The sequence below is a fragment of the Sparus aurata genome, chromosome 6 (assembly GCF_900880675.1).
Source record: "Sparus aurata chromosome 6, fSpaAur1.1, whole genome shotgun sequence".
Taxonomy (NCBI): Eukaryota; Metazoa; Chordata; class Actinopteri; order Spariformes; family Sparidae; genus Sparus; species Sparus aurata.
The window spans coordinates 21,162,591-21,306,769 of record NC_044192.1 but is presented as its reverse complement, the minus strand read 5'-3'; the positions used below and the strand labels follow the sequence as shown (position 1 = coordinate 21,306,769).

Genomic DNA, 144,179 nt, shown 5'->3' with positions numbered 1-144,179 from the left:
TGTTTAAGGTGACTGAAGAATACAGTAGGCCTGGCCAGTGTTGCCAGGTGGGAAATGTAGGATTATCCTACCAGAGACATAAAATTATCGTATTTTGAGGGAAATTATTGCACACCCGTCATAACCAAACTAACAAGTCTATTGAGGCGCTATAGTCACTCTAGTGTTGAATAGCGTCTTTTTGGAATTGCTGTGGTTTTTTAATACAGTTAATTCGGCCACCAGCTCTGTCTTGCAGCACCGGCAGAAAGCTTTGCTTTCCGAGCCTGCAACTGGTCTCAACCACCCGGCGAATTGGCTCTGTCACTCTTTTCTAAAAGTTTGTAGGCGATGCTGCTTACTTCGACTCTGCCCCGCCGTCTTCTTAACCTCTCCTCCTCCCCCTTCCCCAGGTTCTCTCATTTTCTTTTCCGCGCTTCTTCCAGACCGGCTCCGCTTCTTCTTCTTTTCTTTTTTTTTCTTTTCCTCACTCATGGGGCGGGCGCAGCGGACTATTCAGCCAATCATGACCGTTGTTCTGAGGCAAACGCATGCACGTCACTCGTAGCTCACATTTAGAAAAGAACGATTGGCTGGAAACTTGTCACATGGGAACAGATGCCTTCAGGGTTCACAAAAAAACTCCGACAGACAGTTGCGACAGGCTGATTACAACCTCACATTCACGGAATGGTCAAATTATCGTATATTTGGCCTTTTTTGGGATTATTGATCGTACATCGTACAGAGGGCAAAATTATCGTACAAATACGATAATTATCGTACACCTGGCAACACTGGGCCTGGCTTACCATCAATGTAGTAATTGTAGGATTTTTTGTAATTCAAATACGAAAAAAAAACCTTTAGTCAAGAAAACAAGTGAATATCAACCCAATCTATTCAAAACCAAACACTTAAAAATCACCTTTTTAAATCCTTAGATCTCTGGCAGGGTATCTGTACTGTATAGCACGTGGCTGTCTGATATCTGAGCACAGGGAGCAGACTGAAGGGCATCACCTCAGGGTTCAGGGGTCAAGAGGAGCCACACTTCCTGCACCGTCGAACCCCTGCTGACTGCTTTACTGGCTCTCTCATTGTTCAGATTTATCATCCCTGCCATTGATGTGGCCTCTCGCAGAGGCCATTAAAGACCAAAGAGCGTCACCCCAAACCAGATGTTTCACCTGACAAAGTCCTCGGTGCACTCTGTCACTGAAATATACAGAGTGAATGAAAGAATGATGGGCTCATGATGAGTAACACTGAGGAAGGTACAGGCCGACATAAAGCACTCCGGCAAATGAAAGGATCTGTCCAGGTATAAGACAGTCCTGGTTTTAATTTGAACAACCACATCCTCCGTTAGAAGACTTATGCATACTGTAAAAACAGATAGGTAGTGTGAAAGATCATTTGTGCAAACGCTTGAGCCGTTCTGCAGAATGAATAAGTTCAAGCCACGTCTCAACTATATTTGACGAAACTATATTTTCTCAGACCTAAAAAGACCCTTAACGTTGTGGGGGTAATGTCCCCACTCCACCCCAACAGCCTAAAGACAAGGAACATGCATTTCACCCATAATTTAGCTGTCGTAATCCACTATAAGCAGCTCGTTTGAGAGTTATTCTGGGGGTTCTGTGACGTTCTGTGGGGCAGCTCTCGGCTTGTTGTGGGTGAGCGAGAGTCCCCCTGAGGCTAGAGCAAAGAGACCGAGAAAGATAAAGAAAGTGAGAGACAGAAATAGTGACGCACAGAGAACGTGAGAAAGAGAGAGCCGGGTCTGATGATGTGACATGAAAGCTATGTGTCAGCCCGGAGTCAGGAGTGGAGGATCACCACCTCGCTGCTGCCTGCTGGGCTACGGGGGCAGGAAGTGGCTGAAGAGTAGGGGGCGGGGAGGCTAATGTGATCACATCAACCCTAATAGGAGAGTGCATGTGGAGAAAAACAGCTGTACACAAAGAAGCACCAGTGTTCACTCCTCTGGTCTAATAGAAGGGCGTTTCAAATACCAGTGTGATAACGACATTATCTAATCAAAGGCAGCGGGTCAGACTGCTCCCATTGCAGGTGATGTGCGTCTATACTTGTGATGAGAGCGTGGTCTCTCATTTGCCTAATGGAGGAAATGTGGCAGCACAGTAAACACACAGCAGCATCATCCATGACCTTTTAAGCACATTTAACAGTTTGTGCAACGCCGCCGCAACAAAGAGACTAATATACGCCACCATTGTTTTATTGAACTGTGGTAAACAAGGGTGCGTGATTTTGGAAAGCGTGCCTGCATCCTTCAAACAAAAGAGTAAAACACAACGTCCCCGTCTAGTGTGAGATTATACATACACATCGATCAGTGCACAACATGGAAACAATCACCTACAGTCCTTGTTCTTGTCGGAGGGTTAGCTCCTGGACCTCATCGTCTCCCCAACTGGCAGACATGTTCTGTTTCTGTTCTTTCTCTTTAGGTTAGCTGCTAACTGTTGCTACTGCTTAAATTGCTTTTTTAATCTCCTGGAAATCGGAATAACTGATATACCATGGCTGCAGTGGAGGAGGCATCCTTTTCAGGACCGCAATTCTGGTAAAAATTGTCTTTTGCGATATGCCCAAAGAAAGTTGCTTTTGGTTTCATTAACACTAAACATTTATACAAATACTGTATATGCAGCAAGCTATCCAAGCTAACAGATGATCACTTGTGATGATGAGCTAACATCACTCACAATTCAGGTAACTTTTTAATTCATTTGAAGTAATTTATCACCTGAGTTGTTTCCAACCTTGTTTAAACCTTACTAAATCTTGCTTAAGTTGGTCATCCATTGAGGTAGGTGGCACATTCACGAAAGACTAGGGGTCCGTGAACTGCAGTCCAAGAGTGGCAGCCTCCTCTACTGCATGCTCCCTGGAATAACAGCACAATATTCCCATGGTGAAAAGGCTGTGTAAAAGGGCCTTTGACTCTTTATTCGTGGTATTTAAATGGAAAAACAAGATTATGGACTTACTCAGGGAGATGTGTCAGATGAGGTACAATTTCACTGACTTAACACTGTTGACAATTCCCAAGTTGAACTCCTCGTTAGAGGATGAATCTCAATTAACACCTCTGGGTTTTCAGCTGCGGTCTGAGGCAGAGTGTGACTGAACGATCTCCTGTTATGACAGGTAAGATGGCAGAAGGTAAGAAAGAAAACAACACATCACATTGCACATTTACACAACAGGCCCTGCTGATCTGAGGTAACTATTTATCATATATATAGTCAGCAAAAACAAAGGAAGAAATTAAAGAGCAGTCTGACATTTTTGGAAATACTTAGATGGGTTAGACGACAAGATCGATACCTCTGTCATTTGTGTTTTCTACATGTAAAGCTGTAGCTGGTGAGTTTTGCTTATCATAAAAACTGGAAACAGAGGGAAATCCAACTAAAAACTTTTTAAACACATAATAAAAGTTTGTTTCATCCCTGCATAATAATGAGTTGTGGTTAATGGATTTCATGTTAGATTTATATTTACTGTAGAGACATGAGGGTGATACTGACCTTCTCAGTATCAAACCATTCCTTTAAACAAACATCCCAGCATTAAAATCAATAATTGAATAAATACATTTCACCGTTTGATTGAAAGCTTGAAAAGAAAAATCTCATGTGGAGCCGTGAGTAAGAAACGTTAGTGATGATTCAGCTGCACATGCAGTAAAAACAGCAAACACAGCAGGCTTGTGGGTTTACCACTCAGTAGGAATGTGGATGTTAATTGCAGCAGAGCCAGTGTATTTGATCTGTACTAAGCAGCGTGCGGCCTTGCAGAGCGACACATCGCTGAAAACCGGCCAAGAGCATGGGCTGAGTTCACTATGTAAACAAAGGTATTATCTGAGGTTTATTTGCCCTGGTTCAGCTGATGTATGTGTTAGTATTCAAATACAGAAGGTGAAAAGGCAGTGCAGACAACAAAAAATGGCACAAAAGTAGACTCCTGATTAGATCACATGTTTATGTGATTGATAGTGCTGATAAGGTGATGCAGGGCCCCTTAGCTGAATCTGTTAATGTCGTTTTCTTGTAGAGTTTTTTTCCTGCATATTTTGTCATTGCACCGGCCTTAGTCAGAGTTTTTCTCTCTTGTCAAGAGACTTTCACTTTTGTTGTTGGCACTGTGTTTGGGGGAGGGCTGGTGGTGTGCTGTGGGTGGTGACAAGTCACCAGGGGCCACAGAGGTGACAGAGCTCAACAGCAGAGTAATTAGCAGCACAGTGGTCAGCCTGTGTTGTCAGATGTAAAAGCTGCTGTACTGCAGCCACGCAGACACTGCGGTGCCATGGGTCACCACGCTGCCACGGTCATAAAGTGGTCAACATTACAAGCTCATTGTTGCTCGTGTGTGTTTGTTCTTTTGTGTCTCTGAGTCATGTATCACATTGATACTTTGTGTCATCTCTGTGTTTGAATCTTAGTTTCTCTAATTTTAAGCAGAATAACCTGAAACTAACAATCATTTTCGTCGCTGAGTAATCTGACGATTAATTTTCTGAATAAATTGATTCATCGCTTTGTCTCTAAAATGTCATAAAAAAGTAAGAAATGGCAATCACGATTTCCCTAGAGCTGACACCGACACAATCCAATTGTATTTCAAAGATGATCAGCTCATTATCGTAAGACAAAGAAAAGCAGCAAATCATCCCATTTAAGACTCTGGAACCAACAAATGTTTAACATGTTTGCTTGAAATATTAGTAAAACAATCAATTGTTTAAACATATCCGTGGTTTGCAGAAATGTACATTTGGTTGCTACAGCAATGATGTCAGATTAGCATTAGCATTTTAGTGTGTAAACATGCTAACATCTGCTAACTAGAGCCAACAGCTAGCTGAGGCCGGAGAGGGTGTCATTAAATTTTTTAGTGTTAAGTTATAAACAAAAGTGTTAGACCTTTTAAAATGTTGGCCTGACGATGGCGCAAGATGAAATGTCAAATAATCAACAAACCCAGAGGTGTGCATGACTGGTTGCAACAAAATGTCCTGATACGATTTGCTTTTAATTTCCATCCAGTAGTAGTTGAGACATGTGAGTGTGCACCAAAGTGGACTGACCAGCATTACCAGTCCTAAAACCATACCAAAACAACCTTATTTAACATGTAAAATATTTATATTGAGCGCTGAACTTTCAACGGGCATGCACGAGTGAAATCACTGATAGCGATACTGATATTTTTCCCATGCTGCATCCTGCTTGCCATTTCCCCCTCGTTACTGGGCTGGTTCAGCCGGTCTAAAGTCTGATCGGAGTTCCCACACTGCTTCGCCTTGGGCATAATAGTGATCCATCCCGTTTCCTGACTCAATCTGCCGCTTTCCCTGCCATTCACATCTTCGAGAAGGGACAGAAGGCGTGGCAGCAGGTTGAGGAGGGACAGCAGGTTATTTTAAGACTGATCTACAGTGGCAGTTAAGTTGAGAGGCCTCGAGGCAGATGAGGATCCAGAGTGTTCCCGATTTAACACCTGCAAGACGTTTAATCCAAGCTGGTTCCTGGATGTTAAAACTGATTATGAACTGTTCTAGTGGCAAATTTGTCCAGAAATGTTTGGTTACCATCATCTTTGTCTTCCTCTATGTGATATAATAAAGAGGACTGCTCATGTGATAGGCTCAGTCTTTCCAGGCAGGGATTTTCACTCTATTAAATTATTCTGCGGATGTCACTGCCGACCAATTCTCAAAAACTGTTATCGGATGAGACCAATCAGAGGGTCCAACAACAATTGCAACCACAAGACTGCATGCTTCTGTCTCACACCAAAGTGTGACTCTGGTTAAAGTAAATGGTTTAATGTCAGTGATCACTGTCAGGAAGAGACCAGTTAGGAAAACAAAACTGCTGTTCGAAATCAAAAGCAGTTAAATTTAACGTTACGGCGCACAATGAATCATCTGTCACCCAACTTGTCGCACCTTACCGTTCACCGTTGACTCAGCTAACTGCTAACTGATCACAGGTCAAAGGCAGCATTAGCGCTTGAAATACTGGTTATGAAACTGTAAAACTGGTTTTTGTTGACAAATGTTTAAGGTTTCGTTCTGAATAACTACTATCACTTATGATTTATATAGAAAGGAAGCATTTACAGCAAATGTAATTATCCAGATGGTTTCACACAATCATGAGTAATTCAATACTGTACGAACAGAATAATGTAAAGTCAACTCACATGCAGTGCGATGACCAAAAAGAGAAAATATTGCTGAAAAGATGAAGCAATTGACAGATTTAATCAACAACCACTTAGATGATGAATGATTCAATTTTTGCATTCACGGTGTCGGTTACAGCTGCCAGATTGTGTGATTCTGTTTCTGTGCAGCAAAATCATTACAGCAAAAACAGCCGTAACTAATAATTTATTTGTTAAGCAAGTTAAGTTTTGGAGAGCTCTCAACACCTACTGAGCTCAAACGTCAACCACACTTTCCAAAGACAAGAACAAACTTTAATGCTTAACTTACAAAAAGGCTGAGAAGGCCCAACAGCCATATAGATGAAATCATTGGAGTTATTGAACTTCAGCATATGATCACCAAGACAACTGAGTAAACACCATCCACTGATGAAGACCAAATATATGGATAAAAGCTCTGGAAAAAACAAGTAAGATGAACAGGAACTGGTTTTATTTTAGTGCAAAAACTTGTCAACCAATCAAGTTGAAGTCATTTACCAAAAGGTGGTGGATGATGATGTTCAGCAGCTCACATGCTGTTGTTTTATTCTAGCTGGGAGCAAAAAGAAGTTGCTTCCAGTTATTTTCACACTGATCAGTACTGAATCCAAAATGAACCAAGACAATGTAAGCAGTGTGTGTGAAGGGTGAGTGTCAGCTGAGAAGGGAGTGAGAGGTGAAAGGGCTTGTGGGTGGAGGGTTTGGGGGGGTTGACCACTCTTAATATTTGACTACATCAGTGGTAGTGAGGCGGTCACTCAGTCAGGCGGTCTGCATTAAATCTGACAGCTTTGTTTAAAATCAACAGTAGTCCAGGTGCGGCAGACGGCCATCTGGTGCCTGCAGTAGCCCACCTCCACCGGCCCGTGTGTTGACACAGGGGCCGCGAGCAGGACGAGCCGCCCTGCCAGCCTGGAGTGTTTACCTCTGTTCAAAAAAAAAACTGCTGCACTAGGAGATTTAGTTGCTGATGTCTGTCACATTTACATGTGTCACATTTACGAGATGGAATTATAATAAATACTACATTCAGCTTTTACTGCTTAAAATGGCTGCAAATGTACTCAGGAACAGTTTACACCCAATTCTATGAGCGCTCCTTAAATCCAGGGGTGGAGGTAAATGAGTACATCTACTAACATTTCTGTAATTAATTTTTTTTTTGGTTCTTTTACTTAGTAGTATTTAGAGTCTGTTTTTTAAAAAAATCATAATTAAGTACGGAGTACAGTTTGAATTAATATCCAAACCTTTCAACTCCATCTGATGACAAACGGGCCAATGAAAACTGACGTACCAACACAAACTTAATTCAACAGACCAGATATAATGTGTTAATCATTGACCTGTACAGGTGCTGGTAGGTGGGTTTTGCTTTCTTCAGACGGAGCCAAGGCTCGTTGTTTCCCTCTGTTTCCAGTCTTTATGCTAAGCTAAGCTAATCAGGTGCTTTGTGTAGCTCAATATCTAATGAACAAACATGAGGGTGCTATCAATCTTAGCATCGAACTCTCGGGCTTAAAGTGAATAAGCGACACACCTTCTGAAATGTCAAGCTGGAAAAAGATAAGACTATAATGATGTAGGTTAAATGTTTTTTGTTAATACTTTCCAATAACCATCATTAATAAATGGGAAATTTACAGTTGATTAAAGTTTAGTTTTCACTGCTAACAAACAATGACATGCTTTATAAATAATTTATTAAGCAGCTGATCTGTATAATTGCTTAATAAATGGTTTATAATTACATTACATTGACACAAACATTACATTGTTTGTTATTAGTGAAATAACAATTGTAGTAAAGTTTTTTATTGATGAATGATAGTTAAAAGTGTTACCGTATTTTCTTTCGGGCCTGAAAGATAGAGCTTATGTGAGATGACTTTAATCGTTTGTGTGAAATATGTAAGAAATGATTTACTCCATTCACCATTTCCTGATTTCCCACATCGAAAGTAATAATGTTATCAGTGACTTTGAGGCATCTGGTCCCTCACATGATCCTACAGCTTCACCTCCTGACCTCCTTTTTACCCACATGACGACATGCCCTCGTACCCACCGTCAAACCAGCTCATCATCTGTGACACGTGATTTGATCTCAGCTTTGTAGACGTCATGCTTTGTGTCAGATGGCTTCTTAAAGGTTTGCCGGACAACAGAGGAGCTTCACCACAGACTGCACACACGTGTGTTTTTACTGTAACAAAGATTTCTGCATTGAAGCTAGTGAGTTTAACTGGTCCGAGATGGACGACAACAGGGTGAATACTCGGGGTCACACTGCAGTTTCCCCTCCACTCCAGCATGTGAGAAATAAATCTCTGAAAACCTAAACAAACAACCTGCGGGGTATCATTATGATGATAATTTGTGTGTGACTGCATGGCCTCCGTGGACGTTTTGTCTCATCTTTCTCAACATCTTCTATTTACACTCAGCCTGCTCTGGCATATATCAGGACAAGGGGTCACTAAACAAGTTCAGCCGTCATAACAAATTATCCATATCCAGACGCAGCGTGAGAGCAAGTCAGCCATGACCAACGGGTTCGACAGCAGAGTCTGCACAAACAAATAGCACATCTTCACCAACAAATACCTGCAGGGGTCTGTTCTGATGGGAGCTAAAATGCAAATAGTTGATCGTTTTTTATTGCAGTCAATTGAGAGGACATCATGCGATAGAGAGGCTGAGGCAAGGGTGGGGGGATGTCAGCAGGAAGTGAAAATGTCAGAGAGAAAAAGAGTCGGAGGAAGTGGTAGACTGAGAGATCTTTGAGACCACACAATGTCTGCTTTCTGTCTGTCTCCTCAGTGTGGCCCATCTTAGGCTGAAGAAGGACGCTATTGTGCGGACGTCCATCGAGGGTTTTCTGTTCAGAGCTGCGTAGGGAAAGTTGGTGGCACGACCATGCTGAGAGGCACCACAGGAAGACAACTTATCAAGGTCGCTCTGCTGACCTTAGCTTCCTGCTCGCCAGAATCACCAATTTGTCCCACGAGCAGCTTCGCAGGCTCGATGGTCTGATTTCCCACATGGACTATAAAACTGTGTTTCTCACTGCAATCTGTTTAGCAAACCTCTTCCTTTTTTCTGTTTTTTTTTTTCAATTCCTTGTCAGCATCTGCTCTCTCCTCCTCATAGTGAAGGATTTATGTGTCTTCTCTCTACCTCTTCTTATCTTCACAACCCTGAGTTCACTGGACGTCGAGCCAGGAAAGCTCCCTCTCCCACACCGCCGAAGTCTGTGATGCTTCCTGTGTCTGCCATATTCGACAAGATCAGAAGTTGCATTACTATCTTGCGCTTTAAATGTCAGCCACATGAGCTCCATTCAGCCAAGAGTGATGGACGAGTGCAACATGGGTCACTTTTTATCTCTAATTTAGAGCACAAAGGCGTTTTTTAGCAGGTCACATGCTGGCTACTCCGGGTAAAAAGGCCCCATTCTTCCCTTAAATCAGAGGACATTAACTTCTGATTAGAGATACCAACTCAACTGTTTTCATGGACACTAAATAAGGAAAACCGGTGAGATGCCCAGGAGGCATTTAAAAAGAATTTACCTTTTCTGACGCGTGCGAAGTGATTCCGCCCACTGTGCAGCGTCTAATCTGCTGGAAATACAACAGGAGATGTAGAAGATTCATTCATTTGCACCGCATGTTAATATAAATTTCAAGATGGACCCGCATCGTGTCTTTGGAGGATGGGTACGGAACATTTATGTTCCACGTTAGATACGCATACAGATACAGATGGAGCCTTCTGTCCGTACTCCGGCAGTACCTCCGGAAGTCGTCAGGGCAGCGTAGCCAACAGTTCAAGTGAGGCCAGACCGCAGGGCAGGATGATTCTTCTGCCTTTCCTGTGGTCATGAGGCACTCTGATAGGTCTGTTGTTCTGATTATTAGTGGAATATTGTAAACACAGCTGCTGAGGGTTTGTGTGTGTTCCTATGAGCACTTTTGATTCTGAGCGAGTCTCTTCCTGCTTTCTGAGCTCTTCAGAGGAGTTTTCTGGTTTATTGACTGTAACCCTCTGCGTCTATTGTAACGAGGTAAACTATGCGACAATGTTTGTGTGTATGGGAGTGTGAATATTTGTGTTTGGCAGTGAAAGTGTGTGTTTGACTTAGCCGGGGCCGTTGCCTTGTCTGTGAGACTATAAACACACATTGGGCCGTGTCGTTGAGAATACACTCCGAATGCCTGAAGATGACTTTTCATGCTCGCGCCCCTCAAGCAGCAGAGGCTTGAATTTATGTGGAGTTTGTCACCATATGTGGCTTTGGCATCGTCCGCGGTCTTTGTCTGGAAAGTATTTATTTCAGCCATTGTCGAATCCAGTTTTAGCTCGGCGCAGTGAGAGAGAGGGCTGCACGATGATAAAGCTGAATCTTCGCATAAACAAAAACAAATCCGAGTCTCACTCCCATTGTCTCAAACAATTGCCTTTTACAAGTGGACCTTGTGGGCTACGTCTTTTTTTAGACAAAGAGAGGGAAACTGCTGCTTTATGGGAGCGCTGCAACACGAGGCTCCGCAAGAAAAAAAAAAGCCATTACTTGTCTCCAGAGAAGCTAATGTTTTTTCCGTTCTCTTTGCTGCGGTGTGTCTTTCCTCTGTTTTTTCCAAGGCAGAGTGTGGAGAAGTCACGTTGGCAGCAGGCCGCAGGCTCTGCTGAGGCCCCGCGGTCGTGTCACCGACGGAGCCAAACAGTGGATGAACTGGAACGTGACACGATGCAGGCTCAGGCAGGCCCAAGCTCACATGCAGGTACAGTGAATTAACAGGAATAGTAGATGGCAAAGAATAGCACCGCATTCCACAGAAGGTGGATGTTTATTCAAGCTCTCAAAATCTGTGAGACTGCAGTGAATGGCTCTTTATCACATTACAGTTATTGAGCTTCATTGCAGGAAAATGCTGATGGAAATGCGAATCAAGCACACGGTGAATGATATAAAAATGGATTATACACGCTGGATCATAGCAAGAAGTGATATGATCATTCCTATGTACATAATTGATATAGATTTTTTTGCAGTGAAAACAAACAGACTGATGTAGAAACTATGCTGATTTTGCAGAAAGCCAATATTACAGTTTTCTTTAGTTTTTGCATTTGCATCGCATGCAGGAGCATTTTAAAAAATGGAGCCTGGACTGACACTGTGTCGTGCTTATGTCATTAATTGAACAACCAATCATGACATAAGCACCAAACAGCCTGTTATTTTAACCCCTAACCAGGCCGCTTTATTTACGCTACGGGATTGTGGGTTTGCTTGTAAAGCCGTGTGTTGTACTGAACACAGGAAGTAGGCTCTGACCCAAGAGGCCCTGTCTGACCATGAGAACCAAAGCAGGGTCCTCTGGGATATTTCGACTGTGTCATCTGGTCTGTTATGATTCCCATGAACCTTTATAGTAAGCAGAGGCAGAAAGCAGCTGTGCGGTTTCTAAATAAAGCTCGTGTGATGATCTCCTGATTCCCCTCTTATTCTTAGATATATAGTTTTATTACACAGTTGGTGTGTATGCAATGTGCAGCGAGGCGGCAGACATGACAGATTTGTTTTGAAAAGGTCATTATCATCGAGAATGACTACATGTCAACTAACAATTACAAAACTACTGAAGTATTTTAATGGCCTTAATTCTACTATGAGGATCGGAGTTAAAGTCTGGGTTTTCTAAAATGTGAATTCCTGTATTTTTAAACCCAGGCCTTATGTTTACATGTTTTGTACATGTTTTGGTGTGTAAATGATTCATACATACCAAAGGATTCAGAATCAGCCCATGAGATCGCATCCTTTGGGGCAACAACGACTGTCACACTTACGTCCACCAAAAGTACTAGTAACATTACAGAGATGAACATTTTTGCTAATAACAAAATATTGTTTTTGGAACCAGACCCACAATAATCGTTCAAGCTTCTGCTGTGAAGTCTTTACAGAGGTGAGGAAGACGATTGTGGAAACGTACGTAAGAGTTGGAGAGAAGAGTTTAGCTAGAACTTTTTCTGACTTTTTCCGAGCTGATTATTTAGCTGGTTTTGACAGATCTAGATGAGGCAACAACTGCAACATCTTACCTGGGATTTTAGACAGACTTTAACCAACGGCTCGATCTGTCTTTCTCTACGAATCAGTTATGTTGTCAGACATTCAGGCCGGGAATGTATTCAACTTTCAACCACACGTTTGCGTAGACAACTGGCTGCATCGTGAACGTAGCTCTTCACGTACTTGCTCCCATACGACGTGTGATACCGGAGGATACTAACCGATGGCACATGTTAGCTCGCTGTTCTGTTGTTATCCCTGCTGCTGCTAACGTTCTCACGGAATCCTGACCCTGTCACACCCCCATACCGGCCCCACAGTCCCCCTTTTGGTCACATGCATACTGCATCTTAGGGACACGTAGCGTTAATTTCTGAAAATGCCACAAACTGTCGCTCCAAATGGACAAAGAATAGGCAAGCCAGTCATCAGGAGCGCCCAAATGAGTTGTTAAAATCATGTTTATCTTCAGCCTTAGAATAACAACCTCAGCTTGTCAGCAGCAAAATCACTTTAGTCTTTTGGTGGACATAAATTTGACAGTTGTAGCTGCACCACAGGATTACAATTCAGCCAAAGCGTGAATCATTTACACACATACACATGTAAATATGAGGGCCAAGGTTTAAAATGGCCGAAATTATAACCACATTAAGGGGAGTGAGAATTGGACTAGGAACAGCAGTGAATTAATGACTCCGGAAATTATTTTTTAATACTTTCAGGGTTATTTCATTGCCAGAAATGAAAGAAAGAAAACAAAAAAAGAAACATTAATCACATCCATTCTCAGCCAGACTGCAGGCTGCACATACCCCCCCACACACGCTTCACTTCCTGTCTCACTCTCTTTTAGCTGATAGGTTAACAGGAACAGTCCTCGTGTGTCGGTGCTTGTATCTGCAGTCAGTCAGAGTCTCACTCTTCAGTGAAGGAAAGTTAATTCTCTTTATCTGTGATGGAGCATTTTTCTGTCTGCGCAGCTGGCAGACCCTCGATCATTGTGACAGATATTGAAGCCAAACATCACACAATTGAATTAACCCTCCTGTTCTCTCAAGGACACGACTGAATATAAAGTTGAGCTCTCTCTGCAACGCTGTAGTTCTGAGTTATGTAAGCAAGCTGGTGAATCAGTTCAGTGGAATTCATACAGAGCCCAAACTAAACCAACAATTTACTGCATATTCACTTTGTTGACTGTCAGCTGATACCTCATTAACCCAGCCTCGTGTTTTACTGCATCATAGCGTATTCTTCATGGTTTCAAGTCACCCCTCTTTCACACAGAAACCAGGTTTATCTGGAAGCATCATGACAGGTTGCTTCAAGCAAAATAGCAAATGATGATGTCAGAAACCTCTAACTTCCCAGTCAAAGTGTTTCATAATGTTTGGAGTCATTCACAGATCTACGTGTTCAGCGTATGTGTCAGCTGATGTGACGGCCATTAAAGCAAAAACAGTTGCTGTCTTCTTCTTCTTCTTCTTCATCTTCTACTTCTTCTTCTTTTCAAAGAAAATCACAAGGTCTCGTCACAAACATCATCTTTTTTCATCATTTTTTTGTTATCAAAAAATATTCAACAAGCCCAGAAACAACATTTTCTCCAGTGTGCAGAAAGTAAGATCGTGATTTCTCCTCGTCAGACCACTTCCTCCTACTTCTTGTTTCCTCACTTCTTGAGAGAGCTGAGCTCATTAACCTCCGCACACACCGTAGCCGATCTCGCACAGTTTACCTGACCACTTCGTCTTTTCCAATTTTTATTCATATAAGTCCTCAAGGAGCAGAGAAATTCACTGTGCGGCATCTCAACAGCACCTAAGTTGAAAAACTGATTAGATCCACTGTAATCAGCAGCACAAACATCAACATCTACAGCCAGCAGTGCAAGTTCAGACAGGGACTTTCAAAGATGAAGTCTGAAACTGTCGAGTAAGATACGTTTAAAGGTCCACAGTGCAACAATCCTGATTATAGTTCTAATTAGAGCTTGTTTCTATCAACACACTGGAATCACAGAGATGAGAAGTCTGCCAAACGTCAACACATGGCCCATCTTCTCCTTATGTTTACTGGTTGATTAACCGGAGATGTGTTGTGGGTCCACCACATCAGACCGGGCCACCCTGCAAGTGTGCAACGCTTCAGCAGATCAGCTCGAGATCATCTCGTGAGCACCCCATCACAAATTTTTTACACACTGGTTTCAATCCATGAACACTGTTTATGGTTGCCGGTACTAAGAGTCCCACTCATTATAAGCAGACTGTGGGTGGCAGCCATCATTTATCCTTTATGGTTTGAAAGCCGAGTCATTTTAAAGGTGTCGCTGCTATTGAGCGATCTTACTTACCTCTGTGCCTTCTAAAGATAGTCTGAGACACATAAACTAAGACTGGGATAGATAGATAGATAGATTTTTCATTGCACATGTATTCAGAGTTGAAAGCCTCCCTTTCCTGGAGTCTCCTCGGTGACACAGAGGACGATCCCGTGCGGATATACCACGAGTTGCAGCAACAATGTTTGGTTTCGGATTCCTCGACCTGCATCGTAAACTGGTGGAAAGATATGATTATTCACGCACGCTGTTAACTCTGATGGTCACAACAGCGTTTTGTTGCTGTTCGCTCATGTAATGGTTCTTGGCTCACTTGGGGGGTGAGTCTGTTCTTCTGCAGATGATGACTAAAAGCTTGAAGGTTCAACAAAGCTGCATGTGCACATCAGCAGCCAGCAGTCATTAGCATGCATGCTCGTTAGCTTGAACACATCTTGCGTATTTCCTCTGATTTTTCCTCATCATTGACTTTCAATTATAGAATCAATAAATACACTGGTCACATGTAATAAAGTTAAACTTGGATCAACAAACCTCCTCCAATAACTAGCTTGAAAACTGTTGTGTAAATGTGCTTATTTGTCTGTTACAGCTGTGTATGATTTCGTCTACATGATTGTTCCTTATAATACGCATGACACTGCAACTGCTTAACATCTACTTTCTCTTTATCCTTCACACAGTCGACAGGCTCTCCCGCCTGCTGACATACACAGTGAACTATGTTCTGGGGCCTTTGTGCTGTTGAGATCGAGGTTGAGTAATGGGTTGGACTCGTTGCTTCCTCTCTCTTCTCCTCTCATCCCCTCTCCCTGAACGACTCTCCATCAGCGCTGGGGAAGGTGATGTATCGATGCACTTATCCAACTGCAAACCGCCGGGAACCAGCGTGTGCTAATAAGGGAAATCAGAGCCAGGAAAACCTTAGAAGCACTTGCAGTATTTTGTTCCAAGTTCCTCTTTGCAGGGAATTTTATGTTTTTCCCTCGTGGCTGCTCCCACACTTTTGCAAGCTTCCACTGCAGTGTGACTGTTAGAGCTGATAAGAGTTCATCAGTGCTCAGCAGTGTGTCGCAGCGACATTCAACCGGGAGGCACCCAGTGAGACCCATCTCTCTTTCTTAGGCCGCGATACGAGACATGATTGGTGAGGCGGGCTGCAGCAGGGAGCATGGGAAATCTCTTTTGGGGGGAATTCTTTATCTTTATCATGTCCGCTGCTATTATTTCTCCTCTGAATTGATGAACAAAGCAAACGTGTGAAGGCAAAGGTGAAGTGCTCATGAGCTTATCTCGCCACGTGTGTCACCCCTTTGTATCTGTTTTTTTTTTTTTTGCTCTTCTCAGAACTAATAGAACCATTAACCAATGATCAGTCGGCACCACCCGTGTGGCCACAGCGGGCTAAATGAGGCAGGGGGGCTGTTGTGCTTCATGAAGCAAGCATGAGAGCAAACCTCAGCTCCATCTGCAACCAGCTGCTTCGCCTCTCCTCGCCTCGGTCTGCGTGGACACATGGGGAATGACCTCATCGGGCACACAGCGCTGTGTTGATACAGCCTCTGCTTCTGGCCTGTAAATAGCTTAGGCGTCCTGGTTAAAGCCTCTCCGAAGGATTCGACTTTTCGTTGAGCAAGAGCAGACACTTTTAGATTATAGCGAGTCCCTAAATATAAGACTTCACAAACTCGGATGCCCTTGTTAATCCTGGAAGTCTGCACACGAGAGATCATCGTGTTTTCAATTCATCTTAATTTCTTAACGCTGAGCGGCGCAGCTACGGACTCCACCGTGCACTTCCAGAGTATTGCATTTCTAATGAAAACAAATGAACCTACACAGACAATAAAGACAGCAGCTGTCTGACCGTAATGAGCTGTAATGAAACTCAGATGACTCGGACGGAAGCCTCATTCGAGTAAAAAATTTGTTCTGGGAACTCAGAATTATATCAACCGGCCACATATCCTGTGTCACATGGAAGACTCGGGCACTATAAATAAGAGTAAGTAGAGTTTAAATTATGAGAATTTTTTATTAGTCACAGCATATAAAAGGAGAAAAAAAAACATTCATATAAAAAATAAAGTTACTCTGAGGATTGTCCAGTCTGTACAAGTCAGATGTAGCCGATGATATCTTTGCAGATTATTGGCTGTCGGCTGCCTGATTTCATGAGAGCTGCAAAGTGGTAAAAGTCTGAGTCCAGCTGGTTGATGCCCATGTGGGACTGGTGGAAAAAAGGGACTTTGGCCTGCGACGCCACGACCGGGCAGGACAGCCGCTTTGGCGCATTTGCCGCTCTGTTAACGTGAGAAGAGTCCGTGGATCTCATCTTCACCCTGTCCTCAACGCTCTTAGAAAAACCAGCAAGTCTCCTTCTCATGTTGACAAAGAAACCTCGCCCCGGTCTGCGATTTGGGTTTGGCTTTGGCTCAGTGGGCTCAGGACACTCTGGCAAGTCCATCCAGTTCTGTATGAGGTCTGCAAAGCTGTTGTCCCCCAGAACCAGAGGCTGGCGGTTGCGTCCTCTGGTCAGTAAAGAGTTCGTCCAGTCCTCCGGGTCGCCGACCTCAAACGTCGTCCACCTCTCCAGGCAGGCGTCGGAGGTGGATTTGGGTCGAATGCGTCCGCTGGGTGCTCTGTTTGTGCGGAGGCATGCAGAAGATGACACCCGCACGTTCCTCGTCCTCCTGAGCACCACCGCGTCATCCTGCCACGACGCCTCGGAGTAGCCTGAATCAAACTCCAGACTTTTCTGGCTGCAGGGAGAGCCCAGGCCCAGTCTGAGGCTCAGGCCCAGCCGGCTGATCGTGTCCTCGTCCTCCTCCTCCAGAGGGCTCGCCAGGCAGCAGGCCGAGTCATAGGTACTGGCCGTGCTGGCGTCTGACATACGCAGGCGCGTGCGCTGTTCCCGCTGCAGGGCTCGCTGCTGACACGCACGTGCAACCGCTGAGTGGCGCACCATGGCCGGGAGTTGGGTGCTGATGGGGGCGAGGGGGCGTCTGACCGCAGGGCAGGCTTTCCGCAGTTGTTTCAGGTCCTGCAGTGACCTCATCATGTACTGCATCTGCTCCCGTAGGCAGTCGCTTGAATCATGTAGGCAGAGCTGAGGAGACAAAAGAGAGAGGGGTCAGATCAAAGTTGTCAGCAAATCAAAGAGTAAGCAAATGGATCTGGAGATTCAAAGCCTCTCTGATGAGGTACAGCAGAACGGCTCTAATAATAACACGAGGCGAGTGCAGAGTATCATGATGCGTCGTGACTCGTGGGCATGCTCAGGCTTGCAGGCAGTACGAGAGAACACCTCTTATTGTAATCCTAAAGGCCAGCGGACTGGCTGATCAAACAAGCTTATTCAATAGGATGGAAGATTTCAACACAAAGCGAATCAATCTGTCCGTTAATTTACGCAGCCACGCCAGCGACATCGGTGAACACCCTTATTTCATTGACTCAGGCGTGATTCAACTGGGCAGCCAGACAGGTGTTATTACAGAGAGCGCCGCACTCATGCCCAATGTCAACTATTTATCTGAGCACTGGAGCAGAAGTGAAACATCTGCAGTATATCAGGGGAGTGACCGGGCCCTGCCGGGTCTTTATTTAGCCACAGGGGTCCTGCCTCTTTAAGGGTGCAGCATGTCTGCCTATGAAATCTACCAGTGACACACTGAGGAATATAATACCGCTGCTTCCTGTCTGACTCACCGAGCTGATTGGTCAGAACCAGCCAGTGAGCAGCGGTGGCTCACGCTCAAACTCAAACAGGGTGAGGGAGATCATGTGACGGTGTGTGTGTGAGAGTTTAAGAGTAGATGTAAAGCCAAAGGAACAAAGATGAGATGAGGCCCCTGGAACACACTCCAACCCACATATTAAATACAAGGACTGTTTTCCCTTTATTTTGATTGCTGCGTTTAACTCTTATTATCCTCCAGCTGAGTGCGACGTTGCCATAAGAAAAAAGAACCTGTGAGCCAAAACCAGCGGAGGAGAATCACAGGATGCAGGTTCGAATGTGGCCGTAGAGGTCACATCCAACACGAGCCGACCTAACAACACACTCCTGACCCCTGCTTGCTGCTCGCTGCCCTCTGAACCTGTGAGTGACTCCACATAGTCCATGAGAGCATCTGACCCCTGCTGCAGGACCTTCCGCCCCCGCTCGGTTCTCAACATAACTCTGCGAGATGTTGCAAGATCTTGAGAAAGTACCCGACGAATAAGGACCAACAGAGCAGGAGGGATCGGACTGATGTCATATTTAATCAAAGCAATATGATATTCAGTGAAAATGAAAAAAACAAGCTGCCCAAGAATGTCCACACTGACAGTTAAACGTCTCCATATGCTGCAGAACAGAGTGACTGTTTACTGTGGAGGCATCTGAGCATCACTGACCGATCGGCCATCTGCTGATGTTTTCTCATCCACACAGATCTCCTTTTCACATTTTAACTGAATATTGTTTTAGGCTACTTCTCTTTTTGTTCCTCAACATCTCTTGGTTTCGTTCAAGAAAAAAAGTGTAGAGAGTATAGAAAAGATGAACTCACCATGTCTTTTCCTCTCATCTGTCAAACTCACGAGATCCTGCAAGAAACATGATGGAGCACTTTTTTAGTAAAACAGCTCACACACGTCCACTCTAAGAAATCACGACAGCGTGTAAAAGAAAGTGGTGAACACTCACTTCTAACGAGGCAGCCTCCGTCCAAAAGAAGGCAGCGTTTAGTCAGATGTCCCGGGTCGCTCCGAGCCGCTGCGGGCTTCAGTGTCAGCAGCAGCAGCAGCAGGAGAAGCAGCAGATGTGATCCGGCCCGTGTGGACAGATGTGCTGACTGACTGACTGACTGAGTCTATCCGCGCGGCTCGCCTTCTTTTTACAGCTCCGCGCTCTGCAGCCAGTCACAGCGACTCGTGTCCGAACGAGCCAATCAGAGCGCAGGAGGCTCCGACACGCTCATGTGCGAACACACACTGCAACACAAGACCCGAGACCACCGAGGGACACAAGACAAACAGTACCTTCTTCTTACCTTTCTCTCTTTCTTTCTTTCTTTCTTTCTTTCTTTCTTTCTACTTTTTTTTTACTACTTTGTTCCTTCCTTCCTACCTTTCTTTCGTCCTACCTTCCTTCCTTCCCCTTAACTGCACACACTCACTTGATATTGGAAATTAGCTGAGTTGGCTATACTTGCAGAAGTTCTTTTTCCTTTCAGTCTCACTTTGATCTCAAATTTATTTCACGTCATGTGTTTTGCAGAGCTGCAACAATTAACTATTGTTGACTGTTGATTTGTCAAATGTAACTCTTTAGATAATCAATTTTGATCAGTTTGAATTTTTGGGTGGAAAAAAATTCTAATTTTGTGATTCTTTACTCCTCTATGACAACTAACTGAATATCTTTGGGCTGTGGACAAAAAAAGACATCTGAGGACGTCGTTTTGGGTTTCGGGGAACACAGTTGGACATTATTCACAATTTCCTGACATTTTATAGACCAAACCAGTAATCAATATGTTCTTTTTTTTTCTTTTTTTTTTTACATTATTAGGCTGAAAGGAATATTAATATTCTATCTCTTTTACAAGGGGGTTCTGGTCAAGACAGCAGCACAAAAAGTCACACATAAAGAAACATGCAGTATTCAGTGGTCCTTTATAATCCAACAATCTCATATGATGATCAAATGAAATCAAGAACATAACCAACAGAAAACATAATCATTAGTTCCAGCCCTGAAAAAAAGGTTACTGAGGTCACTTTGGGTTTGCTTGTGTCTTCTAGCTAAAGGGGATGTAATCATGTGTCTCTGTCCTTGATTTAATTGACTGCACTATGATCCATCTTCATGGTAAATCTGCTGATTCCTTCCTTGACTAATCATTTAGTCTCCACGTGTCAGAAACAATTTGTTGACGAATCAAATGTTGTCTCCCAAAGGCCATGATGACGTCTTTATACAGCGCGTTGTCCGAAAAAAATGTTCACTATACTCTCACAGAAAACCACCAAATAGTCACATTCAAGAAACATTGTGAAAAACATCACTTGAGCATGTGATTGATCAGAGTCAATGATTGTGGTGCATTCGTGTGTAGATGAACCTTTTCTTTCTTTTAGCGGTTCTTTTTTGCTTGTGTTTGTTTTAAAGCCACGTTTGCAAACCTTTGTGCTCTTGTTTTGGCCGCTTGTGCTCGTAGCCGTTTGGTAAAAGCTTGTCCTGCTGGTGGCTCGTTTGTCACCCGGCCGAATCACAGTGGAAACAAAATACCTGAATGTAAATGTGATCATCTGTAGCCTAATTGGGCACTGAGCCTTGCAGCCCTGACAGTTATCTGGCACTCGACCTCGCATTCACGCTATTCAGTTAATGGGCGTTTATGCAAATCTGATGGACTGAGGGGGATCTGCATCTGTTTGTTACTGTCGGGGGGGGGGGGGGGGGGGGTGAATCCAGAACCGACGGCCTGCTGTTCATGTGCAGATTCCTCTCCAGCATTTTGCATGCGGGCACATGTGGCATGTCCTAACCTGCTTCACTCCAACACCAGTGTAGGGCAGAATACAGCCTTCAACACGATGATAGTATCATTAACTTGATCACATCTTCATCTATAAGCTGAGGATTCACTTTAATGCAGAAAAGTAGCATACAAACATAACCGCATGAAGACATTTGTCAGAGCGCACGTTATTGAGAACTCCAGGCTTTCACTCATCCCTCCATTATCTTCCTCTCCATTCAGGACGGTTCCTCCATCAGCCCACACACTCTGTGCATTAAGTAAATACACGTGGCTGCTAATGGAGTTGTGATTATTTCTATTTTTCCGACACAGACCGACGCTCATGTCTGCTTCCCTGGATGCCTAATGGACACACTTATTACACGAGGTGGCACTTGAACACAATCCATGCCCATTGAAAGGCCACCCGTGAATGTTTTACTCTCCCTTCCTTATGCTACTTGATTTGATAATTGTGCCGATGTTTTGTTATCATTTCTCTCTTGACGGTCATAAATATTGTAGTGGTTGACGGTCATAAAGGCCGGGGCACGAAAAACACAATCCTGCATCGCTGAGGCCAGCCTTTCAGATCCAGATAAATCCTTATGGGTCAAACAGTGTTTAGATTTTAGGGTTGTGTCATCATTCATTTTCAAAGACGAGTAAAAAGCTGCAATAACTTCATTTAGGACGACATTTGAATGTCTGCGTGGAACCTGTGAGCGTGCAGCGAGACATTTACCCTCCTGAACACAAGGGAACTTTTCTTTTACGCCGACATGTTTCACTTGAGTGGCTTTAAACCAGGTGTTCAATGCCTCTGAGAGGAGGCCGGAGTCTCTCAGATGTAGACCTGCAGTGCCCTCTAGAGAAATCTCTGCTCAACTGGATTCACTAAAATCAGGAGAATTTTTTCCCACCATTTTTTTCCCTGTGCAGGACGGTGGCAGGGTTGGATTTTGTCTCGATCTGCTGAAGTTTTTTACGATTAAATGCTTTGTAAACCATTTATTAAGCAGTTGTAAAGGGTTATAAACATCTGGTGAAACTTCATAATGAACAGTTGATGGGTAAATCGTCACCTCCAAGTTGAAGCAAGATTCCTGCTGCAAGAATAAGCTGGTTGTCGGCTGGTTTCACCCCATTCAGCAGCCTCCAGGGAATGGGATTTTTAACTCACTGCAGCGCTGTATCACTAACAATTTAGTCACTAATGTTTTCCATTCGGAGGACACTAATCCCACATTCTGAATGAACTATGAATTACAGTCTGAACCTTTACCTCAGTGGGCCAGTGACATGTCGGTCACCTGATTGTGAACACTTTGTTTCTGTTTGGGGTTTTGTTTTCTACAGAATTGTACATTTGCCGGCAGACATGACAGTCCACGCTACAGAGATCCCCCAAGCTCGTAATGCTGTGAACTTCCCCGTCATACGTCTCTCTGCAGTTTTGTAAAGTTTGCCGTCACCTGTTCTCAGTCTTTCTCTGCATTACTATTCTGATGGGCGTCTGCAGAAGACTGGCAGGATGAGTCCAGGGCAGGGTCGGTGCACCGGGAGTCATTAATCTAATGTGAGCATCATTAATTAGCCTTCTTATCTGTTTGATACAGATTGGACTGCAAACTGCTGCCCACCTACTTTATAGGCTCCTGTATCCAGACATCAGACAGGTTGAAGCGTATGTGACAGCAACTTTGTAAATACTTCACATCTATAAAATGAGACTTGATGTCTGCTGTTGTCCTGAGACAGATATTGTGATTAAAAATGAAAAGACATGACATATTTGTTAATACACACCCTGTTCTATTCATGTCTTTAAGTAGTCAGACTCCCTAAATACAACTGTATGGTGAAAGGTCAAAAATAGCAGTTAAAGGCAAAAACAGAGCCGAGGGAGACTGATCAGGTAGGTTTAACACTGTCCACTAGATGGCGGCATCAGCCAGTTTAAAGACAGGTCAGCAGTGGTAAGTTTTGGTTGGGTGGAGTGCAGTTTGTGTGCTGACAGACTAAAACGGACTCCATGTGGTGTCTGGTCTGTGTTTGGGTGAGCTGACCGGGACAAATTCCAATCATTTATGTTCATGTGGCAATAAAATAAGATGTTTTAAGAGAGACGTTGGCAGTCTTGAGAGCAGAACGAACACATTTCAACTCTTAATGAACTCATAAGTAGTAAAACTCATCCTTATAATAAATAACATAAACAACACAGGGACACTAACAGATGTGTTGCTGACAGCTCTGCATCTTTGTAATGTTTCTAAAAGAAATTGTAATCACATTTAATTAATTAATCATCTCACTAATTAATTACTTCTTATACACTGATATTTGTTTCTTTTTTCTTTTTCATTGTCTATTGATTGGCAAGTTTTTCTGCTTCTTGTCATTTAATTTTTGTTGCATTTTCACAAATAATATTGACTATTGACTTTTTTGGTCTCTTGTACAATCCTGATGTCTTCGAAACCACTCCTGACACATCTCTCAGAATTATATGAATTTCATGTTATCCTGTTTGTGTGTAAATAACCTTAAAATTACAAGTGTGACCAAGTTCTTTGCTGCCTGATCTTTACTTGCTCTAGTGTGACCTGTAGCCTATATAGCCTCCTTTACACATTAAAGGAGAAAACTAAATAAACTGTCTTGGTGAGGTGTTTTCTGGCCGCCACGTGCTGCCAGAAAAGCCTCAATGCACCCTAGTTTTCTGCAACAACCACAAGCAGCTGTAAATCACCGTGCCAATTAACGGAGCCACTGTTTGTTGTTTCTCCACTCAGGTATATGTTTCCGAGTTATTTTATCATTTTTTACACTCGTCTGTAGACTTGCTTTGTAAGCAACACAATTGGCTCACTTACCACCAATCACAAGACATCAGTAGAGTCAACAGGCATCAATACATGGTCGAGGAACTGCTGTCACACTGCAGTGTGCGAAAGCTCATTTGGACAATCAGTCTTCTCTGTTGAAGGAGCAAAACATTACTCTTTAATCTACCCGCGAGCTGAAAATGCAACACTACTTTAATGTTTTTAACAGAGGCGTCAAATCGATGCTGAAAGAGAAACAACACTGATCAGTATGTTGTTAGTACTGGATTTTAACCTCTGTTTTGTTTTGTTCACTTTAACTTCTTTTTACTTTTAATTTCCTAAAAATACTCTCGTGAACAGGCATTAACCTCATCTTGCTATAAACAACAAGTGCAGTTTGAGCATGATTGTATGTTGCAGCAACAATGTTACCATCATGTCAAATACACAAATAGACTCTCCCTCATTTGTCATGCCGTTACGTCACCTTTTCGTCGAGTATTGACTGGAAATAAGGTGCTTCTTCACTAGACTACTTCCCTCGCTCATTTCAACCCATGTGACATCGGGGAGTATTCAGGCTTTTTGTTTGTTTTATTATGGCAACCAAACACCACAGCAGCTCATTTCACAAGTTTGTTTCTTCCTTCCTGGTTGAGGATGTGATGACAGAGACTGTCTGCTCCTTTAAATACAATTTTGTAGAAACGTACTGATTATTCTTAACCACGTTCTTGAGCAAGTCCACCACATACATATCAAACAGTGTTGCACTAAAACAAAGAAGAGAAGAAAAACAATGTGCAAGAGTCAGGTGATCTCTACTTTTATTTAAATTAAATCATAAAGGACTTTCAAAGCATTTTAATATTTACCAAAAACACTAACCTTTTTTTCTGAATTAGATTTTCGTCTCTCATTAATCACTATATATTCATAGGTGCTAGGCAGAAAAATGGAAGAAAAATATAGGCGCACAGTAGGTCAAACAGTACTAAAAGCATATCTAGGAATTGGTCGTAAACAGAAGTCAAGGCACAAACATACTGCAACAGACATGGAAATGGTACTATAAAAAGTGAGAGAATGTTAGGTACACACAAACTTTAAATATCAGTTAGAATTTCGCCATAATTTCCCCCTGCACGTGAAGCTTTTTTTTTTCTCTTTTCAAAGTTTTATTCTTTTTTATGATCATTTTGTAGGAATGTTAGATAATTTGTGCAGATTACAGAGCTAATATTTGCCTTGTTGACTCATGCAGAACAATATACGGTTTGGCTATGAATGATGAACTTATGTAAACATTAAATTAGAACAAAAAAGCACTTTCCTTTATCAATCATATCTTATGTCCATGCCTGTGCTTCAACTCTTAAAAAATAAGCTTCATGTGATTAAAAGTTTAATAATTTGCACATCAGAATTTCTAAAAGTAAGATGAATGCATTTATATAAAAAAGTTCTCCTTTGACTCCTCTAGTAAATTGAAAATAAAGAAGAAAGAACAAAAAAAAAAAAAAAGAAGAACAAAAATACAATAATAAATGTTGATTTGTGGTCATAGCCCAAAGAGTTAACAATACGAGTGACTGGATCAGCAATCGTTGAAATTCCACAAGGCTCGTCGGGTTTTCAGTCTCTTAGGTGTCTTTATAAAAAGCAGATCAAAGCAGAAATTGTGGTTGGCCAGTGCAGTCATTCATGATGTGTGTATATTCCCCTATATCTGTATGGTCACCGAACTGTTCAAGTAATCTGATGAAATACAAAAGAAAACAATCAGTCAGTTCAAACAGGCTTCATGTTATTCATGTTATAAAGCTGAACCACTCAGTCATTTCTCTAAACTCACCTTGACTCTTCCTCAGACAGGTTGTTAGAAGAGGCCGCAGTCCTTCAGGTTGTTCTTGATGATGACGTCAGTGACAGCGTCGAACACAAACTGCACGTTCTTGGTGTCGGTGGCGCACGTGAAGTGGGTGTAGATCTCCTTGGTGTCCTTCTTCTTGTTCAGATCCTCAAATTTGGTCTGGATGTAAGCCTGAGCCTCCTCATACTTGTTGGGGCCTGAGGGACAGGGAGTGATGAGGAGGAGTTAGAGGAGTGTGAGAGAATCTGCAGAGGGGATCATGAGATTTGATTTTCTTTCCCTGGTTTATGTTCATTTTAAGTTTTTTTTTTATATGAAGTGCTCTGTAAATGTCCTACACTGCAGTTCTATACAAATAAAGCTTGGTATTATTAGTTTTTCATTCAAGTCACAGAAAGCATTTGGCTTTTCAAACAACGCTGAGTAGAAACTCATGAATGCATTTTCTGAATCCTCAAAAGATCCTTCTAGCCATTTGGATGGAAAATATTATTTCATCTAGTTAGATTCATGATGAAAACAAAGATGGTAGCGCCGAATGTCAAAAGCATGATTTATACAATCTGAACCAGAATTACAAAACTTCTACCACCAGTTTTATATGTCTGTAATTCGGCTGCTTTGCAACACTTTACATTTATATACTATAAGCACGGGACTAGTATTACCTGGGGAACTCTTTTCATTTTGTAATAATTACAGATGTCTTCCGTGATCTTAATGTTGTGCAAATCTGCCACGGTCGTAATTGCTAAAGTAAAGAGGCAAAAACAAATAACCTGCCATATTTCACTAAACACAGGAGTCATTGGACAATATTAGTCAACAGCAGTCATCAGCTGTGCTGTGAGATTGCATACCGACATTTAAAATGAGTGATGACAGAGCAACAAAATGTTGTGATATTCAAGTGCAGCCACAAAGCTTCTGTTACTTTATCCAAATTAATTACAAATGTGTATTTATGCTTCTTACTAGGGGTGTCACCACTCTCAAAATCCACCATTTGATTTCATTTTCGATTTAAACATTTTTTCACAAGTGACTGCTTTGCTATTGTTAAACTTGGACTTTCATGCCCTAAACATCTTTTATGAGATGCACTTAAACGCTCCATGACGTCCACCTGGCTGCTAATGTCACCATTGCATTTTACTTTGACTGGCGAAATTAAAGGCTCATTTCAGTCAATTTTAGATTAGAAATGAAAACGTGACGACCGTACTTGTGACACATGCAGAGAGCAGGCAACACAACTGAAAATTTATATTATTCATTTTGCTGCTGAAGAATTAAAGCTCAGCTTCTAAAACATTGATGTTACCCAGAGCTCTGACATCATATCCATGTGCAAATGCGCCACAAGAAACACTGATGTGAGGGGGTCATTTAAAGATCACAAGGTCCCCTGGTTATACTAGTCTCATGTGTATTAATCTGAGCTCAATGTTGTGAAGATAATGAAATCATTTTAATTTTATGATTTATGCACATAAGAATAAAAGATGGCTACGTTGTTCTTTGTGAATTTTTTATGTATTTGTGCCTTAGTGTGTGCTTCGGCTGGTAGGGACACCCATCTGTTTGTATACATCTGTGCATTTGTATGGACAGGAGAAAAACATAATAAACATTTGTCAAAAAGTTGCTATTTTTTCTTGTGTTGTACAAAAAGAAAAAACTTAATTTCTGGCAAACTGGATTAAGCAACAGCTGCAACTAAAGAAAAAATTTTTATCTTGAGGCAAACAAAATACATTTTTCATCCAGATGGTTGAGTCTTTGGGGGTTTTGGAAAGAATTTGTTCAGCTACTTTATTGGTTTTTCGAAGAGAGCTGGGTGATTATTCAAAGAAATGGATGCTTATTTTTTAAATCGAACAGAATGGCAATACAAGATGGGCACACAATAGGGATAAGCATTGTTATATGATTTTGTTTAAGGAGCAAAGACCATAAGTTGTTCTGAAATATGACCATATCACATCGTATCGACAAAATATTTGACTTGTTTTAAAGCGGTTTAATTTCAGACTGATTTTTACATTGTTAGGATATGTTCAATAAGAAACACAACTGAGGCTTTGTCTATATGCTGGCTGTGTCCTGTGCTTGTCTGAGATGTTCTGACTGTACCAGTGTACTCTGGGAAGCAGATGGTCAGAGGGCTGTGGGCGATCTTCTCCTCGAACAGGTCCTTCTTGTTGAGGAACAGGATGATGGACGTCTCTGTGAACCACTTGTTGTTGCAGATGGAGTCGAACAGCTTCATGCTCTCGTGCATCCGGTTCTGGGTGGGACGGGCACAAGAGGCAGAGATAAAGAGATTACTAGAGAGTACAACTAGGGCACATAGAGGAAATGAGTTCACTGGAAACCCCAATCTCTTTTTTTATTTAAATCAGCCTGGCAAATGGGCTCTAATGTGAACTCACCATCTCCTCATCCTCAGCCAGGACCAGGTCGTAAGCGCTCATGGCCACGCAGAAGATGATAGCCGTGACTCCCTCGAAGCAGTGGATCCACTTCTTCCTCTCTGACCGCTGGCCTCCAACGTCAAACATCCTGCACATTGACAAACAAGCTTTAACATGTTGTTTTTAACACTGACAGACAAGATTAACAGCTTCAAGGTCTCCCCCCTCTCTCACTCCAGTGAACATGTCTCTGCCTCGCCCCCTCTCTCCACTGTACAGGCCTTGTCATTTTCCTGGCATTTGTTGGCATTTTGGTTCGCTGCAGTTGCTGTGGCAACAGGTGGCCTTATAATGGGGTGAGGCATCGTCTGCTCCAGTGAAAAACATGCTCACTCTCTGCGTACTTCAAGTCAACCTCAAAATAATAAACAATACTACTACATAACAGGCGGTCTTCAGACAGGTTGAGGCATGGAGACCCTCCGACGACTTATTCATGAAAAAAAAGATTGACGAGAGAGGGCGGACTGACGACATTTAAGCTGCCAGCAACCATTTTTAGCATAGCACAAATTGTCATGACACTACACTCAATTGCTAAGCAGTTTTCACTTTGCAGAATTTGGTTCATTGGAACCGACCTTTGAGTATCGCAGACAGCCCAGCTTCAGGCTGAGTAAGCACAAGTCATTATAACAGTGACACACTTTAGACTGTTTACCTCAGCGGTGCGCGCATCGTCTCCAATGCTGCTTACATAAGCTCAATATATCACAGCAGCACAGCACTGAAGAGCTGCTGAGGGTAAACATATGCCGGTTGGATTTGATTTATGTTGTCCAAAGAGAAGTAAAATTAATCAAAGGAGGCAAATGTAAGACTTAAAAATTCGACATGGAACTCAGCCGGCTTGGAACACACACACACACACGCACACGCACACGCACACACACACACACACACACACTTTCATTTCCACTGCCTTGATAGAGCAGTTTAAGTCTGACTGAAAGCGTTTTAGATTTCACTATTTCTAAATCTTTTGTAGTGACGAATGTCTCGGTAAGATATTAATGTGTTTGTGAGGGACGACTACAATCATCAGGTTTCGTATCACAATGAGGAATATACCACTATCAGAATGACATTTACATTGTGAATAAAGGGACAATTTATTTATTAAGTATGAGTGTAGACTGGCATTAAAGATAACAAACTGAAGTGGTAATAACGTCTTTGTCTTCCATAATAATGAGACATTTTCTCGTTATCATTATTATGTATAACCTGGCTGTGATAATCACGCTAAAAACCCACACATATGTATAGTTAGTGTGGGATAACAACTTTGTGTGTGAGCAACATGTACAAATTCCCCACTGTAACAGTATTGAGTGGGATGAGCTGTTTGGGTTAAAGATGTCTCAAGTTCTGAAATGAGACAGCAACTTCTCAAGAACCCTACAAATCGGAAAAACAAATGTTTTACTTTCCGTGAACTTTATTGACTTTCCAAAATGAGGGAAACATTGTGTGCTGGCAAACACAAAGAATGGTTAATCGTATACATAAAAGCACAATTTATATGCGACTCTCAGATTAGTCATCCTCGGTTGGAGAAATCCTCAAATGACAGCTGTTATTGTCAAAACACAGTTTCACTTTTTGGATTTTTTGATTGCTTTTATATAAAAGTTTAAAATCTGAATATCTTTAAATTACACTGTGATGGGTTCAGAAAGTTGTGGAGATCACAACAGGTTTCACAGTATTCCTCTCTGATGCATTTATAATAATGTTTATTGTGTCAAAATGTTTCAGGTAACCATTCAAACAATTTAAACTAAAAGCTGTTGATGTGGTGAGAATAAGCCTTATAAAAAAAATAGCTGTCACCGGCTGAGCTGAATCGGGATGATATTTTGATCAGTTTTGTCTTACTTATCTAAAAAAAAAACCCACACAATTAAATACACTTTTTTTCCTCTGCTGTGTGAAACTACACCACTGCCTCTTTTGATTGAATAGTATAGTACAGCATAGTATATAAGTGTGTAAATACAGCACTAAATTGTCTAAGGGGGCCCACCAACTGAGCAAATTAGAGCGTTAAATGAAATGGTGAGCTGCACAATATAACCTAACGTGGCGACTGCACCTTTAACAATTTTGAAAAACCTTTCACAAATGAGCTTCTGCAGTTGAGATAAGTTTTTTAGAGTGGGATCTTACTTGAAGTGCAGGTCCTTGAAGGTGAAATGCGTTTCCACGATGCCGGTGGTCTTCACTCGGGTCCGCAGCACGTCTTGCTGTGTGGGGATGTAATCTGGCTTGGCTATCCTCTCCAGGTCGTTCAGGTAGCTGATTGGAACACAGACATAAACAATACATTTTAAATTAAGGGCGCTGCTCTGTAACCTCAAAGAGTGAGCAGATCTTGAGCTGTTGTATTTCAGAGAAGGTCACAAATCAATCCAACTTGTGACATGTTACAAATTGTTTTTAAATCTTCAGCATGTCTTTATAAATAATACTCAAATCTTATTTTCCATGTGCATCCTAAGGATAGCAATATGGATGAAGCGTGGTAAAGAATACATGTGGTAGTTGTAGTGTTAAATCTAACATGATCATGTGTGCTCAGAGACATAAAAAATTATTCCTGCCAAAGGACACTGAGATTCATATCTTTTTATATCCACTTGCACACTCTAACAAAAACAGTGATTTTTGGTGACCAATGATTTAGCCACTACAGTGTAACAAAGGATTTTTAATACTTCCTCCTAATTTTGACTTTCTGTGACTTTTGTTCAAATCCAGAGCTGTAACAATGAGTTGACTGAAAGAAAACACCAATTGCCAACTATTTTGATTATTGATTAATTGTTTCAGTCATTTTTTAAGCAAAAATGTCAATCACTTTTTGGTTCCAGCTTCTTAAATGTAAGCATTTGCTGCTTTTCTTTTTCATTAACGACTGTATATGAACAGTCTGTGGGCTTTGGTTGAACCAAAGAAGCAATGTGAAGTTGTCACATTGGGCTGTGTGATAATTATAATGAGCATCTGCGCAATATCATAGCCCATGATTTCCGAAAATATACTATGTCAACTAGTGATATCAGCACAAGAACTGTTGAGGAATATTTAGACAATTGTTTTTGTCATTTTTGCGTGTATTATTTTTGCTCCGTGGCTGAGACACTAACTATTAACCTAAAACTTTTACTCTTAAACACAAAAGGCAAGTCCACTTTAAGAAACAATTATTGTTCATATACTTAAAATGGACGGAGAAACCTAACGCAGACAAGTCAGCTTACGGTTTTTAGGTGATACGCCATGTTTGTAGTCGAGCTGTGATATACAAACGGTTGCTTGCAAACTTTGCATTCAACTTTTTTTCCATTTTTATAAAATGCTACCACACTGCTGATGTGACATTTGACATGGTAGAATAGGAATGACTGTAAATGAAACGCTTAAAAAAATAAATATTTAACAAACCACCAGACCTAGGCCTTCTAGTCTGTTTGTCTGTAGTGGGTTGGGCTAATCCAAGATAGTGAAAACAAGGGGGGTGTTCTAAAGACACACTGTTACCTGTGAAACAAGGGTGCTCCGAAAACACCCCCATTAGCACTTGGTACTTTCCTCCTGATGAAGTCAAATATGCCATATGCAGGACACACAGCATTGGGAAGGAGAGGACCCGCTGCGTGTTTATGCACTGCCATAGCAGCATGTAATTAACATGCCAAAAATCGACCAATCAGAATTTTGGTCGAGCCAGAACGTATCGACCAATAAATCGACCAGTCGACTAGGAGATTACAGCCCTAATAATGAGCATTTTTCAGTTTTTCTTTTCAGTTTATAGACAATTTATAAACTATTAGTCATTACATAGTTGCAGGCTTATTGAAATCCCCTGATAAACTATGATAAGTGACATCAAAAGGGCGGCCACAACACGGTACCAAATTCAGTGTTAGAATATTTATTCAGATTCCTTCTTTAGCTGGAAAGAAGGAATCTGGAGAGTTGTGTTGACATTCTGCTCCTCCATAATTTGCATTGTTTTGAATCTTTTAAGAGGAAGCTGTGTGTGTGTGTGTGTGTGTGTGTGTGTGTGTGTGTGTGAGAAAGAGTGAGAGTGAGAGAGCGAGAGAGAGCATTTATGCCAAACATGGCCAAATAAAGCAATCTGACTTCCCAGGCCAGCATGCCTTAACCCTGATAAAAGCCCAAAATTCAAAACCATTATCAACTGTTACTCATAAAATGTTACCATGGGAGACACAATAAAGTATTTTTCACCACAATATCCATCTGCATAAATCGTAAAAAATCTGTGTTGTGTAACAACTGAGTGTAATCCCATCCATTCCACGGCCCTGGTGTAGATATTAGAGCGTCCACAGCATGACCTCACACCACGTGTTCAATCAGACAGTTCAATCATAATCCTGCTCCCCCACTGAGGTTTAGGCTGCTTTTGTAGTCCGCACATCAGATATTGTAACCCTGCATAATTTTGCCAGTGGATTTATACACCTCAAAGATTAATTGAATCTGGTTGGTTTAGATTTGAATAAAAGAAGGTAATCGAGTGTAGTGTCACCCGAGTATTGTTAATGGAGTAAGAACAGTTGCTATATAAGCTTTAACAACTCCGGCATGTTTATTTTTGTAAGTTGAGTAAATGATTATCAGGTACAGTCACCAGTGTGAAACAGTACAGTCTTAACACAGTGTGCAGAGAGAGGTTGGCACATTTTTATGCATTATTTTTGGGAAAGTGTTGTTTCCTCAAATAATGGCAGCTGGAGCCATTATTTTTCAGAATGTGTGGTACATATTCCTTTCTTAAAACCATTTCGAGAGAGTGTGAGAGCTGTGCCATCTCTCTTTCTCTCTCTCTCTATTTATCTTCTTCCTTTTGCTGGCTCTCAGCAGGTACTCAGACATGGATTATGGTCTAGTGCCAGACTCATTCAGTCAGCTCTTATATCAACTGGCTCTTTCAGTGCTCTGCAAAGCCGTGATGAAACACTGTACATTGTCCACTCGTGCGCTTCCTGGTCGACTCAGTGCACTGAGGCAGGGATGGAGAAGTTATGATTATCCTGGCCAACACAAACAGAGAACAATGCTACTCCCCCTGCAAGTTAAACAGTGCCTTGATGCAAAGCAATCATTTGTGAAACACTTAATGCTCTTGTGGCAGTTTAGACATTCTGGAGGTGTCACAGTATTATCAAAGGCCTTGTGTATTCAACAGAGATCAGTGCAACTACTTCCTCCAACTGCTCGTGAACGCAGGCTGAGACTCTGTTTTCTCAGGGGCGCCCTTGTAGGAGCAGCAAGATATCTCGAGGGTCAGAGTGATAGCCCCCTCTCACCTCCAACGAGCAGCCTCTCACAATTACCTCATGCTTCGGTGTTATCATATTGGAACATTATAACAATGTGGCCGACAAATGGAGGACTCAGAGATGAGGGTAATTGAGGTAGACCTGAGCAGAGAGGCTGAGGTTGCTGTGTCATTGCAGATTTACAACGCGACTGCTCTAAAAAGGGAAAGCCACTGCTTAAACAAACTGTAATGTCTCCTCTATTAATAACCCAAGCTCCTCTTTATGGGGGGCACTTCCACAACCACTGAGAGGATGCAGAGAAAATGTAGTGTGGTGTCATATTAACAATATATAAAGTAAAGAATGGGCCGTATGGCCAACGCAACACTTGGCAAGAGCAAGTTGTATGTACATTAAAGATGAGCTTAGGTTCGAAACGCAGGGTCAACGATTCAATGTTTTTAAAGACTATCCTCACACGTCCTGCTCTGCTCCTCAGACTAAAACATCACTTAAAGTAACCAAATAACTCTTGCTGAAAGATATTGGGATCAGGCTGCTCTATAAAGAGACGTGTGGAAAAAACGAAAGTGTGTCATTTTATGTAAGTTAGTTACTCACTAGGCCGCAGAGTCATTAAGCTGGTACTCTCGAGCCCGTGTAAAGCAGCTCTGGACGCCACCGTCGGCCCACAGTCGTTGGATGACGTTGGACAGTTCTTCTGGCAGGATGCCCTGCTCCTCTGCTGCTGCCGACAGGGCAAACAGTTGGCGGGCATCATCCTGACAAAAGAGGGACACACATCATTAGATAGAGAAGGTCTTTTAGAAAAAGATATCAAGGTTATTAACGCTCATTTTATTTTACTAGACAAAGCTAAGAAACACTGCAGTTTAATTATTTAGGACTTCCTTTATACATGGATAACATTCCACTTGTATTCTACTTCCGAGACCCAGTAATGGTGAGCCTGAGTGTATTTTATTTCAACAAATATGATATTGAGAGGTCAGAATGCGGCAAAAGGACTGAAAAAATTATTAAATGTGATTAATTTAAATAAACTTTAGCTTACTGTGATGATCGTTACCAGATGTAAACACTTTTTCAGCTTTTATTGTATATCATGAACTTATATAAATGTTGTTATCTTGGCTAACAGAGACAGAGGTTCTTGGAAAGTAATCAGCAAAACACAACACAAACTGAGCTGAGATTCACTGAACTAGAAGTTTTCTGCACAAACTTGTCTGGACAACAGAAACAGGATATAGTGAATGCTCGTCAGCCAGCTGCTCTTGTCAACATACAAACTGTAGCTGGCTGTTGTTGTGGGTGCAGTCTGTGCTTGTGGTAACTGATGCTTTTTATAAACAGTTATCTCAGTCATTTTTGCTTAGAATTTGCAGATACGAACTACAACTACTGGGAACTGCTTTTTCCATGACGGAAAGAAAAACAGCCGTTTTCCTTCCCTGGTTATGTAATATGAAGGTCCTTCAGCCCTCCAACACCATACAAGTCAGATTTGACATGTCTGATGGCTAACTTTAAGGAGATATGCTTTCTCAACCATTCAGACTGCATAAAAGAGACCTGAAGAAACAGAGTACACCATACAGTGAGGTGTACTATGACCAGATACTGTGGCAGATTGGCTCTGGGCCATCACACAGCCATTTATCATAGAGCTTAGAACTGTAATGAGTCCATCTATTCAGGTGCAGTGGCCTGGAAAATCAGACAGTACATTGAGATTCACACAAATATGCCTTTACTACCCAGAGACACATGTGTTAAGTGAGCAGTGAAGCTTAGTTCTGCCTTTGATCCCACATAAACATGTTTTTAACATTGTTTCTGGTTCTTAATGTCTTACTCAAGAACAGGTTAAGATTGCTGGTTGCTGTTGACTGACTAAACAAAATCTAGGAGATTCTGGTTGTGAGCAAGTTCTTTTATACTAAAGGAATTCTCCCTTAGCCGATCCATTTTAAGGGGACTGTTTTTTCCATACATGCAACATTGGTGTTCACCTTTTGAGCTTTCGCAGTATTTGAACTTGAACTTCGAAATCAGCCACCAATCAGATGTACTACTGATGTTATTGGATTCATGTGTAAACAATCAAAGTTAGTGCAATAGAAGGTCATCGTCCATAGATTACATCATCTTCATCGTACCACTCTGGCCCTTTGTGTTTAACAACAGCCGACCTTAACTTTTTATGTTATCTATTAAAAGCAAACTTTCATATATCAGTTAACCATTGGCTGGCCCTCCATTTAAGCTGTAGGTCACAGTAAGCTTGCAGTGCTTTACTGTGCATCACATGGTAGTAATTAAATTCCCTTGCTATAGCAGCAAACGCAGTTTTATATGGACGTCAGCAGAACAGAAATGCAGGCCACCAGAGCTTTCTCCTACCTCCGCTCTCCTTGACCAGCCTAAATAACAGGCCTTGGGTTAACCTTCGAAGGCAGTAGTTACAATCAAGTTTTGGCAGGGCAATTCTGAAGCTAGAAGTCCCAACTTTGGTATCTTAAACTCACATGGACACATGTAACCTGCATGTTTTAAAAGGTGGCTGCTCTGATGTAAAATCAATTGTGTAAAAATCCAACATGACCTAGCTAGACAAATCGCATGGCATTGGCAGAGATATTGCACTAAACCAACTAGTATTTGGTTACCTAACGTTTGCAGTCATTGTCATGTTTGGTAAACACAAAAAGCAGCTTGTTCCCTACTGAATGTATAAATAAAGAGATTCAGTCACACACTGGTTTTGAATGCTGACTGCATTCTTTCTGGCTATTAGAAAATATTGTCTTTTTAATTGAAATCTGTGAAATGCTCAAGGGTACTCGGAGCACTCTGTAGGCTACTGCAGCAGGGAAAAGGTGAGACTCATAAACTAATTCACAAAACACTGATCTGTCCAGCTGGACCTGTCACGCGGAGCTAGCTACTTTGTAAGAGCTGACCCTGACATACTATAAACCAGGTGGGGAAAAACGCTCTTTCTAGAAAAAGATCTGCAGAAAGCATGTTTTATTATTTCTTCCAATTTAGCACAATTAAAAGCCTGAGGTCTGATTTCCTGATGTTGTATTTACAAACTAAGAAACATGGATTCTGGTTATTAGCAAGTTGAAATATGCACATTAAGATGAATTGTTGGACTGTGAGAAAGAAATGACAACACCACCGTGTCCTTTTCTATGCATTTCCTTTCCTTTCAAGTGTACTTTGATGTAGGAGGTAACAGATTGCTTCAATGTCTAAACTAAATTATCTCTCAAACAGAATATATGATTCATATTTGTGTGTGAGAAAAATGAATCATTATTTTCTTCTCTCATGAGTAATGCCTGAGTGACTATATTTCTGTGATCTTATCATCTCCCTGGGTGGTGCCGCGATTACAGGCAGTGCTTTACCGTTTCTTTTAACAGCACATGCAAACAGACAGACAGACAGACAGACATTACACTGCAGGAGTCCATCTTCAGCATCTGCTACCCAGAGTTGATTTCTTGTACAATCTGTCACATGGCACTCAAGAGAAATTCTGGAGCCTCATGAACTCCGCAGCCTCTAATCCTCAAGGCTAGATATGGGTGGTTAGGATGGAGGCAGAGTGGAGATTTTGGTGGTGATTAGGAGAGATGATATCACCGAGATGAGTGCAGCCATTTTACACTCTACTTTAACAGAATTACACAAGGTTTTGTTAGTACCTTTAAGGTTTCAAATAGTCAGGTTTTCTAATGGTGTATGCTAACAGCAGCACAAGCCCCTTCTGCAAAAACACGGCCATTTTAGCTGCATGTCAGATATCATTTTACTGAAAAGGGTGAAAGTTTTTGTTTTTTTTGTCAGACACCTACCGCTCTTGTAGCTTCCTCATAGTCGATCTTAAGGTTGGCCATAGCTTTGATGATGGCCATAATGGACTGGATTGTGTTGCTGTAGACAACTGCTCTGTACTGCTTACACTCATCTTCTGAGTATCCATCCTCATGGATAATCCTGAAAACAGATAGCAGAGGGAGGGGAAGGGTAGAAAAATGAATTGATGAAAATCACAATGCGACACATCAAATATGATCAAACATTTACATACACTGATGCAATAATAATAAAAACAAAATAAAGTAATTTCATCTCTTCATTCACTGTTAATCTTCTGGAGACTAGAAGCGATCGTGCATAAAAGATCATGCAGTTTAACATAGTGATTTGTGTACTAAAGATACAAATACAGCATCATCTATCATAGAGTATCAGGTAAAGCTGCAATGATTAGTTGATTAATCAAATAATCAATCAAAAGAAATTAATCGCTATTTTTTTTAACTGTTTTGTTGAATTGTCATTTTCCTCGAAAGAAAGACAAACATTTGCTGGTTCCAGCTTCTTAAACGTAAGAAACTGCTGCCTTTCTTTGTCATTCATAATAGCAAATGGAGAGTCTTTTGATTTTATACTGTAGGTTGAACAAAAAAAGCAATGTGAAGATGTCACCTGGGCTTTTCTGGAAAATTGCCCAATTTTATTTTACAAGATGACATCACCTAGTATGCAACCAACAAAGCCAACACAAGCTGAAACTTGCAAATGTCCTGACCACAATGAGAAACAGGCTCAATAGAGATCAAAATAGTTACAAAACTATACGTCAACACAGTGAAAATATCTACCTATAAAATAAAACCACAGAATATAATATTACAGCCTGAGGAATGTATGATAAGAAAAATGAATTGATAAAGGAGCATCTTTGAAATCAAACCTACAGTCTTGGAAAGAAGATAAGCTGATATGTATTGTGCTTGTTTATTGTTGGGCAACAGGTGCTAATGGAGACTTGCCAAATGTTTCATTCCATTGTTAAAATGTTGTCCAATATTTATTAACATACACCTGATCTAAGATAATATACTTTATATTTCATTGATATTCAATTAGATCCATCACAGGCGATCCAGTCCTGCATGTGTGTGATTACAAATCCCTGCTAAGTTGCAGTGCTGGGAAAATTCATCCGTTTTCTATCTCTCAGCTAGAGGACACTAAAACAAATATTTACTTGCAGTTGGAGCTGTGGTAAGGGACGGAGAGAAAGAGGCATGTGGTTGAGAAAGCAAGAGGTTGAGACAGAGGCTGCTGGGCTGGAAACCAAACAGAACCGTCTCCTCTGGCCTGTCACAGCCCAGAGACCAGAGCCACGCAGCCAGGGAGCTCAGTGGTTGTGTGATGTGCTGAATGGGGCCTCATTAAAATTCAAGTGAGCCCACTGTGAAACACTGCGAGTCACAGCCAAGAGGACTAAAAACCCACAGTGTTTTCCCCTGATCCAAACAATAGTTTCGCTAATTTCATAAAAATCATTTTTGACTGACATGATTGTGAACAGGCTTTGTGTGAAAAGGCACTATTCAAATAGTTATTTTACTGTGATCTAACGTTGGGGTGGCACATGTGGACACAAAGTGTTGATCGCTCTTTGTTATTACAGGAAATTGTTATTAGAGGAATTGCACACCTTCTTTACTGCAGATTTTAACTGGGCCTATCAGAATTCACGTGGTGTCTCGTGCAACAATTATCAGTGAGATCCATTGTTGATATATCTATAAGTACAGCAGGGAGTACTCAAACATCCCTGAGGCACAATGGTTTAAAATAATTTTAATGATAGACAACAGTGTTTGTAAATTCAAACATGCAAATCATTCTGACTCTGGCGAATATCTAGAACAATAAAGACAATTTTAAAGCTGTGCAAAAGGAATTTAAGTGAGTGAGACTCATTTGGCAACCAATTATAGGAAACCAGTCTGGCTAGAAATTGTAGAGATTACTTGAAATATGTAGGAGTAGCATTCAAAACTAGTAGTGTTTCCATAAAAACATAACTTTATGTTGATCAAGATGGTCGTGACCTGCATGGCTACGTACGTAGTTGCCACAAATACTTAGTACAAATAATTTCTTCCTCTGCCCCTCTGCTGAATCAAGCACACTGCACTTGAAACTTGCCAATGCTTATTAAACTGTATGGACTATGTGAGCTGCTTCTATCCTATTTAAATATTTCATTACTCTCGTGTTAAAAATAACTTGCACATCTAGTGTCAACCAGGGGACATCTTAAGTACACCTCTGAAACTGGATGAATTTGTCCCATCATTAATGTGGTCATTACTCTGTGGAATGAGATTAAGGCTGCATTTACATGACAAAAGTTGTGCTTTTGGTGCAGCAATCTACATTGTTGCGGTTACTGCCAGTTGACGCAACAACAGTAAGGGCGGTGTTTTCAAAAGATTACACTCGGGAACCCGGTTTTAAAAGTTTGCACTTTAAGACCCCCGAGACGCTGATGTTGTGTGTATGCACGGCCAAAATGCATCAAAATGATGATGTTTTATGTGAAAACCATATTCATGTAAAGAGCTGCTCCATTAAACCCAATGGTTTCATGTGACACTTAAATGTTTCTAGGAGCATAAATATCCTTTTATCGTAATTTGAATACGAAAACCCCACACAGTTTCTCTGAAATCTATTATTTGTCCATCTTACAGAGAACCAAGGAGAAACCTAGAGTCTAGTCTGGGATTGAGGGGTTACATCTGAATCAGTTATGTTTGTTCTCGATTTTTAGGTCGCCGAAAGAATTCACTCCTACTCCTCTATGAGCAGGGGGAAGACAGTGGTGTTGGTCTCTTTTACTGCAATGACGGTTGAGACCTTTTCAGTAAGTGGATTAAAAACATCAAAAACCCTAAAAAGTCATGCAGGAGATCATTTGGTCTTTGGAAGCACTTGTTTTTTGTTTTTTTTGTGATGTGTGCTTTTGTTGATGAATATCAAAGTCAAAAGCAACAAGGGTGTAGGTGTTCACCAATGTGCACCTGAGAGAGGATTTTAGAGATCTGAGAAATGTGTCAAATTGCTACAATCAGTAGAGCAAACAGAAACATTAACTTTGACTCATCTGCATCATCTGCAGAAATGCACATTTAGCACAACTTTTCAACCCTTGTTTTAAGGACATAAAGGGAGGGTTTTCGAGGGCCTGAGGAGTGAAATCATTTAATTTTGTTGAGACTAGTGTTTGAAATACTCCACACTCATATCTTTTCCCGTATCTTTAAGAGTGTTTGGAAACAAAGTTGCTGCTCACGTCAGATTGTACATATTAAGGTCTTTCTTCTCCAAAATTGGAACTAAAATTGATTTGATACGCTCCTCCCCAAGTAAGATTTAAGAATCTCACTTTATCTTCACGTCATGAAGCTTTTGCAGTTTTCTCTACAAGATTTCCGTCCATAGAGAACCACTGAAATCCTACAGCTGGCAACAGGAACAATCAGCAAACGAGATCCAGCTTACATGGTGTTATGACTCACTGCCTCTCGAGCATCCTCCCAGAGTAAGTTTTTAAGTAGCTCACTTCATATTCACCTTGTGAGGCCATTACAGTTTTCCCTACAAGAGATCTGTTTTAAAAACTTCCTTAGAGAATCAGTGAATCCCTGCAGCTGGAAGTAGGAACAATCTGCAAACCCAGAGACACAGTTTACATGGTGACATGACTCACTTCCTCTCAAGTCTCAGATGTGGACTTTATGTAACTATTTCTGCTCAGCATTGTAAATGTGAAGTATAATGAACTGTAATTCAGAAAATGCATGGCCAATTTCTTGTCATCATTTCAAAATCAGAATATACTTATGTACTACTGAGGTCCATGTGTAGCACAGTGCAGATGTAAGAAGAATTCTGCACTGTGGCTAGACTCACCAATCGATTTGATCAATTACTCAATTGTTTGTGTCCTCCATGTGGCTGCTAATATGTTCACAGTGAATTGCCTGTTAATGGCCCACTTCAAGCCTGTTGGCTCTGAGCCAAGGAGTGCCAAGCTAACTGGGCCAAAACTCAATGCATTACTCATTATATCAGTTAGCTAGAGCAGTGGTTCCCAACCTGGGGGGCGCCAGAGATCGCAGGGGGTGCGCACAACTTTGTCTGCTCTGAAGTTATATTTGTGCAACCCTCTGAGGTCGATTGACGCACCGGCACGTCAAAATCACGTGACCAATTTAAGATGACGTAGCAGCGAGACGGAGCCTCAGTGAGTCTCGGTCCGACTTATGTGTTGGCGCGGCCTTCAAACTGTGTACCAGTTTTTAAATTGTGTTGATAGGCCAAGTAAAACCGGACTTATGATAAATAATGTACGTCACACTTTTTCGCTAACATTACCTTCACGTTTTCTGCGCCTTTGGCGCAGAGAGAGACGATAAAAACGGGCTTCTCTCATGAAAGTGTCCGCAAGCAGGAAGTGTTTGCAAGGAAAAACATTCCTATTGGTGTAAAAAAAGGCACCACACCAGCCAATCACAAAATTACATGGCAAAACACGTGATTTGGTTGCTGGGGAACAGGGGGAAGTTGTGGGAGAGCCGACAGTGACGGTGACAGCGAGTTTTGAGAGTTGAGAGATTTGTGACATTTAGGAGAGTAACGTTTTTTTGTTTAATGAGTCAAAACAAAGAGGAGACTGCTGAATGTGGAGCAGGCAGGAGAGCTGAGGCAGACCTGAGCCTGAGGCATTGCCTGCATTTAAATGTAAATAATTACATATAACTTTGTAAATTTCAAAAACTTATGCACAAGTTTAGCAAACAACAATTTATATTTGCATTATAATTAATAAAAATGGTTCGTTAAACATGTTTGTGGTTTTCACAGTAAAAAATCTAACTTTTTCCTATTCGAATTTATATTTTTTGTGATCCATTGTGTTAATACAGTGTGTCAAAATGAAATAATAACTGTACAGTCAAACATGTGAGGTAGTGCTGACAATAATGACACCAAACAAGGCCAGGTAAATAGTTTTTAAGGTGAAATATAATGGTAAAATCATAAATAGTCAAAAACGGCCAATTAAACCCTGGACTGCATAAAATCCCAATAACACATCCAATCAAAACTCTCTATAATCCAAATTGAAACATATTTCTTGGTCCACATTTAAATTCATTAAGCTACTTTTTACCAACACCCCTCTCTGGTAGGCCTATTCTGGTCGTTGTGTGTGTGTGTGTGTGTGTGTGTGTGTGAGAGAGATACACCTGATGACACAAAAAGGAAGAAATGTATCTATATACATTGTAAAACAAGGAGAACATAACTGTTTATTTTTGCAAATAAAAGTTTGTAATTAATCACTTAATTCTTTGAGTGTATGTGCGTTGGGGTTGGGGGGGCCTGGCTTGTCTTGGACACAGGCAAGGGGGGCTTCAAGGAAAAAAGGTTGGGAACCACTGAGCTAGAGGATTACATTTATCAGAAGAGGGACATCCCTGGTTACAATATCAGCCACAATGTAGAGGATACAGCTTGCCTGTTCGTGTGTGTGTGTGTGTGTGTGTGTGTGTGTGTGTGTGTGTTTGTGACAGAGCAGAAAAGGAAACTTCACTGGCAGATGTCCTTTGGCACCTGCTTTAATTGGATTTGAATTATAATCCTTTGAAAATTAAATTACTTGCGTATTTTGTAGATGAGGTGTTAAAAGTCATTTTCAGAACTTTTGGTTGACACTGAGATGAAACCTCCCACTTAGGAAATCTGAAGGAGGTAGAAAGCAATAATGCCCGTCTGGTCTCGGTCTGGATTTTACGTGACAATGTTGCTTTAGTTTAATATATTTTACATTTACTACTATCTACTACAACTAGTTTTGTCTTGAGGTCTTACATCAGAACTCACTTCTCTTGTGTTTGCACAGCAAAAACATCTTATTTGACAAAGGCTGTGAGCTGATCTGATTGACTCTAGTGAATCCAGACAAGATTCACTGGATTCAATCAACCCCAAAGTGTTCTTACAAATCTAGCACAATTTCTAAAACAAAACAAAAAAAAACCAAGAGAAAAGGAGAAAAAAAGAAAAAGAAACACATTAATGAGTGTTTCCATTCCATATTGTTCTAAAAATATAAGGGGTCAGGGACATCTGGGAGCCATTAAACCAAAAACGAAGGGGAAGAAGAGGGTGCGTCGAAATGACCTCAGTAAAAGAGCACAAGTCGAACCTCAGTCTGGAAAACCAAAAAAGAAATATGCCATTTATATTTTCATATGTATCAGTTTAAGAAAGGTTACAGTCTCCTCATTGGTGTAAATGACTGCCACACATTTTAGGCCATGTTTAGACAGCAGACTTAAACAAATTGCTTCTCAAAACAGATCTAAGAGATGGACTATTATTTGCAAGTGATCAGATCGGATCATTCGGTCTAGAAATCACCAACGTATCTGCAAAGGTTGCTATGGTAATGAAGTAGGCATCAGTTACTCTGGGCGGTGCTGATGCAGCTTTCCCACACAGAAGCATGATCAATCACGTCGCTCTCGAAACAATTACACCTTGAAGTTGCAAAGCACACAGTTTATTTTAATGCAACTCCACAGACTCTCTCTGTAGTATCCTGGATTCTACTCAGTCACTCTGATGCAGTTCCGTCTGGATTTGACGTCGCTGTTGTGTGTTACGCTGCGAGTGACATAAAAGACGCTTTGATATCCAATAAGAGCAGACACTTTGCAAAAATGGCATTTCATGCGTTTTCCACATCAGCCAGGCATATAGATCTATTTTCCAATTCTTTTATTTATTATTATTATTATTATTATTATTATTATTATTATTATTATTATTATTATTATTATTATTATTATTATCATCTATTTATTTTTCAAATGTACATTATTTCCATTCTGGTTTCTTAATGCACAAATTAAATGCAGAGAGAAACTGCTGAACACAGCAGCTAATGAGAAAATGGTATTTAAAAAGGCTGAGATTCAAGCCCAAAAGGTGATATTTGCGTTGCACATTTGCTCCGTGCTGCTATAAATCTTCAGGTCATGTGTTGGAAAACCATCTATATTAACATATTCTTAAGACATGTACTTCTGCAGTTAAAATGATAATTTGTCAGAGTTGATGGGAGGAAAGGCAAAACAATGAGCAGCCACTCACTTCATCTGCTTCACAATGGTGCTCTTCCCCGACTCTCCAGCACCTGCAGAGAGAACAAAAACAGGCAGAGGTTAAAAATACACTCCCGTTAGCTGAGAAATGTAAACAGGCAGCCAAGCGCGGCTGTCTCACATCTGGACTCTTGTCTTGCTCTCCTCCCTGTACCTCCCAGCCTCAGCTTCAGCCTTGCAACAGATTCCAGCTCTCATTTTTATCCTGGACCAGCTCCTGTTCTCTTACTGTACTGACCTACAAGGACTCTGCTCTTTCAGTTATAAGTCTATTTGAAGTCTCAAATGGTAAAACAGAGGTGTCTCAATTCAACTGGAGACATCCTGACCATTCTTCCTCTAAAGGAAAAAAGCTATCAGCCATCCCATTTCCCTCTTTTTATTTCAAGACAAGTCACTTCATCACAGTTAACATTTTAATGGAAACGTCTTGCACTGACAGGATATGGGCTTTTCTTATCCAGCGCTATGTTTATTCTAGCAGCCTGAGGCGACCAGAGAGAGCTCATCTGCCACAAGGAATCTAACACTACATACACACACACACAAACACGCACACACACACACACACACACCCATGGGTGCCTGTCAGTGCTCTTTCCACTCGTACTCGCCCCAGGGTGAAGTCTTTCTGGGATGACCCTCAAAATACACTACTACGCAGCATGCAGCACGCACATACACAGTGAAGCCCCTGGGTAGGAATGGGCCAAGATAGTTTCCACAGACAGCTGTCAGATCCTGCTCCTCTGTGGTGTATGAGTTCAGAACGGCTAATACAGCAGAACGTGCTGTGTCAATTGAAATAAAGACAATTCAAGCAAATATCAAATAGATTTAACAGTTTAATGGTGTGTCAAAGCTTTGGACTGAATCTGAATTTGTGTTCAAACTGAGACCTCTAAGTGTATATAGACATTAGGGTTGGATGATACAATAGATCGCAATGTTTTTAGGCTATATCGTGATACATGATATAGATGTTGATATTTCCTCTAAAGCGCTTCATACATGCTAGGACTGCACAACAACATCAAATATTTAAATATTCTGAAAATATTCCACAGATGTCTTTTCGGGTTGGACCTGAATATTCGACTATGTGTTTGTGTGGTATCCCTTTTTCAATTTTTGGATTGGGATATTTAATTTGCTTTTTTGCTGTTCTTGCTACTTATAAACTATCAATAAAGGCAAACTGCAAAGTAGCTGTTATTACTACACAAAAAGTACATACCAACAATGACAAGGCTACCCACACATTAATTTATTTGTCACATCCTGCTGCAACTTCAAAATTGCTTTGAGTTTTTGCTGTTGAGCACTACAAAGCACTAGAAAAGAGTGGTAAAAATGGTATTCAGGACAGCCCTATTGACTATTGGACTAATTGTCATATCATGATAGAATATCAATGTATTTATATTATATGAGATCATAATATCAATACATTGCCCAGTTCTAATGGACATGAAAGGCTTTTCTTTTGAAACATACAAACACATCGTCGTGACATTCTCCATTTTAAAACCACCTTGTGATTCTGAGGTCCCCACTCTGCCCACCAAGCAATTCGCAAATCACACTGTGATGATTCGCTCATCCATCTGCCAGAGAGTCTGTGAGCCATATTGTTAAGCAGGAGGAAAAGCAAAGAAAGAAATACTGTCTCTGGCTCGCTGCATACCTTGAGTGTGAACTGAATACTCCTAAACAGATTCCCTGCTGACGAAAATGAGAAATAACTAAGACATTATATTGTCACAATGCAGATGGAATACTGAGCTGTGAATAAATCATATGTACCATTAAAGGCTTTGTTCTATCAAAGCCTGTTAAAGCCACACTATTGGTTTAAAGCCTTCTCTTAAACCTCTCAAGACTCTATCTATTAGATCTATTTGAACAACCTCTTAGGGTTTAAGCACTAATAAAGGAAACTAATAATGTTTCTGCACTGATCTGGATGACTGCCACGCAGTAAGACAGACGTGACCGAGTTTGTCCCTGGAGCCTCTGTGGCTCAGCCGCAGATATGCAAGTCCAGAGCCAAACTGTCAGGCTGCACTTTTTAGACATGTGAATTCATGATTGTGACCCAACAGCGCCGAGTGAACGGGCCTCTCTGTCACCACACACACAACAAGCACATGCTCTCCTCAAAGTAGTAAACATGCCCTTTGGAGTTTGTCCACTGAACCTGAAGCAGCTAACAGTATTCATTACTACGCAGTACAAGTACGCCTAACTTCCTGGCAGATGTTGTATATTCTCAGATTTCAAGTCGGTCGATCGATAGATCGATATATATAGATCGATAGATAGATCAATAGATAGATAGATCGATCGATAGATATAGAGATATAGATGTATAGAATCTGTCTGGACTTCAAATTATTTGACTGTAAAATACAAAGTGAGGTATGGAGATCCACAAAAAACTGAACAATGCACTTCTGCTGCAGTGATCCCTTTTATTAGATTAGTACTTCAGGAACCACAATATATGTATACACATGCAGAGGGAAGTCCTGCACACTGCTGTTTCACTTTAATGTTCCAAACCTGCCAGCTGCTAGTAAAAGACTGCCAACAACTGTAAAAGCACTTGTACTTTAATAAGCTCCTTATCCTGCAGGGCAAGGCACACACATATTTTCCTCCAAGAAAAACGTTACTTATTAAAACACGCAAACACAAATTTCTGATGGATCGCAGAGAATGGTTTTGTCATGATTACTGATTTAACAACGAGAGTCAAATGTCTCAAGCGTTTTTTTCAAGTGGCTTTGTGGGGAAAGGCTGTGGCAGGAACTTGAGGCCTGATGACAGTCAAAATGACAGCACTGATCCGGTCACAGTCACACAACACACACTGTCTGATCTGTAGCTAATTCTGCATTATCACCATATCTCCCTTTGGAGGATGGAGCCTCAGGACTGCAGCGGCATGGCAACACATGCCCACACACACACGCACGCACACACACGCACACACACACACACACACACACGCACACACACACATACACACACACACACACACACACACACACACACACACTATTGAGGCCCTACTGATACTTGTACTTTCCAAAAATTGTTTTCAAAAAAATGTTTGAGTCAGCACTCAACAAGCTGAGCTTCTCTCTACAGTAAACAGTAGAGAACAGACCACTGTTGAATGAAAAGATTGGGTATCGTCATCAGATTTCACACAGTGTCAAAGTAAAATAAGCCAAGCGGTAGATTTAACTTTGTTTTTATGTATTCTCAGCACAAACTATTTGACCGAGATGCAGAGAACTCCTAGGATGAAGAAAAGTTGAGTTTACAGGAAAACAAACACTGCCCACTGCCTAGCAACTGGGCAGCATGTACGACAGCTGTGGTCATCTTTGACTCATGGTAGAAAAGGAGGAGGGGAAAAAGGAAGCAAAGGGAAAAAAGAAAACAGCAAGTCTTTCAGCTAAATTCTGTGTGTCTGAAAATTCTTCCATCTCAATAATTTAAAAAGGAAAAATGTGGAGAACAATAGAGGCAAAGTGAGTGTGTGTGTAAGCCTACATTTCATCTGTGTATGCATTTGTGTTAGGAATAAGGGGGTTATTAGCATGACGATATGTAGCACTTGGAGAAGCAGCAGGGAATTTGTAAATCTCCCAGCTAGACTCAGGAAATTGCCAGATTACCAATGGGTTACAATGTAACTGGAAGACAGGCAGACGGGCAGGCCCAACATGGGGATGGGTGCCAGGAGAACCTGAGCCAGGGAGCCCGCATGACCGACTGGGATCCTGCTGCTGGAGGGCAGAGCCTTGGCTGACCCTGTGCTGTCATAGGTCAGTCGTGTCAGTCAAAGTGAGGGAGTAAGGTTGGTTTGGATGCATATTACATCTGCACATACAAACAGAAACTGCTTTAATCAAATCCTATGTGGCTACAGACTGAAGTGAATCTCTGCTAATTTAAAAACACAAGAGAATACATTAATCTTTTTGGGTCAGGTGAGATATTAAAAACCATGAGTGTTACTTCCCTGTGGAACCTTGTTGTTTCATTAATTTAACTGATGGAGAGGGAAATAACTCCGGTCTGTATTTACAGACAATATGAGACCCACTTGGTTCTTAATTAGGACTCAAATGAGGACACCTGTAATTGGGTATCTACCTTTGCTTGGAGAGGAGCAGGTAGTTGTTTGGGGCCATCTGGGAATTCAACACAATTATCATTATTATACCAGGGGAAATCTGTCTGCTGCCACTGTGCAAACAGGTGGTTTTGAAGCTTAGGTATAATTATCTAGCATGGTGATAAGTTGAGAAATCTGAAAGTTCAGCAGGAGACAAAATGTGTGTGAACATTATAGTCACGAACAGCAGCTGCTGTTTCAATACCACACCAATGGCTGAACCTCACTAACAGACATGTGACTTGTTTGAGTCATATACACTGTAACAGCAGTCTTTTGAGCCAATTAAAGGCACACTTGTCTAGGTAGGGAAAAGTGATCAATATAAAAACAACACTACCACATGTTATTCTCCACCAGAGAGAAAAATGTATTGCTAGATGTATTAAGAAATTATTAAAATGTCAAAAGATTTGTAATTAACACCTTCTTAGATGTGAATATGTTCCTGCTTTTTTAAAAAAATAATTTCTCTTAAATATATGACACATTTTAAAGACTGCCCCATTGATCATGTAAATAATCAGCGGATTAATTGATAAAAAAATATTCAGCTGCAGCTCTATTGTCCACAGTGGGGAACAATGTGATCTTCAGGTGTTATATGTTCCAAACCAGGCAGAAGCAAAAACCACCCGAGCATCTGCTGAAGGCTGGGTTACTCCAACAGCGTAACTAAACATATCTATTCCAATTTCTACAGTTTCTTCTCTGTTTAACTATGAAACCTACGTCCTAATAAGGAATTTCACATTTCTTTTGCAGAAATAGGATCTGAGGAAAGAACTGACAAAGCTTTATCAACTCCCACATTTGACCAGTGATTAAACTCGACGAGAGGGAGAAGTTTGCCAGCCAGCTCTGCTGTGTGAATTCCTGGCATGCTCATGCAGTCTCTAGAGTTTTAGTATTCAGTAAAGCATGATGAAACTGACCAGACATAAAAGGAGGAGAGAACGAAGAAGCGAAGGATACTTCCCACTGCTATGTGTCAAGGCTCAGGATCAACAGCTTATGACAGTCAACTCATTTCCTTATCTTCCTGCAGTGCCCTTGTGTTCATCAGTATCCTGCAGCATGCTTCAAAATGTTAACTGTCTCAAAGGTCTGCCTCTCGTGGGCATGAGGCTTTCACACTGTGTGTGAATAAATGTGCATGTGTTCGGAGAAAGTGTGATCCATCCTGGTGGGACTGGGAGCAAAAGGCACAAAGGCAGCAGTGTGGGTCACCGCTAGCTGAGAACACAGGCTCGCTGTTGATGTTTAGGCCTGGACCTTTCCAATCAGCACTATTAGCTCACACAAGTTTCTCACATTGCTCTACCTCCTTTTACTCAGCATGATGACTGCCTTCGCCAGCCACGGCAAACAATTGCAAGAGAAAACCTGAATCTAAATGTTGATGAGAGGAACACATGTTGTGACTTCATATAATAAGCAGTTTTAAAAGCATCATCTTGATTAGTAAATTGGAAATTTCCAACATGGCATACCCTGTGGTTCTGCTATAGTACCTAAAAGTACCCCCAAAATTCCTTCAGCTCACTACTGATGTTATTAAAGGACAAACCTTGAGATTTTGGTCAATCCAACAATATTAGGAAGTGGGCCTTTGAAGGCCCATATTTTGACTGGGATTTTCATGAAAATCCTGAGAAATTTAATTTTCATGTGTATTAGAAAAGACATGCAGAAAAAGTTTGGGTCTGGCTTAATGAGAGCTACAATGATCTGCAACTGAGTGTGGGTCTAATAACCCAAACATCACTTCAATATAACATAAACAAATTGAAAGTTAAGTTTCACAAAACACATTTTCCTTGCATGCCAACTGTCCTGCATTGCATTAAACTGTACACTGTAGGTGCCCACATTCTGTAGCATTATGTACTTTGATACTTCAAATTTAGTATGTTCATGTAATCCTCTTTCAAACATACTGCTAAATTGTCTAAAATAGACTGCCTTCGTATAATTACTCTGGTGCTTTTGTATGGAACCTTCAGGCATGCAGACAGTTTACTGAAAAATGAATAAAGCATCAACTCCGCTGTGTGAAAAATGAATGTCACACGTTATAATGAGACAATTATTTGACTTATTATGCTGCCACTGTGAATGTGGAGAAAGTAAAAGGAACAAACCAAGTGAAAGTTGGGTAAGACATTGGAAGGAGCACAATACATTTTTTTTTCTTAAGTCAGGCTTTTCCGTCCACTAAATCTATAATGGGATGGCCCTCTGGTCCGTCCTGTCCCTCACTTCAAAGCAGGTCTGATGAATAAATCAATACCTGACCCCTTGGTGACAGGCTTACCCGTGAACATCAAGGATGCAAGTTTAAGTCTTAAGACAATAAAGGTAAAATCAGATGTCATGAGGCTTCAAATCAATATCCACTAAGAGAACGCTGTTTAGTTCACTTTAATTCAGTTTTTCCTGTTTCCTGGTCACAGTGCAGCCAAGGCTCATCTCACTGTTAGACGTCACTTCTCACCAACTTGAGACTTCTCACCATCTCTTTTCTCACTCTCAGCAGCCCGAGGTGCATCGAGACTAAAACGAATAACACAATGAGACACTTGAAATCTCTCCCCACTGGTATACAGTAGACTAAAGATACAGGGGGGGGGAGTGATGAGGCAGCTCACGTTAATGCAGAGATGAGTAGCTAAAGTGATAAAGGAAGTTAAGGGAATTCAAGGAAAAAGTAGGAACAAAGGGGACAAGGTGGGAAAACACAACAATAAAAGAGACACCTCTATCCTGCAGCAGGATCCAGTGAGACGAGTCAGCCTGACTACAGTGAACTCTCTGACACACGCAGCTTCTCATACAACAAAACAGCAACGATAATTTCGTCATCTCTCCATGGCCTCACTCTCTTTAATCTATAATCAAATTCATTTTAATTTCCATCATTCCTCAAACTCTCCCTCCCACTGTGCTCGGCCACCTACACACCAGTCATGAGGTGGCCTCGCCGCCGCCTGTTCTTCTCAGCTATGTGTTGAGAAATGTGGCAATCCAGACTTGAGACCAGAGGCCCTCTGAGAGACACATGTGCCACTTCCTATTCTCGGATCCAATCAAGGAGGAAATGGAAGCAGCTTGCGTGACCATGTGTACACTCGAGAACGCAAAAAACATGCGTACACACACATACACATGGGCATATCTGTCTGTTTGAAAGACAGGGACGCAGAGATTCAGTCGACTTCAACAGATGGCTACCATGCCTCGGGCAAAGACCAAGTCTGGACAGCAAACTGACAACTGCTGCCAGAGCAGAGAGGGATGAGAGGCAAAGTACCAAATCTCCTTCATCTATGTATATTGACAAAATATGAGGCAAAATTGTACTTGCTTCACATTGAGCGTTGGAGATAAATTACCTCAACCATTTGGCAGCCACAGAAATGATCATTTATCATTCATTATAATTAATCATAAAAAGCTCCGTAAACACTAAATGCTTGTTGTTCCTCAATAGATAGGCAACCATGATTAAGTGTTTAGCTGCAAGGACCAGTTTGGGAGAACATGTTGCAACATGTCTTGTACTGAGTATGCAAAACACTTCTCGCCCTGCCAACAGCAAGAATCTGATCACTGCTATAATTGATCAATCATTAACATGAACAATTCAAAGCATGAAAAACAGAGGAACTCTCAAGCATGGGACCACAAACATGCAGAAAAATAATAAATGGGTGGGTTCTGTGTGGGTAGTTGTGGACTCCTGTACAGGTTAGTAGTCACATGGTCAGTGTAGCTCCTAGGCTATTAGACTCTAATAGTTAAGGAGGCATTGGTTAAACATTACATCCTCTTATAATTAGAGGGTGTAAAGTTTAACCAATTCATATCAGGACTAAGAAAAAAGGGGGTGGCAGCATTTCTATAAGTCAGAGATGAAGCTATACTGATAAAAAAAAAAACAACCACAAAATTAATTTAGTAAGAACTTTGTCAAGAATTAATTGAAATGTCAAATAGGTAGTCTCTATATGAACCTTGTATTGCTTTTGTATTGGATTGCAGGCCATAGACATATTGAATAGCCACAAGGGTAACATGTACAGCCTCCTACTGGCAATACACTGCATCTTCTTTGAAGAAAAGGATGCAGCACAGACATCCTTCTTCAGTCAATGGGCTGCTGAGAGAGGTAAAGCAAATAAGAGAGAGGGTGATAACACAAAGGTATTGTGTTGAAGTGTGTCTGATAGGCCTGGAGTTCATAATTGGAGCTCCCAGGAACACAGGATTCTGTCAGCCTTGAAGGTGTACGAGAGGTACAGTGTTCTGACAGGCCACTGGGACATGTGGAACAAAATGTCTTCAGGAAACAACAGCTGGTTGTGTGATAGACTGACAGCCCCCTGCTAGTTATCTCTACACTTCCACCCCTCTGCAGGTGCCGTCTTGACAGCTGATCAAAAAGCTGGTCTGATCCCACATTGCATGACACACTTCTAACCGTCCGTCTCATTTTTATAGTCAAAGATGAAGGTAATCTAATTTTCTCATTACAGTCGCTCAGCTGTAGTGGCTAAAATCCCACATTATGTTCTGCCAGATAAGATTGTGACGTGAGGACCTTCAGAAGTGTATAGACTCAGGTGTCAGCAGTTTTAATGGGACAAAGAAAGCAGGGAGAGAAATGACACAGCAGAGATATTCTGAAGTAACTCCATGTTTTGCCCCATTCACCAATCTGTCTTAAAGCATCTTTATCAGCTTCCCTGGCAACAGCTTCTCCATTAAAGGGCTTTTCTTCACATGCAGCATGGAGGACACATGCGCACGCTCAGGCGGATCTGTTCAAGTAATTAGGAGAATTATACATTTCACTAATTGTACAGATGGAAAAAAGGGAAGTGGAGCAGGTTATATCTCTAAACCAACTAACTTCGCAGTCTACAGGAAAGGGAGTCTGCGGCCTGCTGAGACAAGTGGTAGAAGTCAGAAGTGTTACACGAAGGTGAAGTGTTGAACAGAGGTAGGACAGAAGTCAATGGGGTCGAGAGAAGCAGAAGTGAGAGGGATTCGAAGATAAGTGGGACAGCAAACCATTAATCGTAGCAGACAACGGAGAAGATCAACCGAGGAGATTGAAAGATGAAGAGGAGGAGAGGAGAAAGATGGCCTTTGGAGACCCTGATAGGACACTTGAGTGAGGTCCAACTGTAAAGGTGTCAAACTAACTGCACAGTTCCTGCCCTTAACTACCAATGACTCAAACGAACGAGTCCATAGCCCTGAGGACATCTAATTATGTAAAAGGGAAGCTCTTTGATCAGTCACCAATCTGAGTACGCCAATAATTATAGAAGATTACACTCCTCAAATGTGCCGATGAGGTCAAAGTAGGTGAGGTCTCCACTCCTCTCATTTCTTTCTTGGCTCAGGCCCAGGTGTCTCTCCTGCCTCATTTCATCAGCTCTGAACTCTAGCAGTGAAACCATTTGACAGAGCTGTGAGAAGGAGAGGCTATCAAGCCCACTACAGTGCCAGGAGCAGTAATAACAGCCCCACCAGATGGAATAGATTCATAATTGATGTTGATTTTTTGAACTGTTTGCAGGGATGAAGCAGCGTCAGGCAGCAGTGTTGCTGAAAGTCTGCAGCCCTGTGAGCCTATTGTACCATATTGTAACATCTGGAGTTGACCTCCTCTGCCAACTACATCACAAATAAACACGCTTATTCCTCCCCCAAAATGTAATACTACTAACATGTTATACTGTAATGATTAAAATATTGTAGTAACTGGTATTCAGTGATTTAATAACGTCATAAACCAATGGAATTAGCCAACTGTACGTCAGGTGAACACAGCTGCTCTTTTGAACAAAATGTTTATTAGTTTGGAGCATTTTACATCACTTATGTGCAGTGATGGAATGTAACTAGTTACATTTAATCAAGTACTATACATACCATTTCCATTTTAGTTACTAGTTACTTTACAGATTATATGCTGCATCAGAGCCAAGGCAGTGCATTTTTAAATTAATATAATTTATCAGAAATTGGATAAGAGACACTGATTCTGATAATAAGAAAAATGCAGAATCAGATCAGATCTAATTATCAGAATGGTTAATTCACTTGACCTTTGCTTTTATTACTCAAGTACATTCACTGCCAGAAAAGTAATTCTATACTTAAGTTTATTTATTAACAGATCAGATTTACTTTACCCTCCCTCTTTTTGGGTCTTTGTTTAATATTGCTTGTATGCAAGTTGATTTTGGTCATGTAAGCTCTGATCCGATTAGATATTTTTGATTATGAAGTCACAGCCCTGTCATAATGGAAACTAAAATCTCATGGCAATGAGACAAACAAGCAATAAACTTTCCAAACACAACTGCACTACAGCTGATAACTGTGTGTACTTCAATTTACTTTTTTATATGAGTAAACTGGTCCGTGTAAACAGTTATTCAAGTAAACTTGTTCATGTTAAGTAAACAATCAGTAAGAAAAAAAATGGCCTGTACAAACACATATTTGTTTAGGTCAAACTCCTGGATTTACATCTACTCATCTGTTACAAGTCTGTTCTGTCTTTGTCCCAGCAACCTCGCTCCGCTTTGACTTTCCCATACAATTCAATCAGTTTATATCTGACAGGCATCTGGTGGGGTCAGGTTTAGGATTGACTTACATGACCTCTGACACTGCTGCTGCCACCCTAGACAGAGACAGAGACCTGGAGAAGCATCAAGGGCATTGAGAGACAATCCCTCTGCATACACAAACCCCTATGCACACACACAAACGTATTGTGTGCACCAACTACAGCCATATTATCCTTTAATCTAAAGCAGCAACATGAACTAGATCCAGGGTAACACTGATTTAATGCCTCCCACAACTGTTTAATCTGCTATGATGAATGCAAACACACAAACAATTCTTCAGAAGGAGAAAGCAACATACGTCTTTCTTTGCTGCTAAACGAAGTGACAAGACTTCCTGTACCATTTATGTGACTTGGACTATGGCTTATATCCTCCATTTCACATAACATTATACATTCCTCCTCCCCTTCATTTCTATACTTTGTTGTAATAAACATAGCAACCTGATGTTGATTTCTCAGCTATGTGGGGAATTTAACTTTCATAGTATTGCAACTCAAGTGTGGCTGCATTTGATACTGTCACAGTCTTTATATAGCACCTAGACCTGCTTTATATAAAAAAAAAACAAAAGACAAAAAAAAAAACCCTTGGAAAATAAAACTACAACCTTTCTACAATATCGATCTTTAACAGAAGCAATTTAAAAAAAAGTGCTCTGGGAGTACTTAAATCACGGTGAAAATGTTTTATCACAGTGCAATGACTAAAATGTTGTTTATCATTTTGTTTTACATTATAAGTTGAGCTGTAGCAAATGCCTCTTGGTAACCCACAACTGTAAACGCAAACCCATCACTTCTGTCCACAGCTGATCACATTAACGGCCACTACAGCTGAACAACAGCTCTGTATATCTTCAGTAGCTGGCATATTTCAGGCTTCTTGGCCGTGTCTTGGCCCCCATTAATCATTCAGTTTCCTTCTCCTTTAGTCACACTCCTAAATAACAGACCTGAATTCACAGTATGTGTATAAAAAGATATGCTTGCCTTACTATATCTGGCAGAAGTGGGATTCAATTTCTTGCAATTCAAGTTTGGCTTCAAGTCTCAGATTTTGATGCTTTAAGACAGAAAACTGCGGAACACATTATTTTGGCTGATCACTGGCTCACTGTGATCTGTCCTGCCTCGCAGTCTACTGTTTTGATTCTCCCAGAAAGCAACTCACACTACATCCACTGGACGAGCCACTTCACACAATTAATATTTGAGCTTCAGTGTCACCTCAAGCAGCGAAACAAAGCTGTGAGCTTAGTGTCTGACACTGGCATTAGCTGTCCACAGTCACAACAGCTGCAGAGCACTCAGTGATGAAGCTGAACCACAGAAGCAGTGCTTGATTATGCAGTGATGCTGATGTAGTAACAGCATGGATATATTCTACTGATCCTTTGCATATGCACATTATAGTAGAAAAATGCTCTTATTCACCATTAGCTGGCAAATATGAAAGCAAACAGGGACAGAGCGTCTTGGTCACTAGAGGTATCTGCTGCATCATCGGCATGGACGACTGGAAATGTACTGATGCATTATACATGCATCCATTACCAACCCTCCTCCTGCACTAACCTTTGTACTCAGACACGCACATAGACACTCACATGTAGTTGAACATAGACAGAGGGATGGAGGGAAAAGTTTCAATGAATTATGGATTGGTGCATCAAAATATAAGGCATGAGCTCTAAAAGAGGCATGGTTCAAACTTAATCTATATAAAAGCACTTTTCTCTTATATACCTGTTATTTTTTACAATATATGATCATATAGAAGGAGAAAACTGTTCAAAGGTAAAACTAATTTCTTACAAATCAGAAGTCAAATCAAGTTACTACTAGTGAGTACAAGAGCGCAGAACTGTAGTTTTGCTTTCTGCACAGCCAAGGAATGTGGAATGATCACTTTTTTCAAAAGGTGAAGAAAAAGCTTAATTTTATTGTAATTTATTTCAGGATGTTTCCATAGAGATTGGTGGGGCATAATTTCCTATTTTTTTTTCCTCAATATAATTGAGCCCATCAAAGGCTAGAACCTTGAGAATTCAGTCAACTTATTCATAATGCATCTTAACAAACATTTCCAAAACCAACCAAACAACATCATTAATATCATATCTTCAGCGGAAAAGCAGAGTCTGAAGAAAAAAAGAATGCTGCTTAATGACATTAGCTGCTCTCTATGTTGACAAACCAAACAATAATGTTCAGCATTTTCGATCTACACAGAAAAATGCTTCTTCATTTTTAAAGTGATTCATTCAACAGTTGATATGCCAATCCACATTTAGGGGCCAGGCTCCGTACCTGACACTATTATGCACTGTTCTATAGTTTTGCAACAGTTACAGGCATTCATTTGGCATTTTAATTAGAGCATGAACCCTTTGGAAATAATCTGTGACTTGCATCTGCTGTGGTACCAGTAATTTACACATTATCTGAATTCTTGGGTATATGCACCTTTGTGGGAACATGGCAGTCCATGAAGTCAGCAGCCTCCAAGTCTAGCCAGGGATAATTACTCCACATTGAAAGGCCATCGATCAAAGAGTAGACGAGGCGACCAAGGCTGCCCGAGACGACTGGCCTTCTCACAGCCCTAAAAATCAGACATCTGTAGACATGAAAGACCCGACGAGACCAAGGCACCTGACACGGCCAGAGCAAACATCATCGCTCAGCATTTCAACATAGGCTTCAATAAGGCCCTGGGAACAAATTTAAACTTTGCACAGATACAACTGTGCTCTTTCAAGATAAACTTTAAAGGCTAAATAATTAATAAAGCAATTACAATGCTATTTACTCATGCTATTCTGAGAAAGACTGAACTGACCTTAGTAAATACTTTATTATGATATATCAACTGCTTTTCTTTCTGCCTTTTCTTAACAACACTGAGTGATGTATTTGATCGAGAACTGAACAATGTAAATCTATAGAAGAAAAAAAATGTAATGACACTGGGATTAGGGTTGAAGAAGGAGACATAGGACAAGCCAGTGCGCATGAAGCACAGTGCCTAAAGGCTTTAGGAAGTGAAGATTTTTAGGATTTAACTAAAATTAATGAAAAAACAACAAAACATCTTCTATTTTTAATATTAGACTCCTGCCATCACATTTGGTGCATTTTGCCAAAGTAAGTTGATTGTGACCAACACATAGAATTTAGGAAGAAAACAGTCTGTCACTAAATTAAGTGGTAAGTGCTGATTTTTAAGAATTACAGTTTAGAGGAACTGATTTAAACAGCTGGATAAGAAGCATTTGTATCACACACAAAAAAATGGCACTGAAGTGCGCATAAGATTGTAAAGGAAGAAAAAAAGAGCAATTTACCACAGGAAACAGACAGGAAGTTTATTCCATCTCTGTGTCGCCATGGCAACCCCAACTTGCAAGTACAGGAAATGAAAAGAGGAGGGGTAAAATGAAAGTTTTCTCAACGGTTCACACATTTCCCTCAGAGTACAGATGCTGAAACTTGCTTTACTGACACTTTTTACTGAATGAAAGAATTCAAGTTGACTTATCGCATCTTGAAGGTGAATACTGAGTTACCTGTCTCAACTTTCACACAGACCTGATTTTGAATTTGATGGAAAGGTATTGTACAAACTCATGATACATTAGAGTATCATTTTAGAAGCTCATCAATGTAAGATGAGGTAATACTATTTCTTGACCCTGAAAGATCTAGTTATTTTGTCCAGGTGTTTTAAAAAAAATTATTTCACTGGTTCGGAATTAGAAATACTCATCGAAGAGAGGTGACAAGCTTGACGAACTGTAAATCCCTTGTTGGCAAACGGCCGTGAGCGTGCCAGTGAGCAGCTGCCTGTTGTCCCCTCCAGTTGAGGAAGTTAAGCTGCTGCTGTATGAACACTGAGAACAGCACCTTAAACATTGTATCACAACACCAATCATTAAGATATCTGTATCAAGCAATATTATTGTTCCCATTAACATCAACAGAAAAAATGTTAACACATTTCCAGCCCACAAAGCATCCAAAAAGCTGCTTGTTTATGCTAAATGAGAAGATGAGATGAAGATGAGATGCCCTCTGCAGGTTCATGAACCAGCCAGAATACCTGGCATGATCCAATCAAACCTGAGAGACTCAACCCAGTGTGCCAACTCATCTTCATTTCAAGATACTGGATTAGTTCAACATTTGTCACTCAGAAATTGGATAAATAAGCCCTATATCTCCTTAATTCAACAGCAGATTTATGTTTTAAAAAGCCATCTGTACTAAATAATTCTTGAATAAATGCAACACAGGATTGCTCAAGTTTGCAGATGACACCCCCCTTCTTTATGGGCTTCTTTATGAACAATATGTGCTTGTACAGGAAAGAAAACTAGCCGGTTATTAGCTATATTAAGGTTTGCTCTGGAAACTTGTACATAAGGACAATACATCACTGAAATAACATTAGCCCCAAGAAACCTTCCTGCTCACCACCCATGGAGGATGTCCTACCTGCAGCAAATTACAATTTATACCAAGAAGACTCATGATTTCTCACAACACTCATCACTGGTCCACAAACAACCTTGAGATGACCTCATTTGTCAGCTGGCCATTACCCCTCAGCTGTCTGCTATAAAGACGCTGCATGACACCATGAAAGACAAGACAAAACAGCAGAGAGGGTTGCTGGTGACACTGTCTACAGTTTGTCTCCTGTGCAGTTTCATTAAAAGGTCTGCTGCTCTTTCAATCATTCAAGCCAAATAGCTGATAAGACAATTGTACTTCTCTTCTACCATTTCCTTCTGACAATGTAGCTGTGATTATCTCTGTTTGAAATGTCAAACAGACAACTTGCTAGCCCTCCATAACTCCATCCTGCTTGCATCCATAGCCTGGGCCGTAAAAAGTTCTGTACAACTTTCAAATTAAACTACACTCCATCCAGGTTTTGAGCGTTGAATTTGCATTAACACAGAGCTTATAAAGCTCTTCAGCAGACAGGCTTGTACAGCATGGGGAAAAACTGTGAAAGAATATAATGTGAACCTGCTTGAGGACAGCCTTTTTCCAAATCATGCATCACAAAAGCTTGTTTTGCTAAAGAACACTACATTAACAACTGATGAAATGTGATTAAGTTAAATTTGGCATGGAGGCAGAGCTGAGCAATAAAACATAATGATAATTATCCCTAATCTAAATCTAATTCTCCTTGACAGAAATATAACAAATGTTTGAGAAATGTTTTCTGTAATTGTTGTAAAACATCCGTAGAGCCTACAACAGAAAAGGGTGTGCCATGATGTATTATTTCTTTTAAGATGTGTTTGGACGTGAACAATAACATGATGCCTAAGAAAAGGCGTAATTATTATTACTTGCATCCAACAGCTTCTGTATCTCCTTTCATTGGTTCTGGCTCAATCCACACATCACTGAACGCTACTGATCCCTGTTCTTCTGACATTATGCTATAAACCACTGCAAACATCAGGAAAGAAAGCCGGAAATAGATTGAGAAAGGGAGGGGGAAACGAAGATAAAAAGTAAGCAGCAGTGTGCCTCTCTGGTGCGACACACAGTGGCCCAAATTTGAAAAAGTATAGGGTGTGAAATGCTGTCTATATCCAGCACAAAATAGTCCCAACATACTTCTGTTTAAGTTGCATCTGAGATTCAAGACAGGTCATTTGTGTTAATAGGTCATTTGTGTTAATATTAAGAGTACTGACAGACAGAGGCTGCAACAGGCCTTTCAACATCAGATGAGGAGCATCTATTAGCTAAAAAAGCACCAATAAAAGTCGCACATTGACTCTCCAAGGTCTCTGTACGGGCTTGGACAACACACGCATGACATTTAAATCTAAATTTTGACTAGTTCCCATACAGAATGTAAGTACCAGTATCATTTAAATGTAGAAAGTTTATTGTCAAATCAACAGCATAGTATTTACTTTCAATGAGTGTGGACTGAGTCTGATAACGACTACAGCTATCTGTGTACACATTTCAAGCAAAAATTTGGGGATGACTCCATAAAAAACACATTTATGTACTAAAAGATTAGAACAGTATGCTCCAGTTTATCTCTGTGTACTGTTTCTGTGTGTGTGATTGTAATGAGTGAGCGAGTGTGTGACTGAGTGAGTACTCCACAGGAATACGGAGTTCGACCACTCTCACAGAGAGCTCTTTGTGTGCACACTGCCCGTGAACCAGCATGTCTACCAACGCTTGGTTGCAGCTTTGTTTGGCGTGCTTTGCTTTTGTTTATTCCTTTCAGGTTCCTCTCTCTGCAGCTGACCAGAGGAATAGCTCCGGACTCCAAAAGGGGGAGACTCATTGAGAGGAAGTGAGAGACAGACAGACAGGCAGACAGACGGATGCTCTGTGATGTATATCCAGTTTAGAACAAGGCCAGGGTAATTGACATGTTACTGGATGAGATGGCAGAGACAGTCACCAGGTTTTTGATCAAGATGGCAGTGAACACCTCTGAAATCAAAAAGTACACCTCTCCTGAGAGCACTTCTATCATCTATCACTCTGCAAGTGCTTTATGTTTGACAGTTTAACTGCAGACGGCAGATGCAGTCCTTTCTCACAGAAACAGTTAGGAAAGAGGATTTCTCCAGCCCAGGTGTGTCCGAGAAGACTTATATGCAACTCTATACTTGCTAAAAGTTTATTTTTGGCAATATTCTGCCATAGCATTTGTGGAGCGCTAGCAGTCAGAGGGACGACAGCAACTCAACATCAACACTTCACACTGACAGGACTCTCAGGTGTGAGCAGCTGCTCAGATTGGCTGCAGTGATGAATAGGCGGTGAAATACATTCTCAAATATATAAAATAAAGGCCATGTTTTTCTCAAAAAAATATAAAGGCCTTAAAACTTCATCTAAAATAATTTGACTGGCTCTGATTTCCAAAGCCCTGGCTTTGTTTGTGCTTCTATTCAACCCTAATGGTAGAAATAGACATGCAAGTTTTAAAGTTCCTATGAAAAGCAGAGTGCTATTTGATATTGCATATTCACAGTGGTTTTATTAAGGGAAATCTGGATACAGTGTTACTGTGTGTTCACTGTTATACAGCCAAGTTGTTCCTAATTTAAGTGTTTCCTGTAAGGGCAGGTAAGTGGAGAGGGACTTGTCACAGATATTGAGTGGAGTTAACCAGTAGCACTAAATCTGTGTTGGGTTCGGGGCTTTAGCACCAAGGAAATTTTCTTGCTGGGTTTGGCTCCTGGCATCCTAGGGCTGGGTCATTTAAAAAGACTGCTAACTGAGCTAACTAGCTGATGTCAGCTACAGTTAGTGGCGAATAGTGGTGACTTCAATAAATAAAGCTATCTGTCCATTGGAATCTTTGTAAGTCACAGAGAGTTGAGGAAAGAGGACGAAAGAGGGCAAACCAGAAAATATTTTTTGATTCCAACTCACCAAAATCGTTGAATAAAATCACAAAATTTGTGTTTTTATACAGAAATCAGTGAGGCCTGGTCATCAGAAACACTCCGCTCCAACTTAGTGATAGAAATTTGAGAACAGATCTGCTTGGACGCAAAGTTAGTATAAGCCCCTGATGGCAGGATCAGTGATAAAACTTTTTGAAACTGTTTTCAGGAAGTTGCAAACTCTAATATGCTATTAAGAATACCTACAAACTGACTAATTTACATTATCATAACAGATAGGAATGATGGCCAAAACTAGAAAAACAGGACGCTATGTCAGACATCTTCTGTTATAACAGACATGAACCCTGCGCAGTCACCTTCATTGCTGTCAGTGACATCCTTCCAGCCAGTTATAGTGCCAAAACAGACCTGTTTGCTTTCAAAACACACTCTGCTCCAATGATAATCGCCATAGTAACCAGAGAGCTGAAAACCCTACGCTATCTGGGCCTTTCCACACGTTAACAATTACAGCACACTGAAGCCAACATGGCACAAGATTGTCATCAAACATTGGGTCAAAGATGACCAGACAAAGCAGATTAATTCATTAACACGGTCACACTGAGAGCAAAGCCTCACAGTTGGGTCCCGACAACGACAACATTTCCTTGACAACGCAGCCTGGCAACAGGGCCCTCCAGCTTCATCCGGGAGATGGCATAAAGAAAGGGGTGGTGATAAGGTGGTGAGGACATGTAGCTGTTGACTTCTTTTTCCTTTTTTGACCCTTATTTATCCAGGGTAGATTCACAGAGCAGGAAACACTTGATTCCAGGACGTCCTACTCGATGCTCACACAGGAAGCTGCCCGGTACAGCCACAGTCTGATCTAATAGCCACTGAGCAACCCCGGAAGTCAGGGGATTACTGTCTTGCTCAAGGGCACCTCCACAGTGGTAATAGGTTGAATACAACTGCTGCCCTCTCGATTCCCTGTTCAGATCTATTAAAAACTTTTCAATCACCAGCTCTCATCCAACAGATTCATTTGTAAGTGAGACTTTGTTTCAACACAACACCAAGTACTTTAATATAATCTATATAAATTTACTCATTCAACACCCTTTGCACTTCAGGGCTTAACACTGGTGGCACGCTGCTTAAGGGGAAGTTTGTGTCAAAGGAGAAACAAGAAATAGAAAAATACGTCTTTGCAATGACACAGTAGGCTTAACTCCGCCTCTGTCTGACAGTCGACAGGAAGTCAGCAGAAACAGCAGAATAAGAGCAGAAGCTGCCCTTCTGAAGGTCAAACGGAGTGACACAGAGAGGTTTCAGAGGTCAAAGTGTTCACATTTTATTAAATGTTCATCCACGATCACCTCTTTAGGTTTTAACAAATCTGAACATATTTGTAATCTATGTGAAACCCTGCACTAACTACCTGTCAAAGTGTGTCACATTTTCACCACATCTGTGGGAAATTGATTCTGATGTGAAAATCATTCACTGCAGTTGTGCCTCATGTGGTAATATATAAGGGGTAGCACTGCTTTCAAACAACTTAGCTGTCACCTTTTTAATGAAGAAATAAAAACACAATTTGATTTCATGCATAAAAATGGCAGATTTTGAACGCTCACAATAAAAGTAATCCAGGCTTCGAGTGCTGTTGTAAATGCTGTAGTGGACAATTCAACACATGTAAAAGCAAATCTCGAAAAGTGTGGAGGGGGATGAGTAGTATAAGCAATGCCAGTAACTAATGATAACAACATGCACATTTCTGTTCAGCATGTGCTGTAAACATAATCCAATTTTTGTTTGCATGCAACAAATTAACAAGTCAGTCACATGCCTAATACAGATCTTCGCTTCATTCTGACATCGAAGCAGAAAGATAAAAAGTGTCAGCTGAAAAAAAGATAGGTTTCGATATAGGATTCGTTCTTGACTTTCAGATAGAGTCAGAGCTTATGAGGAGTGCTTTAAGGCATAAACTGGGGCAGAGAGACTCCAGCTGTTTAGTTTCCTGATGTGAACACTTGGTTTGCCAGCTAACGTGTTTCATTCTGCTGATTCTTAAGAAATAAATATATTTAACTACCTTTTTACCAGGGTTAGGGGTTTGAGTTGGACTTTCATAGCAACTGCATTTACAAAAGACAGGATATTCTATATATGCATAGCATGTTTGCAAATACATGATTTACGCCACAATCTGAGAAATGTTTGTTTTTTCTCTTTGCTGGAAACTAACAGCAGGACTCTCAGAAGAGGAAGGTGATAATTTCTCCTCTCTTTCCTAAACAAGTATATTTTCACTCCCACTCAGCCCCTTCATTTCTTTTACCATATAGTCATTTAATTTTGTTAATGCAGTGGTATGGGTAAACATGTGTTGTCGCGCCACCTTTTCCTTTACTTTACGCTCAGTTGTTCTCAAAAAAACTAAAACATAAAATATAGTTCTTTCCTTCCAAAGGGCACACTAAGAAGAACTATCTGGTCAGTTATTTTACATCCAGGGTTAAATAACTTTTAATGGCAGTGTGTTAAACATCTGACCCAGGGCTGAGTGCCTTAATGAAGGTTATAGTAAATACAGTCTACATTTGAAAGCTTGGGAGCTCACAAGAGGATTTTAAGAGGCTCATCATTCAGGCTATAGCTGCTATACATCACATTAATTACAAAGCCATAAAGAATGATTTAGAATAGGCAGTTTAAAGCTGGACTGTAAAAGCATGTCTGATGTGAGAACAGATTCTGTAGATGAAAAACAGTACTGTGTAATAAAAACAATTTTGGTGTAAAAAGCTTTGCGTGATAGTCCACAAGTTTAGTCATTTATGGCCAGTGAAAGTACCTGAAGTTGAGAAAGACATATTTTCTGCAAGGAGAAGTTTAAAGGGGTCAACTTGCATAAATACATGCTTTTATTTTTAAAAATAATACCTCAAGGTTCTCTTGGCCACAGTTGAGGTGCTGAATTTACTTCACTTTAAAAGGAGACCTATTATGCTTTTCCTTTTTTCATCCTTTCCTTCAGTGTGTTATCCATAACAACAGGACCTCCTATCTTTCAAGGGAGAACACTGCTCCTGAAGTGCCTGAAATGTCTCATCAGTAGCCCTGCCTGTAATTCTGTGTCATCTTGACATCACCATGTCACACATTTGCATGATTGACTACATTAATGGTAGAAGAGAACCTACCTGGAAGCTAAAAACAAGACAGAGCCAACTGAATACAAGGGCAAAGGCAAGGGTATGATGTCTCCTTTACACCTTTGAGAGAAAACTGTTGTTTACTCAGTGCTTTTGGTATACACTTCAATAATAAAGATAATATGCAAGCAATAAATATGCATCACATCACACGACAGAATGTTTATTTGCTTATTGGTGCAACTCCATTTCCAAAAAGGGAAATAAGACAAAGCTTTGTATAAAAGAACATCACACAAGTAACAATGTTGGATGTCTCCAGGCATGCTTAGAAATGATGGGTGGTGTCTTGACTTTTGTAATAAAAGGTTACAGTCCATATACAGCGCTGGTGTTAATGCAGGCTGATACTTTAGAAGAAACCAAGAAAATCAGAAACTAATTGCTGCACAGCAGTATGAAAGTAAGTTCGTCCACAATACAATCAAGTCTGCTTTTTGTGTGTGTAAATATGTTAATACAAAAAACCGTTGCAGCGAAGCACACATCCAGGCCAATACTTAATTCAGCATAAACAGACTGGACCCATATATCTGAGTCATCCATCTCTCCACTCCTTTAATTCTCTCCTACTTTCATGTGAAAGGTCATGGCTTGATCCTCAGACGAATGTCAGAGCTTCTATCCTCCCTCATACTGCATAACAGACACTTATAGTGACCTTAAGGAAACTTCTGTGGCAAAAGCAAGCTAAACACAGGTGTCTTTCCAGATACACCAACCACAGTGTTTCATTTGCAATACAAGAATCTGTTAAGTCTGTCGTTTTTCCCTATAGCGTCATTGCTGACTGATCAGTAAGACACAGCTGCACAGCAGTCCAATCAGAATTAAGAATTAAATCAGAGGGAAGAGTGCGGCACCAATGGCTTGTTGATTTTAGGTTCTGGCAGCAGAAGTTTAGAGCAATAACTCATAGTGCTTCTGTGGTCTGACCCTGCTCACTTCCTGCCTCACAGGAAACACGCTGCACAGTCCTCGCCCTGCCCTTCCTGTTCCCTCTGCCTGTATTCACACACACACACACACACACACACACACACACACACACACACACACACACACACACACACACACACACACACACACACACACAGTTTGTTCTGCTTGATATCTTCTTCTTCTTTCTGTCTTTAAGTTAATTTAATCACCAGCAAAGCACCAAGGTAACTATAATATGTGCATCACACTACACTTGATCATTTCAACTAACAGAGTGTATAATGAACTTTCAAATTCTAACTTTAATAGAAAAACATCTAAACTGCAGACTTTTCAGCTCATAACAAGCACTGGTCTGCCTTGCGCTTCACAGACTGCAGATGAAAACTACTTTGTCTTTGCTCCCGAGCCACAGCAGGACACTGAGCCAACGAAAACGCTGAGCTGCAGAGCTCGGAAAACATCAGGATTACACATGTGCCTGAGCCGAGCTGGGCTACAATTGAGAGGTGACAATGTTAACAAAACAGTTCTCTTGTAAAGACGGGAAAAGCTGTATTTAAGGTCCCCTAGAGAAAGCAGGAAGTCCCTCCCCTCACGCTCCTGTAAGCCCAGAATCCTCTATTGTCTCGATGCTTCATTTCCCCACAGTCTTTAATCAAACTTGAGTGGAAAGGGCAGGCCATCTTACACCACATGCCTCAGCCTACCATTGAAACTGCAAAAAAAAAGGGGGGGGATCCACTTTAACAGATTGTGTGACTTTGTGTGCATTTGAGAAAACTGAAGCAAAAATTAGTGATTTAAACTTTGAGAGCTGACGGTTACGTTATCTCTCAGATCTGTTCTGATATTTATGTGCAAGTGGAGGTATACAAAGTCTCAGGTCTAAATGTGTGCAGTGTTTCACAGATGCAAAAGAAAAAAAGTGGGGGCAGAAAAACAGGAAATCAACCTGCTGCAACTGGCAGCCTTTGCGGGGAGGTTTGAGTCAATGCACAGACTTCTGCTTTTGGCTCAGCCTGCTTTTAAAAGGCAGACTGATCGATAAGCAGATACACAGAAAGGCTCTGAGTCACTGTCTATACACAGCATGTTCAAGTTCAAACTAAACAGCAGTCCACTATGAACAATATTTTCACAAAGATTTACTGTTGAGAACATGCAGCATTCAACCAAACTTGCACCAATACAAGTAAAGTCACAACAAACATTTCATGTTAATTCAGATAACCTGGAGTAACAGACATCTGGCACTACAATTAAAGTGGGCATGCAGACATTACACAGAAGAGACAGAGAGGCCTCCAATGAAGCCGTGTTCCTGTTGCCTTGTTTCTAACTCATCTTAGTACAGCTGTCAGCTCCCTTCAACTTAAGCGGCACAGCTCTGACTGACAAGCAAAACATGCAGATGGCAATTCAACACTCCCAACACTTTGTTATCACCTATGCTCCCTCCTCCAGCTCCCTCCTTTTCCGTCCTGTCCATCATTCCCTTCATTTCTATTCTCGTTTAGTTGGAAGACACCTAAATTTGTGACTTCCCTTCTCTTTTTCATCTTTGCGTTGCGTTTTTTTTAAGTTTGTTCCACTGCCTGCAGCCCATTTGCTCTTTCCTCCACATTCATATAAAAGGGATCCTCTGTCAGTCTCTAGAGGCTGCCCGGAATAAAGATTCAGGTCTCAATCAGCACACGACTGGGGAAAGCTGAGCCACTGCAGAGCAGACCACCATCACCAATGCAAAAACACACAACTGGCCAACAGCTCTTCAAACTGCACCAGGTTGTCATTATCTCACAAAAACAAAAAAAAACACACATTATGCAGATATCATCGGTGAAGATATCTGCATACGGTTCTGCCTAGCATCATTCACAGGGACTTACAATACTGTCTATATTGTACAATGCCACAGTGCAGACAGAGCTGAGGTTAATGCAGACCAAGGAATAGGACAAAAATAAGAACAAAGTTTGGGAACAATTTTGACATGGTAGGAATCCACAATCAAATCACAACAAAGCAAGATCCAGGCATAAAACTTGGAGAAAAGTTACTCATGATCAAGGTTATTATTTGTTCCAAATCTAATTCATCAGCAGGCTGTTCAAATAAATGACACAGTATCAGCCAGCTGTTAACGCAAATGTGCAGCTTGCATATTAAATTGGCAGCCCACAGGCCACATCAGACACAGAAGCAACCTCAGAGTGGCCCACCATTCATAAATCTGATATATGAAATGTCAACTACATATAGGGTATATGTCCATGTGTGTCTCATACACATATGCTTATAGATGCAACGTTCATATAGGTCACCATACACTCTATATGGTCTGATTTCTAAAGATTTTGGTGGGTGGGATCGACAACTCTGCTTTTGATGTCAATGATCGAAATTCAAAGCGCTTTTCCAGCTGTTTTTTTAATTGTGTCAAACATAATATACTCATATCATATACCTTATCAGACTGCATGCAGAACAACAACATCTTGACCTTTTACATTTCCTGGTTTTAAAATTAACTGAGTTAGTAACTGAATAGCCTTGATGTATGCTACATGCCAACCATTCATATTTAGCTCGTCTAGTCATGCACATTTGCCCTCTCCTTGACTTCTGGCTACTTTTCCTCAAGTATACAAAAGAATACTCCTGATAAACACACACATATTGATCCCCAAAGGTAATGAAGAGAAAGGGGAATTTTTTCCTCTGTCCAGCAAGTTACAAGTGTATTTAAATATAAACAAAACCAAATATAGACTGTTAAAAAGCAGCTTCAGCTCAATACTACATTGGTGCTCCAGTCATGTCTGCTCGGTCTTGGTTTAACAGAAATAGTTAACAGTGACCCCGGCCCCACCCTCCCTCTGTTCTCCTACTCAGTATTCCCTGGCTAAAAAGAGCCTCAGTGTGGGAGCGCACCAAACTGAGGCCCCACAGAAAACCACATAATTACAAATCACAATAAAGCCCTCAGTGCAGTGTCCCTGCCAGAGGCTCAGCTGCACCCTGCTCTGCTCCAACTCTAGCCTTTTGCTTACAACTACACTGCCCCCCTTTTCTTCACTACTTTCTCTCAGTCTGCTAACCCCTGCCCTTGTTCCCTCCCTCACCTCTTTCTCTGTGCCTGCTGTAAATTTTTCTCTTTCCCCCTGTCCTTTCTTGTTCAAGTCTGTCACTACTTACCTTAGACAATCTACAACTCAATGGACTCATCTATGGACAAAAAACCCTTCAATTTATCCTCCTCAATTGGTATCAATGCTTTAGATGAAGTCTCACAAGCTCAGGCAAGGATACCAAGTAAAAAAGCTATGCTATTACCTCACAGTAGTAGCAACACTAACATGGCACGGGTGAGTGAGCACTGACGAGAAACGCATAAAAGGACTCATGCCAGAGCAATAAAAATCTAATACAGTCTAAAACAGGGCTAAATCTCCAGCTTTGAGCAAACAAAACTAAGCCAATCATTAAGCCTCATTTAAGTGTATGAGGAAAATCTCTACACTGAGCTAAAAAGGTAATTACACGTCCATTATTCCTACAAGGCATCAGCAGTGGCCTTACATCAGGGTCACCTTGAATAGGAAAGAGTTCCTTGCTTCAAACTGCCACGTTTCTTAATGTGAGATGAAGGCATCTGCAGAATACTCATCACTCCAAATGGTAAGGTGTAACTAAGTTCACCTTTCAGTCTTGGCACACAGAAACATCAATAAGAGAAGCTGCGAAGACACATACAGAGAAACTACATAGACTACTGTAACAAGGCCAAAACCTTCTGTATACATTGTTAAATCCGATTCTTGCAGCGTTGCATGTATGTTTATTTCAACTCAACTGAATTTGATAACATTGAAGTTTCTCCTACGTATCAAAGTTTGTAGCGCTGCAATGGAAAAAACAATAAAACATGTAACTTGGGTACACGCAACAGCAGGACAAGTCCTCATTCATTCATATCCCAAAGGCATGTAAAATGTAAACATTCCAAGTATTCAAAGTAATGATTATTTGTTGCTTATAGGAAAGTAGATCATAGACTGAAGGTCAATAGAACTCGACGATTCGTCAATCAAAATAAATTTAGACGCAAACTAGTTTGAGACTCGATCAATCATATAGGTAATTTTTCAAACAAAACTATAAACAATTCTTACATTTAAGAATTTGATGCTTCTCTTTGCCATTTGAAAATAATCACTAGTTGTTAGGGCTGTCACTTTTTATTCGAAATTCGTATACTCGTTCGAAAGTGGGGGGAAAAGTTCTTATTCGAATGTAATGACCTATTCGAATTAAAAATGTACGCAACAAATAAGCGCAACAGACCGTTTGAAGTAGTTTGCCTTGTGATCCAACAGAGGGCGCTCTAAAACTTCACTATCAGCTTGACCTATTGCACGCCCTATTGACCCTTGACCTATCAATTCAGCTAGTAATATTATGTTGTTTGCTACGAAAATGGAGGACACTAGCGAGCAAAGCCGTCCCGAGCGGACACTCACGACACCACATCTGAGAAGTAGAGTATGTAAGTATTTTGGACAAAGCAGCTGTCTTACTCTACAATGACAACAAATCTGCGGACTCACCTAGCTTACAACCTCGTAAGTTAACGTTAGCAGGAGAGTGTACAACCTCGTTTGACTGCCTACTACTCGGCACAGCTTCAGCAGGCCTTTTGCCAACAGCTCATAAAAATGCCATCACCGACAAGATAGCATGATTTATATGCAATCATATGCGGCCCATTGGTATCGTTTCGGGATCTCATGATGGAACTGGAGTTTAATGTCGTGTGGTGTTGCGTGTCATTTCAAATTCATTCGAACTTTTTGAAAAAGTGACAGCCCTACTAGTTGTCATACCAGGAGGAGCAGAGCCTTGCTAACCAATTTACTGTGGGGCAGTTTTAACTCTACCAATGACTATTTTAGGAGGTTATTTTATGTTTTTTACAGGTAAAATCTCAAAGAACACAAAAACCTTCCTCAGACATTTTATGTAAGTGAAGGCCAAGTACCAGTAACTCAAAAAACCTTGTTTTATTTAGAATACTTAAGGTAACAGACTTTGCTTATTTCCAGCTAGAGAGAGAGAGCTACAAGGATCCAGACACCAGAAACTTAAGCATCTACTTCATTGCTGCAACTCTCCCATATCATTATCGAGTTACTACTTTAGCTACAGCCTCCAGGTCCTACCCAAAAGGTTCAAAGGTAAAAAAAATAAAAACAGGGTCATAAAGGGTCATCAAAGAAGATTGTTGGGTTGCACTATTTTTTATGAATGTGTCTCAGGCCATATCTACCCTCAGAGTTATCTCAAATATTCTTGATTAGTCAGCTGTTGTGATTGTTTATGTTTGCACCTGGGAGAAGTGGGGCGCTAGGGGAAGTATTGCTTCATCAAACACTTACCCTGTTACTAATTTTCCCTCCCTTTCTCCTTATCGGTCTCTCACCAATGGTGGGCACACTCGCTGTATCTCCTTGGCTGCTGTTGTTATTTTCCTCTTGTCAGAGCCTAATTACTGTGATTACAGCAACACAAGTAACATTTAAACCTAAATGAACTCCCCTGTCTGTGGGAAGGAATTCTTAATGTGGAAGAGACCATCATATGCTCTACTTATTAATTTTCCTAACCTCCGGCTCACTAACATTCAACTACTGCACAAGGAATGGAGAGCACATAATTCCTTGAGCCACTGCCACAGCTGTTGCAATTTGAGTTATCTTAGTGAAAAGCACTAAACTAGTATCACATCCAGTTGACATTAAAATGGAATTTAGAAGGAATTATATATTAATATATATGTGAGAATTCAGGTACAGTTTCACAGCCCAAAGCGTATAATTAATTTTATATTCAAATACTTGAGCTTAAGCTTTGAAACTAGTCAAAGTGACTTGGTGCATTTTGTTATGTAAGAAATGAGGGAAAAGAATCTTGCTTTGGTTGGCATGTTACCACAGTGTTTAATATGATTGGTGACATCATTTCATGGAAACTGACCCTGTTTGAAAGGAACCAATAAACTAAATTACCCTGGGAATTTCCCATGGTTATGAGGTCTTTACCTACAAGTCATTGCTAATGTTAGAACATCAGTTTGCAATGAAGACTAAACACAAAGCGTAGTCAACCAGGGTGGTACATGGCCTTAGGATGAAGTTATTCTCAGTAACGGCACAGTAGAATACTTCCCCTAACAGCATGCACACATAGGCCTGTACATATGCTTTTGTGACCATAAAAGAACTGTAAGATGAGCTCTGGACATAAGACTTGGCACGCACGCACGCACACGCACACGCGCACGCACACACACACACACACACACACACACACACACACACACACACACACACACACAGCAGCAAAGTAAATGCAGCTCTCAGGTTGCCAGCAGGTCTGATAAAGCCGTCCTGGAGGACATAATCTCAGTCAATGAGAGAGCCACTGAAAGGCAAGCACAGAGTCAGCGGTTTCTCCCTAAAACACGAAAATTCAGGTGATAAAAAGTTATAGCCTTTCTTCTTAAAGCCTCTCCCAATTAAACTCACTTCTGCCAGAATTAGCCATCAAGAGCCAGGTATTGGTGCATGAATTGGGGTGGAGAGAGGTACTGTTGAAAACCACCCTTCTTACACAGTCTGATCAAGATGGGACTGTCGCAGCGTTTATTCTTAACATTTCTGTGTATGAATTAGTCTGGGGTGATGTCCATAATTTTACATCACAATATTGTCCTATGCAAATATAGCAAGATAAGATATTATATTTGCTTGTTTGCTTGAAGTGAACCGCAGCAAACTATGATGTACTCTGACTTGAGGTGTTGATCTGTTTAGTGAACACCTGCTTATGGCAAAGACGACACAGCTCCATTATGACTTCCTTACTCACCATTTTCTTCCACTTTAAACCCACATCAGGCCAATTAAGCTGTAGTAACCCCTCAAATATCGACACCTGTTGCCTCTCCTGTCCTGCCAACTGCACTTGCGTTTTCACACTGGGGCGATAACATATTATGTATTGCGTGTCTATGCAAAGAGAAGGTTCAATATTTTTGTGACTTCACACAAAGCTTAAATATTTAGTTCACAGACCAGTCTCTCAAAATATGATTCTGTTGACAATAGCAACAAAATTGAAAACATAGTTGCAGCCTGTTGAAGGACAAGTACATTTCTTGATTCTGGGCTCCTGCTCAAGCATGTGTGCATGAGTTCTTTTGCTTATCATTTGTTATGTTATTGTAGCACTGTACAACCCGTCAGAATGTCCATGGCCTGGTTTACTTTTGGTTTCTTCGTCATTTTCTTAAAAAAACAATTTAAACCTACTGCTTTAAATAGATACACCAGCAACTGTTTTATATGTATACTGCCTCCACATGCACAGTCTCCGTGGGGAGGAGGCGCAGCAGCATGCTTTGACATGCAAAACTATTAAATCACCTTTTCACCACCGAGACATTAATGTGTCAGTGACAATGAAGTTAATATACGACTACTTAGTAGCAACTCTATTGTTGTTTCCTTGCCTTTACTGTATATTTCAACATATGCTTTATTTTAAACTCTCTCTCTGAAGTTGAATACAAGTTTGTGTGTTGAAGTTGAGGGAATGGCAGCCTGCCTCCCACATGCCAAATTATACACCACACGAAAGCCCTCCATGACACACATGCACACACACACACACACACACACACACACACACACACACACACACACACACACACACACACACACACACACACACACAAATTACAACTGGCACAGCCCTGCCTGCGTTGCCAGGGGATTTTGTTTTTTTAAGTTAAAGGGCTTGGTATGGGGTCTCACACACACATTTCTCCATTGTGCCCTGCTGCTTTAAGAGCTGTTTTTTTATGGGGTGGAAAACAAAACACCAAAGTACAAACATATTTTATGGTTCTGCCACATTCTTTCCAAAAATCTTTCTTAGCTGGAGGGTTGTGTTCAGACAAATAACAACAGTGACTGAGTATTATGTGTAAAAGGTGAGTTATAACAGTCCCAAAGTATCACAGCTAAAACTTCTTTAAACTCCAGGCACTGTGTGGACACACCATGCTATTGGCCAATTAACAAGTGTGAGAAGCATATGTCACTATCCGGCTTTTATGCTCACTTTGAAGTCTGCCACTTGCATTGTGAACTTGCGAACACACTGACACGAGTATTGTTAAAACTGCTGTCAGTATTAGAGAAAAAACTGAGTGGAAAAATGAAGGAGGTGGCTGCTTTCCTGTTTTATAAGTACAGGGTGTTTCAGGCAGAAAAAGCATTAAATCTGATTTGTTTTAGGGCTTCATTGTTGTGTGTTAACACAGACTCTGGCAGACAGTGGTGCCTACAGTGTGACGATCAGAACCAGACAACTGACACAGGATGGGTGTGCTTGTTTCCTCTACCAACTGAACAAAAGGCTCACATCTACTTCTACTTTACATGCAGCCAACTGAGAAAGGAAGTGACAGATGAGGAGGGGGGTGAAGGGCTGAGACAGGAAATGACATCAATGTCATGTGCAACACAGTTAAAAATCTTGATAAAAAATGGTAAATTGGCGACAGGAGAGAAACAGTGTGATCTTGACATGCTAGTGAAAGAAAAACACCTGTTCTGAGTGAAGAATCACTTATTCTAGTGTGTGCAAAGCACATAAAACCTTATGAACTGATGTAATGATAATGATGAAGATGAACTAAAACGGATGGTCTCAATTTATTCTTCATGTGTGCCATTTTTACTTGATAACTGTGAAATCACTTGTACCCACTGAGGATCATAATTTGTACAACAGAATAAAGTGCTGATTAGTTTTGAAACATGAACACAGTGGGGGTTTTTTGTACTAAACCATTTGCTGAGAGGAAATCCTACATTTCCTTCAAAACCTCAGTTTAATTTCTTGCCATGAATTGATTTCACAGCACCAACTAGAGTCTTTAGGAGGTATTAATATTGCTGAAGTCATTCAGCTGTTAAGTGTAACTGGGGTAATAAGAAAAATACATTCAGAGAGCCTGCCAGGCTCCACAGCATGAACAACTTCCTGTTCAGGTGCACTGAAAACGGCATGAATGTAAAATCTGTTACAACTGCTTGTTTGGGTGTAACAGCACACTGCTTCTGACAAATACATTCCTCAATAAAGGCTTAAATGTGGCTGTAGCGAACCAGTAAACATTTGATAAATATTGTGACACATTGTTAGAATAAGCTCTTGCCGCTTTTTTCATCTATGCCAACCACACAGGTAGAGCAGCAGTATGGTTTCATTTCAGTGATCTGATAAATGTTAACCTCATTTAGGTCAGGTTCATTGACATTTATACTGAAATAATTAGCTGTCCTGATTATCTGTTTTTTGGAGGCTTCAAATCCTCAGGGGGAATTACCAGCAAATATTCTAAGCTTCGACACAAGCTATCAAAGTTGCAGTAGTCACATCGCAGGTCCTAAAATGTCAAGTAAGGCAAATCAACTTGAATAAATCCTACTACATCTTTTTCGCTACTTTATACACTCGCAAAAATGATTTCCAATGACTAATCTACAAGCAAAAAGGTCTGTCAAATTCGGTCCAGTTTAAGAGGTCTTGGGTACATCTGTGTTCTTTGCCTGTAAGTGACATGCAGGCGCTGCATGCCTAGTGAACCACAGTCATTCTTGATCAATTAATCACACAAAGCAGCACCTACTTTGGCTGTGATAAAATAAACTCCCCTAATCACCTCAATCATTCAAGTAGGATTTTTTTCTTTCCAAATAGAGCTATTTACGTTTTTTGAAGGAAATTCTTTGAGCTTTTCATATTGAAATATATAGAGCAGAAAACTTAAATATTGCAATGTCATTTTTTTCCAGTCTTGTGCAGTCCTACCTAGAAGCATTCCAGTCAACCCTAGAAATGATGTAAATCTTGTTTTCAGTATTGAATGTTTATTTTTACAAGATTGTGTTGGAGTAAAGATTTAATTAAGTTTGGGCTTTAGGAAGAGAATATGATTGGAGAAGATAGATCACAACTCAGGAAAATACGTTTTGAACAGAAAAGGTCTAGATCAGACACTTCAATGAAGATTATGGATTACATTTGTCTAGTTGTCAGATAGTGGAAATATGATGACAGGCAATACTGACTGACCTTTCAATTGAAGTATGACAGTGCAGCTGTTATAACATTATCACCCAGAGCCCCTGGGGAGAAATAACAAAAACACACTCACCCAGTGTGACATCTGAACTATCCCTACCCTCCATCACCTTCACAAGGGCCCCTGCTGTTCAAGTTATGTTAGGCACCTCACTTGATGTACTTTCTCCACAGCTTGCAACTCAGCTGAACAACTAACAAAAGCCAGAAGAAGCAGCTGAAAGCAGACAGATCAAGTGACATCTAGGGTAAAACTAAGGCTGCAAAACTTTAAAGAAGTGAAGGAGCGTAAACTGAGGGGAGAGATAAAAAGTGGTTACACCTTATACCTCTGGGAGAGTGACACATCCCTGTCTCCTCAGCCGTCCGCTCTTGACAGCTTTTCACAGCGGCACACTGTCACTCGGCCAAAAACACACAAATACAACAGTCATACCACCTGTTGTCATTTTGCAAGATTAAATCTCTGATGCAGCTTGCCCTCTCATCAGTTAGCAGCTGTCCGTCTGTTTTCTTTACAGCTAGAACAGCTAACAGAAGCCATACTAAAGCAGAGATGAAGTGACAGAGGATCAAACCTCGGCTGAACTGTGAGCACAAGCAGCAGCAGGGATATTGGTGGTCAGGACAAGCCGCGCTGCTGATCATAGAGACATCCCCAATCGTCCACTTGCTTCACATGAACTGTGGCCCCTCCCTCTGCTTTCTTATCACCCTTATTACATCTTGAGTTTTATTTTTTACAATGATATTGTTGCAAATGTAATTCTTTCTTCTCTTTCCTCTACCAGTGCAGCTCACTTTCCCTCCACAGTTGTTAGGGTCAGCAGACGGTGAAATAGTCACAGGCCCCATTGAAAAACTGGAGCCATTTCCCTTCTCTCTGTTAACATTTTGACATTTGGCTGTTAAAGTGTACTTTCAACATATATACTGGCACAAAGCTGAGAGTGCAGGCTGGCCCCGCCTGGGGGAACCCCCCCAGGAGAGACTGACCCTCTAGTGCAGAAAAATGACAGGATAACCCGATGAGGATGGAAAAGGAAGTGAAGTGAGCTCATTTCCTATAATGGAAAGAAGAAGGAAATGGATTGTGGGAGGGGAGGAGAGGGGATAATGGTTTGCTGTATGTGTGTTTAATGGCATGGTTAGACAAAGAAAGCAGCCCCGAGCCACCCCAACCCCCAACCCCACACTCCCTTGAGGCCCTTGGAAATGTAAGCAATATAAAGAGGGGAACTTTGACTTTTCTGGTGATGCTATGGGAGGAGGGTCATGAACTTGGGGAGTGAATTGTGTTTTCTTAGGACCCTAGCAAAACAAGCAGCATTACAGGGAGTGCTGTGCGGGCTTTACAGAATAATGTCTGGAATCATGTTTGGGTCAAAACTAGAATTTAAGATTTTTCTGGCCCTGGAGCAAAATGTGGCATAAAGATAAAGCAAACACATGTATGAGCAGATGATCAAAAAATACAATACAAAAAAAACTAAAAGAGAACCCCTTTTGGCATCCAGTAATGCAGATACATTTGGTTAATTTACCTCAGCAGCAAATCTATCCAAAAACAATGTCCCAGTTACAGCAGATCTCATCTCTGCACCACCCTTGCCAACAGCTTTCAGCATTTTTTCAATTTGGCAGAAAATAGCTCTAACTAAATACCGAGATGTGCAAAAATGCAAAATATGGCACTAGAAATCTCATTGGAGAAGATCTGAAAAACTCAGCAGCATCTACATGGCTGGATAATCTCATGATTATGTGCGTGAGGTTTTTGTTTCATGGGGGTGAACGGACACTTTAAAAAACAACTTGTAGAAAACAAAGTCGAACATTCCTCATCGTAGCATTAATCCTTCTCTCTCTCACTGAGGCTGCTTTGCATTTTGCAACAGTTCCTGTATCAGTGCAGAACTGTCTGCAGGCCTACATGCTGCAGTATCTACTTCCCCCTCCGACTCACATTATCGGAGGTAAAGGGGGAGAATTAGGCTTGCGATCTGCTAATGTGATCAGATCAGAGGGGAAGCCCTAAAGGCTGCACTTCTCACACACCTCACTAAAATATTCACCTCTATGCGGCGGTAGTGTTTCTAGCGAAACAGCAGGAATAATACGGCTATAAAGCAAAAATATGAGCTGTGTGTAGAGGTAATGGTTACGGCAGTGGTGGAAGATTTTTCTAAGCTATCATTATTTCCCGAGTAGAGAGGATAGTGCAGCCATGTCCCTGTGGACTTGAGCACTGAGACACACAGTCTGCAGGAGCACGCTTTATCTTCGGAGCTCTCCCCGTAATTGCAGGATATTCAGCCCCTTCACATACACACTCACAGATTTGCTATCCCAGTGCGTCATATGGCTAATTGGGCAGCACTGTGGTGCAGACTGTTAAGTAAACACGGTCAAGTCACCCTAAAACATAGGGCAGCTGCTCATTTGATAAATCTCAATGGACTGACATGTTTTTTTAGTCAATAGTGTTTGTTATAAATATCAGTCAAACAATGTAGTTGTTGATTAGCTGACGTTCACATGAAATTTCTTGAGGGGCAGTGAGAGTGTCGCTGCCAGAGCAAAAGAGCTGGTAACAGGTCAGTCTGACTCGCTTTTGCCAGAGAAACCAGGTCTGTATAATCAGCCAACTGTAATTACACCTGACACCCACTGAAACTCAGACACTGACTTTAATAAGAGGGAGTAACCAGCGTCTATGCAGCTCTGACCACATAGCTGACCAGCCTTAGAACATGTCACCTTGTGTTGTCATCAAACACGATCATCAACAGTAAATAGGTGACTGTGCTGTACCTGGTTTCTGCTACAATGTGCTGCTAAAACTTGAGCACAAATACTGTCACTTCATATCAAAACGACTGTTTCAGTTATACTTCTTGTGTGTGCTTCTGATAACACCTCTTAAACCTGCACTGGGAAAGGAGGAGTTGGGCCTGACGGGAGCTGCTTCTTCAGAACTTTGCAGGCCAGTCAGACACCTCATAACCACAGGATCAGATCAGAGAGGGGCTCAAGCTATAGCTCAGGCCTCTCAGCTCAACTCGGACAATTCAATCGAGGCCCTCGCTTTCTTTTTTTTTTTTTTTTTAATATATTTTTATTTCTCAAGAGAAAATCATTCAAGTAATGTACAAACATACTGATAGTAGGCTAACAAGTTACAATTTTCTTTTGAGCAGTGTTCCCATCCCCCCACCCTTTTCTCGCTTTCTGATCAATACGCTGTCTACAACAGCTAAGCTTTGAAAAAGTTACCTAAGCAGAGCATTTAAGAGAAGCGATGCTAACTGTTTGTTCTCCTGGAAGTAACAGGAGGAAACTGGTGTGTGGCAGTGGTTAAAGCCCAATTAAATTAGGTGTGCCAACATCGCACCCTGTGTTTGACTGTGGCCTTTCAGTGCAACATGGAAATAATAAAAACATATAATAATAATATACTTTAATTATCACACAATTTAATAGAAATTGGGATTTCTAGATCCTGTAATGTACCATCGTTAAATGACCATTTCAAACCATGATACAAAAACAAGGTGTTGGGTCTTCAATTACTGTCTGAGCCTTTAAAAGGCCATTATTGAAACGATAACATCCAATTATTTTCATACCAGAAGTTTATCTGATGGGTACTGTGGTCAAACCTCGGCCCTGGTGACATCACACTGACTGCAAGACAAGATGAGCACTTCCAGGGAAGCCCATTTGTGACGTGGATGGACAGGTTCTCATTTCACAATGTTTTTACAGCTGTCATATCAAATTAAATCACAAAAGCTGGATAAAGGCTTTTCTAGCTCTCTAGTCTTGATGAAAGGGAACCAATAGAGGCCGGCAGGAATGAGTCCTAAAACCGGGAAACGAGTTGGCAATTTCTCTCTAATGGTTCCCTCGTCTCTAAGTCAATGGGTTTTTTTAATGAGTTTTTTTGTTTAGATGCTGAATTAATTAATTGTCATCATGCCCAACATGGAAATTCATCAACTTACTAGTCTGCCTTTACAACCTTGTTGTGTTTGTACTTAAACTCTTGCAAAACTATTCTAGTTGCATATGTTCCAACTTGTACAATTATCCGTTCATATGGTGTGTCATGCTACTGTGGTTTGGTTCATTATTAGCCTAAAATCAGCCTTTTCCACTTCTGGCGACACTTAAAAAAAATATGTTGTGTTCATTTAAAGATTGTCTTGCTGAAGTATCAGAGACTTTGGTTTTCCATAGAGCTTATTTTCTTCTCTGATCAAAAATCCAATGGAAAAAAATCACATTGGCTTTTTGTCGAGGAAACCACAGTGATGTGTATTCTAAAACAGCCTCAGCAGGACCATTCAAAACTCTTTTTCCACAATTTATTAACTTTTTAAAAAACACTTTTAGGGATCAGTACGGCATTCCTTCTTGATTATCAAACTAATTATTAGTGTCAGTGGTACCCAGCTGAGAAGTATCAAAATATCCACAATTAAAAAATATTTAGCCAGATTTTTTCGCTGGGATTTCAGTGCTCATTTAAGGTCCACTTCCCTACTTCCTGAACGAGGCTTCAGCAAGTTGCTGAATAATAAGCATGAGCATCCTCACGCACACTGCAGAGACATAAAAGAGGAAGTGAAAATGCTGTTTCTTGTCATGTGTTTCTTTATTCTTTCTTTTACACTGATTTGAAATAATAGTCAGGGTTTAGGGGGGGAAAAAAGCCAAGTTGACCGTATAAGGGTTACACAAGCGTCTTTATACATCACCTCTCCACACAGAGAAAATAAATTCTTAGCCTGAAAACATTAACAGCACATTTCCCATGCATAGCATGAGCCATGTCATGTGGCTGGTGCCTTCATTTTCAGTTAACCACTGAATTATTTAATCATGAATAAAACGGGCTGCAGGCTAAACAGTATGTCAGCCTTACATTGTTGCATGTGGCAGCCTCACTGCATGGACCACCAGCAGCTATGTAGTGGAATCTGTGCCAATTCAAAGCTGAAGCAATGACCAAGTCATAAACTGTGTCTATAATGTGGGCATGCATTGTATATCATGTCATAAAAGAACAACACATCTACTATCCTCAGTGGAAATAAATAACTGTGCTGCCATATGAGTTGTTTTTAAGACTTTAAATAGACAGAGTTGTTTCTCTTCTAAGAATATGACCGACCTTTTTCCACTGCAGTATAGAAACTGTCTTTATTCTCCGTCATTTATCACCTCTACCCTGTCAATCTGAAAAGCATGTGTGTACACACATGCTGCACACTTCTCTAATGCGCACACATAATGAAGATATTCCAGTCTATATGTCTGAGTAAGAAGTAGCCTAGATGTCCCTTTCTACTATGCCTACAGGCAGAATGCATGCATTCTGTATGCTAATGTATTTACAGAACATCGATGCTTGTCCAGCCTCCGAGCAAATGTGTTTATGTATAATTAACACTGAAGTGTGTGTTTGTGTGCATTTGTGTGCATTCATGAGCTTAGTGTGAAATTATGCAGAGATATTTCCTACTAACAGGCGGAGCACGCTGCCAAAAGGAAACTTTTCTTGTGCTGAGCTCAAAGAAAAAACAGGTTCATGAGCCAGAGAATAGAAAAAATCTGAGCAGAAACTTTTTTTTTTGCGAACAGGGAGGAGATGAAATGTCAATCAAACGCCAGAGTCAGAATGAATGAATGCTTCCTGTTAATGAAAGCTTAAGCCTCAGTCCTCACTGGTACATTAACCAATAGCTTTCTGTGGGGAACAATTAACAGGACAAAATCTAATTCAGCATTCTTATTGCTAGGGGTGGGAAACATTTTCGTATTCTTAGATGCATCGCGGTTCTCTCTAGAATGATTATGTCTCAATGCAGATGGAATTTTAAAACTGAAATTAGATTGCCCGCTGCAACATTCAGTTCGCCTGCTGCAGAGCGTTACAGAAAGTGCCTGCTGATTCTCTGCTGTACAGGCATGCGCACCGAACACACGTGTGCAAGTTGTTTATGTCTGAGCGGTGACAAAATGGCTGCAATGGCTAGCACCAAGCCTATAAGATCGGCACCTATTTCTTTGAAAGCTACTGTATGGCAGCATTTTGAGTTCCATGAAGTCGAAGGGAGAATTGACAAGACCTATACAGTTTGTAAGGTGTGTGGAACTTAATTTAAGTACTTCGGCAACACAACTAATTTGAGAAACCACCTTGCGTGATACCAGATTTGGGAGAGAAGCAGCGACCTGTTGCAGATGCCAGCCAGAGAATGATCGAGCAGACAGTGGCACAGCTTCAACCGAACTCTGAGAGAGCAAAGCGGATTACCGAATCCATTTCAAGTTTTATTGCATTGGATTTAAGACGGTATTCAGTTGTGGAGAACGTGGGTTTTCTGACAATGGTGTTCACTCTAGAGCCAAGATACAAAATACCATCTTGGCGTTACTTCACTGACATAGCCATACAGACGCTCTACAATGAAACTAAAACAGAAGTTTTGGACACTTGAAAGCGGGTAGGTAAGTAGCCATGTTTTAGTATGAGAGCTGATACATAGGTCCATAATGTGTTGAAATGTAAGCTGCATTGATTATTGCATTGAAAGCTATTCTTTATATGTATATAGGCTACAGTATACTGTTTTTCTGTGTTCATAGAAAGTCAAATCTAGTTGTGACAAAGAAAAGCCTTCCTTCTATTAGAGAAGGTAATTAATCTGTTGATTTTTTTTAATCAACATCACAAAAGTAGGAAGTGATTAGCAAACTCTGAGTAGCAAACTCAGATTTAATTATCATTATTATTATTTTAAATCATGCAAGGAAATGTACACCAAAAAATTGTTGCATCGAGATGCATCGAGATGCATCGATAATCGGTTTAGATTTTAAACTTTGAGCTCAGAATCGGAATCGAATCGTGAGGTGCCAAGAGATTCCCACCCCTACTTCTTGCTGCAGCATGATTAGAGAAAAGCAGCTACCATAGACATTCCTTACTGCATTTGTTTGTGTACACCAGGTACGACAAATAAAGTGCCAACATTTCTGTGTATGCTTTTAAAGGTTAGACTTCCTGGGTGTGCTGATGGACGGTGGTGATTCAGAGTTGATTCAAAAAGAGATTCATCATTTCCGTCTCTGCCTGCATTCTTCAACCTACACCTCAGCATCTTCACTCACATGTTTTTGAGTTCACTTAGGAGGGACATCAGATTACAATTTATCATTACGAGGTCTTATTAGACAGAGAGGACAGACTCGTAACTTGTGTGGCCACGTATGGAGCAGTGAAGATTTTTATCTGCTGTTCCAGGAAATGCCATGGCAGCAGATCTGAGTGCTGAAGCACACTTTGTACCACCTCTGGAAGGATGTCACACTTCTTTTTCCACACACTGCTACTCAATAGACTCTGATTTAAGCTACAATTACAAACCGCAACAAAGTCTCCTTTATTCAATGGACTACTTGATTAAAAATAACTGCCCGAATACAGGTATTGCAGATATTATCTATGCATTTACCCTTTCAGGTAACTGGAATGTAAATATTATTTTTTAGACACCAAAAAATGTACCACAAGACATCCAGTTTTATACCCATCACATGCTGCAACATGTTTTTCAAGCTGCACATCTGAGGCAGCAAACTCTTACTTGCACAACGCGATTCTCAAATATAATAATAATAATAATAATAATAATAATAATAACATAAATTCACAAAAACCCTCAGTTCAAATAAAGACCTCTCCTTTAATTCCCCTCACCCCCACATACAGCACCGGATGGTAATTACTGATATGAAACCTGCTATACAGGGCAGGGTATGTAATTAGCCTTCTAACCAGGGGCACGACTTAACAACCGGCCGTTTCTTCAAAGACTCAGGAGAGACGAACACAGTGTGTGTGCCCTGTCAATTTAACCAGAATTTTCTGTGTAAAGTAAAGTTAATAACAACTCATTGAAGAGATTAAAACTGTTACAAAATGCATGGACTGTATCCACATTTCCATTTTTAACAAGCTATAGAGAAAAATTTGAGATGGGAGCTGAACACGAAGGTTTCAACAAATATAGATGTGAAGGCTCAATACAGGAAGCTCTCGGAGTATATTCTTGAAAATGTACCGCTCTGGTGTAAACTCATTTTCCACCACATCCTATTTCATCAGACCGATCATTTAAATTCAGAGAACACGCAGAAAAAAATCCCCAGCTCACAGGATCAATACCAATTTTAACTTTAGAGCATATAGTCGGCAAGGTGTCTTCAATACAATTCTGACTAAATGGCTCACTGATAGTTTAGAAAATTGCATTTACTCCCTTGAGGCAATAACTGGAGTAACTTGTGGAGTGTAAATCAATGAGCGTGAGATGAAACACATCAGCGGAACTGTACATCACAGACTCTGAATTCATACAAATTATTAGTTAAGCAGCCAATAAGAACTGGTCCTCCTTTATTTCCACGTATCTGAGCTGCAATTAAGGTTTTTAAAGCTTAGAGGACCACTATTTTATACATAAAAAGTAGAGAAGCAGAAAATCTAAGAGAATAAGGGATACGTAATATGGATTTTTTTTCAGCTGCAATAATTTCACATTTTTGTATTTTAAAAAGAAGTTCCTAATCTGTACTTAATGCACACCTGGGGGTGAGAAAGATTCAGATCTGGTGAGCATAACAGATGATTTAATAGTCCATCTTCTTCATTGTCTGTGTGCTTATAAGTGGATCATAAACCAACTGTGTCTTAATTTTTACACACTGCTCTTGTCATGTCAGTGAAAGCAATATGGCTTCATATTATTGGCTCTGATACTGATAAATAGATTACAATATAAATGTCCAAATATAAGACTGACAATTTATCGAACCAGTAAACACAACTCAAAATTAGTCAGGGATATTTCGATATTTTTGTTTTTCACTTGATTGTTTACTCTGTGACATTTCTCAGTTTTGATTTTGTGTTTTGTGAATGTTTTTGATCCCCAAAATGATGCGACACATTTAATTTGACCTTTATTGCATATCCATGCACATGCATATACGCACCCATGCCAATATCCCTAAATAAGTCTGTGTAGTGGTACAGCATCAACATTAAAAAACTTTGTTTATCATTGTAATATGCTGGGCAGTGAAAGCAGCTATACCAAATAAACATTTTTTTTAAAAAAGCCTGGGAAAGAGTCGATCTCTCTCTTAATTACCAGGCAGGACTTTCAATCAGTTGTTTGTGTATGTGTGTGTGTGTGTAAGAGAGAGAGTGAGTGAGTGAGTGAGTGAGTGTGAATGTGAATGTGAATGAGAGAGAGAGAGAGAGAGAGAGAGAGAGAGAGAGAGAGAGAGAGAGCTTTAGCCTCAGCTGGGAACAGTCAGGGGTGTTCACCCTGCGTCCACCCAGCAGCCCACTCATTATCAGCCAGAACGTTTCATGTCTGACCCCTCAATTCTGTCCAAGTGGGAGGAAACCTGTACTCCTTCAGGGGGCTGTTTCAGCTTTTCCAAACATTCCCAACAAAGCCCACATTTTTGCATTAAACCAGAGCCAAGAATGTAGGAAAGTACAAAAGGACATGCCACTTCTTTAACATGTGGCAAGTCAAGTGCACGCAGGGCTGACTACTGCACTCACACTCAAACTTAATTTCTGCTGCCACGTTTGTCTCCTCTGGATGTGGGTGAAATCTCGACGAGCTTGTGAAGGGAGAGAGAAGCCATGGCGACATTTTTGAGGGACAAAACGTGACTATTAATAGCTCAAAATTCGACTTACTGAGACTTTTTGCCTGATCTATAGGTGAATAAAATGGACAAGTTGTTTCATGCTGTTTCACAACCCGTCTGGCACCATTCACTGTGGCACTTTTGCAACCCCCAGTATCAGTGTTGTGACAGAGGACTCACCCAGCAGCAGCAGTTTCACTTCTCTGGCCGCCTTCTCTCCATCTTCTCTCAGGTTTTTGTCAATCATTTTAGACCTCTCGGCCGCGGCTTTATCTTCCTGACTAACCGTACAACCCATGGTTCCTAGTGCGCGCTTCAGGACTGCTGCTTAAGTGGGAAAATATCACCTGGGAAAAAAAAAAACAAAGTATGTCCGGCCAAAAAAAACCCTTATTTTAAAAAACAAGGGTTGGAGTTGAGTAAGCCGACTTCCCTTTTTGACGAGTGGCGACAAACGTGACGGAGTCCGTTCATCCGCGAGAGGAAACGAAAATCATTAAAAGGAAAAAAAACAAAAAACAAACGACGTGAACTTGGATTTGGAAAGTATGAAATTCCCAAAGACTCCTTCAGTGTGACATTTGCGGTCTCTTACGAGAGTAAAGAAGTTGTCCAGCGACTGAAAAGAAAGCTAGTTACTTTTTCGGGGACGGTTGACTTTTAGCTAATTCGGTCACTTAGTTCCTACAGCGGACCATCAGGACAGGTTAAAGACAAGAAAACGGGCCACGAAGTTAAGCCAAAAAAAAAAATAAAAGTATTCCAGCTGCTGAAAAAAAAACGGGCGCACCGACTCCTGCAGGCAGAAAAGGCTACCGGACACACACTGACCACTTTTCAGAGGATATTTATCTGTGCTGAAATAAATCCTTTCTTTTGTTTTAGTCCCTAATGTCGTTAAGCATTCTTTCCCCCGCGTTGAGGTTTCTCACGTTTGAAGCCACACCCGTAGCCGCCGTGAAGTTCCCCTCTGTCCGACAAGCAGCGAGACAGCGCCGTCACCTCCCAACTCGACGGCAGCACCAGGGCCAACCTCCGGAACGTTAACGCCCACTCGCGGTGCTTCACGGGAAATGTAGTCAACCGTTCGCTTAGAGCGCCGTAGGAAACTGCCCGACTTCACATTAATTATTGCCCCAGGTGGGAAAATTTGGGGTTCATGACAGGTCCATGGCTTTATGTCAGACCCCAGATGAGGGGAGGAGAGGTTGTATTTCTTGTTTATTTATTTTCTAACAGCCTACATTTCCGGTTAACAGCTAGCAACAATGGCTGTCTACTTTTTTTTTTATAGATTTTTAAATATTTTTTATTTGATATATATGTTTTAATTTGTTTAAATACTTTCAAATATTTCTGTATTTTTAATATCTTTTAACACCATGTATTTTTTTTATATTTCTTTTAAATATTTTAAAAACATTTTAGTATTTTTTTCATATTTCTCTATGTTGTATTTTCTATATAGCCTGCTAGCTATTCCTTTCCCAAAAAAAAAAAAAAAAAACAGTAGGGAACAAAGTATTCATATTGTGTAGAAATAGAAGCCCTACCTTGTATGAATAAAAATACAAAAAAATATCCTAAATATATGCTTGCAACTTGAAGTAACAAGAACACTCACTATGCAAAATGAAATATTCAGATAGGCAAGATATCTATTTATTATTTTAGATGGATGCAATATTATTCAAAGGGGCACTGCATGGGTTTGAAATAGAAATTAAAACCAACATTCTTAATATGTACAATATTAATAAGGTACCAATAAAAACTCAGTAATATTTATCTTCACATCTCCATAACTGAATAAACAAGCTGTTCTCAGAGGAAAATAAGGTCACCAGAACACTGTTTGAAGCTAGAAAGGTGACAGGGTCGACCAAATATAAACAAATTAAAACAGTATGACATGGTGTTGTCCTTTAAGTTATATGTACATTAAGTGGCATACAGATATCTGTGAATGAAGATCTTTCTCTCCTGATTAAAATTTCTTCCCCAAAACTACATAGTTCACCTTTAAGCAATATTTGTTTATTTTGTAGCTGGTAGAGATTTAGCCATTTTAGGTAGGCTATACATAGTAGCTGCACTATTGGGACATTTTATCCATACCTATAACCATGTTTCACATTTTACGATGATATATTAATCTCAATGTTTTATCAGAAAATAACCTTAATCAGCAAAGTTATCTTTTATCTTTTAGCCATCAGATGAATGAAGTGTGGTAGAAAATACAGTTTCCCTCTGAAAAATAGTGGTGCAAGTAAATAGTATCAAATGAAAATACTGGAGCAAGGTAGTACCTGAAACTGTACCTAAGTAGGCCTACAGAAAATGATCAAATGTACTCACGACTTACTTACTTACTCTTGACCACCATAATACAAATTGAGTCTGCAGACTGTATCATTTGATTTATACTTATACACACTTAATAAATTAGCCTACTTTCAGGTTATAAAACAGTACCCTGACTTTGTAAAGGCCACTGCTTTGTTTCTATATATAACAATATCAAACCCTTTTAGTAAGCATTAAGTTGAATGTGGGAATTTGAAATCTCAGGAGCATTAAAGAGCCGTGGGGAAAGCAAAGTTATGGCATTAGCGGTCTTTGTATTTCAAATGTTGGTTATCTAAATAGGATAATGCAAATAGCCAAGGTGTGATAGTTATTGTATTAGAATAACGGCTGCAATCGTTTTAAGTCAAAACTGAGACTCAAAATACCCCAAAACAAACTAGTTAATCAATAGTGTTCATAGGTGCACTCTATAAATAAAAATACCACTTTGATTTTTAATTTGTATAATGGTCATAGAGCCACAGCTAATGCTACCACAGCTCTGTAGTGCCACCTTGTGGACTGGTTTGGGACACTTAAGAGAGAAATTAACCTTTTTTCTTTACACTTTTCTTGTTTTTTGTTGTTGAAAATAATTATATTAATTTGTGAAACACTGTAAAATTGAAATTTATAAAGTACACATATTCCCAGTGGGTTTTCATTTTTAATAGCTGAAAAGTCCTTGCTTTTTCAATTTCAAGTTTTTTAACTTGTTTGTACAGAATGCAAGTCAGTCAGAAGGTCTGATCAAAATCCAGTCCCCACAATCTTGTTTCCAGTAATCTTTAACAAGATGGAGGACAACCACACCACATTTGACAGATGATGAAAGGCCAAAGGTCTGTTACCTCATTATCTTTATTGCAACATTGTTTACAGTACAATAAACTGCCAGCAACATATTAAAATATATAGAGATACAAGAAAATCGACATGACGGACAAAAAGGTTTAAAAGCACTTTGAAAATGATTACATTTATATTTTTAATCGGACTAAAACTTTAATTGCTATTTACATTGTACAAACTAGATATGCATATAGAATATAAAGGGTATACATTTATATACATTATTTATAAATGCTGGCCGATGTCAATATTTAATATGTTACTATTCAATCATACACGTTTCAATAGTTCACACAGAGAGGGAGACTCACAACACTGACATCTAAAGAGGTCCTCAGAGATCATCTTCTATCAGCCACTAACACAGTGTGTCCCCTTGCTGTGTTGCCTCTTGCTTTATTTTTTGCATGTCGTGAGGTTTAAAAGTGTTGTGTGTGTGTGCACCACTGAAAAATGACACGTGATAAACCAAAATGCCTTTATCATACATACTGCCAGAAAGTCAGACTACAAACAGGAAGTTGTGGATAAATATAAGCTTGTAATTTTTTAACAACACTACGTTATGCCCCAGTGGCTGATTCAGATGATTCCCTCTGCATACAGACGCATAAAGACAACCAAATATCTAGATATAATGGAAACAAAGGGATTAAAAAGGGGGTTTATTGTGTAACAAATTGACAGGACATTGCTAACTTACCCATACAGCGGTCACTGTAGTCTGGTGTGAAGGGATTTATCATTAAAAAAAAATATGAAATATAGGCAAGTACACCAGCTCACTAACATTTCCAAGTTAGTAGATTACTGTCTGCCAAGAAGCAGCAAGGAAGTTACAAACAACCCAAATGTTACCACTGATGATAAACCACTAGACATAGTTTAAAAAAAAACATAAAATCAATTGTTTAGCATCTTGCATTTCGTCACTGAATCGGATTCAACTGATACGCCAGAATAAACATTGAACATGAAGGTTAAAACAGTTAATCCATCAATTGTAGGAGACTTCAATTGTACTTCTGATCAGAGTATAGGTCCATGTGTAACAGCACAAATGCACATAGGTACTATAGTTGAAATAGAGTGGAGCCATGTCTTCTTTTTTTTAAAACAACACGGATACTGAAAAACCTCCAACGTTAAATCCAACTAATTTTATCTACAGAGCAGACGAGAGGGAGAAACTAATCATGGCAGGGCCTCACAAGAAAGTTTACTTTATTTATTTCAAGTAATGTTGGAGAAGACATCCATAATATCCCATCGATATGTTGCTATTTTTCTCGAAGTCTACATTAGATTGATTTAGTCATACAGAAGGGACGTGCCCATAAATCACATCTATCAAACATGTGAACGCCTCACAACTCATTTGCTTGTGTTGCAACTTATTAATGGCTGCAGGAAGTTGTGCTTATCAAAGGAAAGTGCTATTGCTAACCATAAACCTTTCGAGATTGTTAAAGAGACAGTCGGTCATTACCGTTAGAGATCAAGCTTGTGCTGAATGCAGAAATATTTACAGACTCCAAACTGTCGTGAAGTGACCCTGTGTTTTTTTTTTAATACATGGTTTTTGGTTATCTCTGATTACTCCCAGTAAATGTTCAGAAACAACACATCGAATCTTCCAGGCTCATGCTCGATGATTAAGATCACATAGCAGTAACTTTTTCCTTCTTTTCATTTCATTTATCGCTTCGATCTGTACAATCCAACTAATGAGGTTCTCAATACCATTTATCACTGTCATTTACACAGTAATACTGAAAATGAAACTCTGTGTTATGTAGTTATATGGACGCCAAGAACCATTTCAAAATGCTCCTGCATTTCTGATATGGATCGCCTCCATAAATGCTGAGGATCAAGTCATCAGTCCATACTGCATCCTCTGAGGTTTTCATCAAGTGGTGATTAATAATAAAAAATATACATCTAGATCATATTGTTCAGGAATGTTACGATAAAAGTGCTCGCGACACTGCACCACATACTTTGTGTTTTTTTGCATCTTGCTCTGTTAGAGGTGAGGATGTTAACACGTCTAAACCTTAAAATACGCAACAGCAGCAGCAGCAGCAGCACAAGTTAGTGGATTGGGACACTAGAGGCTGTGCCGTAAAGAAATAGTTCTACATTTTCCAGCCTTTATGCTAAGCTAAGCTAACCAGCTGCTGACTGTGGCTGAGAGTGTTATTGAAAATGTTGAACTATTCCTTTAACATATTTTTCTTTATGTGCTTGTACTATCACCTTCTCTTAAATAACTTACAATAATAATAATAATAATAATAATAATAATAATAATAAAATAATGGCCTATCATTCGATACATTTCTGTCGTTCGACTGTTAAATGGGAGGTGCCTTGGATTGTATGTTAGAATCTGAGTAGCACTTGTAGATCACCTTAGGACAAGACAGGGATAGTGGGGGTTGACAGATACTCGCAGGGCCAGGCGTATAAAGACAGACAGCAGCTTTCTATATTGTTACTTTTCTGTTTTTTGTTTTGCATCCATCTCACAAGGCACAGCCTCCCAATGTCGACATCAATCTTTATGCACCTGACCTGTTTTTAAAAATCACAATCAACTTTCCATTGGAGTCTACTGGCCTGGATCTGCAATCACTGTTTGGCAGGATGCACAGTACAACGTAACATCGTTAGAGAGCGAGAGCTTCAACTCTAGACTTCCCTGTGGCCAATATACTCCCATGGAAAAGATAGGGCATCTTCAACATCAAAGTCAAAACAATAACATTACAACACAGGTCTAAATTAACAATATAAAACCTGAAAAAATAAGTGGAAGGTGGTGCCTAGTGACCACTGCTGGCTTTGCTGCTGCCCGATGTCCAATCAATGATGATGAAGCTGAGGCTCATTATCATGAACAGGAAGCCTATCCCAGCAAAACAGGCAGCCTTGAGGAGAAAATAAGTGACAGATAACAGGAGATAGAGAGATCACTGTGGGAACACCAACTGGATGCATCGTTTACAGAGTGTCATCAAATTTACAGTAACTTCGGGGGAAAATCATTTGATGTTTGAATGATTTTGTCATTGCTGTTTTGTTTTGATGTATGGCATCTGAGAATGTGCATAGGTGCACATGTCTGTTTTATTAATGCTGTTATCTCTAGATCGAAGTTAATTATTTCATTTTCTCTCGAGATAAAAAGATAAATGAACTTATTATCAGAAACAAGCTTTGTTATCTCGAGATAATGCAATGATAAACTTATGATCTCAAGATTACAGCATTAACAAAAACAATTGCATCTGTGGTCAGTCTTGAGATTTTAGGTTTGCCTTTGGTTTGCCTTGGGCACAATAAGTTGGAAAACCACTGCTGTAGGGTGTGTCAGTACATTGTGAACTCACTGCTGGGTGTGACTAGAGGTCCAGCAGAGCAAACTTCCCACCACAACAACAACACCTCTCAGTGAGGCAAGGTGTGATCAGAGGTGAAGCACACTGAACAGTAAAACACCGCTTTTCAGTCTGGTGTTAGGTTTCTTTTTTTTTGGAAGGACTGTGAACAATATACTGTGCTGAGACTTTTTACAGCTGGAAATAAAGTCCAGTCAGTGCTCTCTGATGGCATCACTGTTTCTACATTTTCTGAAACATATCTTTAGTCTCTTCACACTACAGTTTTTTCTACTCATCAGCCAACAAAATTTGGCATTACTAATAAAAAAATATATATTTTTGGTGTTTAAGATGTCTTTAAAATCCACATTTGGAGAAACCTGAATTGACACTGAACAACCTAAAATAACTCTCACTAAAAAAGCAATATTCAATTTATTTAATTGAAAAAATGTCAAATGTCAGACATCTACATATAATCTATATTGATGCTTTATATATTTTGACAGATCAGCTTAATATAACTTGAGTCACTCACCATGATTTTGGGGACCGAGCGCAGCGGCTCCTCCTCTTTGGGTACAATACGAATGTAGAAGACAGCAGGGAAGATGAAGATGAGACAAGGGGCAGATGTGGCACCTGGGAGGCAGACAAAACGTTATTAATTAAAATTAATTCTCCATGGGTTCTCACTTCCTGTCGTTGTCATTAATTGCTGCTGCCAGTCTGACAGCACTGTAGTGATGAGATGGAAATTAGATGAAAATTAGGGAACATAATAAGATGTTTTTATTTTGTTGCACCATCCCAAAAGAATACTGATCATATGTGGCTTACTTGTTGGACAAACTTGTAAAAGTGCTGCTTATTTTTTAACACCCCCCATAATAAAATCCCTTTCCAATTATTTAATCATCTCGAATTCTTGGATGTCACTACTTATTTTTCTTCATTCACATTCAGTGGTCTGTAACATTAAATGATCAGCATTTGAAGTACTCTGCATTTGAGGTGGAATAAGTAACCGTGCATAATCCATTTCTAGACTTTAAAGAGATCATTAAAGCTACTCAGGATTCTTCAGGGTGCATCTATAAATGTGTTTATTTGCTGGTGCTTATTCATCAACACCGACCTGTCCCAGGGTTGATCTGACTTACCAATGACCCCAAAGATGCCCAGGATGTTGGGGGCAAAAATGACCAGCAGGTTGATGAAAGTGAGCAAAATGGCGGCAATGGCGATGTGACGGGGCCAGTAGAAGGTCTTGTTGGGAAACATCATCTGCTGGATCGCCCTCCGCACCTGATCACAATAAAAATAATAATAATAAATAATAATAAAAAAGAGTCATTTTCGATCGTGTGGCTGTCTTTTTAAAAACAGTAAATGTGTAGACTTAAAGGTGCATTATGTAGTTTTTGGAAAATCAGACGGGTCATATTCATTATATTGATAAGGTAATAATGCAAACTGAATAAACAAACCTATCACAGAAGAAAATAAAGTACACAGTACACTGTTTGAAGCTAGAAAGGTGGCAGGGTCCGCCACATACAAACAAAGTTGTTTATTTAGTTTGTGTAGGCATGAAATTCCATATAAAGATTCTTGTCTTCTGACTCTTTTCCCAAAAATGACATAGTGCACTTTTAATGCGCTAAAATTGTACTTACAGGAAAGAGCACAATGGGCACTGTGAGTGTGACCGCAGTGAGCACAGCCACCCGCACGCACAAAATCAAAGTGTCATACGGGTCGATACGGCTGTATGTGTGAAGCAGCTCTGGTTCCACTTCACCTGAAAGGGATCGACAGAGAGGAAAACAGAGGGGAGCCAGGCATGATGATTGAAGAACAGCTGTCAAAACATCATTTATACTGATAATAATAATTAATTCAATAACTTTTCAAATAATTACCTGAGGCCTATTAGTAAAATACTGTCATTTACTGTTATATATTATGGTATAAATATGTGGTAATATGAAATCATAAATACAGTAAACATGACTTATATGCTACTATAGCAAATGAACCTTGATAAATCATGATGCCTTTTCACTGCAGAAGATCACAGCATGTTAGCGATATACATGACCACTAGAGGGTGCAGCTGCATCGCGGTGCATTTCAGCCTACAGGTTAACTGTGTGCTGATGTGAGGACAAATATATGACATTGCTACGATTAATGAGAAGCATGAATAAAGAAATAAAGAAGCAACAGTAGGCTATGTAGCATAAATGGTTCGACAGACAGACATAAAAATAGCTAGCTGGACAGACAGACAGACAGACAGATCGATAGACAGATCGATAGACAGATCGATAGATCGATAGATAGATAGATTGGTAGACTGATGAAAAGGGAGGAGGACCAGGCCTCACCATAGAAAGTTAGGTATCCAAAAAGGGCAGCCAGGAAGTACATGCCGTACATGACTGCAATGGAGATGTTGGCCACATGCTGCATCTTTTTCTTGGTGGGACTGAAATCAGAAGATATTGCCATGTGATGCAACACACACACACACACACACATATGCATAAACACACACACACACGCGCACACACACACACACACACACACACACACACACACACACACAAACACACACACACACACAAAACATCAGGGCATCCACTGTCACATTACTGTATCTGCCCATACAGAAAGCATAACATATCACCTTCAGCTGCAGGACTAGTTTGCCTGACGAAAAGTCAATAACATGTCAAAATTAATCTTAGGAGAACAAGCAGTGGTTTCAAAGCAGGATGATAAATTTAAACATGCTATATCAAACAAGCAGCGCCAACGCATTTCAAAATAAGGTGAAAGCGGTGCATGTGACTCGCTTATGAGCAGCCAAACAGAAATCAGACATAGTAGCTTTCCTCTTTGTTATGCAGCTGATTTCCTGTCCAAAAGTTAGCAGGAGTTATCCATCATAGGAACGTACTTGCGCAGCTCTGTGTAGATGGGCAGGACCTCGGGGTGGCACACAAAGGCGAACGCCAGGATGGGGATGGTGTAGGCCGTCTGAAAATGAACCCCAACAGGTCACCATAGATACAGCAGCGCCATCCCAGACGTCTTACCACCAACCTCGCACTTTACTGCCCATTACTCCATCAGACATATCACAGAGAGCTAATTGTTTCTCTGTGATTAACTTGGGCCTGGCTGCAGCCCAGCTTTAGCCTTTTTAGGAATGCCTTACTTAAAAGCTGCTAAGCAGCAGGGATTGGTCTTACTAGACTGGGTTAGAAAAGTGTGATATAAAAGTTGTCAGTATTGCTAAAGCTCTGCTAAGTAAAAGTCCCGCAATGAAAATTAGGTAATATCAAGTTACAATCAATTATGACTGTAATTAAGAGTCTTTCAGGAGTCCTCTCCTGTTGTGAAGGTATGTATTGTGTGTAAAAATAATGGTACTGAGAGAAATGTCAGGTCTTTCCCATTTTCCTCATTACCTCACAAAGGGCAAACTTGATGCTCTCACTGCAAGAAACAGAATGCCAAAGCAATCTTTATCCTCCTGCTGACAGCTAAGGGGTCACTGTCCATCTTTCAGTGTTTCTTTAATCGCAGACTATATTCTATCATTAACGGCTTGATAAAAGCCCTTATCTATTCCTGAGTGCTTCAAACAAAGTGTGCTTTCCATGCTTGGATTGTGAACTGTCACTGGCAACATGCTGAAGATGCCATTAAATGGGTGTCTGTCTGTGGCCATGGCAGTGGAGGTGGATTTGCAGACTTGAGTGACATGCGTGAACGTACTTGAGAGTTGAGGTTGACCATTTTGGGAATGCAGGCAGGATCTTCCGCCCCACCTAGATCGGCAGCACTGACATTCAGCACACTGGCAGTGCCATTGAATGCAAAGTCCACAAAAGGACAGGGGGTGTTGAACTTCTTGTAGATGACCTGTACAGTGCAGAGGAGAAAACAAATGCTGTGGGACACAGTTAGCATACAGAGAGGACAGAAATATGGCAGAGAGAGAGAGAGAGAGAGAGAGAGAGAGAGAGAGAGAGAGAGAGAGATGCGTGGATTAAAGCTCACACAGCCAAAACTAGGTCAGAGAAAGACAGAGAACCAACACAGCCTGAAACCGCAGCGTGCAAACATTCGTCCATGGCAATGAGTAGAGAGAGCAGGGAATACTAAAGAGATGGTGGGAAGGCTAAAAGAAAAAACAATCTTGTTACACATCGATGCCAGTGCATCTGAATATTGTGCCTTGATGTTTCTGCCAAATGACAAGAAACAAGAAGCAAGACATATCGATGAGTAATTTACATGTATGTATACCAGGACATACCGAAATGAGGAAGAAAACCATGCAGCTCAGGGAGAAGCCACTGGTGTATCCCAGGTATCCTGAAAGACAAGCGCTTCATTAGCATTCCTCTCATCTTGGATTACACCGTCAGGCTTAATCTGAATTATATGACTCTAAATGCTAATATAAACTATGTATTATATCGCCCCCCTCTGCTTATCTCTACAGTGATGACTAGTCACGAGGGAGGTAAAGCAGTATTCTCCTGCTAAACTGTATTTCCCGCTGTGTGTTCTTCAAGTCTTGTGGCGGACAGTGTGATTTAGTGTGCTGGGAGTAGGAGCTCATTACTTGACTGCACCGACTGGCTCTGTTGTCCTTCATGTCTCGGCAGGAGACAGACTTCTTACAAGAGGTCAGCCAATACACCTCCTTTTCTCACTTCCAAACTGGCTTCCCCAGCTTTCTTTTTTCTTCTTTCCATCTGTTTTATTTTCATGTACTTGCTAATCTTAAGCGCAGTCAGGCAGACGTACAACAGGACACTCACCTAACCTTGTGAGAAGGAGAGTTCAGCTCTACCATGGAAATAAACCCTTCAATGAAAACCTCACCCCTCAAGATATCTTATAGCAAAATATGGCATAAATTGTGCAATTCAGTGGGTCACTAGGAGGCCACCATGGTTTGAAGGGTGAAAATTGGTATTCCAGTACAAAGACCAAGGTTCAAGCCTTGATGGTGACAAATAACAAACTGCCTTGAATGAAGCATCTTTGATCAAGTCACTATAAAACCCAGTGAGCTCCACCGGTCCTTTTCTGTGTCTAGCTCTGCAGGGTGTTTGGAAACAGTAAGCTGGCTAGCAAAGAAAGTATTTTGATTTTGGTTTAATGGTAAAATACTTTTGTTACCCGACAGAACCTTTAGTTAAAAAGAGTAATAAGTAAGAATTTCAGTTTAAAACCAAAATTAACTAAAATGATCAACAGATGTGAAAAGATAACACTGTTGACGTTATGTCAAAGATGTCTGTGTATTGTGTTGCAGACATATCTACACAAGTTAGCATGCTAACCGGCCCACTCCCGCTTATCCTGTCTTGTTATACAACCTTGTACCTCAACAGGCAATAGTGAGTCACTGTGGTATCCAGTCTGCCCTTAGTCCAACAACACCGAGGTGGTTTTCTTGCCGGATTTGCCTGCTGGCACCCCGGGGATGTTCCCATCCAGATTCAGATCCCTGCCAGTATTCCACACTGCCCGCCCCCCTGACCCTGTCCTGAAAACCTCCTCCAAGCTGTTCAAAGCTCCTGTGCTAGCTGTGCAAACACTAATACCCATTTCACACTGGACAAAAAGTCCACGGACACCCGCTAACATCTGGCCTTTACTCCCGCGTCAAATGTCTCTGCAGTAGTCACAGGTATTTATCGGCTTCAGCTCCGATCATCTGTGATGAACAGGAAGGCAAACTCGTAAACACGCCTCCTGGCAGTGGGAAAGGAGTCAATTGCCTATTATAAGTGGGTGTAGCTGTGTTACAAAAACCTACATATACATGCTAATTTTGGGGTAAAATGGTCTAACCAAACGTTCCCAGTCTGGGCAGAGTCCCTCAATAGGGCAGCTAGCTGCGCGGCTAATTGGGGTAAGTAGCTAACAGCAAAGTTAACAGCAGTAAGTGGTTACTCTGGTGATATGCTGCTAATGTTATCTAATGTCAGCAAACTTAAAGGAAATGCTGCTGCATAACAAATGTTACTGAGGCATTTGGCAATGTTACACCTCCTCAATTGTCTGCTGTTGCAGTAGCGCAGCATTTTAGCTAAATGCTAAAAACACATTCAACCCTATTGTTAAAATGACATAGTCTCGCTTTTACCTGATTATACAAATCAAAACACAACACATAATCTAAATTCCCACACTGAAACACTAACGAGATGGGTAATACATTATAATAAAGATGTGATATTAAATACTCACCTAGCTGTTTCATGAGAGCCAGTGGTAATATTACTGCAATAGATACAACGATCACAAGGTAGTTCCCATTCATGAACCATTCGCTGCAGAGAGGCAGACAAGACACACATAATTAAATGTATTGATTCGAAATTACTTTGCTCAAAAGCTCTCCTCAATCACAGTTCTGTTGAACGTTTGCAGTGTAAGATATTGATTTATAGTGTGGGGGAGAAAAGTGCGTGTACAGCTAGAAAATGAGGTGCACACAAATGAGGCTTTTGTGATGGAAACAAACCGGAGGCACTGATTAAGGATTATTGGTTTTATCTACACAAATATGCTAAGTAGTTTTATTCACAGTTGAACAGAAGCAAACACAAACCAAACTCAACTGGTTTCCTTGAAATCAAATATTGAGAGTGGAAAAAAATAAGCCTCTTTGCTCCTTTAAAAAAGAGCTGTTTTTGTTGCTGGGACACAGGGCTCATGTGCTCACTATTGTTTATTTAAATGTTCTGTAGAGAAGTTAATATTACACACAAAGTACATGGCAGGTTTTTAGGCTAAATATTGTAATATAACCAAATGGTTCTATTTATATGACCATTTAATCAGAGTATCTAAATATTTTATAGACCTTTTTTAATGTCTAGTCAAATATTTCTTCAAGTTGTTTGGTTGCAATGGGGGAAACCATGATTTCAGTATTTATAATAAGCCCTCGTGAGAACCTGAACTTAGTATCAAAAACACCGCAAAACACTGGATAACAGAACGGCTGGCAGACAGGCTCAGCCAGGCGAAAAGTACTGTTGAAGTAAACTTGAATCAGCTGCACTAACCACGTATAACATTGTGATTAACATATCAAAATATCTTGTGATACAGTAAATTTCCTGGATATCATCATACCAGAACGAAATGAAATACTGGACCATTACAGATACTTACACTGATGTAAAATTATATAAAAATTGCCCACATTGGCCTAATACAACCATCCAACTATCTGTTAGCTGTATTTGAATATCTTTGAAGGGCCTAAGCAAATCCCAGACCTCACACCTGGTGTTAACATGCGCCTTGAGTGACCACTGGTAATCGGATTCCACTTTCCCGTGTTATGCAAATTAACACATACATCAGTGGATGTGCCAACATATGAATACAATATACATGTGTTTTACACAAATAAAGACATTTGTTACATTAACAAATTAACAAGAGGGCTGAAATTGTGCAGACAGCATGTACTGTATATGAAATTTGACATGTTTACGCTAAAATTTTGTGTAAATGGTGAAATCAGTTGAATCGTGCGTTCAAGCTGCACCTAAATGTTGTTAGGTAAGTCAGCCATGAAGGCGAACCGTCACTGTGTCCCAGGACACTTGTGGACAAACTCCTAGGTGAATGTGGTCACAGACCATCTTCAAATATGGTCCAGGCTGCATGATGCTGATACCGAATGTCTACAGCCTCACAAAGACACACTCACATTAAACACTACAGGCAAATAAGGGCCATTTAGACTGAATGGAGCACATGAATATGAGAGGACGGACCGGCTGCACTGAGACAACCTAGCACATGTGACACTCATTCACAGCCATGTCGAGGAATCAAACCACGTTGAGCTATTTTAAGATCACAGAAGGGCTGATTAATTGCTTGTTTTCTATCAGGTGGGAAAGACTGTAGAGCCTCAACATCTGTTGGCTACAAACTCAAACGCGCACACACACATGCACACATCTCGTTGTCATTCTGCCCTCCAGCCATCTGGACACTGACGCACAAACATAGTAATGTAATTTACAAACACACAAGAGCACAATCACCAATGATCACAAACAGTGACAAAAACATGATAAGCAAATAGACATAAAGCACTCTCTGCACTGACATACCAGCTGCTGATTGACTGTTCATGTGTGCTGACCAAGGTCAGGTTTGTTAAATCAACACACATTAAGAGACAGATACACATACATGCAGTATTACGCAATACAGTCATGCAACAACAACGTTGAAGGATTCTGTTATTAACAGTGACTTTGTCAGTCACTATTAATAAGATCTTTCACTAACTTAAAAAAACACACACACACACACACAGATCAGTCTCAATAGATTTAATCCTTGTAAACATTCTTGCATTTCCTGCAGCGCGAACACTGTGCATTGTATACTAGAGAGAGAAACTGAAGCACAAAATGATTAGAAAATGCAAATCAGCTCCTGATTATGCGCCACCAGAGTCCGTCAAAATACTACCATAAACAGCTACAGTATTGATTCTACAAATGGTGTTTTAATTATTTGATTTTCAACTGAAATGCATGTATTGGTAATCATTCTTTTTTTTAAAAATCAGCTTTAAGATTGATATTTAAAATTCATACATTTCAAAATCACTCTTTCAAAAACAATCAAAATAAACAGAATAAATCCTGGGGGATTAAACCCTTTTTTTGTGATATTATCCAAAAATAATTAACCATAGATGCTGCCAACAAACACTGCAAGCTGTAATTTCATTTTAGATGTACAATTATAAGCTTTATCATTACAGTATAATTACATTACAAGTCATTTGTATTGTGTTTTAGACTTATTGTAGTCTTTTGCATTAAAATGTAAGGTGTCCTTGTTATTTTGTCCATCCCCTGTACAGTTTAGCACTATCAACACACACCCACCAACAAGATAAAATGCCACTGGAACAATCTCGTCTGTCATTTCAAATAAACAGTGATTGTTGACCATGGCCAACAGCAGCGAGCACGGCTGCACGGGGAATGAAACAGAAACTAACATGGACATGTTGTCACACTCTCTCTCTTCTACATCAATCTGAATAAACAATATGAGCAGACGTGATAGTCTTCATTCTCTTCCCTGTAGGTTAAAACCAGCACAGTTTGTCTTTAGTTATCTGTGTTGTAATGTTTGTGAGAAGCAGGGAAATGTCATCTCTCCACTTTTTAATTTGACGGGACTAAACCTCTGAGTCAAAATGTTCCACAAAACTCTTTACCCATTTTACACAGGGTTGTGTGGCTGGGAATATCACTCCAATTTCACCTAGACCCACTTATCTTAAACCAGAAATGTAGGTGAAGAGAGACTCAAACTGGGGGAAGGGTTAAAGGTTCACACTCGAAATCCCATCCGAGGAAGTGAGCGTTGTTTGTCTCTGCGGCCACCTGCGCTGGCCAGTGATATCCCATGGTTTACGTTTTCCGCCGTGGAGTCTCGCTGTGTTTTGATGTGAGTGTTTCTCTGTGGCCGTACTGCTCTCCTCCAGGGTCACTATCACAGCTGTTCTCACGCCAGCTGCTCAGAACATCCAGAGCAGCATCAGAGCCGCCAACTGAACTCTTCTGCAGAGGCTAAAATCTTTGTACACAGAGAAGTGGTGGGATATTTTTTTACACGAGCCGATTACTCTTTAATCCTTGGGAGGCATGGCAGTGTCTACAAATGTCAAACTGAACCAGATGTAGTCACAGTATTTCACGTGTGTAGGATCACTTATTAAGTACAAAAATATGAAAATCCTGCAGCATTTCTGGCAGAGTATATGCTTCTCATTGAAAAACACCTCCTACTTCTTAGTTAGTACTTTTTTTCATTTCAAAACAATGATTATCGCCGTGATTGTAGCAAAAGTCATAAAACTTCAAGTTAGAATTTTTTCATTTTCATTCAATTAAACCTAGCAACCTCAGCAATAACACTTCAAAGTGTTTTCAAAGTTGTTTGTTGTTTTGTTATTGTTTCTCGATAAAGAAGATTAAGTTGTTGCCATTGTTTCAATACCCAATAACACTGCAAGAAACAGTGAAACAAGCATGAATGAGCAACAGCTGCAACCAGGTGCGTGCAAGCATCCGCGTGTTTATGCATTCAAGTCTCCTGTATGGAAAATTTCAGCCTCGCAGATAGAAAGTTGCGGTTGCTACAGTGTTGACACAGGTTCGTAAACCAGTGAACTGATGGACCAACAGTAGGAGATCGAGTAGTGAAACATGAACTCTGCTCAGTCCAACGATGGCTCCCACAGGAGTTATGAAAGGGGACATGGCAAAACAGCGTATGTGTCTTTCTACAAATTTTGGTCATCTTATGTGAATCCTTTAAAACGGAATGTGCCAGTCCTACTGCCACACCCTTTAAGAATATAGAAGAGGAAGCTTCCTAAGGAAAAAACTGGGACTGGGAAAGGGTGGGAAATTCTTTGTGGACCGAGCAACACGGCGACCTACGGAGCTGATAGTCACAGCCAGAAAGGAGCACAGTGAACTTTAAGATGTAGAGTCGCAGGCTGCACAGTTAAGAGCACACCTCAACCAACTTCTTCAACTTCTGCTGCTCATTCTGTTCTGTGTAGAGCATGAAGTCAGGTTTGGGGTAGCTCAAGGCATGATGGGAAAAGGCCACTTACTGAGTTTGCTTGGTTGCACTTTAAACAGACATACGTCAGTTTTCTGTTATGTAATATTTCTGATAAAGAAGCTGCTTTAGGAGTGTTGCTGTCGTCTTTAGCTACACGTGCTATTATCACCAGTAATCAGGGGTTTTGCTAATCAGCTAAGACTGAAATCTAATGGATTACAACTTTAAACATTTTCTTTTGAGTGAAGGTATGTGAAAAAAATACTGTTATTTGAAATGTTCCACCACTAATTTACTGAAAACGGCTGAAATTGTCAAGGTTTTGAGGTTTTAGTTCAGGCACTAGCTCTTTCATTTTGTAGGTTTCGTCCTCATCATGTTTTGCTTTTTTTGCTACAATGAGTTGTCTGGTCATCTGCATTTGTTCCCCAGTTCCGTCTTTGCTCCTCGTCTTCAGTTTTGCTTTTGTTCTCAGTCCTGTTTTTAAGTTTCAGTTTAAGTGTTTCTCTTTAGTTGCTGTTTTTGCCGAACACACACTGCTATCAGTGTGTGTTCCCTGGATCTCAAGTCACTCATTTTGTTGCATAGTATTAATGAAAACTTTTTATGTCATGCGTTGACCACTCACCCTGCAGGTTTATCCACCTTCAGAAAGGCCTGGATGACCAAAGGAAACTCATACTTGACAATGTACAGATAACTGGACATGGCTGTGGAGAGGAGAAACAAACACACAATGAGTTAGGACTCAAATACACACAAGCTTGTGCTCAGTACAGCAATGAGAGCACCCTAACACATTAGCACATACACACTAGTCACGGCCAACAAATCCCAGTGTAATACGAATATTATCCCAGAAATGTCAGAGGAAATTTAGAGTGTTTATGTGTAAGTGTGAAGACAGATGGCAGCGTGACCTCACCTCCAATGTTCTGCAGCGTGATGGCAATACCTGCCGCCATCTTTCCCGGGGTCCCGAAGGCCCTGTAGCCGAGCTGCTCATACGCACGAATACCTGAGCCACACATACCAGATAGAAATCAATCTTTTCAATCCATGCTAACAAGATCTAGGACTACAAAAAGACTGTCAATCTAATTAAGCTTCTATATCAGTTGTGTAGCAGTTCGTAGAGTGCTGGGGGTTCACACAGTGTGATCTTATCAACTGAGGTCTTGCTAATCTGAAGATGACACGTAGGTGTCATTCGCGATGTTGTAGCATTATGTGCCCACCAGTCACTTAAAACAGAGCTTTTATAGTCACACATTGAGGCTTTTAAACAGTCTGCAGGGAACAGTGGCCACGTATTCATCTATTGTATGTACTAGTTTATACTGTAGTATATTTTGGATATATAAGAATACATGCGTGCCATGCTAATGACAATACATTTCTTGAATCATAGAATTAGAAGATGCTGTTTGTCAGGCTACATACATACCTACAATACCAGATGACTTTAGCAGTAAATGGATAGAATATGATGAGAGGACTGCCACCACTGTTAGAAGTACCCTGAAACAGACATACAAGAAGACAATGGATTAGAGGTTTAAGTAATTTTTTCTTGCAAACAAGGTCAAACATTTGCTGGTTGCAGTGACTGAAATGTAGATTGAAAAAGATTTGCTGCTTTTCTTTGAAATTAAGAGTTTTTGGGTTTTGGACTAGTGGCTGGACAAAAGAAGCATGCCACTGTGGGCTCTGTGAAACTGTGATGAACATTTTTTCACAATTTATTGACATTTTAACCAGTTAATCATGATTTCGGTAGATTGATCAATAATGACAATAATTGTCAGCTGCTGCCCTAAAAAAAAGCAACATGGACGGTGCTACTGCCACTTATTTTACCGGCAAAAACATCATTTTAATCGCCCTTATAAAACAAGTTTTCATCTTTCATCCACAACAAATGAAAACCTCAGTTGTATATGTTACATTACTGAGCTGTACATCACCCTGCAGGCTGTTTACACAGCTGCAGTATGACCATAGATTTTCTTGGATGCAGGTGCATAGATTGTGTCGTACAGAGAGCCCCTGTGGCCCTTCTTTACCCTGGATTGTTACTCAAGCTTAGCCAAGGAGACTGCCCCATCAGTCCCTCTGCCCTCTGACACACTAAGTAGTCACACACACACACACACGCACACACGCACACACACACACACACACACACACACACACACACACACACACACACACACCAGATGGACAATTTCATAAGAAATATCTCCAATGCAACGCTGAGATTGACAGAACGAGGAAAATCCTTTTGTAAACATTAATCTTCTAGTCGTTGTTTCTCAGTGGTGGGATAACCCGCTTCAGTCACAACAGCAGTCGGTCCTTCCACTTCAATCACAGAGATGTCTCATCCTCCACTGAACCATGTTTACAGTATTTACATGTTATTCTTTCTCATGCACGCTTCTGCAGTGAAGCTCATTAAAACATTATTACACAGGAGTATAACATAATAAAGTATGATAAGATGATAAACCAAAGTCACAAACACTCTGGAAATACACTCAGATAGCTCATCAGTTGGCCTTAAGAACAAAAAATGCACAAGTATAATTAAAAATATTAAATCCTTCGTGTGACTTCACAATTTTGACAAAATATTTGCAACCATAGACTTACAAGTACGCAGCCTTCACAGGGTGATTCACGATGGGGTTTTTTTAATGAGGATGTGGAACTTTATAAGTTAACATGTGCAGTACACTTAATGATTTAACAAAATGGCAGGATATCAGACCTTAACACTTTTTTGGACCTAACCAAACCATGTCTATTGAAACCTGCTGAAACACCAAAAGGTGGCATCAAGTGTTTGCTCAGATCAAATCTCCCTGACAAGTGACTTTGAGATGTGAATGACGAACCGTAACAGACATGGCACCAGAGATGATGTGAAGTTGTAGAGGATGGTGTTACAGCTTTCAGGGTGCGGGTAAGATAACACCTGTCACCTAGCTGGGCTTATACAGCGAGGCTGATATATATTTTAATAAAATACATTATTAGTGTTTTATAATGTGATTGCTAGTTTCTTAATGCATACATTCATCATCACTCACCATACATACATACATGCATATTATCTATCATGCTCTTTCCCTTGGATTGCGTCAACTGTTTAGTTGAGTGAGATTAGATTGTGGTCTGCCATGTTTTTGAGATCATGTATACGTATTCTTTTTCTTTTTCTGATGTCTAAATAATCTGGTTCACTGTAATATATTGATACCACTCAAGGACGTTTATGAGACCAAACTGTTTATTTTTTTAAGAGTCAGGTTTTTTTTTATTACTTTCTTTTTAATCTTCAGTTTGAGGAAGTTTTGTGAAGGGGCCATTGGTCTACTGACTTCCCCTGACCCAATCCACCTCATTCCAACTATTTTCTATTTTCCTCCTCTTTTGTTGTTACTGTTGGCAACATTAACTCGCTCTCTCTATCTATTTCTCACTCTCTCTCTCTCCGTTCCTCTTGCCAGACAGCACGTCTTTCATCTTGACTTCAGCTCTTGGCCAGTTTACAGTTTTCTTTTTTGTTTCTTTAGCTAGTTTTTTTCAGGCATTGTGGAAGAATGCTGGGTTGAGTTGAGGTGGAGGATTTGGTCAGTCAAGTGGCGGTGGGAGGACAGATCTGCTGACAGTCAGACAGACTGACACACTTGGGTCACTGTAGCGCTGCTCAAAGCTTTCCACCCCGCTGCATTCCTACCCTGGCCGGGGCCACTGACCCGCTGAAGCCTCTGCACCCGCCAACAAAAATCTGTGTGATATGAAACATCGGGCCACAAGGCACACAGAAACAAAGGACATTTCTTAAGCAACAATTATTCATTAATTCATTAAGTTTAAAGTGGAAATAGACAATTGTTTGCATGAACTAAGCATTATGATGCAAATATTGATTGTGCAGTAAAATGACTCCATGTTTAGATTGTTCTTGTTGATTTACAGCACAAAGGCAGTGCATCTGCTGCTGCAAAACCACTGGTTTTCATTCTTTTCACTATTTGTGGTAGCCAACTGTTGTCTTTGTTGTTTATTTGGTGTTTATTTGGCTATTTATTATGTATGATGATGTGCTCCCCTCCTGTCTGGTACTGCCTTGAGGTCTGTATGGCCTTTTTTATTGTTCTACTTGTTGTTGTGTTTCATCTATGGTGACACTCAGTTCCCCCCTGGGGGATTAATAAAGTACTTTGTATCCCATCATATTGTGTACTAGTGTAGGGTGCACAAACTGTGAAAGTTAATATCCAGCCAGCATCAGTTGAAATTGAGTTCCATATGTAGGCTAAATGTCAGCATTCAGGTAGATCAATGCCAATAACATCAGCCAGCTAGGTGTCTTGCAAATGGATTTGAGCACAACAAACATCACAATAATAAACAGTGATGGACATATGCATGCATTAATCTAATGGATAAACAAGCAACTGCTTTATACTTCTTTCAACCTCTAGCCATGCTTTTTTAGGACGATGCCTGAAAAACTGACGGCTATTCTTGCATCTGTGGGTGTTCGCCCACATTTATGTCATCTGCCAGCAAGCACAGAGGCCACTCTGTCCGCTAACGAGAGGGTGAAGGGGCAGAGGAGGGAGAGAGGAGGGGGCGTGTGCCAGGCAACACTTAGGAGGAGGGGAAGAGTGAAAGGTCATATAAAACTTTGAAACAACAGGGTTGAAATTGAGAAAAAATTGCTATTAAATGCATGAAAATGTTTATCAATGACAAGCGAATAAACTATTAAAAAAAGAAGAGGGAACACTATTTCAGAAGTTATCCTGTACTGCACCCCTGATAATTCTTTCTTGCTTTGGACAGTAGCCAGCCTGCTGGCAGTAGTCTTGTTGTTTATGCTATCACAAGCTAATGCTAGCAGTCAGAAAACATACCGGGAGCTGCAAGGAAAGCCAGGAACAAAAGAAATAAACTTCCATATTTGTTCTCGGCTGCTAAGGTTAGTGATCAGGTTGTCTTTGCAGCGGTTGCATCTGCTTGAAAACACCAAGGGGCATGTTGCTAATCCAAGAGCTGTCCTTACTTTACCTCCTGTAGTCAACAAGTTCTGCAACTTCTAACACAATACAGTGACTGTAGTCACAATACAATATGTACTTAGTGCCATAAAAACTATAAACATGCCTATTGTTCAGCTAATCCCTCACAATGATCCAACAACACAACACTTGATTCTCTTCCTTTTGAAAAATGTATCCACAGCTATTATTATAGTTATCAATCAATAGACACAAACAATTATGTCAAATGTTGACACATGTGGAATGAACTGATGCATCTTGCCTCACATCAGTGTTCAGCTTGAAGTGGATGAATGAGCGGCTTTACAATACTTCAAGGGCCAATGTCCTCAAGATCTCTGCGGTAGGCGACCTAGGCAGTGGTGGGAACGAGCACGACCTGTCACAAAAATACTCAGCAACAGGCCTATTTTTTGCTGCTGGCCTTCATTTCTGCATTTGTTTACCTCCCCATGTTTGAGCGAACATGGTCGCCTCAGTTTTAGGCCTCCCCTCCCCTTTAGGAGCAGAACCTAAGGTTTATAATGACACAGTACACTTCTAGGAAAGAAAGATTTAATGTTGTTGATCACTGGCCCAGAGTCCAATGTTATACACAGAAAAATAGCCGGTATCTCTTTGCCAAACATGTCACTGACCCTGTCTGGCCACTCCATTGTTTGATACAAGATCATGCAGATATGCACACAAAGACCTTTCATCTGTAACTGGATGAATAAATACACACTCTCTTTTGCATTCAGTCACGTACTATTAATTCGCACGCGATTACATGCATTCATCAGAGTAAAAAGTAGACTAATCAGCTAGAGTTCACTTCAGCTCCTGCCTAGTCAAGTGTCAAATACACTGGCGTTTGGGTTCAGCCAGTACAGACAGCAGACAGCTCAAAAAACCACAGTCACACAACTCAGCTCAAATTAAGAAGCTTTCTCAAACACGAGGCAAAATCCTACAGACATGACTTCCCTCGGAAAAGAGCTAAAAACCTTCCTTGAATAATATCTAGGGGTGGTGGTACCTTTTGACATTTCTCCCATATGAATGCTAATATGACTATGTTATTTTTTTTCTGTTTGCTCAAAAATAAACAGACTGCCTCTGCTAGTTACTCACCACAGCTACAAATCCACCTAAAAGAGACTTGCACAAACATCCAAAACATTGTTTCACCTCTCGCTGGAGCTCTGCTTCGTATCTTTTATTCAAGGACGCTTATTGTAGTTAAATAAACGTCACTGCCTAGATTTTCTAATAAAATGTAACACTGGGAAGCTTACAGCAGTGCCCATTTAGCTTTCACAGAAAAACACTTAGCTCAGCCAGCTTCAGCACCTTAAAATCTAGCATCGTCAGGAAGAGGTGTCAGAACAGCACGAGGAAGACAAGGACGTGAAAGTGTCGATGTCACCCTCTAGAAACACCAACATTAGTTATTTTTGAGACTTGCGATGAAAAAGATCAACCTTACAGCTGGAAAGCTCATGGGGGAAGTTTAAAATGCAGTGGCTCATGGCTGTAAATCTGTAACAGCCCATCGTTCCAATATCATGCCACCATTATGCTTGTTAACAATCCAGCCACCATAAATCAAAACTATGTCAACTAGCTGAAATTGTCGCATGAGTAATATCCAGCAGACTGGACCTGCTCTCCCTGCTGGCAAGAGATTCAGGCAGGATAAGTCTGAGACAGAATGGACTGATGATGAACTGCAATGACACACATGCAGTTTAATGATGAGGCCAGTGAAATGTTGACAATTTCCTGAAAGCAAGCTATTATTCAGTCAACAAGCTTTAAGGGATAAAGATTGAGATATCCTCTGCTTTTCTTGCTGTGAATAAATACCAGACAAATATGTGAGCTGTTTAATCGGGCCACCCTCCCATTCAGACAGATTTTACTGCTTCTTGGATTGTTACGGGCCAATCACAACCATTTATCTAATATGAGGCGGGTTTGATTCAATGACAGACAGAGGAGCATCATTGGTCCAGACTTGAAAAGTCACATATCACACGTTGTGCTGCTCTGATTGGTTGCCTCTTCAAATTCATGCAGCCTGCAGTTAAGTCCAGGCTCACAAAACTCTAATCAAACTGTTGAACTGCTAATAAACACATGATCAAGATGGTCTTCCTCATTATCTATTTCTTGCTTCAAATTTTTTAGAAACACATTTTACTGATGTGTTTCAACGTAAGTCCAAAAATGCAGATTGTTGAGACTTCACAAAGTTGTAGTTCTGAGCAGGCTTTTTAAATGCAAGAATATAGAAAGATATAGCAACGTTGTTTAGCAGTTCATAGTTATTAAATAATGTATTGATTGATTGATTTAAAGAACTGGGCTAAGAACCACCATCTGCTTTTGCTTTAAAAAAAAAAAAAAAAGGTCCACTGGAGAAAATGGAAATAACAGCTCTGGGTGCTACATCACACATTTTGTCGGCCTGACTGGTTGCAGGTCTATCAAATTGCATCCAGACATACATCAGACTGGGTGATGTGTCTCTCTTATGATGGTGAATATGGTGAAAGTGTGTTTTAATCCACTGTTCAAAAATGTCCCTAACAAATGCACTATTTGTGCCAGTTTACTGAATTGTTTGCCAAACAGAGATGATACCTTGGTGAACCATGTCAGAGAGGGCAACACCAGAAACAATGCTATAATATCTTTACCTTCACATTAAGTCTTAAAAAAGTGTTTTTATGTGAGAGAACTCACAGCAGCTTCTGGTGCATCTAAACCAGGCAGAAAATGACGAGCCTTGAAGCTGCAATTGGCTGTGACGTCAATATCATGACAGACAATGATGCTGTGGAGGCTTTAAAATGTTAAGCCCCTCACATACAGTACATACACCCACTGGTGCAAGGCAGAGAATCAGCTGCACAGAAACAACATGGTTATTTTCTGCATCTGTGATTGCTGTGATTACACTCATTTATAGCTCAAGTAAATGATTTCCAGTCTGCCATTGATTTGAGCCTTGAATTATCAAACAAATGTGCCCTATGTCATTGGCTTTTGTGTCATAAACAGGGGCTGTTGCTTAGTGAATACAAGACAATTACAATATAATTAGGTGCTATTTATGAGTGGCGCAGACCTCCACTGGATGAGCGGGAAGAAAATGAGTCAGACAACATCTGTAAGCCATAATTCACTCATTTTAAAGCTTCTAATCTGCAGTCATGGAGTTACATATTCAGTGTATTAGATGCATATAAATAACTTACAAAAAGAGGACGACCCCTGTGTTGGCCATGGCGTAGGCCAGTCCAAGGATTCCACTTCCCATGATTGCATTGCCGAGGTTAAAGACAGACATCCCAAACGAGGTTTTCCCCTCAAACTATGACCGATACAAGAAGGAGGAGAGAAATATACATGTCAGATCATCAAACGTTGCTTCCAAGAACTGAATATGTGCAGTATATGACATCACTGACCACATTTACATGTTCAAAATAGTCCAGCTTTTGCTCTTATTCTGAAAAAGACAGTACATCTACTGAGCTGTTTGCATTGGTAATTGAAATAAATATTTCCACTGATAGTCTTGTTTACATTCAGCGGTGCAAACTCCAATCACCTACCTGCAAGGACAGATTCACAATATTTGTGCAGATCCAAAACCTGTTAACATCTATGTCGTTCATAATGTTAAAACGTATGTGTGTATATCCTTTCAACCAGAAACACAATTAAAATGGCTGAATCCCTAAAAAAAGCAGCAGCCAGCTTGTTTAGGTTTGTGCCTTTAGCACAGTTCTCGTGTGAAGGTTGCCAGCTTGGATGTTGTTGCTGTTTCACGTAGCGATGAGGATTTTGAAAGCAGGTCACGCAGACAGCGGAAGGAAGGAGGGAATATTCCCACAGTTACATACTTTATACCAGCAGTATACATCTGAGAAATCAGACTAGTCCTGAGTTTGAGTAACCAAACAGAATATGGTGTCTAAATTAGGTATTTCAATTCAGAAAAAACTGTCAAATTCCGAATATTAGCGTGTATAATATTATTGTGCATGTTTATGTAGTCATTGAGAAGAGCCGGTGGGCTGTGTTTGAACTCACATCTGTAAAGCGTATTGTTTTCTTGTCATCCACGCCTGATAAGAACTCCTGGCTCTCCGGGAGGTTGGCCGCTGCGTTCTCAGTTCTGTGGGGACTGAGTAGAAATAAATAATGTCAAAGAGCAAAAAGGAAACACCACAATGAGCAAAAACACTCAAGACTCATCAAAAACTGCCATTTCCTTAATAGGAGCAGACTCTGCTTCAGAACAAGATGTGTCTCTGCAGATAACACAGTGAATATGGAACACATTCTGTTATAATAACATACGTACCTATCATTCTGGGCACTATTGGGTACAGTTTCCCTACAAGCAGTGAAGAGAGAGGCCATCCATCATCCAACGAGAGCACAAAGTGGAAAAACAACACCCTCAGTCATAATACAATAAGGCAAATAATACAGTGAAGGGACGAGCTATAAATTATCATCAGCATCCCGGGAGAGACATTTTAATTAAACCATCCATCACATAAAAAGAGGAGGAAAAAAACTATTGCTAGACAACCAGTGACATGATAATCAGGCATTTAGCTCAATCCATTATCCAGCACAAATTGTCGCACAATGAGGGAGCATGTAGGAGGTAAGAGTCTTGCTCAAAGGTACATCATCAGGCAGTTAATGGACTTACAGTATTTGCTGTTACAGGGATTGTGCCCGAGGGCCTGCGGTTATGAAAGAGCCACTCTAGTAGCGAGGCTCAACTGCCACCTCATGTAGCACAGTGAAATAATCAGTCTGACCACAAAAAAACGCAATTAGATTCCATTTTTCTCATCCCTCCTTGATGTATTTTGAGCATTTAGGCCTTCTGTCAGATAACATTTTACTCATCACCAAAAACAAATACAGTACATCAGATCTTTCCTCAATAAATGAGACACTCAGTGACCCTGGTGGCAGCAGTGTTTTTTTTCTGCATGGCGCTGTTAGATCACGCTGCTTTCCTGCCACACAGTTTTGCCCACAAACACCACTACTAAGGTAACCAAACCTGTGGCAACGAGTCTCTGTGTGATCAGGGCCTTAATGTGTTTCTCTCAAGTGTGTTCTTAATAATTTGCATTTTCAGCTTCCTCACTATAGCTAGCTGTCTAATTTGGTTTGAAGCTTTAATGGCAGAATATAACTGCAAAGCCTTTTAGATGTATACTGAACGCTAGTTCAACAGACAAGTGTAAGAGTTCCTCCTGCACCCTTCGCTGTTGACGGAAGGCCAGAGTTTTTACAGAGACTTCTCTCTCAAAACACAATGTTTTAATTACGACATCGTCATTTGCCAACTAGATACACATAGCCCAACCCTACTAGCTGATGTATATAAAATTACAGCTACATATAGTACACCATACTGTATCTTTCCTCTATAAGTGAGTCTGGTCCTTATCCTGGTGAATAAGACGGGTACAGAACCAGGCACAGGCGACACGACACCTATTTGACTTGATGTTTTCTTAGCACACAGTGTGTAATTTGATGCGATGCGTGAAAAAAGGCTTATAAGATCTTCAGTAAGGGGCAAGTTAACACGACAAGTAAAAGCTTAAACAGAGGCAGCTGACATATAACAGAGGACGGGATGCTCGAATAAAAGAGATTCTCAGAGTGACATTTGTGAGCTGTGATGAATTAGAAAGGTATTACTGACTGATCAACACAGACTGTGTTCAGTGGGATTATACTCACTTATCAGCGTCCCCTGCAGGCGGTGTTTTGGCCAACGCTGCAATCTCCTCGCCGGGCTCATGGCCTTTCCCATTAGGAATAGCGTTCACCTCAGCAGGGGCAGTTTCCACAGTGTCGGCTGGTTTATCCTCACTCATATCTGCTCTGGTGCCTCGGTGCGTCTGTAATGATCAGTCTGTTGAAATGTGTGAATGCTTGAGGCTGTCAGTGTTTGTACTCAGAGTGAAGTTTTTATTTCCCCCCTGGGATCTGTGGAAAAAAAGATATGAACGAATTAACATAATATTTTGTTATGGCCTTTTCTTTGTTCATAAAGCCACTGAGAAGCCTGTTGCCCATTTTTATATAAATTTCCCAGACAGTGCAGGTACACGACAGGAATGTAGAAGAGCAATCACACTTCTGTTTCATGTCTCATTTGCTGATATCGGTATTTAATCAGAACGGAAGTGTGAAAGTCATCGATGGATGCAGATCTTAAATGAGTCATATCATCATTTTTCAAATCATCATTAGGTCAGGAAAAACATGACATTTTGAAGATCCATGGTCTTCATAGGACAGGAACGATATGGAACTGTTGATTAAAACTTGAATTGTGTCAGTATTAACAAGCACTGATTAACATTAAATCAATCCTTGGTGAGAGATTGACTTAGAGTATAAAGAGAAAGACAGTCAGGAAGGCTACATTTCAGTGCGGGTCTGCATAAAGGGAAGGATCCAGGAATTTTTCTCTACTTTCTTTAACGTTGCAAATAATGTTGTCATTAACATTTTTGTACATTTCTCAGGGAATCATTCACGGATTTCAATAGAAAAAAACAGGCATATTTAGGTGGCTGGTATCTATAAGTGAGTACAATTCAATGTGGATCCAAGTAATAAAGTAATTAGGCTTGATTCAGTTCAAGTGGACTGTTGGGCCTTGGTGGAAGTATGAGCTCTACCGAGTGACAATCTCGTTTACAACTGATGTGGCATGTTTGCTATCACAGAGACAAGAATGTACCGAGAAACAGTACCGTTGGGTACCACTGCTGCTTTTTCAGTTTAAATATGAACCGAGCCTGATTCTACTAGAAATGCTTTAATTCCTAGTTTACAACAACACGAGACACATGGAAAGATAAAAGAGGCCACCATGAGGGCATTCAAGTTAATCTGTATCTTCCTGAAGGCTCCACAGGGACGTGACTGAACTCCAAATCACTTGATGAATGCTGACACACAGGATGGCAACAGTGATGTCAAAATGGAGAGATAAAACTAAATTCCTTGCACACCTATAAAAGTAATGAAGCCAATAGATTACCTCTCAAACATGCCACAAAGATTTGGTGATTCAGATTAAAACACTGTCATGGGTTGGGAAAACCCTACTGTTAATTCAAAGTCATTGCGACTTTGTGACTAACAAACATTTTCACTTGTAACCTAAAGCAAAAACACTGACGGCTACTATGAAAGTCAAAGAAAAGAGTTGACAGTAAATGGATGTTTTGGCAAATCCCATGAATAATTGACACATCAACTGACAGGTCTACGCTCAGAGGAAACAGAGCTTTGAGTTAACTGTGACACACTGGGCTTTAATTCAGGACTCTATTTCCTGCGGTGTCTTAGCTGCCCAGCTGGCTTGAGGGGCCCAGAAAGGCCCCTGTGCCATGTATCTCCTGGATGCTGTTGACCAAAGCCCCCTATCTGGCTGGTCCTGAATGATCTTCTTTTCTCTGGTGCATAAACAGCACTGGAGGCTATAATGGAGAGCACGTTGGGGGCCATAGAGGAGGAACTCAGACAAACGGTTGAAACCCCCAGCATTGAGTTAAATAGAGAAGAACCAGCTAGGACCAGCCACAAACCAGTTCTAGCTGTCTTTGTGCCCCCATTTTTCTGCTTGTCACTTTTCTCTCGGTTTCCTCTTTTATTGAGGAGGGTTCAACATCGCAACAATGCTCAGGGCTTTCTCTACTACCATTGCTGGCAACCACTCAGCTGTCCTTTTCCCTCGGGCTTCTTCCGCTCTACAGCCCTGCCCTTTTAAAATGTAGCTTTTCGTAAAATTATTTTAACACATCAAACGCGGAGTGAGGTGAATAAACCCTGGTCTTCATCGAGCAGCCCTCTGAACCTGTCTCACCAACCACGCTGCTGCGAGCTTCACTGCACAGCCAGGCCTCTCGGTGTCTCCAGCTAAAGCCAGGCAACGTGGTTGGGCAGCAAAGCACAGAGGCACAATGGCACATGTTGTGCGGTTTCCTGGGAACGGGTTGGAGAACAGTAGTACTATTGTGCCAGGCATCATTATACTGCCGGGGCCCCCTTGGCTTTAGTTCGCCAGGCCACTCGAGAGGCTGAAAAGGTATTTCACTGGGCTCTAATTGAAAAGACGCCACCTTGAATTCAGCAAATGCCAGTATCCTGTATTCATGCACAGTTGTAGCAGAGTTGCTGACGACAGCAATGGCAAGGGCAGGGCCCCTCTCGTGGGACAAATCACCGCACAGAACCACACTGCCACTCAGATAGTCTACAAATCACAAGGAGGCTGGGGGGAGCCATTCAAGGACAATACACGATGGGCTTGTCCGGCTCCAAGGGTGCGTTGTGGCCCCTACAATCATTATGTTCAATAACAAGGGCATGCATAACATTCTTAGAAATAGTTGAGTGAGGGCACATTCATTCAGTCAGAAGCTCTGATTTTTAGAAAGCTTGTTCTACAGTCCTGCTCAAGTTTGAAGCAAATGAAGGTGAAACGGAGGTAGCTAAAAACTCTGTGGGGGAAATGGTCCTTTAAAAGTAGGACAAGGTTTTGGCAGAAGAAGTACTTTTTCTGATATCCGGTATTGTGTACAATGTCTACAATCACAAACCTGGACTGAAGGAAAATGAGAACGAGCACAAGCACAATTGAGTTCAGCCCGCCGGGCCTGAACGCCAGTTACCATAGCACCATTGTGGTATGAAACAGAGGAAGAGTTGTGTATCCGTAAGAACTGCTCAGCAAAACTGAAATGCTCTGTAGTCTGTAGACACGATGTCATCCGAAAACACATTGCAGCTATCTGCGTGAGCAATTAGTTTACCCTGACTTCAAAACATCTTCCTGCCAAAAGAAAAACATTGCTATGGGGGCAGACCTTCACTTTTCAAAAGCAGCAGTGTGACCGAAGAGCAACAACGATTTATGAGATATACAAATAAATAATGTAGGTTTATGTGAGTTTACATTCTCATTAGTATCCCATAACGTTGTGGACCTTATGATGGTTGTTCTGGATATGATGTTGAAAGGAACACGAGAAAGTGCAGGATGGATAGTTTTATACTTCGATAAGGACTTCAGCCAAATATTTATGTTTAGGAAGGAAAATTGGGATGAATGATACAATTTGGAAATTGTGCTATTTATATTTAAATTCAATGTTTGACTTAATGCCTCTTTTAAGGAACGCAATTTTGTCTCTGCAATAATGCATGATATATATCAGACCGATATTAGGAAAATCATATCATTGGGAATTTATCGGTATCTGTGAAATGTATATATTCAGTAATATGAAGCAAAACATTTTTTATTGGCACAAGCACAACATCTACAAACTGCATTACAGAAAGAATTAAAAATTGGCAAACCCCCCCAACAGACACAGAGAAGAAGTAGTAGAAGAAGAAGTAGAAGAAGAAGAAGAAGAAGTAGTAGTAGAAGAAGAAGAAGTAGAAGTAGAAGAAGAAGAAGAAGAAGAAGAAGAAGAAGAAGAAATATTATTTAGCATTATGCAGATTTGGTCACTACACCTTTCTTACCCTGAGGTGTGCATAAACTACAAACCATATTTGTAAAATACAAAAGTGTGAAATTGTTACGATCAGTTATCTGTGATAGTATCAGTGTCAATGGAAAAAAATCAATATTGGTCAATCCATACTTGATTATCAATTAAATTATCTGTTTTTGTTTGATATGTTTATGTGGCTATAGTGTCTGACAAAGAGAAACCTGCTTATTCATTGATCGTCTGCCTGGACCTGGTGTTGATTTCTCATCTCAGTCACCGTGGTCTCTCCCAACAAAGGATATTCAATATCACTTGGATAAGTTGGTATTAACATGCCACAGTATCCCATGTTGCTATCAGAATACTCCAAGTCGCAATATCCTCGTTTCTAAAAGCTGTGATAAGGGCTCGTCTCGGTTTCTGGAACCAGGCTATGATGTTTACATGTGCAACACATAACAAGGCTGACATGGTGATAATCAGTCTTCTTCTACAGTCTGATTGTCTCAGAGGTGCCATCTGTTGCTGATAAAATAAGTCTAATACACCACATTTCTCAGAAGCACAGTTTTATAAAGCCTTAGAACAAAAAAATAAAACAGTAGTTTTATAGAAGAGAAAAGCAGAATAAACAGCAGAACTAGGTGGAGAAAAAAAACCACCATTAGAAATCCAATGTCTCCCTATTGATGATCAAACTTCCGAAATCCTATGTAAGAGTTAAAGCTACATTGTGATGCTTTTTGGTGGGAGTAAATGAGTCTTTTCACAGCAACAGCAGAGGCTATGTTTGCTCAAGCCCTCATCCAAAACATCACCTCAGTTTGCCAACACACAGCGAGTGCATGCGCCCCACTTCACCGGCTCTGACGTCAGCGACTCTGTAGGGAAACGTCATCCCACAAGGAGGCAGACGGAGCCAGGCTCTTCCACTGATTGTTATTCCTCAACTGATACCTGAACCAAACAACACTGCGCATGCTGATTCATCCTCACTTATTGCTATGCATGTGTGCATCTGGGTTTGTAGTGTGCGTTCCGTGAATAATTAAATGTGTGGCTCTGTGTGTGCGTGTGTGAGCAGTTTATGCAATGAGTAATCTCAAAGTGTAACACTGCGTCCTCCGTCACTACTTGATGACATTCTCATGCCTTTCTGGCCACATAAGCTCTCTTAATTGAGTGACCGCTGTAATTTTCTCTCAATCTGTTGCAGGGCTTGTGGACAATCATGACTCTTTTTCTCTCTTTTTCCCCACACCCAGCTCCGTGGATGCAGTGAAAGCAGAGCAACAATGTTTTAAATGCCATCAAGACCATGCCTTCCTCTGCTAGCATCATCATGTCTATGCAGGTCATTTGAAAGACAGCAAACCCATCTCATCAGCAATTCTGAGAAATGAAAATATCTCACTCAATAAACTTTTTTTTAAGGGGATTATAGCTGCCATGCCTGATTTTTAAAGGGACAGTTTATCCTGAAATGAAAAATACAGACTTTTCGTCTCACTTGTAGTGCTATCTAATATCTAGATCAGTGTTTCTCAGACCTATGTCACCATGTACCACCTCAGAAAATATTACACTCTCCAAGTACCAGTACAGACAATAAAATACAGTAGCATAGACCTAGTCTATTCAGCGTACTGCTTTGTACCGTTGAGTTTAGTTCATAGCTAATCATGCGTGATTTGGGGGGTGAACTGTCGCTTTAATAATCACTAAAAAAATTCCCCCATCCTCTCTTTATGTCCATGAACAGGAAGAGATTTCTGCAGATTAAGAGATTACACATGCCCACAATTTCACTGATGAGCAGCTAATAGATCTATCAGAGATCATTTTATCGTAAAACAGTGAGTTGAGACTTGTGACCTCTGACAGTCAGGGATGATCGAGTAGACCAGATTAGAACCCATCTCACTCAGGCTGGGAATCAGGATGAAACAGCCCAGGTCGCTCCATCCATACGCTCTTTCTCCTGTCTAAAAATAGCTGCAGAGGAGTGAATAGCCTGGCTGTAACCCAACGTCATGTCACACACAAAGCTGTGTTTAAGTGCGGCTGCTGCACGTGCCACTGAACACAACAGCTGCTTGAAATAAGCAGGAAACACTCGGCAGACACATCCCAACAACCATCTGCCTGTATTCTGGTTCTTCACAAGAGGGTGAACATCCACATAAATACACATGATGGCACACACACAAACACACATATGCAGTGTAATTACAGGGAAACTTGCATGCTGTTGTTGAATGAATGAAACCTCTCAAACAGCTACAGGGAGAAAATGAAGCTATCTTCATCACCAAACTGTCTAACTGAGAGCTGTGTAGAACTAGGTTTGCAATATGTGAGCTCTAAATGTGACATGAAGTAGATTCTTCTGTATTTATGCTGCTGCATTTCTATCCATCAGCTATTTTTTTTTACCTATGAGAGGGAGCTTGTGCTAATAAACCTTTACTAAATTCCTGTAGAGCGTGATAAAGAATTAATCAAGCATTTGTATATAATTATACGCAGTTAAACAGATAATGCTCTTGGAAACAAGAAAGGATGTATTGCAGGAGGAGTTTCTGAGAGTCGGAATATGGCGTGGTCAGCATCGACAGGTTCACTACGTTGAAGTCCGCTGAGTCAGTCTTTCAATTACAGAGTTGCAGAGTGGGAGGAATTATTTTGGACATCCAGAGTGCCTGAAATAAGATGTGTTGTTATTTTCTGTTCAGAAATTGTTAGCATCCCTACAGTCATCTGTTGATCCCAATGATATTAGCTCACAATGTGTCTAGCAAATCTTCAAAATGTCTTATACACTGTATGTATTTCTTATGCTCATCTTTTTTTTTTATTTTCTTGTGGTTGCATTGTTATTTTCCTCTTGTCTTGGTGTCATGACAACTCCTGCCAATATTTACCTCATTCTACAGAATGTTTTATTTCATTTACTCAGTCATACTATATTTCTTTATTGCAGTTTATACATTTTTCTTTATTTTGTGTTGGAAATGCCACAAATAATTTATATGTTGAAAGTATGTCATTTCCGCTGCTGTGGGTCTGTCAATCAAAATCAAAAAGACAAGTCATATGGGATCAAAGAAGTTGTTGTCGGGCGCGCAGGTGGTCGGATTGGTTAGAGTGCATGCCACATACGCACCTGACCCCAGTTCGATTCCGGCCAGAGGTCCTTTGCTGCATGTCACATCCCCTCTCTTTCCCATATTTCCTATCTGTCTACTGCATAATAAAGGTGTCTATGCCGGAAAAAAATCTTGAAAAAAAGAAGTTGTTGTCTTCCTTAATAAACGAACACCGGATGAAAATGTATCTATGGGACTCAGGCAGAAAAATTGACGAGGTAATTTATTACCTGAGTAAGTTTTATTCACATCACATTTAGTGACATTCAACGACCTCCTTCCTCACTTTCAGACTCTCTCCCGTAACTTATAGTGACCACTATTGGAAGAAGTACTAAGATCTTTTACTTAAGTAAAAAAAAAAAAAAAAGCAATACCAAGGTGCAAAAATGTTCCATACAAGTAAAATCCAGCATTCAAAGAGACAGGCTACAAAATGAAACGCACTGTTACCTTAAATTAAATTGCAGATTTTGTCTGGGTTTGAACACTGCTGGAAACATTTGGGATAATGTAAGTACACAACTCTGCAACATATAACAAAAGGTCTAACCCTAACCCGTCGTTTTTAGACAATTAACTGTGGAAATGTTACATACTATACATTTCTTAAAAGAAAATGTTAGCATTGTTAAAAAACTGTGACTGACTGACTTCTGCTCCACAGTAATGTCAACTGAGGCTCATGGGTAGTGTAGTTAAAATCACCAATCCTGTTCTTAATTTTGAGAAATATTGAAGATAGAATTTAAGGCCCTGCAGAGCCCCACAGGTGTTTTTAATCATTCTCACTACTCAGACCTCAGCTCGCGTGGAGCTTTGATGGGAATTAGTGTAGGTGAAACTACTACTGGACATCATGCAACAATAAGAATGATAGACATGGGTCTCAGTGGTGGCCTCGGGATATACGGCTCCAACTATGCAACAAATGGACAGCACAAAGTCCGGCCGAGGAACCTTTGTCGTATATCTTTACCCACCTCACTCCCATTATTTCCATGCATACCTCTAATGTTGAAACATACATACAAGTACAATAAAACTGAGGAGAATTTCATCTTTAGACACTTCTTGTCTGATGGGCCTCTCTATCCTCACTTCCCTTCCCTCACAGTGTTTTCCTGCCATCTCTTCTCTCTCTCTCTCTCTGTGCTGTGATTAGCCAGCAGGGAGAATAACAGATTAACTTCTAACTGAGAGATTTGTATGTCAGCTTCTAAGATGCTCCTCGTCACTACAGGGTTCCTATAAGCTGCTGTGAGATGCCCACGTCAGAGGCTATGAAATAATGCAGGACGTGGTCTCTACTTGGCTGTGTATTTGAATAAACACCATTAGGTGGAAGGTATAATCTCACAGCAAGTCAAGTGTTTCATATAGAGTCTCTAATCGGGATTATTGTGTACGTTCAAAGCAGGGGAAAAAAAGATTGAAGTAATTTGCTCTTCAATCTCCTTTGATGATTCGGTAACCTACATTCCGTTACAGATGGACGCTGACGTGTGCAAGGACGGTATAGGAACGGAGAAATGCGTGGCACACTGTTAAAGAAACAGTAATCTGATTTAACATTACAACACATAATTTCTGATGTCTGCTCTACATGTCTGATTTTAAGGAATATCCAAATTATGCAAAGTTATAGGCAGGAGCTCTGACGCACAGGATCAGTTACTTACTAAACTCTTTGTAACTGTCTTAGAGCTTCTGTCAGAAGATCATGATTATTTGAATCCTTAGAGCCAATACAAAGTTATTAAAATGTACGAAATAAGATGCTGAAGGATAACATTGATACAAAATGTTTCTAAAATCTACCACCTTAAAACAATGTTTGGTTAAGAAAGTTAGTGCAGACAGAAACAAGACCAAAGTTTGGTTGAGGGCATTGTTGGGCGGCCATGATGCCGTGTGGTCAGTAGCATTATGGTAGAGATCCAATGTGGCAGCAGAGGAACAACATATGGTTCCAAAATAATGTGTGGTCCAAGAGGTGCACACGGTAATTGTCTTTCATTTGTTTTAGTCCTGTGTGTTTAAGCATGTATTGATAATGTGCTCTTACTTGTTTGTGACTGCTTTACTGGTCAAGGTGGCTGGCTGAGTCCAGATCAGCTTGAGGTTTCTGACTGTTAAAAGGCATTTCTTTTCCTTTTCCTATGTGCCTGGTGCCTGCTCATGGGGGAATGTTGGGTCCTTGTAAATAACGGACTATGGTCTAGACCTGCTCTAATTCGAAAGTGCCATGAACTAACCTTTGTTGTGAAGAGGCTCTATATAAATAAAATTGACTTTTATTTTCTTCAGTTTTCACGACGTGTGTTGAAGAAACAAAGAGACTAAAACGTTGAAAGACATCTGTATGATGCCTGGACTTTATTTCCTTGGATTGATGTAGCTACACTATCAGACAAAATGTATGTTATGTGATGTGTGATGTGATGTGATGTGATATAAGAACTGGATTACCTTGGTGACATTTGTACCACCAAAGGCTGCGTGGTCTTACATTTGGTTTCCTCCCCCACAGCCTGCTCTAATTAAACAGGCTTGTTGTTTGTGACATTTTCTTCAAGCCTAATGAAGCTTTTAGAACAAGTCCAAACAGGAAGGCAACTGCCAGCCTATTTGTGCTTCACATTGAGGCTCGCCATCTCAACTATTTAATTAATTACTTCAGTTCTGTGCACAGGGCTCCCTGTCATATAATGGTCATATAAGAATAAATGAACCATCTTTGTCTATTTTGTCTCTCACTGCTGTCATTGCCATCTATGCCAATCCATCCCTCCACCACTAATACTGGCACAGTCAAGTCGACCTTCGGGGATCTCCGCTTTTCTGCTATTCATAGAGCTCTATCCCTTAACATCTATATAATAGATAGGGTCGACGCAAAGTAAAGATTCTGCATTATGTTAACTTGTCTTTCCTTATTGCACCGTGTGATTAGCTGACCGTGACATCACACTGGAGAGCGGTTTAACATATTTCACTCAGATGGTGCAATTTCATCATATCAGAAAGTTGGGGAAACAGCGGGCGTCAGTGGGCGTTAATCTTATAATGTTGTTAGTTTGATTCCAGCTGGTAACGTTTGCTACATGTCATACATATCCTTCCTGTTCTCCCCTTATTGTCTACTATCAACTGCCCAATTAGCAAAAGTTGGTGCAACCGAGAACAGCGCTTGACCCAATATCCAAAGCTATTTTTACTCTTTTTTATCCCCTCACCAGTTTTTCCCTCTTCCCGCTGGGCATTGCATATCTATTTTCAACACACAGACACAGATGATTAGCATAGTCAGGGAGAGAAGGGGAGAAATTTCCTTTCAAATTATATTTAGAAAGGATCAAACATACTGTAGTTTTACACAGACTGACGCATTACACACCAACCTTATCCAGAACCTAATACTTTGTTGTTACTTGTTTACATGAAGGGCATTTAGCAGACGCATTTGTCCAAAGCGACTTACAGTAATTCATACATGGATTCATACACTGATGGCGGTGGCTGCCATGCAAGGTGCACACCAGCACATCAGAGTTCAGTATCTTGCCCAAGGACACTCGGCATGCAGACCAGGGGAATCGAAACCAGGGACCTTCAGATAACAAGATGCTGGCTCTACCCCTGAGCCACAGCCATCCAACTTGTTGAGTTCTTGGCAGGTAGAAAACCTCTTCTCTGATAGCAAAACCAACTCCAAGACCATCTTTGTTTTCCACAATACCTCCTCTTCAGTAACACAGATCACACATGGTGATTTTGGGTAGTCATGCGATTTGTATTTCCTCTTTAAAACTAAAGATAGCCAAAAGTTTACTGTTTTGTCTCCTGGCCTGACTGGCTCGCTGTAGCACAAGGATGATTGCTGTCTGCACAATAACAGGAGACTGGACGAGGAGAGAGTGAGGTATGATGCAATGTGTATTGTCTTTAGTGTCGCCTTTACTGTGACGCGCCTGAGTGGGCGAACCCAGCCTGATGACTCATGATGTGTTTTATTTATAGAATCGCACAAAACTATCTGTCACTTTGGCTCAACTCTAACACTGGACACCCCACAGACAAGAGGGGACAGTAAGGCAGCAGCGTAACCACACACAGAAGTCCAAAGACCGGGCTTTAAGACAATGCAGGCAGCTATAAAGATGGTCTTGAGGACAGAGGTAAAGGTCCTACGGGACAAAACAAAGGGAAGCGGTCAGATGTAGGACTAAAGTAATCAATACCATATTAAGGCTCAGATTTTTGTACATGAAAGTGCAGGGAGCTGAGCTTTGCTTTAATTTGTGCTTAGAATGTAATTAGCATCTTGTTCAATAAATGAGGCCGAGTCATTATAGTCACTAATTACACAGAAAGAGACTATGAGCTGTAACAATACAAGAAGAAATAAAAGACAATCAAATACCAAAGTCAAACACAATAAAAGCACGTTGCAAATGTCTAAACCAAAACTTCCTGCACCCCTATTTGTTTGATTCTATAAAAAAGTGAAATTTGGTGCATTTATTATTAGTTGTCTTTTACTGTATTTATGCATGCCTTAATATAATTGCAGTCCCTGCCCCAATCCTCTGGAAATATTTCCAGGTCCTTGCCCGGTGTGAAGGTTATTAAATCTAGTGAAATCTATTATCAAGCAGACTTCCTCCTATGATTTGCACAATTCTCTATCAAACAAAACTGCATTCGCCTGAGACAATGTGCATGTTTGAAGCGAAGTATAACAGAGACATTTCCTCAGTGCACCTATAAACAGCAACTAGAAGGCAAGGAAATATAAGTTGTTTGTTGACTTAACCCGAGCGTTGTGGACTGACTTCTGAGAAAACCTATAAGCAGGATGGGCATCCCAACCAAAAGACACAGCCAATCAAAATTTAGAGGAAAAAAAAGATTGCTGAATGTCATGTTGCTCTTAAGTTAATGAGCTGTTTCAAATATTTGACATATTATTGAGATTCTGTGCAGTACAATATCTGTTTTGATGGAACACTGTGTATTTAGTTCAAATTATACACTTATTATGAATGAGATCTCAGCCTTGTGGCTTTTGTGGCTCACAAGCTGCCTTCAACACCTCTGTGCAGAACGCACAAACACTGTGCTATGATGCCTAAAAGCCAAACAGCTAATTAACTGTCACAAGCAGAGTTTATGACATATTTTACATGCAGTGCACTGATCTTGTGCACAACGCTAAGCATTTTATTACAAGATGCCAGACTGTGTTTTATCTACCTTTTTTTTTTTTAGCTGATACTGATAATTGACAATTAACTGCTTCTCATGGCTGATCCCAATAAGATTACCAATAACTTTAAAGCAAAACTCTTGCCAAAATGCAACCTAGGCTTTTTTTGTGAATGTACCCGAGTCAAGCCTTCATGTAAAAGCATAATTACGATGAAAGAGGCACTTTTAAGATTTACTGTATTCTCGTTTTCGGGTCAAACTCATTTTCAGTGGGAGTGCTACGGGCACTTTTATGATAGCATCAAAATCGCTATTTTTAAAACACTAAGAAGGCTCGACACAACATGAAACTTTGCTTGTAGTATCACCAGGGTCTCTACACATGAACACGAGCATTGAGAACATTGTTTGTGTACACAGAGTTTATCAAAAAGAAAGTTTTTGAACAACTCGCGTTAGTATATGCTTGTTCCACTAGCTGCCGTCATGTGACGTGTCGAGACCCTACAAGCAAAGTTTCATGTCGTGTCGAGCCTTCTTCGTGTTTTAAAAATAGCGATTTTGATGCTAACATAGTACTGTCCGTAGCACTCCAATTGAAAATGTGTTTGACCCAAAAACGAAAATACGCTAAATCTTGAAAGTGCCTCTTTCATCGTATTTATGCTTTTACACGGAGTGTGACTCGGGTACATTCACAAAAAAGCCTAGGTTGCATTTTGGCGAGAGTTTACTTTAAATGTTTGCATTTTAAAAAGGAGTTCATGTAGTTTATGCACACCTGAGGGTTAAATAAGATGTAGTGAGAAAAGATGGACGACTTATCCCATTTCTCTGTGTTTATTGATGTATCCCAAATTAATTTTCAAGACATGACAAGCCACCTACAGCACTGTATCACTCTGACTTGATATCAATTGCCTTTAATTTCACAGATACCGATAAATAGCCAACGATATTCCAAATATCGAGCCGTTAATTTATCTGTCATATATATATATATATATATATATATATATATATATATATATATATATATATATATATATATATATATATATATATATATATATATATATATATATATATATATATATATATATATAGGTAGAAGGAAAAGTCAAAGTCAGAAAAGGTGTATGGTTAAAAATAGAGATTTGTGCATGTAATAATACACTTTTAACATACTTATTATATTCACGGATGTACTGGCAGTATTATGAGCTAAACATAAAGTGCTGAGATACAGATTAATTAGTTTCTTCGCCCAATTGCATGATCAGATTAAATTCTTCTGCCCAAAGCAGAGAGTTACTGGAATGGGTGTAAAGTCCTTAAACAGAGAGGAAATGCATTTACACATGCCACATGTGTTCCATTCATTTTATCTGAATGAACTAAATGAGCGTAATAAGTGCTGGCCTGGGAAGTAACACAATGCTGGCGTGGCAATGCCAAATCAAATCTGGCCTGTTCTCAGACTGCTGTCAAATACAGCACTGGAATAAAAATTGTGAATTCCAGTACACTCACTGCCAGAAGAAGTCATGGTGAGAGCAGACATGATTTGCACACTCTTCCCATCAAGACGGTTTAGTATAGCTACATAAATGTAAACCAAAAATATCTGACAAACACACAGTGCTGCTGATACACTGCAGGTGATTATGTATTGATGGTAAAGGACATGTGCAAATATTTAAATATTAAAGCTACATACCACCCATTTTTTCCTGGATGAACAAAATAAATTCAGTAATATTTCAAATAGCTTGCCAGCTACACAATGATACTAATGGAGACCTGGACTAGATTTTCACTGGTTAAGAGCTCTACCTGTTTACTGAGCATCTCTTACTTGATGTAAAAGAGACATTTGACTCTGACTTTCTGTCAGCTGTGGCTCCTTCACACCATAAAGTACCACAGCAGCAAGGGACTGAACATAAAGGACAGCAGTGACTCAGTCAAGAGCACAGTGTCTATAAGGAAACCGTATGCCTGCTGTACATTAGTTAGAACAGTAAGTCAGAATTCAATTAGCTAACCACCGAGACAGTCCTCCTTTCACACCACACTGTTCAGTGGTAGCTCTGTCTTTCTTTCAATCATGTGCCCTCAAACAAAGTCCCATCTTCTTCTGGCATCTGCTACCCGTCTCCCTCCTGCTTCCTCCTCATCACATGGGAGGAGAGCGAAAGAAAGAGAGCTGAGAGTACAACTCGCGCAATGTGTGACCACCATGGTGGATGTTGCACTGCTGACTCTGTCACATGCTGCAGCACTACAGAAGTCCAAATCCCCAGTCCACTGACAGAGACCTCACAAGCACAGCGGGCAGCCACTGTAAGCAGATCAATGTAAGGCTTAAATATCAAATCCCTTATAGAACTAAGAATGGTATAATAGGCCAACGATGGATAATGAGCAAAAATACAGCTCTCGCTGAGAGTCAGAGGTTTGTATTTAGACTTTGGGGTGTGCAAGGTTTCCCAAATTGTAATCTGTTCTTTTGTCACAATTTTCAAAATCCATAGTTCCATTTGATTCTAAATTTTAAATGTTCAGAGCTGACAGCTATGCCATTGTTAGACCATTGCATCTGGACCTGTAAAGGCAAGCAGATCACAGGGCTCCAGACTAACTTTCACAATGGTTGCATATAGGTGCACCAGCCCATAATGTAGGTGCACCTGATAATACCTTTTAATTAGGGCTGTGAAACGATTAATTTTTTAAATCGCGGTGGGCTCTCTGCATCTGCCATGTGTTTGGCTTGCAAATGATATTTGAGACTCGATGTACTTCAATGGTAACTCCTTTCATGTCGACAGTACGTGCAGATAACTTTTGTCCTATCGACCGAACCATCAGGCTGTGTTTTAAAAGTGAATTTGCCGTTCATAAGTCCTTTCTCCATTTCCTTTTGCTTTCGCTTTTCAGTCCACCGTGTTTTTCCCGAACCGTCAACCCTGCTTCTTCTTCTTCTTCTTCTTCTGATTCCCTTTCTTATTCTTCTGCCACCCTCTGGATCAAGACTACAGGTGCCATCGACGGCCGTAAATCATACAATGCGTGTTTCTTTTTTTTTAATACCGAGCGTTAATCGCGCGTTAAAAAAATTTACGGCGTTAGAGGATGTTGCGTTAACTTTGACAGCCCTACTTTCAATATAACTTTTTCACATGTTTTGTATACGATTATAAACAGAATGACAGTCTTTCTTCATTTATATCACAACACACACAAGAAGAAATTGTGATAACCTCAACTGTTAAACAAACATTTGCCCACATGTGCGACCAAAGCAGTCACACCCTGGAGCAATGGGTTTATGCACTTACAACTGTCATCAACATTTTCAAATTTCTTCTTTCAAAAGATAGGGTTATTTTACAGCAACACTTTGACTTTATCCCAGTGGATACAGTTGGCCAAGCTCAAATCATATTCACAACAAATAAAGACTCCAGAGTTAAAAAAAAACAAAACAAAACAAAAACACCACCGCTCAGGGACTCAGCAACAGACAACAAAACATTCTGTTTGTTACAAAATTTGGTTTCTCAAATCTGTCCAGAAGAAAACCTCTCCCCCAAACAAACCAATAAAGGATCTCTATAAAAGAAACATACCATCTCTTACAATGCAGTTCAGTTGATCATCTCTGGGTAAGTGTCAGGAAATGCGACTGCAAGCTACCAGTAAGCTAGCTTTGCTGTATTTAAAAGACATGGATTTTCTTCCTTTGAACATGCATAAGTAAAAAGGAGTGGAGAGAAAAATAAGACTGGAAGAATTGCCAATCCTGCGCTTGATTTTTATGGTAGAAAATTAAAAAGCTAATTTGGATTGATTTTTTTGATTCGGAATCAAAATCGATTCAACCCTGATCCCAAGCGACCTTTTACTCTGACTTCCTTATGAGGAGGGCAAGTGAGAAAGTGCTTCATGTCAGTGGTTTCAAACCTTAGCAAAAAAAACAACAATGCGTTGAACATTTTAATAGTCTGCTTTTCTTGCTCATGACTGTATACATATATGTCATCTATCCCAGCCTTATCAATCAATCTAAGACAAAGCAAAACATTTCAATCAAAACGGCTCACAGCTCACAGACATGGATCCTTTGAGACACCACTGAAATTCCGGGCTTAATGTGGTATTGTGCACGGTGTCACACTTTGATTTAACAGTGCATGCACTTTTTTTCCAGCCAATATGATGTTTCAATTACATTAGACAGCTGTTCCCATAAGACACAGACTTGGGACTCTTGGGAATCTATTCCTGGTTAGTGGTCAGCACAGCGTTGAGGGTCTAATAAACTGCTCCTACATGGAGCTCCTCTAACCAATGGGCTGCCATTTATTTGAAGTGGTATGACCTTATGCAAGCAGCAATTCATCTATGATGTCCCTTAATATGCCCTCACATACCAGAAGTCTTTCATAAACCAGTCTGCTCTTGAAAAATGTAGAAAGACTGTGATTTGTCTAACCACAGGCAAATGAGCTTCCTTGACCTCAGAGGGACGGATATACCTGACCTTGACAAAATATCAGATTAAAACTCTGGGTTGGTGATCTGGTCATAGAATAACATCACGATCTATTCAATTGCAAACACGACCCACGATCCAAACTGCAATCTTTGTCCTCTATTTTGATTTCATTTTTCAACTTCTCTTGGCATCAATTAGCTTGATACGTAATATCAAAGTAAACAGTATGTGCTCTTAAAACACAGACTCATCAGACATGTCCTACATCTTCTATCCCATCAAATTAAATAATTGATAAAACTCACGAAAATAACATTTTGACCGTGCAAACCCAACATCGCCTTTCGTTTAACCAGAGAGAGGAAAGAGTTAAGACAATACTTCTGTTTTGCTTCTCAAAGACCAAAATCAAATCTCTGTAAAACCTCAAAGCCACACAGGAGCTCATGTCCTTTCAGAGTTTAATACCGTCGACAAAGTCACAGCAGGGTGTTCCTTTCTTCTCACGGCGAAATACATTGCACTCCACTACCCTCCTTAGAGTGAACAATCCCTTCATGTTTTCTTTTCATTCCTACAGAGGTAAACCAATACTACTGCAGGATGAGAAAACACAGTATTTAAAGAGGACACAGAGCTTTGATCATATTTAATATTAACTCAGTAAACCTCTGAGTCTCATCCAATGATGAAGATAAGAAGAAACGGGAGAAAAAGCCACAAACGTTTCTCATCTATCTTGATTGAAAGAGAGGAAAAACTACTAAGTACACTAAATACAACTGTCATACCGTCTTTGCTGCTGGCTAGATGTGAGGGCTACAGACTGGAAAGAGACATGATTGTAATCATGGAGAACCTTTTCTAGTTGTGAATGAGGGCCATGAACTTTGTAGCAGAGCACTTCTCACTCTCTATGACTTTTCATGTCAATAGATACATCTTGCAATCAACCCGAGGGGCAATGACTTTTAAATCACAATATCTTTTCAATCTACACTACACGTACACAAAAACAATCTGAAACACACAAGGCTTTAATCACACAGCAGATCAAAAGCTCAGCACGCCCGATTCAGGCTGAGGCCGGATCAGTCTGTTAGTGTTCACACTGTGATTTCATTCTGAGATGGGGCGGCAGCACATGGGCCCATGACACGCCAGACAGAGGAGTCAGTCAATTATGACAGCAGAGGCCAAGCGGGCCACACAAGAGCTCTCCTCACGCCAGCTCTGGCTGGTCCAGTCCTGCAGTCACAATCTCACCTGCTGCCCACAGGCCTGTGAGATGACTCATCGTGGAGGAGAGAATGACTGGCAACTTTGCTAGCTGAAGGTGACTCCAGAAGTCACGCTACTGTTAAGAGTTTCATCCAGTCAGGATGTTTGGCACCTAGCCTTAACTTGATATATAAACACATTAACTAAAACTCATGTTATGAGTCCAACCAATATTATATTTATGAGGGCAATGCTGGTACCGATATGAAGAAACGGAAAATTCCAACATTGTCAGATAGACAGTTAATGAAGGCAGAATGTTGTACAGCATGGCTCCAGGCTGAAACCATTTTGGTCGCACCTGAGCAAGAAAAAAATCTGTCATGTGCAACTAAATATATTTTTATTGGTCTCACTGGTGCACCTTAGATTATTCTTTTGACAATAACCTTTATTGTCCGAAATGACTTTGTGCACTGAAACTATTTCAGAATTACGAGTAACCACAAGCATCTTTTTTCTGCATTATAATCTCTTAAAAAAGCTTTAATAACGCCACATACCTGACAACATTTACACTACTACACATATATTCGTGATAGGCCCATGTCAGCTGCTTATACCGGCTAGTGCAATAAAAAGGTTGGGCTGTAATGCATACTTCCTTTATGTAAGAAAATTCAGTACCTAGATGTACCGACATAAGTCAAACCAATAACACATTTGCTTAAAAGCTGCGTTATAATAGTTCCGAAACCTTTTCATGTCTCGCACCGAGATGCACATTAAACCACAGACATCACATTGGAGAATACTTTGTCTAAAGGAATCACCTCTGAGTTATCTTTTGTTGTTAGGTTTGAAGATTAAAACAAAGTCTTTATAGTAGTGGTCGATACCGATTATAAGAAATCAAGGGGACTGAAAACTGATATTTGGGATAGATATTCATTTGCAGTAAGTACAACTTACTCCAATACTGTTCTTAAGTACAATGTTGAGGTACTTAAGTTGAATATTTCCATTTTCTGCTACTTTCTACTTCCTCTCCACTACATTTATCTGATAAACGTATTTGATGCATTTAGTTGCTACTTACTTTGCAGATTCAGATTATTCAGTGTTTATAGGTTATTAATTGTGACGTGTTACCAATCAGATATTACTGTGGGCAGGACATGTGTGACAGGATGTTGCATCAGAACCAAAGTACTGCATCACATTTTTTATATTAGTTTATATTATCAGAAACAGAAAAAAATCACTGATACTGATAATTGGAAAATGCTGAATCGCTGGCCCGATAATCGTCCAGGGCTGATAATCTGACTACCCCAATTTAACAGTCCATCGTCGATCAATCTCAGATTAATGTAAATCACCATCAATCAAAACAGCCATCCCTATTTCTTCCTTCCTCATCCATTTCCCCCCAAAATTGGGTTGTTACAACCACAACCCACTCAATGACCCTAGTCTGAGAAAATATCATATCATATGATTTAAAAGTCCAACTTTGGCATCCCACCAAAATCCTGGGCATGTCCCTGCTCAGATGAGGCGAGGTCACAGAACACGAAGACCAGATGGCACCTGTGGCCAAACTGTGACTCTTGGTGGTGTCGGCCAGCTGTGGGTGCTCCGCCAGCATGGCACTTAAAAATATGGGCAGTCAATCCAAAAATCATGATGCTCTGAACTGTGAGATGCATTTGCAGGGGCCAAGGATGACTAAAAACATGCATCACTGACGCTGTGCTTCTCCAAGTCGAGAGTGCCAGCAAAAAGCAGGAATGAAAACCACTGTGCATCACAGGGTCATGGAGGAGCTTCCAAAAGGTCACGTCAATGCCCAAGTTTGATCCCTCTAGGCCACTTGATCATCATGGTAGAGAGAGGCTGGGGTAACTGTTTTTTTCTTTTTTAAACAGAGGTGTTTCTGTCATCATCCTCGGGGATACAGAGTAAACATTTATCTAGATTCTCTCTGATAAGCCCCGAGGATGAAAGCGCTCACAAAGGAGGTCTGTGTCGTCCAAAGGAGGGCACCGAGTGTGAACATGAGGAACAAGTGCAGCACGGTTGTCATGTCACCTTCTCTCTCCGACATGTCTTGACTTTGACTTCACATTTAACTCCCCCGTTCTGTAGCCTCGGTGCAGGTTAGTGATGCACATACACGTAAGCACAAGTTTTATATACAATATAAGACGGACATGATAAGTGTCAGCGCCTTACCAGAGAAGTACCAGCGTCCTCCTCCAACTCCAAATATCTCCACACGGATCTGCTGCTGCTGCTGCTGCCTCCGCTCGCTGCTCGGTGCTCGGCTCTGCCTCGACCCGTGCCGTGCCGTGCGGTGCCGTGTCGTCCTGCCTCTTGGTCCCTCTGCGTCCGTCCGCCTTCCGTCCAGACAGACAGCGGTAATGTCATGTGTTTTCCCACAAAAACTGTCCTCGTAATAATCTCCTCAAAAAGTGGGATGTGAAGAGTGTCCAGGTTCCGCCTACCGCGCGACCGCACGCACAGCGACGCCAATCAAATGTTTTGTTGTGCGTGCGCGCGGGGACACGAGAGCCCCCACCACCACCACCATCCCCCCTCTATTTGGCACGCGCCTTTTTTGTCTCTTTATTAATCAAGAAATGGTGACCATAGATTGATATCATTCGCTGCTTTTTTAAAAAATTTCTTTATCGTGCTTGAGGTGTCGGTGGCGGGTCTTTGTTTCACGATTTGTGGATTTTATCGTCGTGCTTGTGCGCTTATCATGAGACAATGGAGACAGGGAATGACCGCGAGGACCACACACATACACATTACCTCACACGCACACATACTTCACGCATTTATTACATCAACTCTACAAATGAAAATCAAGCGTGGTCTATAAGGATAAAATAGATGCAATTGCAATGCATGTGTGACAGGCAACCGTCACCAACGCGCACAGCTGCCTGAGCCATGTGCCACAAAGCCCACTGTTGCTGCTGCTGCTTACGCACACAGGATACGCACGCTCCATTTCTAGGTCATCAGCGCGTTTTGATGTCACGCCGCTCCGGGGATCGTCTCTTATTCCTTCCCTCGCTCTCTCTGCGGCTCATGTTCACCGAGGACGACACACACCTGACAGTCACATTAGACCAGGTTCTCCCCCCTATCATCATCATGCGAGCCCGTATCTGTCTTCATGTTGGAGCACATGAGCCCAAAACACACGTTTTGCATAGAACTGACTCTTTTACTTTCTGGATTTTTTTTATCTCCCACTAACACCACATTCTGTCGACCACAATCTCCTTTGAGGATGCTGCAGTAAACCTGACCTTGTGGAAAGCAGAAGACATTCAACCTCTGGGACGTATAAGCTCAGCATCTGGTCTGAGGGGTGACACAGTGGGGGACGGGCTACCCATAGAGGAAAGGGGCCAGAGATGCTGAGAAAGTGGCCGGTGCGTCCCCCCGAGGTCAGCAGCCGGGGAGCTCAACAGATGTATGCTATAGTTCAAAGACAGCATCTCAAGTGCACGAAAAAGCACGCATTTCAGCCTCAGAGCACTGTCCTCTGGTAGTTCGTATTCCTATTTGCTTGTGCTAATTTAAGAGCTGTCAACTAATGATGAGGAGGGAGTGAGCAGGCAAAGGACATCTGGCAACTGGTTCTGGAGGCACAATGTTTAATTTCATCTGTACGAACTTCCCCTTGTTCTCTCTTTTTTAATGGGTGTGTGCTCAGTCTCACCTTGCCTCACCTCTCTGTCAGCTGAGAAAATGATGCATGTGTGGTTCTCCAGAGGACTTTCTGACTGCCGAGAGCAGTGCACAGCAAGGTGTAACCATAGAAACTGGGTGTAGCAAAAGTCTGCAGCTCAAGTCGGATGACCACTGAGCGGAGACTAATGAAGTCTGGCAGCAATTAATGTGTTTTATCTTGCAGATGCCATATGCAAGAGTGCTCTAAAGCCTCAAAGACTGAGCCACATGGTAAAGTCAAGTAGCTGAGCAGGTGATTTGTTCATTCTTAACCTAACTCTGTGGTAAAAATCTGTATTCATGTCTCCCTTGAAAGGTGGCTTGAAGTGTTGGTCTATTTACAGCAGTGCTGACCAGAGAGGTGCGATGGAGGGTTAACAAGGGGGATTCATTTTGGAAATGTTGCCAACAATGGGGGTGCCATTGTCCTATCTTGCCCCCTTAAATCGCCCACTGACTACAGAGTGGTGTAGCGATGATGTATTTTTGTAGGCTAACCCATAAGTTAGCATCGCCCTGGTTCTCTCGACAAAAAGCCTGTGAGATTTCTGAATTGGATATTGGAATGTCGCTGACAATAATCTCTGTGGCACAGACAATTTGTTTATGATACTAACACGTTTTGTCCAGCACAATAATCTCCACAAGTGAACACCAATTTTGTGACTTTGAAGCGTAAATTAAATTGCTAGAAGTAAAAAGCTAATGTTAGGCTATAAAAAGACTACACTGCACGGCGCGCTTAACTTAAACATCACCACCACTAAGCATTTTACTATGCAGTTCACAATTTCTTTGCACATTTTCTGTGAAGTAATCAATCTACAAGTAGTAAAGTTAAAATTGAAATAGCATGTAACTAAAGTTGTCCTGTAAAGACGGACCAGTGAGTAGGTGAGTCTCATTGTTTTCATTGTTCATCGTCTGTAGTCTTATTTAGCCACTTGTAAGCAACCTTGTCAGTTTTTGAGACACGTTAGCGCTCTATAGTTAAATGGTGGGACATTTTATTATGTATTTAATGTTGTAGAACAAAACATGTGAATATCTTGTGTGGTAACCACAGACCTTATATCAGGCATTTAACCGAGAAAAAAACCCATTCACAAAAACTCACAGACATTGAGATGAGGAAACTGGGTGTGCAAGAATGCTAACCATTTTCCGGGATCTTAGGACTACAAGCTACACCACTCTGTACTGAAATGGGTGAAACTTGGCACAAAATACTTCCACACACATGGATAGTCACACATAGTTGTTTGAATGTTATCCATTGACATAAACACAAAACAATACAAAGACATCAACACGAATGCATGATGCACTGAAAAGACAGAAGCCTGTCACTTAGAAGATTCATAGAAGAAGTGTAGACTCATGTTTGTACAACTGTGCGGCATACCCTGTGGAACTTAATGTATTACATCAGCAAAGCAGCACAGTCTTCTGAACAGCTTTGAATGGATTTCTGGAAACAATGGGAGCCTGTGACTTATGGGAGGTCAAACGAATCTGCCCGACAACATAAGAGCTTCTAACTGTGGTAAATGTGGTAAATACATAAGTGGATTTAGTCTTTTCAAAGGCAAGTCTGGGGGAAAAAAACAAACAAGCTTTTATTTTCAAACTGTACAAACATCTCTTTTTTCCCTGGGACTTATTATCCTGCAACCTTACAAAAAAAACATCTGTCCCTTGATTGCCTTCATGAGAACCAATTTAAACACAATCTTGTATATTTGACCGAGGGTCATTCGTGGCCTGTCCATCCCCCATATCCCCACAGCCCCAGCCGTGCACATAATTGGGAGAAACAGAAAGAAGAGATCTCATCACAGACCACTAAACCCATTCAGTTTTATTTTGCTGAGCCCTGCTGGAAGATGCTGCAATCAAACTCAATTAAGGTCAATCTCCCAGTGCATTCATCATTTGGGCATGAGATGCCAGTCACTGTGTGATCATCCACAGTCCACTCATGGGTGATGGCAAGAAATAGCCATGCTGTGGAAATGATGCGGTTATGCAATTACCTGAGAGCTGGTTTCAGTGAGATGGAGCTTTATGTAGGACTTTAGGCGGTGAGATGGAGGTTTATGTATTCAGTTCTCTCTTGAAAGATGGCTTGATCTGCTGGTGCAGCAGCTCAGAGTGGAAAGGGGCGATGGAGGGTTAACAAGGGGGATTCATTCTGTGAAATTTTGCCAACAAGGGGGGAGGCTTCCTCCTCTCATGCCCCCTCAAATCACCAACTGACTATAGAGTGGTGTAGCGATGACATATTATTGTAGTCTAACCCATAAGTTAGCATCGCCCTGGTTCCCTCGACAGGAGGCCTGTGATTTTTTTCATTTAATAATACTTAATATTTATGATATATTCAAATATTAAATAAAAACATTTAACAGGCCTCCTGTTGAGGGAACCAGGGTTATGGGTAACACAGGTTTATGATTCTAACACGTTTTGTTCAGCACGATAATCTCCACAGGTGATCACCAATTTTGTGACTTCGAAGCGTAAATTAAATCGCTAGAGGTAAAAAGCTTATGTTAGGCTATAGAAAGACTACACTGTGGTTGCGTGATTTGCACGTCACCATCAGTAAGCGTCTTGCTACACAATTACTTTACACAGGACTGCCGGCAGTGAGATGGAGCTTTATGTAGGACTATAGGCAGTGAGATGGAGCTTTATGTAGGACTATAGGCAGTGTGATGGAGGTTTATTAATAATGACTTGTGAATAGAGTGGTAGTGACTCATGTTCATACAGTGTGAACATCAGCTTACACTGACGTCACTTGACGTTACGCTCTAGGGAATACAGACATGAGTCAGGTTGTAGGTGTTAAAGCGCATTACACGCCTGCTCAGTCCATCAGGTTGTTTGCTAAAACGAACCTGGTAAATAAGGAAGAGAAGAATATGATCCATATGTCAACATTTAGTCAGATTTTGTACAGAGGAATGTTTTTTATCCTTATACTATTTCCCTTAAAATGAGTGGTTAAAATAAAAGTGATTTTCTTTCATTAGGCAATACAAACACAACTGAAGCTCCACTCACAAGCTTTTTCCAGTGCTTCAAACTGTTCATCGTCTTCATTAATGGCTGGAGTTTGCTCAGATGGGTTGGAGATAGATCTGTTGATATGTGAGCTCAGCAGATGTTTTGATTTCACTTTTAGGAGTGTATGTCCAAGTCGCCTTTGATTGGAAGTGTTTTTTGGAGAAAGTAGTTTGACAATGTGCTTGTCTAATTCTTTAAAGGAGCTTTCAACCATATCGCGCTGTCTCTATCAGTGGATGGAGTGTGCTACAGTGATGGACCCTTGACATGCAAGCTGTTTTAGTTAAATTAAATCACCACTTTGGAAAACAATATCCAATTTCATATGATTTAATTTTAACTTCCCCTTCAGCATTGGTCGAAAACAAAGCAGCATATTGCCAGCAACTGTGAATGTTACATAATACGCAGTAAGCCGGAGTAATCAGGGAGTTTCTGAGGCATTTATCAAGAGGACACATCTGTCATTCTGGGGGACGCTGTTTGTTATTCTCTCTAGACTTCAATCATCCCAGAAAGTTTTTACAGAAGAGGTTCACAAAGTGTCCCCTCTCCTGCACACATAAACACACACTCGGGCCACCTGCCCACCCTCCTCTTTTGTGATCAAAGAGCCTGAACTGTAGTAGACTCACACACACACACACACACACACACACACACACACACACAAAGCTCTGCGGGACAGAGAGGAGTCCTGAGCATTATTCCTCTCTGCGGGAGGAATTCCCTGAAGGAGAAGCCTGGCCATTCCAGGAGTGAGCTGCAACACTGAGGCCCAAAGAGGGAAGAATGTCAGGGTGTATAGGCAGAGAGTATAGGCAGCAAAGAAATAAACACATTATGGAGAAAAAAGCTCAGGATTTCAGTTGGTTTGAAAAGTAAATGATTTGTCTCTTACACTTTATAAGTTCAGAATTTAACATTTAAGCTGTTGTTTGGTTGTTAAGGATACATTCATAGATATATATTTAATGTGTGTCCACATGCTGCTACATTCAAATGATCATGGTTTGGACACAATATATGTAATTTTAGCCATGACAGAATCCTAATGACTTTGGCCAACCTTTGAATTGTCCACCATGGACACAGGTCGATTGAATTGGCACCAAATTCTTTACAGACATTCATGGTCCCCAGAGGATGACACCTACTAATGCCACCACTAATGCCACTCCTCGAGGATCAAGAAGGAAATACACCTATACTTGGAACAAATGCATGACAAACAGAAGAACCCACACTGGTCATACACTTTTCTTCTGTCCAAACAGAAGACATTTGTATCTAAGGATGACATTTGCGGTTTTTAGGGAAATTTCTCAACAACTCTTTGATAGATTGGCATGAAACTTGGTGTGCAATTTCCACATGTTCAACACAGGATCTGTAAAAGCTTTGGTGATCTTTTGATAACCAAATAGCTACAGAACTACTGAAATTGTATTCACCCTCAGTTGTACTCTGTGTTTTGCCAATCAGGAAATTTTTGCATCCTAACACACAAAATTGAAAAGATGATAAACACTAAATACTAAACCTGCAAAACAGCTTACGTTGGCAAAAAAAAAATTATAATCACAGATTCACTTAATAACTCTTTATTACAGTTTACCAGGTTTACAGTTTGTGTAATTTTTTGTACAGTTGTTAACTTGTTACTTGGTATTATCCTCACTTCCCAGTGTTTTTCAACCAAGACGGACAGAATATGATCCAAACTGGTCGCCCCTCACTGAAGCCAGTTTTAAGGGGACTTTTTCGTCAGCTTCACCTCACGCTCGTCAAATTTCATCCCTTTGCCAGCTGCTTGGGGACAACCGCATTCTACCTAAACCTGGGGCACCTGTAGGGGTCGGGAAAGGCGAGTGTGACAACTTCATATGGCCGATCATCAAAACAGCACTGACATTGAGAGACTATGAAAGAAGTAAAAACAATGTGTCATGTGAGAGAGTTGATGACATTTCCTGCACATAATGCCACCAAACGCTTCACTCAATGTAAAAGTACCAAAACAAACATAATCATAGGCTACACTCTACGTTAATAATAACATTCAGAATCCGACTTAAAACCTCCAAACAGATCTTGTCAGGAAGCCCCGCGGGAGAAAAATCCCAAACAGTTTTAGAATAACAGGTAAATACCTAATTTTATGAATGCTTAGATTCAATAATACATCTGAACTCTCTCTAAATGAATGTGCGGATCCTCAGTTCCTCAGTTATTGAATTACTTTTCCTCTGTTTGGACAGCTGGACAGAGTTTTAAATGGCTCGCCTGCATGAGACAAGTATGACCAGTGTGGGTTCTTCTGTTTGTAGTGCATTTGTTCCAAGTATAGATGTATTTCCTTCTTGATCCCTGGGGAACGGAACACAGACATGTCAGATGTAGGAAAACACGATGCTGTACAGTGTGTCCTCCGTATCAGTGAGGCTTCACTGCAATCCACCTGACAGCTTCGCTTTTTGAAATGACAACACTGACTTCAGCCACAGCACCTGCCTGTGTACGAACAGGGTTTTCCCATAGAATATGAATTACTCCCTCAAACAGCTCAGTCATACCAACGTGACAAATACGTTGTGACGTCTCCTTTTTTTAGGATGAGCAAAGTCATCTACTGCACCAACAAAACAAGAGGCAGCCATCTGACATAATGCTGCGTCAAGGACAACACTAGACCCTGGTGCTCTTATAGTTGTATTGTCACATGCAGTCATTTCCTTCCAGTTTTCAGCAGTTTGCCTCATGATGTAGCAAAGTTCTTGTTTTTAGCTTCCATTTCTCATGCCAATACTTGTCACGTTGTAACGATGTATCATCCTGTTCATTTCCACATCACATGCCTCTCCCTACAGCAGGGGCTTTTTCAAAACTGTGGGCCATATTAGAAGAAGGGGGAATATTTATAGTGCAGAAAAGTACTTAAAAATGTGTTTTATTCAAAGTTAGAGCAAAATTATGTAGAAATTGACACACTGTGCAATTTGGCACCCCCCACAGTTTCTGAGTGCACCACCACTGTAGTAACAAATCCCAGGTCTGTAACAGTTTGTCAGGTGCTAACTATGAACAAATCTCATAACATTATCACAATGTCATGTGCTGAAAACTTGCACTCTCACGTAAACATGTCTGTAACGCTGTGATCCTACGCTGTTCACCCTGTCACAAGACAATGTACCATCAACATGATTCTCAAGCTGTTATCTTGAGGTTAAAGGAAAAAAAATTACATAATGTTACTTTAAAGCCATGGTTCTCAGCAATAAGACTGTAGATTATTAGTGATGATCTTCAGTTCGATATAATAAATTAAAGTGGCAACAGTGATTTTTTCCCCTCCTAGTGTCTCCAAGTGGTATTACTGTTGGCACTGCTAAGGCCACAACAACTGGAGCGCTGTCCAATTTTCCTCATAGTAGCATCTACCAGCAACACAGGGCCCACAGGACAAAACACCCTCCTCTTAAACAGTTTTGGCTTTGTTTCACCTTTAACTGCAGCCAAAACTGTACCTCCCATCCTCAGTAATCCAGACCTTTATTGAGGGTTTACAGGATGTGCATGATGCCAGCCAATCTCATCTATTTCGTAAACGCCACAAGAAGCTAGAGGCTGGTCCTCTATCTGAAGGTGATATGAATAATATTGTTGAGGTCTTAAAATTGGAGGCTCTTTCTCTGGCATGCAACACTGATACTTGACATAAATTTTCATTTAACCAGACTGACTAAAAATCTTATGTTGTGATGTAATTATCAGCAATCCAAATGTTTATGCAAATGTTCAATTGATGTGCAAAAACACTTTTTTTTCATGAAAATGTACACAACAAGTGTGAGTTTCATTGACCAAAGTTGTTTCTTTAACTCTGCAGTATGTTAGAGAGGTGAAATGTAAATGTCCCAATATAATGATACCTGGTGAGGCAAGTTATATGACCTGTTCCAAGAGCTGTTCATCTTCCCTGCATTCAGACAGACTAGGCCGTTTCTGTGGCACAACCAGTGAGAACAGGGTGTTTCTGCTGAAATCAGATTCATAACACATTCCCTATACATTCGGAACATGCTGTACATTATGCCAACCTCATCTGCTCCCAGTTTTATTCAGCGAGTGTGGCCACTGACTGTGTTATGCAAAACGGCTTAGTCAACTGACACAGATTCTGGTAAGCTGAGCCAGTGCCATGTGA

General features: G+C 40.6%; 3 protein-coding genes across 5 annotated transcripts; all 3 read right to left on the bottom strand.

Moving 5' to 3' along the window:
- Positions 1-16,684: 16,684 nt before the first annotated feature.
- On the bottom strand, positions 16,685-19,523 carry LOC115583453 (PAK4-inhibitor inka1-like). Its single transcript, XM_030420321.1, has 3 exons — positions 19,366-19,523; positions 19,229-19,265; positions 16,685-17,778 (listed from the first exon to the last, which is right to left on the bottom strand). Exons 2-3 carry the CDS (start codon positions 19,244-19,246, stop codon positions 16,789-16,791), a joined length of 1,008 nt encoding a protein of 335 aa, XP_030276181.1. The 5' UTR covers positions 19,247-19,265; positions 19,366-19,523; the 3' UTR covers positions 16,685-16,788.
- A 5,300-nt stretch (positions 19,524-24,823) lies between these two features.
- Positions 24,824-88,160, bottom strand: LOC115583452 (guanine nucleotide-binding protein G(i) subunit alpha-2). Of its 2 annotated transcripts, none has more exons than XM_030420319.1 (9): positions 87,326-88,160; positions 44,745-44,787; positions 37,568-37,709; positions 34,296-34,456; positions 30,544-30,672; positions 28,330-28,459; positions 28,031-28,184; positions 25,877-26,091; positions 24,824-25,779 (listed from the first exon to the last, which is right to left on the bottom strand). In XM_030420319.1, the coding sequence occupies exons 1-8, from the start codon at positions 87,441-87,443 to the stop codon at positions 25,901-25,903; spliced, it is 1,068 nt and encodes a 355-aa protein (XP_030276179.1). In that variant the 5' UTR covers positions 87,444-88,160; the 3' UTR covers positions 24,824-25,779; positions 25,877-25,900. The 2 variants fall into 2 exon arrangements, with proteins under 2 accessions (XP_030276179.1, XP_030276180.1); XM_030420320.1 differs by lacking the exon at positions 87,326-88,160 and adding an exon at positions 49,886-49,907.
- A 2,179-nt stretch (positions 88,161-90,339) lies between these two features.
- On the bottom strand, positions 90,340-135,703 carry LOC115583429 (sodium-coupled neutral amino acid transporter 3-like). 2 transcript variants are annotated; one of them, XM_030420260.1, is made up of 17 exons: positions 135,377-135,703; positions 115,266-115,514; positions 113,851-113,883; positions 113,577-113,670; positions 112,736-112,851; positions 105,857-105,930; positions 105,335-105,427; positions 105,038-105,119; positions 100,027-100,109; positions 98,075-98,133; positions 97,531-97,677; positions 96,707-96,786; positions 96,132-96,232; positions 95,418-95,542; positions 94,902-95,046; positions 94,277-94,380; positions 90,340-93,285 (listed from the first exon to the last, which is right to left on the bottom strand). In XM_030420260.1, exons 2-17 carry the CDS (start codon positions 115,400-115,402, stop codon positions 93,181-93,183), a joined length of 1,578 nt encoding a protein of 525 aa, XP_030276120.1. In that variant the 5' UTR covers positions 115,403-115,514; positions 135,377-135,703; the 3' UTR covers positions 90,340-93,180. The 2 variants fall into 2 exon arrangements, with proteins under 2 accessions (XP_030276120.1, XP_030276121.1); XM_030420261.1 differs by lacking the exon at positions 113,851-113,883 and having other exon boundaries at positions 135,377-135,702.
- Between the last annotated feature and the right edge of the window lie 8,476 nt (positions 135,704-144,179).

Coding starts and splice junctions, on each gene's coding strand:
- LOC115583429 (XM_030420260.1), bottom strand. CDS start 115,402: ATGAGTGAGGATAAACCAGCCGACACTGTGGAAACTGCCCCTGCTGAG. Junction 113,884..115,265: donor CCTGCAGGGGACGCTGATAA/GTGAGTATAATC, acceptor CACTGCTTGTAG/GGAAACTGTACCCAATAGTG. Junction 95,047..95,417: donor TGCCCATTGTGCTCTTTCCT/GTAAGTACAATT, acceptor TATTGTGATCAG/GTGCGGAGGGCGATCCAGCA.
- LOC115583452 (XM_030420319.1), bottom strand. CDS start 87,443: ATGGGTTGTACGGTTAGTCAGGAAGATAAAGCCGCGGCCGAGAGGTCT. Junction 28,185..28,329: donor TGGCTGAGGATGAGGAGATG/GTGAGTTCACAT, acceptor CGTCCCACCCAG/AACCGGATGCACGAGAGCAT. Junction 26,092..28,030: donor CTGCTTCCCAGAGTACACTG/GTACAGTCAGAA, acceptor CCTGTCCCTCAG/GCCCCAACAAGTATGAGGAG.